Source organism: Polyodon spathula, chromosome 17, assembly GCF_017654505.1.
Source record: "Polyodon spathula isolate WHYD16114869_AA chromosome 17, ASM1765450v1, whole genome shotgun sequence".
Classification (NCBI taxonomy): Eukaryota; Metazoa; Chordata; class Actinopteri; order Acipenseriformes; family Polyodontidae; genus Polyodon; species Polyodon spathula.
Window position 1 is genome coordinate 30,803,264 of NC_054550.1, and position 108,179 is coordinate 30,911,442.

Here is a 108,179-nt window from a genome sequence, read left to right on the forward strand (position 1 = left end):
TCAGCTAGGAAGTGAAAGCAGTAACACCTTATTTACACCATAAGTAATATTCTGACAACTACTGTGGCACAGATGATATATGAGAAATTAAAAACAAAGCCAGTGTTTTCCTTCTGATCTTACAAAAGACATGTCATCTCTGTCTGAGGGTCAGGCTATTGTTTGACTTGAGTTTGTGTGTAAGAGTAATTTGGGAGTTTGATAGTTCTAATCAGACTCTACAGTTCAACAAGTGCAGCTTAAAATTAGATAAAGACAATCTACAATGTTTAAACATTCAAATCTACAAAATCAACAATGATCACCTTATTCCATCAAATTGCATTCAAAGAATGAAAGAATTAAAGAAATAGCCTTAAATGTTTACCGCATTGAAATAACAAGGTCATGCTGCAGTAGTTCCATGCTTCACCATGCACTTCCCAAGCCTGGCTATGCTTTACCATGCATTCACATCACTTTATAACCTGTGTTTGTTTGGATTTTTACAATGGTATACTGTAGTAACCTTTTAACATAAGTAATAAAAACCTCCTGGGAGTTATTTTCAGTTTGACACCAAATTACATTTAAAGTGTGTAGAACACAAATTTTCATTTATGAGTTTTAAAGGCTTCGCGAATACAGTTTAAGTTTAGTGGAACACACAAGGAAACTGTCTGGTTGCCCATGGTTGTGAAGAAGATATATTATAATTTATGGTTTAAAATAAAGATACTAATCAGGAGTTACAGCGCATTAAAAAGTGAACTAGAATCCTAGAAAAATCATGGATTTAAAGAGGCTTTTATTTAATGGAATCGAAAATCCTTCCAAGTAGGATTCACTACACAAAATGTGTCATGGTATTACTATCTGTTTTCAGTTATGTAAGTGACTCAAGCCCTGTTACGTTAAAAGTAAGAAAAAAACTACTGTAAATACCAGGAACATTTTGGCAAATCTAGAGATTGCCACTATATATATATATATATATATATATATATATATATATATATATATATATATATATATATATATATATATATATATAGATATAGATAGATGTGAGATCTACAAAAAGAGTATATAACATTAAACAAGGCATAATTGGGTCTACCTTGGCCCTCACCATGTTCAGGTTCATGAATGAAACAGTGGACAAGTTAGCTTGAATTATGAATTATGTCTTGTTTAACTTGGCTGTTTGTAGTTTTCACAAAACTTGGCTGTGTTTGTGCCTATAATGTTTTGGTCAGATAGCATCTACTGAGTGCAACAATGGGTGCTGTGTTGGTCTGCTGCAGTCATAGCAAATTGTACAGAAAAGTTTAAGATGTTGCATTATATAAAAAATGCCATGTTGAATGATCATACAGCATATTTTATCTTAGCAAGGTCTATCTTTTATTTCTTGTGTTTTCTCATATTTTTTAAAAAAAAATATATGAGAAAACACAAGAAATATAAGATATACATTGCCAAGGTACAAAGTTTGTTATGTCGTTTTAGAAATGTCACTTAGATCAAACCTTTTCAAAGATGAAACAATAGGACCTTATTCTCAGAAATATTGCACTATCGTAATAGTTTATTCAGGCCTCTTCATCTCTTTCCTACAGGCTTTTTTAAAATGCCCCGTTGAATGTGAAAAGAATGTGCTATATTTCAAACTCAAACATTGCAAGTGTTTTATTATGATAGCTGTAGCCTTGAAATTCTGCAAAACTAGAGAGCTCTGAATATTCAAAGTTATATTGAGACGTGAACGAATGACTTTTCATAAAAGAAGTGGCAACTGTTAGAAAACATTATGCTTTGCCAAAAGCGAAAAACATTATAAACTGGACAAGAGCATTCCAAGACTGTCATCGAGATGAAAGACGCTAGTTATTTTTGTTATTTTGGAATGCTCTGTAACAAGTAATGACAAAAAATACTGTTTAAAAATAAATAAGAGGGCTCTAATTGTAAAATGGACCTCCTTATGATTCTGACAGATAGCGACAATCTGTTTGAAGTTACAATGTTTATCCTCCAAATTTCCATGTGCTTCTTTACTTCAAAGGAATTTATCCCTGCATTAAAACTGGTGGGAATTCCAAATATAATTATCCAGGTATAAACAACTTCTGTTCTGTAATTCAAATGAAAGGAATTTACAAACTTTGAAATTAAAAAGTGTTGCCTTTGCTTTTCAATTTTATTACAGTGCTCATGATAGCCAAACAATTTAAGAAATAATAAAAAAGAAAGGTTAATAAAACCTTAGTATAGAAAGTAATGGGCATCAGGGGTATTTGTTTTCAACATCTCTTATAATTGTTTTCTGAACTGATATTCCACATTACATTATAACTGGGGACACTTTCCATCTCTAGGTGTTGTGTCAGCAGAGATGTGAAGCCCGGTTGTATCCTCTTTTGGTCTTTTAATAGAATCTGCTCCTACTGCTTATTAATATAAACAAACTGTTTTTAGGAAGACAGATGTTTGGAGGAGGCCCTAGGAAAACTGTACAAAGGAAGGACCCAAGCTGTGAGTAAACAGTCTCATGGAGAGGTTGACTGGCGACCATGAAACGCAGGGGAATTGGAGCAAAATGTTGGCCTGTGTTCTTAAACAGTGACTTATTCATGTCTTTCAAATGAATGCCATTCTCTCTGTTTTAAGACATGAAGGTCTGTATGAACAAAACCATTACAGTAGTGCCATGTACATGCTCAGGGAATTGTTGACTTTGTGTAAATGCTGCATTTTAAGCCGTTTCTTGTCTTATTTGTGCTTACCAGTGAATCTAATTCCAAAGCAAAGCACACATTTTGTTTTTTCTTCTTGAGCCATGCAAATACTTCTACTCACGTGCCTCCTTTGAAGGGAGATAGAGTAGTGGGGCGACATGCTCTTTTTCTCCTGAATTGGAGACAGCGTAACTCATCACGCTAAACCCTGCATAATTGCCAGGTGTGAGTTACTCTCAGTCATTTGGCTTATAATATACACAGAGAAAAGATCTGCTATGCCACTGGACCATTTCATTGCACACTAAATATGCATCAGTGTTTAATTTAAACACTCATGAAAAGCACTGAATTAACAAACAGTAAGATTAAACTTTTCAGTGAGATATAAGAAGGTCAGTCAATGCTTCCATTAGAATTCCAAAGCAAACAAATTAATGAAGAATCTGGTTTTATCCCTGCAGCAGGAGAGATACAAATACACGGTATACAAAATGGGAGGCTCTAATCACAAAGTTATTTAAATAATGTTTTGAAGGAATAAATTAGGATTTAAATTCATGAAACTGTTCTAAACTTGTGCTGTTTTCTTTAACATCATGAATATAATTTGTTTTATTTTGTTATTCCTTTCAATACTATAAAACACACACACAAAAAACATATTAATAGATAATATATAGTATTGAATATTAAATAAGTAACTTCAGAACGGGTAACCTGTATAGCGGAAAGTTTAGTCTCTTGCTTACACTGGCCCATTGTTTTCTTGTGGAAAAAAACGTTACACTGATTTTCAGTTTCTCAATTTGGCTAATTATTATTTTGTTTTGTTTTGTTTTGTTTGTCTCGTAAAAAAATCAAAAGTATTATTTTGGGGTATTTATAATTAACAAGAGTAAAATCTAATTAGCAGAGTAAAAGATGGAAGTATTCTTGCCATATGAAAGAAAGGAAAAAAAAAAGAAAACAGTACCATTATACTTGCAGTGGAGCCAAAACAGTCAATAATGGCACAAGCAGCCAACAGCCCAACACGGACACATAGAAAATGAGGGCATCCAACTAGGATCTAATTTAAGTGAATTAACAGACAAACTGGTTTTGTTTTGATGGATTTGGAGTAGGATTTTGGCACTTACCAGAAGGACTGCCATTTGGAAACGTCTACTGTTATAAAAAGTTGCCAGTTGCCAATCAGTGATAACTGATTTTGAATGTCGCAAAGTCTGATGTAAGGTTTAGAAAACGACTACTTAATAGTCCCTTAATCCAGTAATACACTGCTAAAATTATCAGCATTTCTATCTGACATTCATAGCCTGTGCTATGCTTACAGTGTTGACAACCATGTTGTTTTATGACTGCTGGCTACAAGGTAGAAAGAGCTAAGAAGAAAAACAAAGACTTTTGAAACTGCAAAAGGAATATTTGAGGTCATTCAGACATTAATTAATTTTCAGTGTAGCGTGCTGAATGCTTGACATGTGTAACAATGTGCTGTACTTTCAGTTTAGCATGCTAAATATTAGAAATGCATTATAGACTTTGGAGTCACTTCATCAGGCTGAAGTTATAAATGCTTCATAAAATGTATTTTCAGTTTACCATGCTTCTCGGATATTAAACTATTAGTCATTTTATAGGCTGTAATTAACCTTATGTAATCAAAAAATCACACTTTATTTAAAACTATATTTTTATTTGACGCATTGTTCTTAAAAGGTACATAAGGATCTTTTTATTTAATTGTATTACGTGTTCCCATAACTACATTTCCCATCATCCTCCTGCTCACTGGTAAATCTATATCAGTTACATCTGTGAGCAGGAGGATAATAAGGAAATGTAGTTCAGAGAGATCCATGCGGGTACTTTGGAAGCCATCTTGAGGCAGGGAATGCAATTTAACAGTTTTAGAAAGTGGTCAAAATGTAAAAAATAAAACATTAAAACAATACACACACCTTACGTAAACAGTTGTAGCAACACATGGGAACATGGAACACAATAAAATTAAAAGATCCTTATGTACCTTTTAATGTAGAGTGACAAGTATGGGTATTAAAGTATGGGAATTAGTTTATACATCCCATTGAGCAGCAGGATGAAGTGCCACAGGGTGTGAATGCCTGGTTAATAAGACGAAGCAAACACAACATCACAGGACACACAGGAAATTCAAACGTTTTCAATTCAACGATCTATCTAGTGATGGCTACACAAAACTTAATTAGTCCTGGTAATGAACAAAAATAACTAAAAGTTAGTGCTTACATATACAAACCTCTCCACATACTGTACTGTAGGTGAGACAGCAGCTTGCTATTTCCACCAGCAAATGCTGCTGGAACATACATGCTTCCAGGAGCATCTACACATAAATGTAATTCTAACTTTAAATGACAATTTTACCAAACCTTTAGTATACTAACCTTCAAGTTACTATCAGATTGAAAAAAAAATGCTGTTCAGTCTCCCACAGCAAGAAACCTCAATAATGTACTAATGGATGTAACCTGTTAAGAGACATTGAATTAGAGCTTTAAATACAGTGTTAGTAATGGATTAACAGGACTGGACACAATTCAAAGAACAAAAGTAATTGTCCATTCCATGATTAAGAGTGATTTTGAAAATTGTTTATAAACTAAACTTTCCTTTCACATTTTGATTACAACTTTTCTCCCATTCCGTTATTATGTATTGTATAGGTCTGAGTCTGAAAACCAATAAGTGATACACTGGACACATTTTAACATGGTTATTAATACCAAATACCTTTCCAGGAAATGTAACTCTGGAGTCATTTCAACACCTAGACCTAGATGTAACCCTTTTGAATTGTGAATGGCTGTTATTTACTAATATATAACACATTATTCCACATAATTGCACATAGTCCAAAACTGAAGTTGATTCTACGGACTTCTGAAAAAATGTCATGGAACATTTCCACATTAAACCATGTGCATTGGTTTCCATCAGAAACACATGGGCTGCCCTTGGGAGAACCACAGGCTCAGTATCCTTTAACTTGAATGTGAGCTCCACATGGAACAGATTTGTAATTTGAGTTCAGCCATTCACAACAAAAAGTGGATTAACAAAACTTGAGAAGGATAAGTGGCAGTGAGTTAATGATCTGTGGAGAGAACAGATCATTTCAAGGGTGCACAAATGCATCTTTAACATAAATACTGACAATGGTATCTATATATTATATATTATCTATCTATCTATCTATCTATCTATCTATCTATATATATATATATATATATATATATATATATATATATATATATATATATATATATATATATATATATATATATATATATATATATATATATATATTAGATACATTTGTTTGGGGGAAATAAGTCCTAGCCATAAGCAGACCACAGTATACTATTACCTGCAATAGTGAGACAATTGTTTATAACACTTGCATTGTGGTCTTGATATTATGTTACTGCAATGGATAACCTGTTCATGCAATTCTTGTACTATTGGTATGTCAAAATTTGAAAATTATACCACTGTGGTATCATTTTATCACTGTATTCTTACCTCCTCTTGTAGTACACTTAGTACAGAAGCTTTGCCAAGGAGTTGGCATTACTGAAATAAGATAGTAAGGTAGGCTGTGCTCCAGCTTTGCTAGCTCCGGCTCTTGCATGTCTCAGCTCTGCTCAACCTCCAGGCTTGCTCCAGAGCGGATGGAGGGTGCCGAGGGCAGTGTACTCTTTTTGATAAAAAAAACTATGACATTTTTATGTAGCTTGAAGTATTCTCATGCCTTCCGATACTGTACTATAGCAGAGATGTAATTTTTGTCACAGCTCATGATATTTTACTTTTGGTTGAGTAAAAAGATCCTCTGATGTTTGTTTCCTTTCCAGCTCTACCAGGCTTTATGTTTAAAACTTTTCCTTCTGATGCTATGTGGTTGGCAATATCAATGTACATCATGGGCCATTTGAATGACAAATGGTACAGAAACAGCACCACACAATTTAAATACATTTCATTGTTCAATGGTGGAATTTAAAAAAAAAATTATACATAAGGATTTTTAAAAATGTGAAAGGCAGGAAATAGTGTAGTTGCTCCAGAACCTCCACTCCAACTCTGGAGCTCAACTCAGAAAACAGTCACACTCCGCTCTGGCTGCAGGCCCCGGAGCTGGCACCAGGGCTCTGGGGCCAGAGCATGGACAATCTTACAAGATAGTAATGGCAACATCAGTAACATCTATTTGTTACTTTTATTTTGGAATTGCATAAAATTGAGAGTCTGTTTAATTTCTTCTGTTAAATTCCATTTAAAAAATGCTGAAAGTAGTTAAGCTTGTCGGTTTTCATATGATTGCTGTCAGCTTATTGAGAAATGCATTGGTGCTGCAGAAAACAAGGGATTAATTAGACAGTAAGATTCTTCTTCTTCTTCTTCTTCTTCTTCTTCTTCTTCTTCTTCTTATTATTATTATTACTGTATAATTAAAAACAATGTTCTCTAGGAGAACACAGTCTTCTAATATTAACACACAGTTCAGTTTGAGACAATGTCAAAACGTGCTAACGTACTGTGGCTTAGATTCAAACCTTAAAATAAAAAATAACATGAATATCAGTCTCCTCATTCCAGCAGCAGTCCCTAGTTTGACTTTAACATTGCATTGAATATGTTGCAAAAATCTACAAATTTGAAAGTATTTTATTTTTGTTTTCTAAAATATATACAGTATATATATTGAAATATTTCTTAGTACTAAATATCAAACATATAACAGGTACAAACATGTTTTTGAACGATCTACTTTATAAACAGCTCTTGGTTTTGGCATCTATATTTAACTGATCAGATAATGATATTTCCTTGTTAAGAATCTTTCTTTTGGAAAGTTTTCCCTCAAGGTTGATGGCTCTGACTCCACAGTTCCGGCATGCCATTTGAAAATTGGATAGCATCTTCTTTTGTGCACAACTTGCCAGTGCCAAAATTGCATATCATAAATCATCATTAAGATACCATTATCTCTCTGGACTAATTTCACTAAAACATGTTCATTAAAATGTCTTTTTTTTCAGCCTATGGACTGCATGCACTGTATTACTTCACTGCAGCAACACTGCCCCCAAGTGGTTACATTTGCTTATCGTTTGCATGCCTTTGTTGTACATGAAATAGACAATTTTTCACAAAAATGACACTATTGAGAATTATAAAATTAATTATAGGCTCTGTCCTTGCAGTATTTCCCATTTCATACACTGTGACTAAGTCAAATAGCTAAAGCTACAACTTGGACTATGGAATCTTTCATAAATTTAGGTCTGCTGCATTCTGAGATGAAATGCACTGCAGTGCACAGAACAGAAGATCCATGGAAAGATACAGTAAACAGTGAATTGTACTGAAGTATAAAAATGAACCTGACTGTGGGACACAGGTATATACCATATTTAGAAAAGGGCTAATCTGAACACCACTCATTCATAACAAAGACATTTGGGGCCTCATTTACAAATGATAAGTCCTATACATTTAACAGCATGAGCATGCTTTATGAATGAAGCCCTTGACAACTCTTACTGCTATTTATTTCTAGAACATGGCAGCCTGACTCAATTATTGTACTTTACGTGCATGTAGTCACATATCATGCCAGGTGGCAAACATCCAGTAATACATTTGTGTTTAGACTCCAGTTTGTCTGCTAGATGTACATAATGGTTTCAAATTTGAAGAACTGAACTTTCAGAGCTGGCATTTGTTATGATAAGCATGGTGTGATTTGGTATCATAAACCTGCTGAGTACTTGATGGTGGGCCTCTATTATTTTTAGGTTTATCCCAGAATTTGCTTCCATAAATAACCTTGCCATGAAGTGTTTTACCATGTTCATAGGATGTTGCAAGTCTGTTGCAAGTCCACTGTCAATTGTAGTTCACTGACAGTCTTATGTCACAATCCTTGTTTTATTGATGCTGTGGCCAATTATTCTGTAAATGCCTGGTTTTATGATCATCTGGTAAATACCTAGTAAATACCAGAAACAGCTAACAACAAAATATCATATAGCTATTACATTATATTTGTACTACATTCACAGTTAAAACCAGCCTGCAACTCTTGGATATGTTTTTTAACACCATTAACTTTTATGGCTTCTTTCACAAACCAACACAGGGGACACAGCGGACCTGCATTGACGATGTTACATTGTCAAGCAATAATTCAAAACAAGCAATTGTATAAGCAAAAAACAAAACACAAAAAAGAAACCCCACTAGAAATAGAAACCATAATTATCTACGATCTTTACAAAATGAACAACATATGTTTGAGTTCAGACTTCTCAGATAATACCATGACAAATATCAGTGGAAATATTGGAGGATACTGTAACATGAATAGAATTCTTTATTTCACAAGTCCAGATTACTGGCAAGGCAAATACAACAAAAGGTTGGTGACCTTGCTTCACAAGTAATTTTCTCATTGTGTATTTACTGTAAATTTATATTTATACATTCTCATTATTTCTTAGGGCTGTAAAATTATTTGTCTTCTGAGAACAGTTTTCGAGCTTATAGCTAATGTGTATCAATTTTTTGTCGGTCTGATTTCAAAATGTTCTTTTTAAATACATAGGACAGGAAACGACAGCTAATCAACTGTCCTTCACGATAATGGAACTGACCAGGCAACCAGAGATAATAAAAAAGTCAATGCCCTTTCATGCCTGGTTCCAGACATTTTAAAAGAAGAGAGTCTGCACACACCAATTTTATAGCACCATGTTACTGATAGCTACATGTTCCTGAGACAACATTAATAAGCATGCAGAATATGCATTTAACATTTCTGAACTTGTTAAAGGAAAACAATATTTACTGAACTTGCAGGCTCAGGGTTAAAGCTGATGACATAATTGGTTCAAAGTGGGAGATTGATTACTAAGAGTTAACATATTTATCCTAGGTAAATAACATACATGTAATAATTAGTTACTACCTGTGTATTGAGTTCAGCACTATGCAGTTTTACAGGATTTAGTTCAATCATCAACAAATTTGCTCTCAAGAACTATCCCTTTTATAAACTTTCTTAAAGTAAACCTATTTTTTACATGTATCTGAAACTTGTCAGATTAACATTTGCATATTTGGTTTTATCTAATATTTTCAAATCAATTTTCAATTTCAAATAATTGGCCTATGTTAGTCAAAAAATAGTAACAGAGCAGCTATTATTTCAGAGCAAAACATCTAAATCTGCATACCGCTAGCCTGCAATTTTGACAAATGCTAGAAATAATACCATGTACCAAGTGCTTTTGATCTGCCAGGTTTAGGAGCTAAAACTGTTCAAATAAAATGTCCTTACAATGTGGGTGCTCTTAATGTTTTTTTTTTTTTAATTTATATTTTGCACTAATGCACAGTTCAACACTTACATCATGGGAAGGATGGAGAAGTTTTTTAAAGAGCCTCTCAAATTTGATCCAGAAAGATTTCACCCAGATGAACCAAAGTGAGTTTCTATTGTCTCTTTGTTAAAAAATTACCTTATTTTAGATCCAGTCATTTAAACATTGTGGACAGGAGTGGCAAAATCAAAAACTGAGCTGAAGTCGTCCAGTTAATGGCATTCGCAAGTACTGCATGATTATAACAACAATAGCACAAGTTGGACACTATGGGCAAATGAAAAACAAACAACTTGCTTGGGAGACCTTGTATTAGTTGTTTAGTTCTCAATTAACAGTTTTTTTTTTTTTAAAGACAGTAGTAAACCCTTTGAAAATATACTCCTATGTGGTTTCATCAGTGTTGAGAAAGTTTTATGAAATTCTTTTATTAAACATAAAAGTTAACAATGATAATGTATTGTTTGATCTTATTTTTAGGCCATATTACTGTTATTTTCCATTTGCATTGGGTTATTGCTCGTGCCTTGGACAAACATTTTCTCAGGTAAGATTTTTCAACGAAGATCTTAGAAATAGAAATGTAGAAGGAAAACATGTTGTACAGTAGACAAAATTCTTTTTACTGTTTTCCTCAATAGATGGAGGCAAAAGTTGTGATGGCAAAACTACTGCAAAGGTTTAGGTTTCTGCTGGTTCTGGGGCAAACGTTTAAAATTATGGACACAGGAACTCTGAGACACAGAGATGGAGTGGTGTGCACAGTCAAGTCTCGCGTGGCTGATTGCAAGGGAAATACTTAACCTAAAATTTGTAATGATGCGATTGATCAAACATACAGAATGTGGTTAGCCAATTTACCACAAATCATTAGTGACTTGTATGCTAAATATATACTATGCAAAGAGAAGACACCTGTGTGTTTTAACAAAATCAGTATGTTAATAAATCACAGTCCTAGTTTAAAAAACGTTTTATTAAATAATATAGTATTTTTTTTTTTTTTTTGGCATCTAGAAATTGAGACTGGGAAGTTTTCTTTTTTTTAAATTATTATATTAGGGTTGTAATCTGAAATTACATTTTGGCATGAATAAAGCGGGATGCTGATGATATTATCAAAGTAACTAGCGGTACTCTTTTCTCTGTCCTGTCTAAGACGCTGTTTAAGCTAGTGATCAACTGAACTCAGAAGTACAGAAATTATCCATCAGATATTTCTCATGAACTACCACAAGGTGGCAGAATTCTTGTTCATGTTGCACACTTGCCTATTGACTCTTCAATTTCAAGTAGGCCCCTTCAGAACTCATACCTTACTATAGTACATGTTGAGACACTAAGTGATGCTGAGATGCCTCAGTACAAGTCTGTAAATACTGCAGTGCACTAGTTTAGCATAGTTTCACATAGCCATGCATTCTTGTTCATTGCATAAACACGTAGCCAAAGGTATACTCCTTTCTCAAAAGAGACTGAATTCCCACACTGAAAAATGGGTACAGGCATGATTTCTGGATTACTGTAAGAAAAGAATAAAGGCATTAGTGCTGCTTATCCTTACCTGAAAAGTGGTCACAAAAACCAAGGATTTCTTCAGCATGTGAATTGACAAATACAGTAATTGGAATCAATAATATTGATTTACAGTCTGCACTTTACATTTGAATACCTGTTCAGGATCAATTAAATTCAGAGGTTAATACTGGTATATGAATTAAGTATTAATTCAGTTCATGCTATTTAATTTGTTATCACGTATGAATTACTGACACACTAAAGTGTCAAGGATCAACACTGAAGAACAGAAGTACATACCAACGTCCAGAGACATGTAAATTGAAGTTGTACATGTTTAAACTATACCTGGCCTCCCTAATATTCTCCATATTCATTATTCCCACATATAACCCCTGCATCTTCACTGTGATCACAGTTGTGTATCCCTATTTCCGTGTGCTTGCAATCCAAAAGGCTATCCTCATACCCTTCACGCTGCACGTCATCTAATAAAATTCTCAAGTGTTTTCCCTCTCCAAACTGTGCCTTCTTGGAAGCCCGAACAACATAAAGGAACCCTAGCTGGCAACAGACCACGGCCGCTGCCTTTATGTTCGAAAGGTCATCACAGACCGTCCCCCATTCGTTTTGAATGTAGATCTCCACCCTGCCTTGGTTGTGTCTGCCCTCCTTATTCGCCAATCGCAGCGTTCCGTGGCTGACTCTAACTGGCGGTGGCCTTTTCTTCTACGCCCCTGCCTTCCCTTCTCTCGGCTTCCTTTCCTTGTCTTTGCAGGTTTTGTGGTTGTTGGAATTGCTGTTGTCGTTTCTTGTTGGTTCCTCAAAATCTGCATGAATTCCTCCAGCCAGTCTGGGGTTGCAGGCTGAGGTGCCTCTGTTTCCCTTGGAGGGTGCCTCACAGGTGCTTTGGTGGCTTTAGCATTTGGACGCTTGGCAGGCAGAGACTCCACTACTAGTTCTGCAAGAGAAAACACATCATTTGCATCATTTTTTTGCATCAAGGCTTTTTGCTGCTCTGTAGTTTTTTTGTTCATGTAATTTTTACAATTGTATATGGATGTTGCACATGTTCAGTTTTTCTTGCTGTTCCTTGCCCATAGTTTGGTATGCACAGTATCAGATTTTCATGGCACAGTACCTTATTTTAACATTTCTTAAGACAATGCTGATAGGGTTACTTACACAACACTATTGAACAGAAGATAGGGTACCAGTAAGAATGATCTGAGCTTTTTAAACCAAATAGTCTACCAAATCAACCACTTTTCACAAAATATGCTTTATATTTCTACTCCACCTCTTCTCACCAAATTGAACTACTACAGACAATAATTTAGACTCATGGATCATTTTATTCAAATTTCAAGCAACCCCTGAAACAAACATTTAAAACAGATCGAACCTGCTGGGAGTGAGTCTAACATCCGTTATGTTTTTCCTGCAGATGCTCATCAAAATCTCATACACTATTAAAAGCGGGCGGAGTTCATTTCATTTCATGTAGTTTAAAAATAATAAACAGTATAGGTGAGAAACAGTATGTATGAACATGCCTTCCTGTATTAAGAGAACTACTAAGGAGCATTTTAAGCATTTTTAAGTAATAAATCCAGGTCACCAGTTTGCATCTCCCGGTACATAAAGTTTTCCTGCCAGGCCTCCAAAAAAACACTTACTTACATAATATCTCATATATATTCTGAAATTAGTTATATGATTATAATCACAAAGTCGTGCTCAATTAGGATATGTAAACCAATTTTATTTATTTTAATTTGGGAAATTCAACATTTTATATGGCAAATGCTCAGTTGGATTAGTGTTCTTTTGCTTTTAGCATTGTATAAATAAAAGCCATACTTACTTTCCTTTGGCACCAAGTTTATGAGTCTGCTTTTAACTTTAACTGGTAGAGGGTCATAGTGACATTTTCTTGGCGGTGCGCAACTACAAAAAAAGACTGGTTTTAGAGATGCTACAAAAGGGTTAATATGAAAAGCCATCTGTAAATTAAACAATAGTGCAGCACTTTGAGTATGTTTAACTCTTTTCATGGTCCTTTAACATTTAAGCAAAAATGAGTTGTTGTCAGTAAAAAAATATGTAACTAAATACAGGATATGATGATATGCTCTATTTAAACTGCACCACAACATCAATTATACAACATGCAACTTTAAGTCACAAGATGCAGCAAAGTTGTTAAAGTTGAATTAAGAAAATAATGTCAATTTAATTTCTAAAGAGGTAAAGCCACAACGGTCTGTGAGAATAAGTGAAGGTAGTTTAATTCCACATACGCTGTGAAGCCCTAGACTAGTAGCTTGGTAGTCTACCACTTTTCGTTTCAGTGTACAAAAAATGTATTTCAGATGGTTAAATATTTTAAATCCCAATGCGTGCCGCTATATATAGAATATTATGTTATGCTGGTTTCTGTCTCGCACAGTTTAGTAAGCCGACTTTCCTTGTCACATGTTGTCTGAAAAGCTAAAAACTGTAATGACATTGCCAGGATAAACAGACCTCTTCACGTCACACAGTAGGTTGTGAAAGACAAACCCTTTTTAAATGCATGGTCATCTTTTTATTTATAATAAATATTTCATAAAAATGAATTTGCAGGATTAACACAATGTTCACTCGTATGATCAAAAACAGCCCAGACTGGAGTTATGTGATAGTCCTTAAGATATTGGGAAATAACATTAACATTCGCAACATGAATAGTTCCTTACCGTGATGGGTCTACCAGTTTGTACACTTCACCAGAATGTGATGTTGCACTGGGAATTCCAGTGGACATGAAATACAATTATCCTGCACAGAAGATAGCAAACAGAAATCAGAAGCATCTGTATTAAAATAAATTAATCAATAACTGGTATTAATTAAATAAAAATGAACCGATACCGTGTTCTTCCTCAAACCATGATTCAGCGTCTCCACCGTCCACAGAACACCTCCACATGTTGCGTACACCATACGCATAGACTTCAGGCCTGGCCTGGGGTTCGTGGATGAAGGGGTTATCAGGAGGTATTGTGTAAAGCGGTCCCAATACATTGTTATCAACATCAATTCAGAGCACTTTGCCCAGCAAGGCTGACCTGAAAGTAGGGAGGTTCAAAACAAATGTGAATACAGTATTTGTGTCTCTTACTTTTATCAATTTATTGTCAAAAAAATAAGTGACCACAATTACATTACAAAAAATACATACTGCATTTCATTATCTGTATCATTGTATTTTATACACTGTTGATGTTTACATGAGCCAACAGCTTTCAACACTATTTAAAGTGCCATGGACACATACAATATTACTCAAGAACAAATAATACTAATGTATTACTTAAATGCATTAAATGTAGCATGCAGTAGTTTTACAACTCAAGTTTTAATTTTGCATTACAAAATGGCATAAACAGAGCATGTGAACAAAAGAAAGCATTCTTACTTGTTCTGAGAATTTCCAAACTTTCCAAAAGGATCTCCAGCCATCCCACCATCGCCAGTGAAGATATATAAATATCCATCATCAGCAAAGAGCAGCTGTCCCCTGTTACGATTTGATGATGGTTCATCCACCTCCAAAATAATCCTGTGTCAAAATCATGAGCAAAATGTAAATTATTTATTTCTTAGCAGAATAAATAATAATGACAGGCAAGAAATGTTCTATTTAACAAACACGGAGCAAATATAATCTAATGAAAAAATATCTGATTTAAATGCTGGTTTAATGTAATGAAAACATGCTCACCTTTCCGAACTGTGGTCCACAGCATTCATGTCACTTGCTGATATTCTGAATTCACTGATTCTTATCTTCTCTTCAAAATCCACCTCCACTGAATAATAAACATACAACTTGCCATTAAACTTAAAGTAGGGGTGCAGGACCAGCCCCAGGAAGCCCCTTTCGTCCCCCTCCCAGGGTGAAGTGAGCACGACCACAGAGATGTTCAGGAAGGGCTTCTCTAAACTGGAGCGGTCAGGAAGGTAGGTCCACACCAGGCCCACCTGCTCTGCAATGAAGAATCTGTGAGTGCCATCATTGGCATGAACCATCGCCAACGGGTTCCGAAGCCCATTCGCCATCTCCTCCAGGCACAGCTGGAGGCAGCCTTCAGAATTAGCCGTGACTCGCCCCAGGTTCCTTGTCAGCTGCTCATTGACCAGCAGGTGAGGATAGCAGTAGTCTGGATCCCCCAGCTCCAGATACTGACAGAATCTGTCATGATCCTGCTCAAGTTCCTCCAGCTGCAGGTCTCCAGTGAGGAGCGTGATTGTCGACCTGCATTTCAGCCAGAATTCTGAGCGGTAATCTCCAAAAAGTCCTGGCGGACTCTTTACAGGAGTGCTGGAGTCTTCAGCATCATATAAGTGGGCAGCAAATGGAGAACATTCCTGCAAATAGGCATTTAAAAGCAGCTGAGAATTCAGTTTTGACAGCTTCGAATATTGTAAACTATGTAATTCAGATACAATACTTCAAAATGAAAGTTTGGAGAATGTAATGGAATACTTTTTTCAATGACTTTTAGTTTTACATTAAAATATAATTCCTTCCTCTCCATTTAAAATATATTAATTATTAGCATTCTATTCACTCTACATACTGTAAATATATTATATTCAGAATTAAATGCATACCGCTTTTTTTTCCAAACAGATGGAGCAGAAAGAATTGAATATATCTGAATAGATGAAAATCATACGTTTCAAAATACCTGTACAAACACCCCCATGTTTTGGATCTTTCATTATCATTTGTCAAAAGAGTTGCCCCTAACTATACAAACGTTAATCCAATTCAATGCAATGTATTTAGACCAAAACTTGCAGTGCTTGCCACTGCCCTGCAGAGGGCCAAGTGAGGAATTACATTGCGCAATGTCAAAACATTCTGTAAGGTTTTGTTTGTTTGTTTGTTTGTTTTTTCATCATTTTTTATTATGACTTATTAAGTTGCTGTCTCGTTTACATCGTTAAACTATATTACATTTCACGTTGCTTCATTACCTGTGCTGAAATCACAAACTATTGCCAACCGCCTCTGCTTCAAATTATTCTTACCTGACAAATAATATCTTGGATGTATCCAGTACATTTCGCATACGCACAGTAGAATTTGTCCATCAACTCCCGATTTTTAGCCGAATCACAGCAACCAAAGTTCTTATAAATTACACAAAAAGTGAGTTCTTCCGGAGGCTGAAACGGAGGCTTGAAATTCAAACATTGTGAGTGAAGAACCACAGGTGTAATCCTTCAAATCACAGCAAAAATGACCAAGACAGCCACAATGTCGCTTGAAATATCCGCTGAGCATAACTGTTATTAGGACACAAACCCGCACTAATACACCGAACGTGCGCTGCTTACAGCATGTAACTGACAGAGACAGGAAAAACTAGACATGTGGTTGACCTCGCGTTGTTGGGTTTCTCGGCTGTGTAACGCTTTGCCCAAGTTTTAACAGGACAATTTTAAGTGGTAAACATGAAGGGAACAATCAAACACCCTTACTAAAACAGGCCTCCAGTGTTTCCTTTTTGTTATGTTGACTCCAGATCTGATGATCTATTTTATTCTACACTGGTGCATTTTCTATATAAGCTTTTTTTTTTTTTTAAATGTATTTATTTTTTTATTTAACCATATAGCGATTTCCCCACGCATATTATCATCTTTCTTATATACCAACATTTCCATTTTACATTTTAATGACAGAAAACAAGATGAAAAAACGGTATTCCTAATAATCAAAGCATTCTGCTCTCCTCAGCAGGAAATTAGAGGGCGGGATCAAGACGGAACAAATGGGTTTTATTTAATTCTGTAACTTGTTTACATAAACACGTGGTGAATTTACATTACTAAAAGTGTGAAATTTTAGCTTACGCAAAACAAACACAAGTCGCAACTTGCTGACTTTAAACCCACGCCTAGCCTATGTTGCACTAGTATTAAATATCTGGAAAGATTATTTCCACGTTGAGTACATTTAACTGAAACGACTATAACTAAACCCTCATGACATTCCACCAAAGCAGAATGCACCATACATGATAACATCAAAAACATGATAATAGTCTGTCAGGGTTATTGAATTAGTTGCGGAATGCATGATATTTTATCACGATATTCCATTGAACAGATGCGCAACACATTCTCGATTCTCCTATAACAACGTTTACCATTTAAACTGAAGATGAACTGCCCATCTTTGTCAATGACAGCGGGCACTACTGTATATAATGCTACTGCGTTCTCAATGTTGAGGCAGTACTTTAAATTATGCCCATTGACTGTATTCTGTATTTGAATGGATACCAGAATGATATTCTATTGATATTTACGATCCGTACAGTATGCTGCTGGCAGTCTGCTCAATAGTATATTCTCGTCTATTTACGCTGTTTCACGATTTAAATGTCAATTGAAGAGACTCACACATACCATTATATGTGTTGTTTTTCATGACATTGATAAACAAAAACCACTATTTTAATTAACTAAATGTCAGTGGTCTTTAGACACCATGGTATAATGCAAACCCAGCTAATAGTATAAGAGAATTGATTGACACTAACTAGTCCAAGGTAAGGTAAGATAAATACGTTTCTTTTTCACAAGATGGCGCTATATTCCCACATTGGTATTACAGCCCACTTGCATATCATAGGTCTCCACAATTCCAACACATTTCTTTGTTGTATAACTTAGTTGTTGTGCTTTCCAATGAAACCAAATCGGCTGAAGAAGCTATATCTATTGAAATGCATTTGTTTCTTTCAGTATTACCCAAGTCAACGATGTTCCATTTTTACAATTAATTTCATAACACTATTTAAAAGACGACCATGAAACATGAACAGTATCACTAAAACAAAACAGAACAACTGTACTGTATTTACTTACAAGACATGACATATCTATTTCCAAACTTAAGAACTATTGAACACCTCAAAAATAATTTTTTAATTCACACATTAAAACTAAGATACGGGAATACATAAAGGCAGCTACATTTTTGTCACCCGCAAAATTGCATCCAGTAGAGCAAGCCACTGAATAATGAATGGGCTCTCAAGCCAGGTTCTAGAAATAACCTGATTGGTTGCTATTGATATGGTTATAGGTTGTCATGGGTTTCCTGTGTTAACCTTATTATCTGTCGGGTGTAATATTTGCACATTGCATGTATTTAGTAAAAAACATTTCCAACAATTTGTTTTTCTTTGAATTTGAGTTTTTTTCTTAGTGAATATCCTCTTGGTATTTGACGTCAGTATCATAATATAACCAACAACACATAAAGGTTACAAGACCCATACGGTCCTTAATGCACGATGGTGCACATAGGTTTTGACAAGCAGTGCCTCACTGGATTCAGAACTAGAAATGAATAACACTGAAATTATACAGATATAATTATACAGGGTGCAGATACATATTAACACAATTGTTTTGGGATAACCAAATAAAACTGCGAAAAAATATATAGTTCATACAATATAGTTATAGTAATTATTATTATTATTATTATTATTATTATTATTATTATTATTATTATTATTATTATTATTTTCTAGATTCGGCATGTTTCTTTACATCCTTTCCAGTCTAAACGACAAGGTTTGTAAGTCATTTCAACAAATAGTTTGAAAGATGTATTGCCTTCATTTTGGTCGTAAGACACATTTTAAATTAGTTCAACATGCATGAAATGATTGTAGTTGAATATGATATAATCAGATTAGGAAAATGTATTATTAATGCCCATTACTTATCAAGCATGTTTTTGTATTACACATGCTTGTGTAGTCCAGCAACACCAGTGATGTCTGAGCATGCTGTTGAAATAACTGGGTACAAGAAAAAAACATGGTTTACTGGTTACTGATTATATTTCTTATTTATAAATCATACATATTATACTGTTAATGGTAATGGTAGTCTATACTTTCATAAATTAGACATTAAACTCCCCATTGTACAATGTATGTGTTTGTCAACAAATAATATAACAAAATATTTTGTTGGTAATAAAACCCAGGATGTATATATATATATATATATATATATATATATATATATATATATATATATATATATATATATATATATATATATATATATATAAATATAGTCTTCTATTATATGTATTTGCAAAAAAAGTTTTTATTTTGGCAAAATGATAAAAACTACATCATTTTTAAATCGTTGTGGCTAATTTCGCTGTACAGCAATATGCAATTATGTTTACATGCATCATTTTTATATTCCGTTTGTGGCTCCAGATCGCTGCTACCGTCCCTTTAAGAAGGGAGGACTCTGCACCTTTTCTCTACCTGCTTGAAAGACTGCTTGCTGAGCCTTGATTGGCTGCTTAAACCAAATCCTCTTGAGTAACTTGAACCAAGCCTTAGGAAGGGGGAGGAGGACAGAGCAAAATCCAACCTGGGGAAGATCTCTGCAGACTATCATTTAGAAAGTTCCGCTTGTTGGATTTTAACCGAACCGATTTTTATTTATAACGTCGTAATACTGATTCCATTGCCACCCTAAATCCGCTCTCCAGCATCTCTGCAGCGTTTACATCGAATATGTTTTTGTTTGAACTGAAACCCGAGTACATTTGGACCAATTCCATCTAGCCTGCTGATCCTCTTTTGATTGTGTGCTTCTATTGTGGAATGCGCCTGACTTAGCAATTTACATGAAATTTACAAAAGCACTGACATCACTGCATTGCATTGGGAAACGGGGAAAAGGACAGATCGTTGCTTTTTTTTTTTGCCTTTGCCTAATTTCAAGATCGGATCTAGTGATCCAAGGCGCATTTGTCTTTGTTTTGTATTTAATTATGTATGTATTCATTTTCTGGAGTGATCTTTAGTTTATGTGGAGAATGTAATGCGAAAGAAAAACAAAGGAGTGTCTTCAAACTAGAAACCGTTTATGTAGACGTTTTTTTTTTTTTTTTTTTTTTGCGGGGTAAGTTTAAACAGTGACAGTATGAATTTATGTGCCTTTTAAATCATAATCTGTGTGATATTAACTAGGCTGTTTTATTATACGTATACACTAAATCTGTGAACGGGCACATTTTGTTAAATTTATTTCTGCTATCATGAATCCAGAGTTAGCTGCAGCTTTACTGTTAACATATTAGATAACTGCTTACTTTTAAACTGTGTACGTCATTACCTTAGGAAATAAGATGGCTAAAAACTCATTGGGTGGATCTAAGGAAGACTTGAGTAAGGTAGCTGACGAGGAGCTGCTGAAATGGAGCAAAGACGATTTGATCAAAAGACTAAGAAAAGCAGATAATGAAAAAATGAACTTGATGGTGGAGCATGGGAACATGATGAAAGATGTGAACAAGAGACTGCAGGTTCACCTTCACGAGATAAGGGGTCTGAAAGAGATCAATCAAAAGCTCCAAGATGACAACCACGAATTTAGGGAGCTTTGCTGCTTCTTGGACGATGACAGGCAAAAAGGCAAGAAGTTGTCCAGGGAATGGCAGAGGTTTGGCAGGTACACTGCCAGTGTCATGTGGAAGGAGGTTGGCGGGTACCAACAAAAACTGAAAGAACTGGAAGCCAAACAGCAAGCAGTTATGAGGGATAACATGGAGCTGAAAGAGATTATCTTGATGCTGGATGAAGACAGGAATGGAGCTGGGTCCAGAAGCTCCATAGACAGCCAGTCAAGCCTGACCAATTTGAATGGGGGCTCCAGCACCCTGAGAGATGTTGGGGATGGGAGCAGCACCTCCAGTACTGGGAGTGCTGGGAGCCCCGATCACCAGCACAACCATCTGCCCCACAAGCCAGGAGAGACTAAGATTGGAACCATCAGAAGGTCAATGGATGACCTCACAGCACCCCATCACCACAGGAGCATCCCCGATGGGCTGAATGGTAAGTTGGTTGTCTACCATAATTCCTGTGATGTTTGAAACCATATAAGTGTTGTTTTTTCCCACTCTTTTGTATTTTAAACCAGTAGTTCTTCGTACTTTTTGCTGGTCCTTTAGTGTCATACCTTAGCTGACAGCCCAGCTTCATATATCATGTCAGACAAAAGAGGGGTGGATAATATCTGTGATTTTATAAGAAATGGAGCGACCTCAGGGTATGAAACTTTCCTGTGACACGTGTGATTTTAAAAGTTGGATTTTCAAGCCCCACTGTTGCTTTCGTCTTGAACACAATTAAAATTTAGAGGCATATGGTTGGAATTCTCAAATTGTTATAGTGCTGATATACAGGTTGGGAATGAAAATGTATTAAAAACAACAAACAAACAAAAACTCAAAGATTGATCATTTTTAACATGTTACACACACAGAGCAGGTACTGTACTGTAGCAGGTATTTATGTAAATGTGAACACAGGAAAGTGAATTTAAATATGTAAATGCATTCCTTTATCTAGCACGCATGCTATTTGATTAACAGGCAAGCAAACCCTGAGGGAAGTTTCGTGTGCTGGTATTTGTGTAGTGCAGGCTTTCTTGTCTGAGAGACAGGGGCAGGGCTAGGAATGCAGTAGGAAGTGTCTTTAGGAATTTACAATACTTAAGTGTTTTGTTAAGAACGTGGCATTATTTGCATTAAGGTAATAGTGGGTGACGTTTAAGGCTGATTCAGAGGACCTAATGGAAATAATTAACTATGTGAATGTCCAGTTTGTAGGAAGCTTTGTTGTAGGTCTTGAAAGACCAATTTGTATTTGTACGAAGAGTTTGAGAGTGTTTCTTTTTAAAATTATTTTTAAATGCAATGCCTCAAGTGCGATACTTATTATTTTACACATTATAAAGATTGACTATAACAATTATAATTGCAAATGTTAATTTTCATGGCTGGGAAAGAGTACATTTAAATCTTTTTATTGATCAGTAAGAGTTATTAGTGTTATGTCTTCTTACTAAAACAGATTAAGCAGCTTGCAGTGTCTAAGTAGTGCAATCACTATGCTTATCAGGGTGTATATATAGATTTGTAAAGGAACAGGAGATGGGATTTTTAGTTGGCGTGCACACCATGATCATCCAGCTATATTATATTTTACTATGCATACTGATATACACAAAGAGCTGTAGATATTTGATTACAGAGAAAGTGGCTTTTATTTTTCTACTTGTGGTTGGAAAATGGCACATCATCATTTAAGAAAATGTATGGTGCATTAACTGAGAAAACTTTATCAGTTAATTAAGCAGAAGCAGAAAATAACTCCTGTATTAATTCTGGATTAAGTATGTAACATATCTATATATATACAAATGTAATTACATGAGCAGTAACTGATCTGTTCTGTTCTGCAGAAGTCATTTGGGGAAACATGAAAGAAACGAGCAGTGGCCATGTGTTGAATCATTGCTTAAATAGTTTACCGTTTATCCCGACTCCTTTTAGGGACAATACAATTCATTTTTCCCTATTTGATCAGTTGTTATTGATTTTGAAATTGTGCAGCTGGTTGAAAAGGCATGTGGTTAAAAAAAGGCACATTTTGGGGGGCTGGGTTTATCATTTCACCTAAGGGCACAACTAGTACACATTTCAGCATGTGGAATTTGTTGTGGAGGGTTATTGATCTCCTATATAGTACGTAGACTACCACTGGTCAACCTGTCGCTAAATCTGCACTGGCGTTTGTTTCCCATTGTACAATCAATATGAAACTTTCAGATAATTCTGAAGCAGCCTTCGGGGCTATTGTTTATATTGTGTATGCTGTCTACAAATACTTTTGCTGTATTCTTTTTTTTCTTGTAGTATCTACTGTAACAACCTTTACTAGCATAATAATATAGGACTTCTGAACCCCAGTTGCTATATGGCCAACTGGTCAATTTTCTTTCAGATCATGGTAGTGAGGGCATGCAAGCAGTTATAATTGTCTTTTAAAAATGCAGGATCATATCTATACGAGTTGGGTGTCTAAGTTCTTTGTCTTTAAACAATAATTAAAATGCTTAACAGTACTAGAAATCAGTGTTTAAAATAACAAATAGAAGAAAAAAGAAGGGTTTGTGTAAGGGAATTGAACTGCACACAAAACCCCTCCCTGTCCTTTGCATCACAGGTGTAGTAAAACATTCCACATGTTCACTTCACATTCATTCACATTATTATTGACACATTGACTATGTCTCTCTCACAGTATTATGAATGGGGTGTTAATAGAAGTACAGGAGGAGGGGAGCTGTAGTCAAATTTGACATTGCAGAATGAACATTATAAAGGAATCTTAAGTTTTATGTTTACTGCCAACACACTATCCTAAAGTACATTGTAGCAGGCACAGTAGCCTGAGGTTTATAAGGGTAAGAGTATTAAGATGGGGCCAGACACCAAAATCAATGACTTGTGCATGAGGTTTGGCATTGCGGGAACTACTGAGTTGCAAGATTAGCCTTTCTACCCTGCTGTGCAGTGTTTATCATGGATCTAAAGGATCAGGGCCTCTGTGAACTCTCATTAGGGTGCTGGTGTCCCAGGGAACTCTGTCTTTCAACAAACTCGTACACCAGCCAGTGTTGCTTGGGAACAAAAGAGCTTTTCAAGTGTAAATATTAGCAAAAAAAAAGCTGTCTTGGAAGATGACAGCTCCGGTTTATTAATACCGTAAATCTATCATTAAAAATTGAACTTGTTGTCAATCTGTGAAAAATGTTTTAGCTTTTTTTTTTTTTGAGGGTAAAAAGTTGATCTGCAACATCCCAGCTCTGTAAATTGTATACTTTATTCAGGTATGCCAACATGCAAAAAACACTTGGTTTACACAGTGTGTACCAGCTGCGTTCCAGCTTTCAATCTGCAGAGGGAGAGTATAGACTGCAGCTCTTTATGCTAATTGTGTTTACTGTCTTGTTTAAAGTGTGTCTAATAAGGCAATGATTACGTGAGCACTTGTGCTGTCGGTGAAGTGACAAGGAGTTCAGGAATCCTGACATTGTGTACAGAGAGAACTCAGAACACCAGACCAGTTAGCTTCTCCTTCTACCCAGCAGCTTGTATATAGGGTGCTCTCATTGCATGAAACCTGCACAGTATATCCAGATTCTTTCCACATTCTAACAGCGATCATACAAGTGGTTATTACAGGAGCAAATTGTTTGCTACATTTTCCATTACATGTTTGTTGAAAGGCTGTGGATGCTGTATTAGTAAACACCATTCTTCAAATTCCATTTCCTTTTAAGTTTCTTTCACTCTTCAGGGCTGGTAATTATTCTGGAGCATTCAGTTACCCAAACTTTATTCTGATCTCTCTGTGAGACTCACAATGGACTTTTCAAAATTCAATTTAGGCATCAATTCTCCTTTTAATATTGTTTTATTTATTTATTTTTTTTAAACTTTAAGGTCATTTGGAGTGAATAAAAGTGCAGTACTTTGGGAATTTCATAATTGTACGAAATTTTTTTAAAAAGCTACATGCCATGGGGTTGTGTGTGGTTGGCAAATGAAACGCAAACTCACATCACACGTCCATCAGCACGCTGATTACATTTGATCAGTGCCTGGTTGTTTAAACTGTAGCCCTCTTTGTTTAGGGCCGTGCCTCTGTACTCTGATTCACCACGGCCTCCTTTTCATCAATGGCCCTTCTTTATTCTCAGAGCATGGGCGCGAAAGAGAATGGCAGCCAAAGGGGCTAGAAGGAGCGTGACGGTTGTTTAGAGTTCTCAGAAGCGAAGGGGGTTAGCCGGAGTTAGGAAGGGGGTGCAAAGGGGGTTGGAAGCGAAGCCTGCTGTCTGTGTAATTGGATTTCTGCTCATTGCTCCTTCTCAAGAGCCAATAGTAGGAAGGCAAGACTGGTGCCAGGCACCCTGAGGTGGAGACTGGAGACAAGACCATTGATTGAAATAATATGGGATTTGAACCAGGGACTTTCTAATTACAAGGCTGTTTCTTTAACCGCTGGTCCACACAGCCTCCTTTAGATTTTAGTTTGCATCTGTGGATGCCAGGATGTAAAGAAATGACAGACATGTAATTATAAAGCTGTACTTTTGTACCCGTTCCAGCTTGTTCATTAAGGTCTGCTGTCATGTACAGTAGGCTTGTTTTTTCATGCCCCTTGTTTGGACCATCATTAAGGAAACAGGCTTATCTTTGCCAGTAGCTTAGGGCTTTCTGAAGTCTATTTAACTCTGCAGCTTCAATCAATCAATCAATCTTTATTTTATATAGTGCCTTTCATAGTGGACCACCATCACAAAGCGCTTTACAAGATGCAGTAACAACAATTGAAAATCCATAATACTTCAAAAATACAGAGAAATGCATACTACATGATATACACTTCAAAAATGTTTTACCCGCCAATGTAACGAAACCTGTCAATCTGCTTAAGTTAAAGTGTAGAGGTTATGAATTAACAGCAAAAACTGTAACAATGAAATCCAAAATAACATTATCCTGTTTGACCTTGTTTTCAGAGGGCCTATTGTCTTTTTTTTAAACCATAAAACTATTTGATTAAATCAGTATGCTTCACTACCTCAGTAGAAATTGCCCCCTGGCTGGTTCATCTTGGTTATGGATTGTGTCAGTGGTCTCTTTCTCATCATGTCAGCAGGCCTCCGATAAACCAACTGTGTAAACAACTTGCTGTGTGCATTCTTACAGGCTGAGTCTGACTGTCTTCAAACCTGAGGTGCAGCACAGGTCTGGTCCTTTAGGGATTTTAAGGTTTGCATCGCGTATCATGTTTCTTTCTCAGATTAACCTTTTAGCTTGTGCACACAATTAATAATAAACTGCCTTTAGTTCTGCGTGAAGATGGTCTGGACCAGCAACAAAAAAATAATAAAGACTATCTCTGTCCATAATGACTGGGCTTTAATCTTTATGGCAGTTTTGAAGATGACAGTCTAGTGTAATTTTAGACAAGCACATTGAAAACAATAGAATTCTTCTGTGGAATTTAAATAACAAACCAGCCCAGCTCTCTTCATCTTAGATCTGCATTATTTTAAGAAAAATACATGTCTAAATTGGGCATATATAAGTGGGTAACTTGCTAAGAGTAGTTGCTTTTAAATGTAGTGTTTGTATGTACAAATATATGTCCCTGGTAAACCCCCTTTTTTGTAACTGTTTTGTTGTTACTGTAACTTCAGTTTCATTATTTATATGGGTTAAGGTATTTCATCTTAATCTACGCTTGCATGGCAAGAAGTGCTTCACCTGTCAATGTTCTCTTGTAGAAGTGAGGCTAGAGGAAAGGGAATTATTTCCAGTGCTCATCACAGGCACGTGAGATCATATAAATAAATGCTCTTTTTGTCTCAGAAAAGACCTCACAGTGGAGGTACCAGGGGGATCCCAGTGAATGCAGTGCATGGGGATCTTGTTACGGTAGACAGATGGCATTTCTGTTCCTCTAATTCCCACGGTTAGGTGAGGCAGCTCAGGTTCCGTTAACTCAGGACAATCCCACAGGGTGCAGGCCTGCCAGGGTGAGTTATCTCTGAATGCTTCTTTTGAAGCAAGACAGTAAACTAAATTTATGATGGTCACGTTTATAATTGTTACTGCTGATATCTTTAGCCATAGAAGATTGATATTTTTCAAGCCTCTCCTGTTTAACAGGACAGGGTTGAATTTCAATGAAAATCTAGCACTGTCTCTTGGTTGGATCCAACAACTGGTCAAATAAAGTTAAACCCCTGATACTGCCTGGAGCTCATAAAGTACTAAAAGGACCCCATAGCTATAGTAGCATGAGACCATGGAATCAGAGTTGGGCTACTCTGAACAAAGATATCTAATAGTTCATATTCTTTAAGCTCTTTCATGGCAGTAAGTGTGCTACAGGTGAGTCAGGAAGTCACTGTACATTGAATAGAGAATGGCTTCTAATCATTCTAATCTTCGTCAAAACAGTTGTAGGTTGTGTGACTAGGAAATGGGATGTCAGATAATGATTTACATGAGTAGACTCCTATCATTGAGCTTGTTAACCATTTAGAGAGATTGCTTAGTTTGTACCTTTGGTAACTTGAAACACATTAAACTTGCAACTGACATTTGGAATCACAAGGAGCAAAGCAACTGTTATCAAAATACATGTTTATTATAAACCTCAGAATGAGGGTACATTCATAGAAATGCAGTGCACTCTTCAGCCCTGCTGTAGGTTGCAGTGTAATTATACATTCTCACCTCAACCCAGCATTCCACTGTGAGCACACCAGTTGTAGTGTCTGTCAAGTGGCAAAATCTGAAATTAGAATACGAACTGCCAGCTTCCTGCCTTTAGCTTTGCTCTTTACAGATGCCCAGCAGTTCCTTAGAAATCCCATTGCCAGCACTTTCTAAATGAGCTTGTACTGTAATTTATGTGTTCCAATTAAATTGTATGTTAACTACAAACATTTACTGCACTTTGAGGATTTCAAAACAATAAACGCTACCAAGGGTCCTAAGCCATTTCTAAAAGGGAGTAACATCCGTTGCGATTTTGATTGGTTAGCTGGAAGAGTATGAGAAATTATAATTAGCAAAAGAGCGAGGTGCAAGCAGCTGTTTGCTGAAGGGTTCATTTAAATTATTTCCAATAGATGGCCAGACTGCAAAATTGTAAAGTGAATATGTCAAAAGAAATAAGTAGTATACATAGTGCTTGAATAATATCTCCGTAGAAAGTTTTGTACTGAAGTTACAACTTGTTAATAAAAAAAAAAAAACAAGGATGGATTGCTTAACACTTTCCAGATTGCTTTTATCTGTCACTGCACATTGCCCCGAAACTCTTTCTATTAAACAAAGGGTATTTTATTTATACAGTGCCTTTGAGTTTGCATTAAGTATCACTGGGTGTGGTGGCGAATACACATGAACAAGCAATTTGCAGTAGAAAGGCCTGTCTATGCCAGAAATGTGACCCCAGCTGGACAGTAAATAGATTTCCCCAAGGGAAATGGTATATAACCACTAGTGACCTCCATGATGGCGTGTTTGTTCAGCTGGTTAGTCAGCAATGTTTGTTTAATTTATTAAGGAAGTCCTTGTATAAGGTAACAAAGTCACATTTTGTGTGCAAACGCTGTCCTAGTTTTTAACTAACAGCTTCTTATCAAACCTGTGATATTGTATGAGGTTATAATGAAGCTGGTAAAAGTTTTATAATCAATAGTGACGTGTTATCTATTTCTAGTTTTGAAAAACAAGTAAAACAACCATTAAACATCAGTGCTTTCTGTTGTAGTCGCCCTCCCCCTTCCATCCCTCTGTTATGAAGTCAGAGAGTAGAGTGTTGAATATTAAAGAGAATAAAATCTGCTTGCATATTTGTGTGGCCAAACATCGTAATCCGAATATTAGCCTTTTTTTAGTTGGCAGCTGAATAGCTCCTTGGTTTCTTTTTCTTACATGATATCCCTTTTGTTTTGTTTCATATATGTTAAGTTTCCTATTTTATGAACAGCCAGATCTCTAACAGTAATAGTTACTTTTCTGGACTGAATAGTTAGTGTGACTGCATTCAATTTGTAGATAATACCCTGCAATAAACACAGAGCAATACTAAACACCACTCTTTGTCGCATATGTTACTACAGATGGCTTTTCTTTAACCTCCCACTTAATGAATATTTGTGGATTGCACCGATTGACAAATTGCTGGGTCTTTAGAAGAAACAAAAATAAACACTTCGTCTTCATATTGTGATCTCGCGTCATTAAAAGATGGTCAGTTTTCAGTTGCCAATAGCCTTAAACAATGGAAAAAAAAGGATATCAAGAGAAGAGCTGGTTGTATCGCTGCAACTTTTGAAACAGCGACTGCGTCCTTCAAATCCGTATTGGAGCCTCCGACTTTCTGCATCCAGGGGTTCAGTCGGCCTAAATGGTTTTATGGTACAAAAAGAAAACGTCTCCTTTTGTTATGGAAATGAAGAGCCAGATTCTGGAACTATAATGGTTCTAGTAAAAAGGCCTTTGTGGGTGAAAATGAATAGAAGGCAGGGTAAGGAAAAGTTCTCTCAGGAATGGACTTTCCCTTTTAGAATAATAGGACCATCCTGTTTTTCTGATTGCGATGGATAGCTATTGGTAAATAGTGCAGCGGTTACCAGGGCTATTCGTCCTTAATTACGGTCTCAAGAAATTCTATTAACCACTTTAATCCTCTCAAGCATTAGAACATAAGAACATAAGAAAGTTTACAAATGAGAGGAGGCCATTCGCCCATCTTGCTCGTTTGGTTGTTAGTAGCTTATTGATCCCAAAATCTCATCAAGCAGCTTCTTGAAGGATCCCAGGTTGTCAGCTTCAACAGCATTACTGGGGAGTTAATTCCAGACCCTCACAATTCTCTGTGTAAAAAAGTGCCTCCTATTTTCTGTTCTGAATGCCCCTTTGTCTAATCTCCATTTGTGACCCCTGGTCCTTGTTTCTTTTTTCAGGCTGAAAAAGTCCCTTGAGTCGACACTGTCAATACCTTTTAGAATTTTGAATGCTTGAATTAGGTCGCCACGTAGTCTTCTTTGTTCAAGACTGAACAGATTCAATTCTTTTAGCCTGTCTGCATATGACATGCCTTTTAAGCCCGAAATAATTCTGGTCAGGAGAAGGATTAAAGATGTTTATAAAGTATTAAAAATACAGACTAAGTATTGATTCTATCACAACATTACATATTAAAGATCCTTTATATTATTTTATTGATATTTTATAATAGTAAAAAGTACCTTTGTGCTCAAGTGATGTCATTCGAAAGCTGTTTAGTATGAATGTCAGTGCGGGGCATCAGCTTTGAATAAGAGATGACAGGTTGTGTTTTGAACAATCAGTTTTTTTTTTTTTTTTTTTCAATTCAGTACAATTTAAAAGGCGGTCAGCCCAGTTAAGAAAACCCATCATATAAGTGTGTAAAAAATTGGGATTCTAGTGATGCTTCCATCTTCAAATGTATTATCTATGCAGGCAAACCAGTCTGTTTGTGTTTTAGGATTACAAATGCAGACAGCCTGTTAGGGGAAAGCCTTTACTTAGAAGGACTGGTAAAGCTGGCCTCTCCGCATTCCTTACCCCAAACAATAGAGGAAGTTGCAACATGAATTTTCCATTTGCACAATTGAGGGGAAATCAGGTTTAGGGTGAGAGAGAGATTGCCTGCAACTCATGACATTTTCACCTGCAATGATTTAGCTTTTACAGAAGCAGGGTATACATTTGTATACTAAAAAAAAAAAAAGAAAAAAGAAAAAAAAAGTATTTCACAATTTTTTTTTTTTTAAACATACAGTCATTTTACTTTAATATACTTCCCAAATTATTCACATTTAAAATCATATTCTGAAGTGTCTCTACCTGGATATTTCCTCTTCTAAAAACAACAAAAAATAACCAAAAAAAAAAAAAGACCTTCTGAATATGAATGTGCTGCTCTCTGACTGTGTAACGTACTGCCTTCATCTTGAGGTGATGTTGGGTTCCATAGCAACAATAATTAGAGGCCGGTTGATTGAACCCAAAGGGCTGGCATTGGGCCCAAACTCTGGAGCTGTATTTGATTCAAGTAAAAGCACTAGTAGGAGGACTATAAGATAATATTAGCCCTCACAAAAGGTAAATTTGGGGTCATGCTTTGTTTGTGGCATTTCCAGCCGAATGCAATATTGTCCAAGGCTGAGGACTGGGTATGCAATAGAGTAGTATTTACAGTGGTCACTGAACATCCCCACTCCTCTCCAACAAGTCCCTTTATTAGTTGGAAACTTGTGTATTTTATTATTTTAGCTTTACCTATACTCTGAGCTACCTATACGTTGCAAGACTGTGCAAATAGTGTGCTATAGTACAACGTTGCATATCTGACCCTCTGTGGACTGGGGTATAGGCAGATATGTGAAAAAATCAGATAGAAAATGACATTTACACATGGATAAGTAGGGTCAACAAAAACAACACTCAAACTGCTTTAAACACAGGGACATTCTTTGCTTTAAAAGGAAGCAAATGTAAACAAGGTTAATTAGGCTACAATACACAGTGTTGCTATGCGGTTTACTGTAAGCCATCTCTACACAAAGCTTTAAAAAACAAAACAAAACAAAACGGTAAATGTACAGTAACCTGCAACTGATGGCTTCTTTCTTAACTCTAGAAGTCCCTGCCTCCCTGGTTCTGCTTTCTTAATATCTCTGTCACGGTACTTTGTGCTCTTTCTTGATATTGCTAACAGCCGATAAGAAGCTTGGTTTAAATATTGCTTCAGCTATTTTAAACAATTTTAAATCATTATTTCTTCAGCCTTGTTTTTAATTCAGTATTAAACATAGATATTGTGAACAGTGGACTGTACTGTTTCCTTATAATGGTGCATGTTGCTTTTAATCTGTCAAAGCTTTACTTCAAGTCCAGCCTGAAACTCCCATTTCTTAGCCAAGCAGTAACCTGTTGAACTGTTTTGTTTTACCACCTTATGAATTGTGTAGCAAAGTTACAGGGTTTACCTAATCTGCTTTTTAAACTTGAAATTCAAGCTTTTAATTACTCAATACCCTTAGATGCCTTTAACTCTTCCCTCTAAATCAGGATAAATATTCTCACAACCAGCTGGCAGAAAGCACTTGGAAGGTTCCACAGTGTGCATCAGTACGCCATGCCATCTGTCTAAAGCCATTGTTTAGAAAACAAAAGGTCCTTTTAAAAAAAAAACCTTCAATGAATACAACTAGAGCACCATCTCCTGCTTTGGGCTCAATACATGGGATGTGCACATACTGGAACTTCTGAGTGTGAATGCTTATTCTATTTTTTTTTTTTTTTTTTTTTTTTTTTTTTACTGATGTGTTTGTTAAATTAAGCTCTGCAATCGTACATTTTACCGTGCTCACATATTATTACATTTTACTTGCACGTGAAGTGCTGTGCAGTCCTCGTGCCTAAATACAAATATACATTTTAAACACTTGTGTTCATAACCCATATCCCGTGTACCAACTACAATACACCAACACTAAAACTCACTACACGCAACATACAACACAGAAATACACACAGGGGCGGGGCAACAATGCCACATACACGTAGTTGCATTGTAAAATAAACATGACATATTTGAATTTGAATTTGCACTATTGATTCCTCACAAAACAAGCAGTCAATGTGCAGTACCTGTGTCCCTTGATGATCTTACAGTCATGTGGTAAAACATCTAATAGATTTTTGTTTTTAGCTGAAATGCCCCAGAGAAGGTATATGCCAGATGTAATGAATGTTGATAGTAATTAGGGTCTGATCCAAACCTTGATTGGGGTAGGCACTAACATAGGTTTACCAGAGTCTGGAAGTTTGCTGTGAGCTTTGTGAATAGGTTTCATTGTCCATTATCCAGCAGGCCTGCTTAAAAGGGTCAAGGAAGGCAACTTCGGAAATATGATACATTTTGTTACAATGTTGCAGCAAATGCCTTGATTATATCGAAAGCAGATTATTTTGATTTTGCTTTCTGAGATTTCCGGACTGAATTTCCTTTTGCCATGATGAGAACTAGGTTCTGAATACAACCGTTATCCATGGTTTGGTTTACTGTTGTGGTTTTTTCTTGTGTCAGTCATGTAAAAGAAATCGTTTAATTCTCCAATTTTTCAAGACCTAATATACAAATATATTCAACATTTAACATATACATGTACCAACCAGTCCTTCCTTTTAGATAAAAAAAAAAGCAAATCTAGGTTAGGGTATGTGCTGTGGTAGTCCAGATGGCTATATGGCTTGACTAGTTATTTTTTCATGCCTTTGATAATGACATTAAAGACAAACGCATGGATAAACCATTGGTTTACATCTATCATATTTGTGGTTTGTGATTCTTAGTTCAAAGTTCTGACCATTGCTCGCTGTGGGTTCTTGATAATTCCTGCTTTTTTTAAACTGATAAATACTTGATTGAAGTTTCTGCTGGGCTGTGATTGAGTGGTTTGATGCCTTGACATATGAATCTCCTGTTTGATGCCGACCATTTGATCCAGTGATTTGCAACGCTTTGACAACTTTTGGCAACATGTACTTGCGCTGATGGCTTTAACTGGGAAAGTACAGTGGTAGATACTTAAGACTGCAAAACATGCTTAACTGACAGCTTACTTTTATAACAGCATATTATTAACATTTTGAAGGACTGTGATGGTATTACAAAGTCTGTAGTCATGCACTTTATAAATCAAAACGTACAGTTACATAATTGCCAGTACTGATTTTAACTTGTAAAAACACAGCTCCAAGTTATCTGGAGAGAAGAAGTGATGTAAAGAGTTAGCCCATGCTAGCCATAGATTTCTCTCTCTCTCTCTCTCTCTCTCTCTCTGAAGTATTAAAATTTTCAATCAACAGGGAACAAGTTGAGTAATTTCATAGGGTTTTTACAGAGACCTAATATCTCTAATTGCTTACTAAAACTCTAAACATATATACTATATATGGTTCAGAGTAAGGGGTAGTTTTTTGTTATCATGTTTATTGCTGCTCAAGAAGATTTAGCTGAAGGGAACACCTTGTTAGTTTGTATTTGCTGGCTGATAGTGAAATCTATTTTTACCCTCAGAGAACTGCAGACCTCTGGGTATGTGTCCTCAGTTTGGAATGAAACAAATTATTGGCCTTTGCTAGGAATACAGATCACTATTCGAGAAACAATATAAAGGGAAAGCATTTCTGATATATTGCTATGACTAAATAGGAATAAAACATTAAACATAGGACTAACCATTAAACATCCATTTGCCTTATTAAATGGAATGGGTATGGAAGCTACCCTGAAACTAAAAATCAGTTTCTCTCATTATGCACCATGCTGTACACATTAGTGTGGTCCTACAAAGCCCTTCTGTACAATAGAATTGGCCTTGCTTTTGCTGTACATGTTCTGGCTGGAATCCTATCCAAAGAGCCCAGTCAATAGATTTAGCATGACTCAGAGATCAGCTATTTTAAACAAAAGGAAATGTGCAAAGCCTACAGTTTCTACTGAACATGAGGAGTTACTGGAGAGTTGGTCACATTGGGAGTTTGATAAGGTTATAGCATATATCTACTGCAATGCGTTCTTTTTTTTACTTTCAATCCAGCTTCTGTACTTGATATGCCTGTCATAAATGCTGTTATATAAAAAAAAACATTTTCTATTGAACTTTGCTATTAGGATATGTAACAGGGCGATGTTACCTGAGTCAGGTACAGTGCAGTAGATGTTGACACCTAATCCAATCTGAAATAAAATACATATATATTCCACCTACATATTGTTAATAGCAGTTTACATTTTTAGTAAAACGTTTAATTTGCCATGCTAGTACACATGAAGGAAATTAATGATTTTGAAATTCCCCTCAGAAATTCCACTGGAACAATTCTCCCAAGTCCTGAAATACAGTTGTTGGCGCCTATTTCAGGTCCAAAAACAAACCCAGACAGAAGAAGAGCATATGCCTCATTATGTTAATACACACATTATGTTAATATACAGATGATTAGAGAATTTGTGGATAGTATTAAAAAAATAAAATAAAATAAAAAACACAAAGGGGGCGGGAGGGTGGGGGTGGGTGATGTATCGCATAGCCAATCCAAAGCCAGATAGCACAAACAGCAGTCCAGTATTGGCCGCTGTCATTTTTCATGTCATGGTAACATTCGTTAGTCAGGCGGAATATGTGGCATTTGCAGTATGCAGCGAGACCAACCAGGCTGCTACATCGCAAGCTTTAAAAGCTGACTGATGTAAAAGGTACCCAAGCAGGGGCAGTGTGTTACTGACATGCAATCTGATCTGGATCTGCCACCTTCTAGTTCTTTTTCTAGTTCTGTCTTTGTTACTGGAGTAAATATATATACGTTTAATACATTAAGCTGTAGTGATCCAGTATTTGTCATTGAAAACATATATTTTCCCCTGCAGAAGGAAAGGATCTCTGGCTTAAGATATTGCATAAGATACCTGATCCACTGAACATCTGAAGGTGGGGCAGCCAGCTTCCAAGAAATAGAATCGGGCGTCTTGCCAGCAAGGTTGAAAAAGCCAGGGCATTGGATTGTATCCTAGAGGCGGGGGTGTAACTAGATGCAAAACCAAATAGCACAATTAATGGGACAGGATCAAGGGGCAGTGGAAGATCTGGGAAAGGGTTTCAAAAATAGGTGCCTGAAATGAAGCCAACCTGGAACAGGACCAAAACATATGAATGAGTGAGCCATTAGCCTGCCTACATCTGTGACAGGTTGAATCAAAGTCTCGATACATATTGGCAAAGATTATTTTAGGTATATGAAGACACTGCAAAACTTTTATCAGTTTTTTTTTAATTGTATCAGTCCATGTTGGGCACAGGCAGATGAGGAGTGCACTTGAGAGAGAATAGACCCATTCTTCCACAGAGAGATCCAAAGCCAGATCCTGCTGTCATTGAACCTTCACTGTGGGACAGTGTGGCACAGCGCAAAGAGAAAATGGCAGTGTGGATTTTGGATAGCATGCCCTTTAAACTAGGACTGGATTCATAAATAAAATCTACATGGGACATGGGTAGCAGCAAGGGAAATTGTGAAGTTTTGTTACGCACAAAATTCAGAATCTGTAGATATCGAAAAAAGTTAGCACACATTCTTGAGGTTATCCAAAGCTAGTAATGTTTTCTGTTTGATCGAGCTAGTGAAGGCATTGTCTTTATATTATGCAAATACTATATTAAATGTAGCTTGTGGTGGTGTTGACCTACTTTTTCATAGTGATATCATAATTCAAGGTGCTGGGTGGCAGTAACCATGGTATACAAATAAATAATGCTTGGAGAGCATTAAGGAAGCTCAAAGAATGAGGTAATGGGAGTATAATGTGTGTGTGTGGGGGGAGACCGGCTCAAAGAGGCGTTTTAAAACGGACACGTTTCCAGTGTGTGTGTGTGTGTGTGTGTGTGTGTGTTTCTATATATATATATATATATATATATATATATATATATATATATATATATATATATTATATATATAGTGGAAAAATAAGCTGACAAATGGTTTTTGATTTAAAAATACTTCATATAGAAGAAAGGTATACCTCTAATACAACCATATAAGCAAGAGTTACAAACTGACTTTGGACCAGGCCTCAGTACAGCTTGATGTGTATGTTTGTATCGGAAAACACAGATATCTGCGGAGTCAGTTCAAAAGAGATGAAAAGACTGACAAAACTTTACAATCAACCAATCTTTATTTTATATAGCGCTTTTCATATTGGACCACCATCACAAAGCACTTTACAAGATGCAGTAAATACAAGAAAATCCATAATACTTCAAATACAAAGAAATGCGTAGTATGCGATATACAGTAAAAAAACAATGCATAATACTTAAAATACAGTGGAAAGTACATAATACATGCTAGTAGCATAATACATGAAGTAGTACACTAAATACAGTGGAAAGTGCATAATACATGAAATAGTACATGAAATACAGTGGAAAGTGCATAATACATGATAGTAACATAATATGTGAAATAGTAACAGAAGCTAATAGCAGATATCAGGCTTAAAGAGCATGGAAAGCAAGAGAGAACAGGTGGGTCTTGAGAGTTGATTTAAAGCGAGCGACGGTGGGAGCATCATGCACCAAAGCTGGGAGAGAGTTCCAAAGAGTCGGAGCCGTGAAACTAAAAGAGCATTGTCCAAGTGTGGTGCACTTTTGGTTGGGGATAACAAGCAGGCCAGAGTCAGAGGAGCTCAGCTTGTGGGCAGGGACATAACGAGTCAGCAGGTTGAGCAGGTAATTGGGACCTGTGTGATGAAGGGCATTGTAGGTGAGCAGGAGAGTTTTGAAGATAATCCTGAACTTTACATGTTTGATATTTATACCTTCATGTAATGCGGCATGTTGCATCCGTTTTGTCTTTTAATGCACCTTCCCTCCCGTCTCAGGGTCAGCCATGTTTAAATCGAAAATTCTAAACTTGGACAATGCTGCATTAAAACGACTATAAAAGCACAGCCACACACAATTTAAACATAATGATTAAAAACAACTTAACTATAAAAGACACACACATACACATAATGTAAAACTTATAGTTAATATCATAATTAATACCTCATGCAGAAAGCCATTACTACACTTTATTAAAAGAATAGGCCACATTGCTGCATTAATTTGTTGTGAAAGCTAATTGCTCATTATAGCAGAGCATAGAGAGAATCTACAGTGAAGCACCTTGTTGCCTCTCTTGCCTCTGTTGTCTTCTTAAACATTCCAGCCCCCAATTGCAGCTCACCCCACAGTGCTACCCTTAAAGGTAGTGTTAAACTGTTTTAAATCCAGAGACAGACAATCAGTTTAAATAACTACTGTCCCTACAGGAGAGGCAGAAGAAAACAAGAGTAAAAGTACGACTATCTGCACCATCATACCTATTGATTAAAAAACCTTTCTGTGAGTCTATGATATTTTAAAGGGCAAGACACTTTTGTTAAGTGTTTTAAAACCCAATTCCTTATCCTCTAAATGTCTTCAGCATATTTTTCACTGCCTCCATTATCATTGTTTAGTGAACTGTTAATTGGTAATACATTTTCTTAAAAGGGCAGAGCAATAGAAACATTTACAGCAACTCTGCCATTCTGCCAGGGTTATTCTAGTGCCGACATTCCAAAGTGGAGAAAGCGTGTTATAAAAAGGAAACAGCAATGTGATAGGACAGAGGGTGAAAATGGCAGTGAAACTTATAAAGCGGAATTGATTTTAAAACCTTAAGGACTACACATTTACGTGTCTTACCTGCACAATAGCTACCTTTTTGTGGTTATCTGAACAACTTGGCATACCTTTTTGTAGGCATAGTTCTGCATGGTCATTTTCCATTGTGTGTATCTCAATGTAGTGTGTGAGGAATTGAAATCAACAGCTAGGTGGATTCTGTGAATCTCACTCTTCACTTTCATGACCTCCAGAGATGTGTGCAAACTGTGCAATTAAAGTAAAAAGGTAGCCTCTTCTAGAAGTGCTCTTGGATTCCCTGTCTTTCATTAGTGATTATTCAGCACACAGTTAGTCAGTCTTGACGACACTAACAGGGCTTAACATTGTTCCCAGCCCATATGGCTTCTTCCAAGCTGAGCCTTAGTAGTGTAAAACAAGAAACAGCAGACACGTCTTTTAAGTGGGTCAAAGAAATGGTGCAATCTGGTCCGACATACAGAGGCTATAAGGACAGGTCCCTGTACTCGGCTGAACCTCCAGCCTGCAGTTTACCGTTCTAACCTTATGAGATTTACATTTCTGTAAAGAAAAAACAAAACAAAAACAATGTGAGCTGTTCAGACTTAGCACAGTTATATTTTTGCAACCTATGCATACCTATTAAATTATGTGCTTGTCACAGTGTTTAATCTATGCAGATTTATAATGTAGGCTGTGGTTTACTTAGTCTCAAGAAAAATATGTATCTTGTGTCATAGCATACATACTGTATTATCATTCAGTGAGATTTTGTTTTTAAAAGCAACCATCATATCATTTTAAATAAGGCCTTTGTACTATATAGTAACTAAGTATTTAGGAAACATTTTACTCATTTTGCTTTACATAATTTCTAAATATAATTTTATTTTTAATTTAAAGGTATTTTTAAAACAGTCAAGACATGAGATGTCAGATGTTTGCTGTGCTGTTTTTCAGAAGTTGAAATATGTACTGCCAGCGGGACCTTTTTAATTCAAGGGGGAATGTTGCTGGGGGACTGTATTTAAACTAACCCTTTGAAAATCCATTTAATATGTACATATTCTGTACAAATTAAAATAAAATAAAACAAAAACAGCACATGGCCTCGATTCAACTAGTTATGTTCTACTTATATGAAATAAATCTGTGTGTTTCTGTTGGAGGAGGGGAGGCTGGGGGGTTATTGCTTCATAATCCTCTCAGTTTCCCAGTTTTAACCAATGCAGAACAAAGGAAAAGCACATGATGATCGTTAAGCTTAGACTGATTTATATTTAATTCATAATAGACATACACTTTTATTAAACCCAATAAAATAAACATAAACAAAGGAATTCCCCCTTGTAATCTCATGAAATAATTAGCAGTTTATGCTGAACTGTCTTTGTGAGGCGAGTCCCCTGTTGGTTGAAGACACTTTAGTAACACTGCCTGTATGGTTGTAGCCTGTGTTAAAAAGGGTCTAAAAATTTGGGTCCCTGCACATTTTCAGACTCTTATGTTGTCGTCCCCCCCTGGCCTGGACATCGGAACTGCCTGATAATCAGTTTGAGTGCTTGATGGAGGTCAGGTGACCAGATGTAGTGAGATTAAAAGGTCACAGGGGAGGTAAAGAGGATTAATGATAGGTGGGCAGCCTGGCTCTGTTTACTGTAATTCTGAGTTATACCTTTTTTCTTGTTTGTTTGTTTTTGTGAGGAGTATATGAACCTACACCAAAAAAACAAAAAACAAAAACGAGACGAGGAGTGAAGAGCACCTGTAGCTTTTATGTGCTATTGGCTATTTACTCTACATAATTAAAGAGAGGGGGCAAAAACTAAAACCAAATAAATACTTAAATAAATGTAGAAAAAAGAGATACCAGAACCATTTCGTCTCTTCACCTAGACAACATGCACTGGAATGCAAAGGGCAAGTGTGCCTCTGTGTAAAGGTCAGTCAGCTCATTTACTGAAAATACTACTCCACATCAGTTTCACACAGGAAAACATGCTGTAACACTTTTCTTTCTGTTATACAATTTCAGTAGCGCTTATACTATTTTTTTTCCTGTTGAACAATTATGAACAGGACCACCTGCACTGGTTACAATGTCAAAGCTCTGCTGTTAGACGATCCCTAGAGTGATCCATGAATGTTTCTGCTCCTTCCTACAACTATTTATATGTCCAATCTGTTTGAGGAACAGAGGAATTCATTCAGAAATCCTCTATATATCCTGAACGTAAAGAAGTTTCGAGTTAGAATCATATATGGGGTTTCAAAGCCCTGGTTTTTGCACAAAATAAGGCCCTTTTAGGTAAACCACAATTTAGAAATGCATTCCAGTACTACCCTTCCCTAAAACTTAACTATTTAACATTAAATGCATGGAACAGAACAGGTCTAATTTCAGAAGAGAGTTAATGGTGCTGTTCAGTGAGATCTGTTATACATCCACCGTAGGATAAAATAACAATGCTGTCAGGAAATTGCAGGTCTGTGAAGATTAGGTCAGTTAAGCTGAGATAATGTGGCCATGGATTGTGTTCAAGTCAAGGCCCTTAGTTATTCTTTAAAAGGCCAAAAATATCTTGGGACCACTGATGCATACAACTCTCTAACTGAGGTGCTATCAAACTGTGATGCACTGATCTGAGGAATGACTGCATCTTAACTAGTTTGCGACTGGAAAAGGCACTCAATCCAATTGGTTATATAACAGTTCCAAATCTGTGCATGTTATGGCATTCATGTTGACAGGTAGCATGGATTTGTGGACCTTTGTGAACAATCTGAGACAATGCAGATCACATATGGTACAGAGGTTTCATGTGATGACACATTCCATTTCTGATGTATTTATTTTACACCTTCAGGGAATATGTGAAGAAAAAGAGCAAGTATACACATTACTTGCAGAGAGACTTTAATATTACTGTAAAAACAGTACTGTATAGCTCATAGACTTCTGAAATGAACACAGGGAAGTTATTGCAGAACCAATAGCAGAACATCTGACAAAGCAGGAACTAAACAGATTTACAACAGGGCCCAGTGGAGCAGTTAATGATAATTTATTTATATTACTAAACTGCCAAATTTACATTAATAATGCCTACAGAGAACATAAAAATCAACCATGGGAGAAAACAAAATGACATCTTGTTCAAGAAGGTGATGTATCGCTTCAGGAAATTACTTTGTTATAATCTCTTGAACCTTTTAACGAACAGTTCCTTGTGTTTTCTGTCTAATACCTTTCCAGGGAATTTACAATGATTGCCGGCCCATTAATAATGAAATGTATCAAGTAAGGATATCTAGTAGATGCAGGTTTTTATTATTATTTTTTTTTTTTTTCTGAAATATTAAAAAGTGCTGACTGGTTGTTAAATATTAAATTGTTTTAATCTGTCATTTACTTATTTTATGTACATTCTAAATTGATTATGTATGATAATATAAACTGTATTACAGCAAACAACAATTTACTTGATGTGAAGAAACCGAAAATGCAATGCAGTTTTACTGAAGCCCATAAAAGTCCTGAAAAGCTGAAATTAATGAACTGCATCTGGTGCATATTAAAACTTGGTGCTGAAAGAAAGGAGAATTTCCTTTTATGTCTTTTGGGCTGTGCTTCTAAAGGTGCCTCATTCCCATTCTTTAGTTGTTTCAGTTGAAAGGAATGCTGATGGTGGAGAATGGGCTGCTTTTGAGAAGCTTTCTAGTGCCCTGATAAATCAGAGGGCGTAGCAAGGAATGCTGGGAATTAACTTGGTATCACTGTGTGACAGGAGGTGTTTTCTTGACATTGACCTTGTTTGTACCATAATAATGTAGTTTTAATTATTTAATGGCATACTGAAGCCGCACAAAAAAGCTACTGTGCAGCTGTTGTCAAAGCATGGAAATCACATTAATATTATATGTTTGCTGTTAATATTTAACAACCCTTTTCTCAGGGAGAAAAATACATACTTTTTCAGGTTTACCTGAGTCTTTGTTATTTCAAATGAAGCCAGATTATTTTTGTATTTACTTCAAAACTTTACCTTAGCATATTTCGTAAGCCAGCTGTTAGATGTAAGAGTCTGACAAATATTTGTTATTATAATGTATATTCTATTTCACAGCCTGTCTGCTAAACTATATTCATTACATAGTTTAAATACCTATGAATATAATCATGTTTATTTTGGATGTAATAATAGTACCAATAAAGATTAGCATCATTGAGTGGATAAAGTATTTGATAAATACTTAAAGCTGTGCCATTGCATAGGGAAGTTGAGGGAAACCAACATTTCAGATTTTCTGGTGCAATGTGAAACTAATTACAACTTCATGACTTAAGACATATTTAGAGTAAAACATCACCCACATTACCCTGCATTTTAACTTTATGTTCCAGATATTTTCGCAACCCATCGCCTAAGCACTAATTTAGAAAATGTATGTGAAAAACTAGCTCCGATATTTAGCTGGTTGTCAGTTGGTTTTCCAGTATTCACATGAGAAAATATATAATTGTATGTTTGTTTGCTTTTTTTTATTTTAATGACTTTTCCTACTTTTTCACTAGATCCATCTTCAAACTACATCCGGCAGTTGGAGACAAAAGTCAGAATTCTAGAAGATGACAACAAGCTTCTATTACAGGTACCACTGAGAATCCTAATTCTATTACACACCTTATCTAATGTAACATACTGCTTGATTTCATGTCGAGAAATGACACAATAATGGACAGGACTGCCATTATAGAAATGGTAGAGAAATGTTGAATAATCTCTTTATAATGGTAATTCTAGTTTCACCATTCCATTTTTTTGCATCTGTAATATGTCTGTGAGTCCTGCTGCTGTGTGATCAGTCATCAATAGTAGGGTGGTAGCTATTTATGGTCCCTGACCCTTAGCAACCTCATACCTGATGAGGAGATTGCTCTCCATACCAACAAACTCTCCTGCTGTGCATGGTCAAGATCTGGAAACAATGAACTACTTGAGATCAAGTAACACTACCATATTTAACAGTGGTACAGTATAATATTAATAAGTTTACTGGACTCTAAGGATGGAGTCGTGACAGGTAAGATTACTCCACAATTTCTTAGATCAAAATTTGTTCTGTCAATTTGTTCTGGGCTAAATTTGAACCCCTTGACCTTTTGAGGGTATGAGGTAGTACATTAAGATGTAATATTAAAAGTCCCAGCTTCATAGCAATGCCATGTTGAATCTCTCAGCCTGTAATGATAGCAGTTGGAAGGGGGTTATTTTCAGTGCTTAAGTTTACTCAGACAGAATACACAGTCTATGACCTTTTTTTTTCATTATTTAGAAGATATAAAAGCAGTTGCTAGGTAACCAGTGCTGGGAAGGAATGTCCTTGCCATGTTTTTGCCATGGGCTATGTGAAACCTGACTCATTGACTTCGCTTCTTGTTGAGTGTATGTCCGGGTATCAGGTTATCAATTTCCCTTCTGCCAGCTGAAAATGACATTGAATTGATTTTCACATCCAAAGAGTAAATGTTCATCAAGTACAGTTCAGTGTATACAAGGCCCTGTCAGCGATTGAGCTTTTAGTGTGTTTATTTCCTGGCAGGTGGATGTTTAGGTTATGGTTTCAAACAGTTATTGAGGGTTTACAGTAACCACACAGCACTCATTGAAAATGGAAAATGTGAAAGTAAAGCTCATGTAGCTGCAATAGGGACACCATCGCCCTGTGAAGATAAGGGTGGTTGATGCTGGAACATTCCTCAAGTAGCAGTAGCTGAAGCTTGAAACACATACAGGTAGCATTTAAGCCAGCATTATGTTCTTGTGTTTTATTTTCTTGTGTTGTTTGGACAAGCCTTGTTGGTGTAGTTTTGTTAACTGATGTATACAGAATCAAATTTCTTCCTACTGACTGGAAGAAAAAAAAAAAAATTTCCCCATTCCAAAAAAAAAAAAAAAAAAGAATAAAAAAAATTCTGCTCCAAGCAAGTTGTTCTAAGTATTTTTTGGTTCATAAGTAGAATACCCTTTCATGCTATGTTAAACATCTTTAATATTTATTATAGCTGAGATCAATATTTTAGAATACAGCATTGCGTCTTTTAGTTCTGCACTCTTACATGAGCAGCCTCTTCCATTAGCTTAACCTTCGTGTATTTATATCTTGAAAAACATTTTCACTGAATAGAATCACTAAGCATTAATACGAGTCTAACACCTCCTAACTGATTCAGAAGCTGGATGATTTACTGGTAGATCTTCCCATTGTTAATACCAAATTGCAGCTACATGGAACTGTCACCAAAGGCACCTTATCTTTTGTACCCATTATTGAACCTGTGGGTGTTAAATCTATTGTGCCTTTTGGCAACTAGAATTATTTTAAACTGCAGTTGTTTTTCAGATAATTACATGACATCCACTCTTTGTTTTATATCATACCATTGAAGAAACTGAGAAAGACTTCTAGTTGAAAAGTTTCTCATTGAATTTTTAAGTTTCTTTTTGTATTTTTTAAATTTAGCACTACTGGGTGTTTTAATAGTTATGGGTGACTTTATATAACACATTCCAGAACATTGAAAGTGTCGCAGTTATAGTGAGTCATCTCCTTTGGGATGTATATATTTTAAAACGTATTTTATTAATTCTGCATGAAACAAGTTTTTATTATTCTTGAGGCAGGTGGTTGATTCAAATAGAAACCCAAGGAGACATCATTGTGTCATCTTTTAATTTTAAGTGATTGTGTCAAATCCTCTCCTGTAAAGCATTGCAGCCTATGCAGTTCAGATGTGTCATCTAGAAGGAATTGTTTTTGTTCCTTCTGTAGGAAACTTTGATTTATTTTGTTTGTGGAGCAAATGAGCAGTTGCTGTACCATAGACATTTGAGGAGATATTGAGGTTTAAAAAGGACAGGCAATCACCCATTGGCAAAGGGTCACTGCTACTGTGATCTCGTTACTTTGGTCACACAAGAAATGCATCATTGCATATTGAAATGTGCTGCTGCTGGAAAGGTTTTATTTTGTGTTTTTAAATTCCATGTAAAGAAGACTATTCCAGAATAGACCTGCAGTGCAAATCAACTGTTTTATAGATAATTGTTTGACACAAATAGGAGCTGTGCAATAGTTGCCACGTAAATAATGTTGATACAACCACTGTTGCCTGGTTCTGTCTTTGTATCGTATAGGGCCTGCTATTTACAGCACATTTTACTACAGGATGAATAACTAAATTTGTCTTTTTTGTTCTCTCCTTCTCAGCCCCGTAACCGCAATAGTTTACCAAGAGCGCTTACAAAGGTAAACATTTCAATAATGCTGGGTGGCATGCTTGGAGCACGGTGATGGTTATTTAGGGGTTTTTTTCTACTAACCTAAATGGCTTATACTGCAGCCTTGCAATTTTTTAAATACTGTACTTATATATAGTATATATATATATATATATATATATATATATATATATATATATATATATATATATATATATATATATATATTACTTGTATTATAAAATGTTCTTGTCATTTTATATGTGATAGTAAGTCCCTAATATAAAAAAAGTGCTTCCTATCAGTTGAATGCTATACTTTAATATCAAGCTCTGAAAAAATAAAATAAAATAAAAGTGCTTGCAGCTACCTTCTTATAATCAAGCTGCCTAAATTATTTACAACCGAGGTGAAAGTGCTATTAACAACAACAGAATTCTGTTTCCTGTATATTCAAAACATTTGAAATGATGTTAAACCACTGTGAATTTAAACTGTATCCGTGTAAGAAAGACTTCTCTCAGAATGTGCTCATAATGACCAGCAGGGATGTATATTTAGGTAATGGGATTGCTCTAAGCCTGAAACAGACATAAGCACACTGGAGATCATAAATGGATGTAAGGAAGCAATGGTATTCTAGTGTGGCCAAGAATTATGACTTCTCTTATTTTGCTTTCAGTCTGAATAGCTAAATAACATTTTTAATACTTTAATCCTAAATTATTATAGGAAAATAAATATTATCAGTTTGCCTTTTGAACTTGATTTTGTTTCTAGTGCTCAAAAGTAGACATCACTACAACTTTCAGCTTCTTGTTGTTGCATAGCCATGGAGGAATTTAACAGTTTTAAAAAGTGTAGTCACAAAGATGTGTTTCTGCATGAACTGCCTGTCTAAAGTCTTCTCATCACATCTGTAAAAATGTTTCAGTCTCCAGAGAGGCTAAAGATAGCAGCTAAAGAAAGTGCTGCGTTAACACTGGATAGGCTGACTCGTAGTCAGAGATCTTGGATTTATAGTCCAAATATAACAAAGCCCAACCAGCCATGGTAAGTTTATTAGCTACCACCAAACCCTCGCAATGAGTTTCACTGTTGATGAGTCATTTATTTGAGGTCCAAGGAGGAGCAAACAACAATGAAAAGGAAAGCTGTCTTAAACTCTTCACAATCATCCTGCTTGAGAGGGACCAGCTGCTCTATAAATCAAATTATCCCTTTCTTTGAGCGAGGAATTGCATCTTAAAGTATTTCTACTGGATTTATATGTTGGATTTTTTTTTGTCTTTATTTTGTCAGAAGAAGGAAAAAAAAAAAAAATAGTCTTTTTGTAATTGTGGAGAACAGTCTTGGTTGGAAACATTTTTGCCAGCCCTTAATTCCCTAAAGGAATTTGAGATGATGGTCATTAAGGAGTGATGCATCCCTGGAATTATTTTTACACCTTGAATACTTGTATTTTTCAATGACAGTGCAAGTAACTGTGAGAGGTCAAATAGTCTTGAGTAATCTTTATACTTTATAGTTTGATTACTCTATACTTGACACTAAAATGTATTGCTGATGACATGTCATCCTTCATCATGTTAAATTGTCACCTACCAAGACGTCCCTTGACAGAAATTGCATTTGTTTACTCTGAAGCATTATGAGCATCAACAGTTTACTCAAAGCCTCCACTAGTGTTTTCTACTATTAGAACAACGTTGACTTGCATAAAGAAGGAAAAACATTGAGTGAAATAGCTCGCATCACTTGATTTTCAAAGTGTGGTATCCGAAGCATAATCAACAAGTACAGAGAAACATCATATGTAATTGACAATCCCAGGACCGGAAGACCCAAAAAGCTGTCTAACAAGGATGAGCAGCACTTGAAGATAATATCCTTAAAGAACAGAAAGCAGACAAACATTGAATTGATAACAGAACTGGCAGAAGGCACAGGTCTCGTTGTCCATCAAATCAACAGTATGAAGGCCACTCTCAGGGCTTAAAGGATGTGTTGCAGTAAGAATACCTCTGTTAAGAAAGGGGAACAAGACTAAAAGGCTAAAGTTTGCACAAGAACACAGAAATTGGACTATGGAACAATGGTCAAAGGTGCTTTGGACTGTTGATGGATGGACAATGACAGAATGGCGTTCACTAACAATTGAATTTGCGCTAAGTATAGACAGCACTATTAAGTACACATAAAGAGACAACTGACAGTAACGACCATATTTGAGAAACCCAAAAAGCCTCAAAGCTTGTGCTATTTCTATCTTCGAGCTTGTGGACACTTTTGCAAACATCTTGTGAGTCATTGATTTTCTGTTTTCTAGTAAATGCGTCCAAGTAAAGGGAAATTCATATTACCTTAATCAATAAAGAAAAAAAGGAAATAGCTGTATTTTAAAATAGATTTTACTGCACTTCTAAACAGTTTTAATTGATATCATAATAAATCCCACGTTTCCCACGACTACAGTACTTCCCCTAGTAATCTGTGCTGACTGGTAACTGATAACAATAAATGTAACAATAAATGAGAAGCTTATGCTGTAAACAGTAGAGCCAGTAAAACACTGATGTTTTGACATGTTTTCTCTAAATGGTGTTTTACATAGGGCAGTAGCAGTATAACCATTGCTACAACATATTGTTCTAACTTCCAGTATTCTCCTTGCACTCTCCTCAACCTGAACCCACTGAGACACTCCAATCAATATACTGGAAACATCAAATTTGAAATCAGGGAAGCTCAGATATGGTTGTAACTTCTAAGATGGGTTGCTGTTAACACTAAAGTCCTTTTTTGAATTTTACTTCTGGAAAAGATTATTCAAGTGTTTGTTTGAGGACTAAGCAAGAACTTGAGAAGTTCAATTAATAATAACTAAGAACTAATTATGATAACTCCACAGACAGACGCATGTTGTCCAGTTTTTAAATTCAAATGTATTTATTTAACCAGGATAGAACCCTTGGCAGGAGAAGGCTTCAAGAAATAACATTATGAAACCAATGGCAAAAATAGGCAAATCATTAAAACAGGACAAAAACAGTTAAGATTCATAAAAACAGTAAACATATTAAAAGTAAGCAAGCCACATCCCTTTACAAATAACAATAGTACATTTTTATTGTGAGCAGTACCCTTCATGGGCCCTACTTCTTCATGAATAAAATATTAATTTGTCTTCACTAACAAGTAGTAACATTACCTTGATGTTTATCATCCTCATTCACGTCTGGCATAATCTTATACAATTTTAAATAAGTTGCATCTGTTACAGCACAGTGTGTTCTTTGCAGGTTTCTTACTCTTTCAGCATGCACACTTAACAAGAAAATATCTGCACATCCGCAATTTATTCAAGTGCGTTTTTTTTAACTTTGAGGTAATTGTTTTCAGATCGGAGGGAGTAGTATAATGATGCAGTGGGTTATAGTACTGTAGATATGCCTTGTAGGCGTTGAATGAAAAGCAGGTGTACGGTACAACTGCACACTAAACATGTTTGAGAGTATAAAGAAAATGAAATAGTTTGAAGGAAGGTACCTTGGGATACACTTCAAGTCCTAGAATGCCTTAAATTCCCTCTAGCAAGAGATAGAGGTCGAGAACGTGTTGATCTTCTCTGACATACAGATTCCGCATGTCATAATGCTTGATGGCTGAGGAGATTTATGGTCTCACTGGGGCCACTTGGCTTAAGTGTTGCGTCTCTGAGCTGTGAACCAGCATCACTGCTGCTGCGGCCCTTCTTCCTGATGAACGAGCCAGATCGCGTGGCCGTGGCTTTGATGTTTCCAGCTGTCGCAACCATCCAGCCAGAAATATTAGGCCCCCACCCTGTGCCTCCAGTTTCCAGTGAAACTGGCCCCCTTTGGGAGCACTTCTGTTTTGGTTTTTATGAGCTGTAATGTTCACTTTAACTGCTCAATTCCTTCTCAAGTAATGTTCTGCCAATTGAATCCCCTGTCCTTGTGGGTAGCGTACTGAAAGGTTTTCAGTAGAATCAATGGGATTTTGCATGTGGAGATTTTCAGTCATGGCTATACCTACACATTTTGTTCCCTATAGGACATTAATGTTATAGTTCACATTTTAAGGTGGGATTATAAGGTTATACAACAAACATGGGTATACTTTTAAAATTCCTCGTGATATAGACCTATTGCCATGCCAGTAATATTCATATGCATCCTGTGGACTACACTGTATGTAAGACCATTATGTCTAGACTATAGATTCTGTTCTTTCTGTTTTTAACCATATTTGCAGGGGACATTTTTGGTGATAGAACATGGTCTTTTGTTACACTTTCATTAAGAATGAAATGTGAGAATAATAAAAATGCCCATACATTGTATTTAGTAAGCTGTTCACAGCAATGAAGAACCTAAGCGTGGCCTGTCAACGGGGTAAAAAAAAAACAGCTCAGACTGGCCCTTTATTTTTATTTATTTATGTATCAGTTTATTTGACAGGGACAACATACAATTTTTAACATGTATGGCATGTCACAAGATGCATTGCACCCAGATTTAGCTATGAGCTCGTTTTCATTGGCAGAAAATACATGCAAATAAAGTAATATTTACAGAAGGGAATATGATTGAGCATCTGATAACCCAAGACCGCAGCAACCTCGCATCCCCAAAAACAACATCACTCCAAAAGACAATCTCACGACACCCCCAATCCAAGATCAGAAACATCTGCACCTGGACAATTCTATACAAATAATATATATTTAGCTAAAATAAAATCAGTCTCCGAGTTTTGTGATGTGCTAACCACTGCCCCTTGTTGTTTTTTGGGTTATTTTGTATAGTGTGGGTTATGTAGCATAGGTGATTTAAAATGTGTGTTGGTATGTGGGCATGGAGAAGTCACAGTTACTTCATGTGCAGACTGTGCAGGGGCCAGATTGAATGATTAGCAAGTCCTGGCACAGCTGCTTAACAGCAGCACGCATTTCTCACTCGAGGTAGGGTGTTGGTGAGAGAGTGAGAGAGTAAGAACAGAAACTAAAAGACATAATAACAATTGCTATTCGTGCTGGCTTTACACCAGTGCGATACTTGTTTTATTCTTTGTTCAGTGTTTGTTTTGACTGTCTGTTTTGGCCACCATGCCATTTATTTTGAAACAGTGTTTTGTTTTATGTTCAAACCTTTTGTTCAGCAATAAGCTTGTGCATTTGCGCTAGATATCCAGTACTGTGTGTCTCTCTTCATGGTCTGACATCACCCACAAGCCATCCTGTCCATACAGTTATATATATAAACATATTAACTTAAATGCAACTAACATTCACATGCACACATTGCTACTATGATTGATTGTATAACAAGAAACAGGCATATAAAACCAAATGAAGAATTATAAACATTTAAAATACAAAACTAGCTAAGCAATAAACGATGCAGCTCACACCGGCCATATATAAGGAAACCTGGACGCAATTACTGAAGTCAGCTGGAAGGCGCCCTAAAGGGGATTTAGAAGAATTATAAAAGAAAACTGAAAAAGGTGTTCAGGTCTTTTAACCAGTGTCTGTGTTTGTTTCTGCAGCAGAGTAGCTGTGGAGATTTGAAGACCCTTCGGAAAGGCTTCTCTCTCTACCACTCGGAGAGCCAGTTGACGTCATTGCCACAGTATCAGGAGTCTCTGCAAAACGTATGTACCTTCACTTTGTGTTCCAGTTCCTACAGGTAATGATGGGGGGTGGGGACTGCTCAGGAAACATTACCACTGAGACCTGCGTTCTGAAAATCCGTCACAGATGCATCTGTTGGAATCAGATGTCTAAACATGGTTTATCTTGAGAGCTAATTCCAGCCAGCTTTTCATTTTAAAAATAGCAACTGGTCCTGGAGGCTTTTGGAATTAAGTTTAATATGAAGTCTGATTTCCAGTTACTTCAGGGATGGATTATAAAATTATTTTCCCAAGGCTCCAAGAGGCAAAAAGTAAAAGAAGAAAGATTTGCAAACACAATGTTATCGGCCTCTCTAACTTTGCATAACTTGGCTTCCTTTTAAAAGTGTCCATAAACAAAGATTCATCTCTGTTCAAAACCCATTTGCTCATAAATGGACCCTGTAATTCTTTGAATCCTGAATCTGTTGTAAATGTAAAAACTAAACCAATTAAAATAAGCCGCTGTCATTGACATTTGTAATGTTTCTGCCCTCCAAACATCAGATTTATACAAGGCATATCCTATAGCCATTTGTTTGTTTTGTTTTTTTTTCTGAAAGATACAGCTTAACTCTCCCCATTGAATTTTACATTGAGTAATTACATTGGTAGAACTTGTATTATTTTTAACACTGATTAATTGCAATTAGGGAATTCTCTGCAAACATTCCGGATGGATATCATACAGTTGTTTGTTTTCAATTTAATGGAAAATTGTAAATTATGTTCCAGTGAAATGTGAATTCTAAATAGTTATTAGAGCTTTTATAACCGAGAGAGAGAGAGAGAGAGAGAGAGAGAGAGAGAGAGAGAGAGAGAGAGAGAGAGAGAGAGAGAGAGAGAGAGAGAGAGAGAGAGAGAGAGAGAGAGAGAGAGAGAGAGAGACATTTGTGTACAATCATTACCTTCTGGGCAATTTTCTTTTACATGGGAAGAAAATTAATTAGTATCAGCTATAGTCTTCATGAGCAAGAAACTGCAGTGGTGCAGATCTTTGAAAGGGAGGCAGGTCCTTGAGTAAAAACAAGTGTCTCAAAGTTTCACATTTAATTTCAATAGCTTTGAACCCTAACAGCAGATGGGAATTACAAAAAATTCAGCTACCTTCATTTTAAACAATAAGAATGCTTGTGAATAGCTTAGTAAATGGGGGTGCCTAAAACAGAGATTGACATTTTTGGGCCAAATTTTTCCCACCCACACCAAAAAACAAAACAAAACAAAGCACATGAATCTCAGATTCAGCCAGTGCTATGCATTATTATAACAATGCAAATGAACTATTTTGAAAAGCTACATCTTTCCCCTGCCCTCTAGTATAAGTGATGCAGAAAGTTTATAGATTTTCCTACATTTCTTATTTTAGCATCTGATATAGCTCTTCCCAAAATCCCTGCCGATTTCTGAGCAGAATGATCTCTCCCATACACAGAATGTACCAGTCTCTTGTGTGTCTCTAGTTCAGTTAGACTCACAGTGATGTAGGTAAACAGTGCTGAGGAGAATGTCGAAGTGGTTTATAGAAGACATTCAGAACCCTTGCATTCGTGGTTGTTGTGTGGAATGTGGAGTGTAATTATGGTTGGGCAAAGTTCCCAGTAGTCCACAGTTGCCACAGATACTCACAGCTGTGTTGCCTTACTAACTTCTTGTATTACTGCACTATTTAAGTACTTGGGTGACACAATTAACCATAACACAAATCTGAACCTTATTCAGTTGTTGAGAAATTCTGGTAATAACCAAACGTACCTAAAATTTTATTTTCTAATCGGTATGCAGCTTTCCTCATTTGAATTTGTGGATTTTAGAAAAGTTTAAAATTAAGGACTTGGGTGTAACTTTTCAAATAAAAAACAGTTTTCACACAAAACCAGCACCTAAACTGTATCTTGTCATACATCCACCAGCAAAGCAGAACAGCCCCAGTGGAACAGGCTCACATCAGTGATCTCATTAAGTTATATTAAAAAGAAGTGATTTATATATCCTCCCTCCTGGTTTTCTCTGAAGCTAAATCCCTTCACATTCTCACTGTGAACACAAAGAGAACGCAGGGGAGAGCCTGGAATACAGTCAACGCACAAAGTACTAATGACTTAGAATTACTGAATCTCAATAAACACAGTGTTAATAAGACAGATGTTAATATTGGTAGCACTCGGGACAGTGTTCCGCAGAATCATATGAGCACTGGGGCTCACTTGAGTGCTTCCTTGTGTTTTATGTTTCCAGTCAAGCAGGGATTATAGCTGTTGGGAGCCAGTTAGGAAGGTATATTGGCCTATCTTTTGGGTAATACGTATAAGACACAGTATGTGTGGTTATTCCATACATTAAGAACTTATTTAGTATATGGTACATTTAAAAATAGCACAAGAGAAAGGAGGCACTTCCTAGAAAAACTCTGTAGGGAGAGCATTGCAGTCTAATAAAATGGCCTTGAGTTCTGTTTGTACTCGGTGTTAGGGGGTTTTTATATAACCTATTGGCTGTTCCTACATTTGTAACATGCATATCTCTAGAAAGTCTGTTCTGCGTCCACTCATAGCAGCATGGAAAACAATTCCAGCTAACTGTTTTTAACTTAACACAAGAAAAACACCCACAAAGACGGTTTCAAGACGTGGCTCAAAGGGCTGGATAGAGTGAATTGATTCTTTGTTCTGCTCTGCCTTGTTCTGACCTTGGAAAGAGGGAGGTCAGATTTTGATTAATTAAGAACGGAACACACTGTGTTTTCTTGCAGGATTAATTTATAAACCGGCAGCTTTGCAAGCACTGTTGCATAAGCCGCTGTTACTTTTTCTAATTATTACTCTGGGGTGTCATGTACTGTGTGTTGCTCTGTGTCTCAGACTCTGCCTTTTCTTTTGTTTGTTTTTTTTGCAAGCTGAGTGACTTGCAATGTCATCTGAAGAGATTGTACAATGTATACGTGCTGTATATAGTATTTAATGGTAATTGTAGGGAGTCTGGAATTCTCAGAGCATGAACCCTATAACAGGTGTTTCATTACACGTTATCTCCAATTCCCACTTTCCCCCCCACTAGTGTACAGATCAGGGAACCACTTGTTTTGTAAGTGCTGGATCCATTGTGTGAGAACATAAAGTGGATCCTATTGCCATGCATGAAGAAGCCTTTTTTTAAAAATGAGCTGCAGCTGGAAGTCAAAATATGGGTCCATTTTTTCAAAGCCTCTTTAAAGCAATGAAAAATTTGGGAAAGTGTGTGGCTGTTAGTGGGGGGATGATGCTGAATAGTGTGAGGTGTATTAAAAAGGGATGTGCTATAAATCTGCTGTTCAGAAAATTCTGACAAACTGACAAACCCAGCACAAGAAACTCAAAATGTAAACAATACAGTATGTTACTGGTAGGGACATAGAAAACATGTAATCAGCTGACACTGTCAGTGGATGTGGCATGGTGCTTTGGGCGTGTTCTTCTGTGGTCCGGTCCATGAGCAGACTATGGAAGTGCCCTTTGTCACAGTAGTTTTTATTTCATGTGTGGTTTTGTTTCAATAGGGCTCCGTGCGACTGACCCCTGGGGATTCCTCATCACCTTCAGTGGGGTATATTCCTTCAGCACAAAAACCAGAGGCAGTGGTACATGCCATGAAGGTACAGACTCTCTTATTCCCAATAATGATCCCATTGCTTCAGTCCCAGCCCACGACAGGGATTATATACGCTTACACTATTTAAAACCAGCGTCATTAAACAGGGGGTCATTTTTAAAATACCTTGTCCACAGGCTGCTAAGTCATCTGCACATATTACTGTAGATTATTATTCAGTTATGTTTTTTTTTTTAATGCATTTTAGGTTTTTGTTCTCTTTCTTTTGGAGAAAAGTAGTTTCTTGTTGTTTTTTTTTTCCCTTCTCCTTGGTGTGTAGGGATATTACTTTGTTTGTGACAAGATCCTTCAGGTTACCTGGCATTGCCAAGTAGCCATTGACATATAAATTAACTAAATTAATGACGCTTACAAACAGTTCAATCTGATCAGAAGCTTATTCTGTACAATAAATTAAAATAATTCTGAGACAACCTAACGACAATAATGTACTAACCTGACAAGTAGGATGCTATAAAAAGTAAAGGAATAACCAGGTTCTTTTAAAATTGTACATTAGCTATTTGCCATAATACGTTGACATTTGTTTTTTCCCTTCTTAAGGTCCTGGAAGTCCATGAAAACCTGGACAAGCAAGTACCAGAACACTGCGAAGAGGACCTTAGTGAGAAGGAGAAAGCGATTGTTCGTGAAATGTGTAACGTAAGTACTTCTGAATTCAGATAGTTGTCTATTTCCCCCCCCCCGGGATTGCTGGGAAATCATTTTCCTTGGCTGTTTTTTAAAATTGTATTCAGAGTGAAATAATGTTTCCATTACAGAATTCTAGATTCTTAGTGGTGGTTTGAGCAATGAAGGAATAAAGTTAGCAATATACAGAGGATATTGTAGTGATCTGATATTGTAGTGATGTGTTGTATCGTGTTTTGTCTATTTCCTGAGTGCCTGTGCATGTGAACAAGTCCATCTGTGGGGTGGGGGGGAACTTGATCGAGTCGTGACCCCAGTGTGCTTGTGAGTGCTGTCTAATCATGTTGTGTTTGCCCCTTGTTCGACTTGTGGGGTCCAATAACGTGTCTTTATTATGTTGAAACGTTATGAGTTTCAGGGTATAACGGGGCAGCTTGCACGGTGCTGTGGGCTGTTGTGGTGTGCTGACCTTGATGAATAAAATCTGTGAATGAGATCTTGCTGCCTTCGTCTGGCTCCCTTTTGTTCACCCGGGAACGCTACTATATTAATATGTGCATACTCTTTTTTTTCCCTATTTTTGTTCAGTATGCAATTGTTCTTCTATATATACAGTATATGTCAATAATAAGGATGCGTAGATTGTTTCGTTTTGTCATCTTTTGTTTCTTAATGTTTAGGTTGTTTGGCGTAAGCTGGGAGATGCTGCTGGCTCCAAGCCATCCATTAGGCAGCAGCTGTCTGGAAACCAGTTTAAGGGACCTTTGTAGTTGCGGAAGGCTTCAAAAAAATCTGATGAATGGACCTTTGAACAGTGAGGCTCTTTGCATGGGACATTTTGTTTAACTAAAACTCTTTTCATATGACTGTATGTACATACTATCTTCTAATGGAGATTGTTTATGAACCAAATTTCATGGACTGGCACCATTTTACCAACCACGACACTTAGTATTACCTTTAGACTAAAAACTTGTTTTAAATTATTAGCCAAGCAAATACTAACAGGTATCTCACCAAGAAGTATTCAAGACTGGCAGCTAGTTTTACATTTTTGTCACTCCAGCATACTGCCTACTGTTGTTAATTGGTTTCTGGTCTGTGCTATATGTACAAAACATGTACATTGAATAGCTTTTCAATGTTTTAATTCAACTTTTCCTAATACAAGGCTCACTTCTTGTGAAGCTGCATTTGGTTTGTGCATCATTTCTGTATAAAATAGCCAATAAGGAGACCCACTTTTCTGAACTGTGTTTGTTATTACCAGAAAAAAAGTAATAAACCACTGGCACTTTTATGGAAGATAACTGTCCTTTACCCTGTTTTCTTTGAGAGAATTTAAGATAAGCTATCGTTAAAGTAATGTTTACTTAATTAAACAATATATATATATTTTTTTTAGTTAGTTTTTTTTAGTGGATTAGGGACAGATTTAAAATATATATCCTACCATAGCAATAGCACATTGTCACAATTTGTAACTGCACCATGGTCATGTTTGTGCATAACACCTATAATACCTGTATTGTTTTTAAAACCACATTAAGGCAGAATTGGCCATATAAAGTTTGATACTGGAAAACATAGAACACTTTCTGCATTTGTACACAAAGTATCTTTTCCTTTTTATAATTTATACATACATGTATAATCTTCATATTGTACAAGTAATATATATATATATATAATATATATATATATATATATATATATATATATATATATTGATATTATCTTATAAATATATATATATATATTTATTTATAAAAAAAAATCTAAATGCAGAAAGTCTAAACTGTAGTGTTTTAGTATTAAGTATAACTTTAACAGATAAAAGTACTTTGTTTTCTGTGACTTAAATATTTAGTTTCACCAAACAATGGAAATGATTTCAGCTTAAAATGTCAATCTTGTTTAATAAAGTATGGATGCCGCAAGTGACTTCATCAATAGCAGTGTACGTTTATGCAAATGTTTAGTCACAAAATAAGGACGTGTCAACAAAAAAACAAACAAAAACACTGCCTATTATGTTGGTATTTGTCTATTAAGTAAACAATATTAACTTATTTGCTGTATTTGTTTCAGTTCAAAATACAGTATTTAATCCTAGATTACATTAGATACATATAGGGTTTCATTTTAAAATGAAAACGCAGTAACTACTTTCGTAATACTGAGCTTTTGTAAATAACAGAATCTAAATTAGTACACAAATCATACACTAAATCTGTAACAGGGCCAACTGCAATTGTACACTCATTTGGGTCTAAAAAAAAAAAGTGTTTATGATAATGGAAAAAGTGACCTTTTAAAAAAATAAATGCATAGAAAGACTGCATACTACTGACTTTTTATATAAACTAATTTGAATACAAAGCAATTTAAATTTTGAATATTTTCATAATGTGACTTTTTTTAAATGTGCTGCTTCTTTTGTGGATGAGATTTTGATTTGGAATCTGTGATTTTATTAAAGTTCTGTTGTTTTTTCCTGTATTTTGTCTGTTAATAGGGTACACTATACTGGAAAACCTGAAATCTACATCATTGTGTAAATATAAATTCATGTAGTGTGAATAGCATGCATTTGTAACCTCTCAAGGAACTGTAATTTTTTTTTCCTCATAAGTATTTAGCAAAAGTGGACTGATCTTTTTAGCAAATTAAACTTGATCTCAAATAGACCACTTGCAGCCGATTTTTGAAAAAATAAAGTAAATTCTTTGCGTTCTTGTGGTTGTGTTTATGAAAAATAATATGCTGTGGGTTTTTCTTTTCTAAGAAAAGTCAGTTTTGGTTGTTAAAGTTCTTTCAGCACCAAATACGCAATAGTGATACAAAACACATCTTGTAACGTTGAAAACAATCTTACTTTTTGCCCCAGGGCCCCTTTCTGTACAATGTAAAACAGACTAAAAACTGTTTGTAGTCAACAGACTACTTGTGCCCCCTCCTGGTAAGTTTTAAAATGACACATTCACTTATTCAGAATCTTTGTTACAGTGGTAGTATTGAACAGTGCGTGCTGAAATGGTATTAGACACATCAAATGTTTCAGCATGTACTAATGATTCTGACCCACATAACTGTCCAATTCATACTGTATGTGGAAGATAATGTTATGAATGAATAGCTGCCACAAATTAACTGCATACTCCTACTGACCCTAAGAAAGTCATAACACATAGACATGTATGTCTAAAACATATATTACATTTACAAATCACTTACTGCAGTAATGACTTGGTATTAATTTATTATCATGCAAAAGCCATATTGAAGTCACATTTGGAATTAAGAACTTTAATACAACTGAAAACAAATTGGACCTTAAATTAGTAATACTCTAAGTTTCATATTGATACTAGGAATACTCTCACTGGTCCCACTTCAATTTTATATATATATATATATATATATATATATATATATATATATATATATATATATACACACACACACACACACACACACTTGAATATGAAATATACAGTAAGACAAAGCTACAGAATAAATAGTTGGTGCTCTTTCCTAGTATGACACCAGCCCACCTCAATGGTGAGCACAGAAGACAGCTGATTAGAAACAGTACCAGGAAGGCAGTTTGCTATTTTTGTATGAATTGCATATCCTGAATTGAGTAAAAAAACAAAAATACCTTCACAACAAGAACAATGTACCCATTTATAGTAGTAAATTGTTGTTTTTTGTTTCGTATTCCCTTACCAACTCGCGATTCCATGTATGAATGTTTCTCATGCTTTATTGGTTGTTATTTTTTCTTCAAATATATGTTCTACCCAGTAAAATTGATCTACAGTACAAGCTCATATTTGCAATACAAGTGTCCATTCAAATTCTGGAGTTTCACATTGGAATGCTTCAAATACATCAAAAGCAAAATCAGAGTGCACATTTTTTAAATATCATTTCTCGCTGTATAGAATGTAGATCATTTTTAGAATAGAATTCCCAGTACTTGGAGTAATATATGGACTTAAAATGTGAAGATCAAACTCCCATTTGTAGGAACCCAAATACATGTTCATCCTCAAACTTATCTACTCATCTTTGTACTACACACCCACCTCAAATAGAAACAAACTAGTTAATACAGATGTATAATATTGTTGCTTTTCAATTTATTTATTTTTAAGGTCAAAACTACATTTTATTTTTAACTTGAGCACTACAAGAAAAAAAAAAATGTTGGTTTCAGAAGCGCATAAATAACACATCTACAGTGTTTGCCTTGTATCTGCACTGATTGCACCCTATATGTGTCTAAAAATAAGTCTCCCAAAACTGTTGTTAATCAATATAGACCATGTATCATCCAAAATCATTCTTACAACTATAACCATGGCTAAACTATTTACAGACAATACAAACTCAAATTAGCATGGAATATTATGCTTTTTAAGTGCATTTCATTTGGTTTCTATTTTTATCTCATCCAACCTCCACGACTCATACCTCCTACTGGGGGCATGCCAGGTGGGGGCAAAGGAGGGACCTGTGGCTGCCCACCTGGAGGGCCAGGATGCGGTGGGTAGTTGGCAGGAGGGATGCCCAACCCTGGAGGTGGCACACCATGGCCTGGGGGCAACCGAGGAGGGGGAGGGTAGTTGTGGTTGTATCCAGGTGGTGGGTAGGCAGGGGATGGAGGTGGGAGGTTCGGAGGGGGGTAGTTTGCTGAAGGAGGGGGCACTGGGGGTGGTGGATTAGGAGGGTAAACATGTGGGTGGTACGGCATTGGTGGTCCGTACGAGGGAGGCATGGCTCCATAAGAGGGTCCTTCTGTCTTCATCATGGACTGTAGACTTTGATAGCCCTCCCCAGACATGTAAGAGCTTGACGTAGACATGCCCATGATATAGCTGGACGGGGGAGGAGGGGGCGGGCGGTGAGGTAGTGGGGGTGGCTGATGAACCGGAGCTTGGTGAGGCGGAGGGGGAACTGGTCCTTTTGGTACTTCAATGGAATCGCCAGTCGCAGCCAAATCGGCCTCTCCCACTGGTGCTGACACTACTGGAGGAGGCTTTCGATCTGTTAGTAGAGAAGTGTCCACATTGTTTCAATGTCTCGTTCATAAAGAGACAGATGCATCTGCATTTATTTCATGTATATGCTTTTGACAAGAGACAAAAACAACACATTGCTAAATGCCTAGATATTTTGTTAAAATGATAGTTAATGCTATTTACATACACATACCACAGTCTATCTTCTATTGCAAAGTGTTTCTTTTTTTTGGCAAAGTCAATATTTGTTTTGGAAACTTTATATTACACCCATATATTACAAAGTCAATCCAGAAACCAAATAGATTTAGTAATCTATTCATCCAAACATGTACAGGATGGACTGCAATGGCATGCCAGGTTTAATCTTTTCTTTGATGACATAAGTCAATCTACTGTAGGGTTTACACTAACGAACCTTGTAATCCATCACTGTTTAACTACATTAACCTTGAACTAGTTGCATAACTGCAACCATGTGTTTATATCTAAAGTCCTTTGCAGCCTCAGAGTGTAAAACCTGCTTACAATGCTAATATTTCCAGTTCACCAAGCTTTTTCTGATTTACAAGAGATGCATTTGCCGATATGCTGAATAGAGAACATATGTAATATTTAGATATTACTAAATTGCAAAAAATCAATAACCAGATATTTTGTATCACTATTGAATAGAAAGCTTAAAGAATTTAAAGCAAGCTTTTCAAACTGCCAGCTACTCACCTGGTGGGGGTTGCACGCTTGGTAGTGGTGGAAGTGGTGTCTCCAGCCTGGGAATTTTAGAAACCACTTGCTCTGTGCATAAAACAAAGATGATTAGAAACCTTGTTCATATCTAAGAAATTAAAAAGGAATAAAACATATGCAATATACCAATATGTCATTGTTTCAGCAGAATTCAATGTTGTGAACTAAAGCATTTGTATTAATTGGACATCTTGAAGTCTTTTGCGAGTTACTTGAGTAATGCATTCCTGCACACCTAACAGTGGGTGCAGGCGTTTCGAAACTTTTCAGAATGCACGTCTTGTGATACGTCTCTTACCTGATACCTTGCTTTCATCCTTAGGGGATCCAACCGGCTGTGAATATGAAAGAAAACAAAATAAGAGTCAAAGTCACCTGTACTTATAATCAAACACTATGCCAGTAAGATTTTATTAAATCATGTTACAAATAAAGTAATCGCCACATATCTGACTGCAGTGGGACCAGAGTAAGGGTAGATATGTAAAAAGTCAAATGAATGAATCCTGTTTTAAATACCATTGTACACAGCTATAACAATTTCTATATTGCGTGCATTCGCTGCCGAGTGACAGGCAGGAGATCGAGACGGGGTGCAAAGTTGGTAAGCCCTGCAGGCGACGAACAGGATTTATTTACATATCAACACACTGCACAGCTCAGGTGACACATACAACACAGTGTACAGAAACTTTGGTCGGATCTACAATATCTGAACTAACTGTTCAATAATAAACTAACGTTGCTGAAGAGGTTGATCATGGTGGATAAACGATTAGGGCGGATATGTGACGGGCAGATACGCAAGAGATTACTGTACTTAAATGCCCAGACTGAATTCTGTAAAGAATGGTAAGACTCAGGTGGCAAACCATAATCCTCATTCACGTGGTCTATTTCTGCAATCTATTAAGATTCATTACTCTACAGTGCATACATTCCCTTTGAAACATCATTTGAACAACACTAATCTTCCAAATTACCAACATTAGAATCGTATGAATGAAAACCTACATGCAAATTGAGCTGGCATTAAACAACAAATGGACTGATCTCTCGGTTGTGTGAGAGGCCAGTATCTCTAAAAGAAATGTTCTGCAGATCAGAGATAACATTCTTAAAACAACATACCCATACAGAATATGTGCTATCTTATGGAGAAACGTGGCCTCCCACTTAAAGGTATTTAGCTCAAATCATTTATCCTTAAATCAATGTCAAACTGATACTCTAAAAGAAAGAACATGTTTATTAGATACCCTATTTAAAAAACAAGCATGCTTTCATATATTTGTGTTAAGTCTGAAACTAACATGTGTTCTTTTCAACTGTTTTGGAGGACTGGATTGTGGGGAGGCTTTCTTGGTCTGTTGTCCCAACTGACTTTGCCCAGAGTTCTGGCCTTGTGCCTGTGCTAGTGCCTGTAGCTGCTGGAGAGTTGGCATGATTTTCTCTTTCTCCTGGATCTGCTGGGGAATCGGCTGTTTCCCCTGGGAGTAAAGATCAAGGATCTGATGGCAAATGTCTATAATTGGTAGAAAATAACATAAAAAAAGAGTTAATCTTAATGCAACACATTTTTAAAAATCTAACAAATGATCAGTGTTTTCATTTTACTTGCCTTCCAACAGTTCAACTGGAACATCTTGTACAAACTGCTCCCACCATTTACGGTACATCTGTTTCGATGCCCACTCCTGGATCTCAAACTTACACAACCGGCCAGCAAGATACATTACAGCTACAGCAATTATCTCTGGCTCCCACTGCAGGGACAGCATGGTGCACAAGCTGAAACACATCACAGAAACATTAGAAACATGTGGCACATCAAACTGAAAGCAACAAAATATAACAACAATATATACAAAAGACTAAAGCAATAAGAACACTATTTATCATGTTTAGGATCCAAGGCTTTTGATTTGAAAAGGGCCTTTCAAATGATATGTTCAGTTTATCAGCATACAGAGACATTTCAAGAAGACACCATGTGAACGAACAGTGATGTGATCACAGAAGACAGCAACATGTGCCCTATAAAATATTTTCACCTGTTTCAGAGTATTAATTACCATTTCTGTTTTATTTGTAGCACTATAATTATTAAAATGTCCAAGTTGAGAAATGATCCTTATAAAACCTATAATAATTTCTAAATATTTTTTACCTGTCATTTACAAATGTCCAGGCCATTTGCACCAGCTTCTGTAGTTTGTTTTTGTCCCCTAAATAGATTGAACAGAATTAATGTTTACTTACATTTAAGTGGGTTTATATATATATACATACATACATACATATATACATATATATATATATATATATATATATATATATATATATATATATATATAAACACACATATATATATATATATATATATATATATATATATATATATATATATATATATATATATATATATATATATATATATATATATATATTAAAACAAAACATTAAACATTAAAAATCTTTATAACTACCAGTTATTTTGTCATTTTACAAGATTTATACAGCCACCTTACAGTAGCAAACCTGTAGAATGGTCAGTTGCTGCCATGAACATTCATACCTTTAAGTTGTTTTGCATATCGTAGGAGGAACTGGTAAGGATGTTCCACCTGCAAGTCAAACTTGATTGTCTGCAGCAGTATTCTCTCCAGCACCATTACTTCCTCCTAAATAAATGAAGACATTTTTTGTGTTTTAGTTTAACCAAAGAGAAGAGCTGTCTCCCCCTGGAAAGGGGAAATGTTTAACTACAGAAGTTTAAAGGAAATTAGGGATCAGAAATCTGTCAATTACTATTCCTGCTGAAATACATAAATGAATGTTTGCTCAACTCACAGTTTTTGCATTAAATATTGTTTAGAATTTAAACAAAGTGAACATAATGCAAAAATACAAATTTTATTCTAACATCCATATCATTTAAATGCTGGCTAACATTGAAAAATTTCCCAAACGCTAAGACCACAAATGTCACTTATTAGACAACAGAACAGAAAAGAGAAGATCCCTGGTAAGAATAAAAGTACTAAAGATTAATTTCAGGTTTTGTTACAATTGAGAAAAACTTACCTTTGGGTCATCTCCAAACTGTGCAAACTGAACATCATTCAGTAAACTGCGAGCAGTTTTTATGATATCTTTACATTTCTTTGGAGTTTCTTCTACCTTTCCAGCTAGAAACAGACAGCAAGCCCCAGTGACCTACAGAAACAAAGAAGCAATGTGTCAAACAGAACAGTAAACCCTAGCAGTGCACAGAGTAACACCATTTAAATGTATTATTCTGACAGGTAAATGCTTTGCAGCAAGAGAAAGACTTCAATTAGAGGAGCTCAGAATCTGAATACTCACATATCTTGGAAACTGTTTGAAGGAATGAAACATATAAAAACGATGAAAGTAGATAATCCCAGTGGCCAGTGTATCATAGTGTCTGATATTTTAGTTCAGGCGTTTAATTAAAAATTAAGCTATTATTTTTCACAAATAAAAAAAAAATGCTAACCTGTTTGGCGGGCAAGGGATATACAAGGGGGTGGGGTAAACAAAAAAAACTTTAATTGTTCTTACATAGATATTGTTATTTACTTGTTATAAAAAAAAAGGTCCTTGAAAAAAGATGCAAAGGCTTCTACAGTAACAAAGGTCGAAAAACTAGTGTTTTTGCTGTGCTAAATAATAGTACAAATGATAAATACAAATCACAGGTGTTCCAAGCAGAATTTGAGATAAATTTATAATGCAATTTATTAGTATAAGTACCAAATCAAAATACACAAAATGTTTTGGTTACTTAGTAACACTATAGATATATACAAACTCACTGCATAAACTGTCATAGTTTTTAATCACAAAAACAAAACGGAAGATACAGCATAGGTCAATTCACAAAAGTATTTGTTTTACCATAAATCAATAATAAAAGGATACAGCCCCAAGCGGGTTCCCACATCAAATATGAATCTTGCTCCCTCCCGGCGGTATCTAGCCTCTGTTGCTGGATCAAGACCTTCAGACTGGGAGGGGGTATGAGCAAGATCCTTCTTGTCCCAGTACCAGCATGGTTTTATGTGGTCCAGGCTTGTGACAGGAGTGGAGTTCTCCTTATTTTCCTTCATTTATTCAAAATAACCTAAAGCTGGAGACCTCTGAATAGCCTTTAACAACCGTGTGTTTCCTAATTGTGCAAAACATTCAAAAACACATTACAAAACAGCGACATAGCTACATTTGTATATCAGAATAACATGAAATCTGAGGGCTAAATGCTATAGCATACAGTTTGCAGTACGTTGCAGAACCTCAACATTATTGGCAGACGCATGCAACAAATTGCTATTCTGCACCATTATCTCTCCAAATAAAGCGTGTTATCCTGGGTTTTAAAACAAACTACTTCGTAAGGAATAATCAAAAAAAGTGAGCACAATTAATAACGAGTTCAAATGTTTACTTATTGTCACTGCTTTCACAAACCAAAGTGCTAGAACTTAAGTTGTGTTGTTATTACAGCTAGTTTACACTATACAGGAAACGATATATTACAGTGAGTATAATAAAAAAGCCAACGCAATTTAAAAAAAATAATTATTATTGTTATTCATTTTAGACCACTGGTACTTTGTGTACTACGGAACACGTACCACATCGTTCATGCAACGACACAAACAAACTGCGTGTACGCCAAAGGCTGAAGTTTGTTTCATTTTTTCTGATCTCAAAAGTAAACGCTAAAAATAAATAATACCAACCTGAATACAAAGGAAACTATGCAATTGTCAATTTAGCTATGAATCGCGTGTTTTTTACTTTAATTGTAAAACACTGCCTATCCTACCACCTTGGACGCCTCCATCTTTGCGAAATCAGGCTACGTCATCACGCATCAACAACGTGTTTTTTTTTTTTTTTTTTTTTACTACCTCAATACGCAACGGCGGTATTGGCCAATCACAGCTTTGCATTCTTAACCTTTTTTGGTAATAAAGGGTCTGCGCTCCAACAACCAATCTTGGGGAAAAAAAGAGAGCCAATGACAGGAGACAGGGGGAGTTAGCGCAGCTTTTTTGGACAGAAGCGCATTAAAGCCAATGACAGAGCAGAATATGCAGACCATCCAGTCATCAAATTCACCAATTAAACATTCGAAACCGATTTACACACCTAGGGAGTGTTTTTTTTATCCAATCATCTGAAAGTATTACTGGTGACAAGGCGTGGTTTAACCTTGCAGAGGGGCTTGCAAAGCTTGTCAGCGAGGATAGAACTCAAGTCTGACAGGAGGGATTGCTGCAGTCAACGGAACGGTAATAATGCGCAACTATATACAGAAACGCATAGTTTATTAAACAGCACAAACATGTGTCTGGTAAAGCACGTGTTAATTCAATCCGTCATACGATTGAAGGATTGATTTTGCATTAAGACAGTCAGGGATGGGAACGGTGTTGCAATTCGTGTTTACATTGTAAGCTTTCTGGATGCGACTAGATACATGTCATATTTAATTAATTTTAGTATGGGATTCTTAAATCAATCAACATAATCGTAAAATGAAGGTACAATGCATGTTATGTACATATGGGGTAAAACGTTTTGAAATGGTTTTATTGTACGTGTCAGACTTTTGTCATAATGGCGAGTTCAAGGTGGAGATAAATGCTGACTTTATTGTCTGGTTAAAATTAGGCTGAAAAAAAAAAAAAAAACCCAAAACCCCGGACCAACTTCGTTACTTTGATGTACTCGTTCCCCTGTGCAGATAAGGCAGAACGGGTACAACTACTCGTTTATTTTGATTTATGAATTTGTTGATGTGCTAAGTTTTTAGTTATTCCCTAATCGTTGCCATCACTACCATCGCTTAAGATAGACCATTACCAATAGCTTTTTTTTTCAGTATTGGGACTTCTCACACTGCATTTTGTCTCTCGCAGATCTAAGTGCAAGCCCCGGTTGATCAAGGGGGTAGTTCTGCCCTATGATGACCCATTATGGTTCTCTCCAGCCAGTTCCCATGATGCTTCAGACCAGGGCCTGTTTTTACACAAGCAGGCTACTGTGTTTGACTACTCACTCTGTGGCTTGGTGCACAACTTATTTAACTGTGAAGCTAAAGATTTATTTAAACTTTAAAATAACTAACTGTTCTCTTTGTACTGGTCTGCCTTTCAGCCTATTTAATTTTAGTAGTTTTTACTACATGCTGCTGTGCACAGTATTTTTTTTTTTTAGGAAAGGAAACATGCTCTGAATATGATATCTTGATTAGACTGACCTGTATCTCAATGATGAAAGCCTGCTTCGAGACAAGTGCTGAAATGATAACAGTATGAAGGATTTAATGCAATGATACTTCCAGGCGTTAAATACACCACCTTTGTGATGGTAGTTCTAAGCATACAGTATGGCACATTTTGTGATGCCAGCAAGAAAAGAAATTATGAAAATAGGATGCTCATGTGAATGGTAATATAATATTTTTCATACAATGTCGTAACACCAAAGATAATGTAACTGCTGACAAAATGGATGTGGCTCAGAAAATTATCTTCTAGTCACAGATTCTCTGAAATGTACAACACTATGTTCCACGAGACATTTTCTAAAAGTACATGGATTTCTACAGGTTTTATACAGTTCATTTTAGAAGCATTTACTGTAGTTCATTTTCTAATTTAGATATTTCTGCCTTTAGAAAGTACCTCTTTTGAACTCTTGACCTTGATGTTTTTAAAAGTAATCCATTCTCTTTTGGATTCAAAGCTTTTGGTTTGGTAATGTTTTTGCTGGCACGAAGTAAAGCACCGCATGTGTGCTCTGTATAAACAGCTTTAAATAATTTATTAACAGCACATCAAGCCCAGGGATCCTCCTGGGATTACCTTCCTCAAAAGGAGTAAGCCGTTGGTCCTCCTCCTTCAAGTGTATATAACTAATAATCAAAGTTATACATTATATTGTATGTGGTACAACTGTTAGGGCATTCTTTATCACACATTCTTTAAAGTGTGAGAATCAAGGGGTGTACAGATGAGCCCTTCCTGTCTATAGATATGTATTAGTATATCACACTTAGTTTTGTGATTGTGACGAAACTTTCTTGGAACATTCTTTACATCTCATGTGATATAGAGGGTTATTTACTAGAAGCTGTATGCTGTTCATATTGGCTACAGTACAGCTGGCCACTTTCAGGAGCTGACATCTGTCTAATGTTTGGCCATTACACAGTTTGGCTTTGTTTCAATTGTGAGTAGCAGAATATATTGCTACTACTATCTTGACAAGTTTAATGCTATATTGTATTTGTTATTACTTTTAGTTTTGATATGAGGGGATAGCATAAAAGTGGTTGATATTACATTACTGTGGTGGATCTTAATAGTGCTGGCGTATAATTTACAAACCTGCACATGCCAGCATTTCCATTCTATTTTTATTGTCATTATGCCAATCTTGAGAGAATACATCAGCAGGATTCCCAGTATTTAGATCCATTGCATTTTAGATCATTACAATACGACCCTTCATCATTAATTGGATTGCTCCTAGAATAAACATTTTTTTTGGTATAATTTGGTTTCTTTCTATTACATGTAACAACATTTGCATATTTCTTTACATGTGCATTTTTCACATGCACATGTTAGCAAAAGACTGATATCCTTTGTCATCAAGTAAAACCAGTTTTGCATTGTGACTCTCTTTTACATTTGGGCTGAGGAGGTATGGGAGGGGCAGTCAAAGTGTGTTCTGGAATATTGCCTCACATTAATAGAAAGACTGGCGCAGTTGCCGTGGCAACGACATTTATACTTCCGCATAATAAATTAAATGCTTGCTTGAATATAGCATAAGCTGTGTAAGGGGAAGGAAATGCATGTGTACACAATTTGAATGGTGTGCTGCATTATGAAGAGAACAATGCTTTTAAAAAAAAATTGATGTTGGCAAAGTTTTTCTGTACATTATTTTTTTTTCTTTTAACTGACTTAAACCTTAATTTTCTGCTTACCAGCCAAAAGATGGGAAAAAAGAGCAGAGTTAAAACCCAGAAATCGGGCGGTGGGGCCACGTCAGCAGTCTCCCCCAAAGATATGATGAATATAATCTCTGAACTGCTGCAAAGTGAGTAAAATAATACTGTATACAATAGAATGAAAACAGGCCTTAATCTGGTAGTAGAATTTGTAACATTCAGAAGTAGTTAATATAAAATATAGAGTAAAAAATGTAATATGAGAAGCAAAAATAGATGTCTATGTAATCTTGCATCTATAAGGTTTAAAATAAAAACACAATTCCCCCTTTTCAAAATGCCTACGAACACTGTGTAGCCAATGCGACATATTTTACTAACTGCGCCAAAGCAACATGCCGGTAACCAGACATTTTAAAGTATATACATGTTTGAGTGATGCACAATGTGTTTTTGGTTCTTAGAGTGCAGCAGTCCAGCCCCAGCTCCAGGGAAGGAATGGGAAGAGTATGTCCAGATTCGATCCCTGGTAGAAAAAATTCGCAAAAAACAAAAAGGTATCGTTTATCATAATCCCACTTATTGCACACGTATACACTTTGGGTTATTATGTCATGGATGGACGTTCTAGAAACACTTCTGCTTTTCAGTGGATGTTTAGCTCTGTGAACTTCACTAAGCGTGATGGGTTTACTGCAGCCTTGCTTTAGAGATCGGTTGTAAGCAAACAATATATATTTTTAACAATGCATTATACAACCCTACCTAGGTTTGTCTGTGATTTTTGATGGAACAAGAGAAGATTTTTTCCCTGAGTTAATGGCATGGGCTGCAGAAAACGGGGCATCAACTGAAGGCTTTGAAATTGCAAAGTTTCCTGAGGAAGGCTTTGGTTTAAAAGCCACCAGAGATATTAAGGTTTGTGTGCCAGTTACTGGGTGTTCTTATGTAGAATATTCCAAAGCTGCTTGGAAATACAACATCATAACATTATTATGCAACTTGATTTGTTTATAAACTATGTTGAAAGCAAAATAAGAATGATTAAGTACAGGAACAAGATTGTTTAGTCAAACCAGAGCCCTAAGTATTCATAAATGCCTTTTAAAAAAAAAAAAAAAAAAAAAAAAAAAATCAGGAATCCTTGCTTAGAATGCATATACTTTATTGCTTAAACATAACTGTGTATTTCAATCTCTGGAGTTTAGTTATCCTTCATTCTGGGTGGGTTTTGATGCAGTTTCCCACCATGTTGTGTATTTTTTTTTATTTTTTATTTTTTTCCTTTGTCACGCTTCTTTTCTAAAGCCTGTCCCTGAGTTTCCTCTCTCTGATATATAGTCAAAGTTGAAATACAAAGATGCAGTAGGATTTTGATAAGGTGTTATCTGTGGACCTGAAACAAATGCAATTGTATACATTTAAGACAAATGTGCCAGGGGCCAGAAGTGTTATGACACATAGCTTTTTATAAAAGGAGATTCCCTTTTTTTTGCTGTTTGCTCTTGCAAAGTAAACCAGCAATATGGCCCTTGAACTGTATGAATAACAGCTAATAGCAAACCTAAAGATCTGTTTATAATGTGATATAATATTCACTGTCTGTGCAACTTTATTATTTTTGCTTGGGGGTAATAGAAGCTTTTTCTTGCTAGATTTATAATATTAATTTATCTTTCAGATACATGTGGTCAGATCTGACTTTGTAGTTTACTTCCTTGGCTGCAGGCATTAGTTTCTGCAAATAAAACTCGGTGTGACCCAATTATCTGTCATACAGGAGTGAAACTTGAACAGTTAGCTAAGTGTCTACCATTAAGTGTAGAATGTTGTGCCAGGAAACATGGGTTTCATCAGAGTTAAAGTGAAAACTAGATCTGTTGAAAAATAAACCACTTGTGAGAATGTAATTGTAAGGAGTTAGTGAGACATAAGAACATGTTGTTGCCCCCTATTACCCTCTAAGTTCATATTTATAATCCTGATAGTCTTATATTTTTGCAGGCTGAAGAGCTGTTTCTTTGGATTCCCAGGAATATGCTGATGACTGTTGAATCAGCAAAAAATTCTGTCTTGGGTGAGCAATGATATATATATATATATATATATATATATATATATATATATATATATATATATATATATATATATATATATATATAATGTATGTATATATATATATATATATATATACATATATATATATATATTTTTTTTCCTGTAAAAAAAAAAAATAAATAATTCGGTTAGTTATGAGCTCAAATGCTGAGGAAATGGTTTTTGAATAACGTGACAAACCATGTCAGGTCCCAGTTTTCATTAATCAAAATTAACTTTAAAACCTTAACACCTTGTTCCAAATTTTTTTTATCAAGAAAAAAAAGCACTATGCTTGTAGAGCCCTCGATTTTCCTTGATGTTCCCTGTGTGTGTTTTATATATATAAAAAAAGACCTTGTCCATGTCCTTTTTCATGACTATGAGCTGCCATTTTCACAGACTTGTATGCAAATCACTTTAGAAATGGGTTCTTCCTCAATGCAAGGAAAATTCTGAGTTGTTCCTTGTTTTAAATAAACCAATTTCCTGTATCTGTGTCATCCCTGACTAATTTTTTATTTTTATCTGATTGAGGGTAGAAGTTGTAAAATAGCAGAAAAACAAGGATCAATCTTTGTTGCCGGTTACATTAAAGCCTCAATTTAACATGTGGTGAGTTGATCATTTCACAGATTGCAATAAAATACGTCTCCGCTTTTCTGTTTTTCAAGGTCTGCTTTACAGCCAGGATCGTATCCTGCAGGCAATGGGGAACATAGCCCTGGCTTTCCACTTGCTGTGTGAACGAGCTGACCCCAACTCTTTCTGGTTGCCCTATATTAAGACGCTGCCCAGCGAGTATGACACACCACTGTATTTCGAAGAGGAAGAAGTACATTACCTGCAATCTGCCCAAGCCATTAATGATGTGTACAGCCAGTACAAGAATACGGCACGCCAGTATGCTTATTTTTACAAAGTTATACAGGTAAGTTTATTTAATAGAGTTGACGTTTTCATTTTTCATTAAACAAATCCGAGAGAAAAGAAAAAAGTAATTTGCTTTTCTGAACCATCATGACTTCGCTACATGTATATAGTTTGGAATAGCTAAAGGCTAAAAACAAAATGTTGGTGTGACTTTGCTTACAAAGTGACATTAAGCTGACCTAGGAGTACAGAGCTGGTTATGTTGACCTTTTGACCTGGCTTCGTTCAAGTATTGGAAGCAGTCTGTAATAAATTAATGTGGGAGTAGTTGCCATTTGGTTAGTCCTTGTAATTATAAAACTGTCTGGGCTTCACATGTGAACATATTGGGGTTTATTACATTGATCTCAACAAAGGCAGATCTAAATCTAATGGGGCACTTGGAAATACAATAGTTTAGTCTTGCATGCATTGCTGGAGATATTTTTTTCATAACTGTGCTACAGAAAAAAAGCCTATAGTGTATATGTATATATATATATATATATATATATATATATATATATATATATATACAGTCAGCACCGTGGCACACTTTAGATCCAATGCTTTTTACCCAAAACCACACAAGTTGGTGTTAATCCAAAATGATTGTCTCCACTGTTGAATAACCATTCGTTGCTAAGCATTTAGAGTCTCTGATCAGCAACAATAAAACCATGGTATCATATATATATATATATATATATTTATATATATATATATATATATATATATATATATAGATATCAATATAAAATATATAAAATAAAAACATATAACATCAACAACAAGTAGTTGTTCTGAGTTTACGTTTCTTTTTAAACAGCTGAAAAATTTGGGCTTTTGCCCGAAAAGTCCTGAAAATAGATGTTTTAATCTTTTAAACTTTTTGTGTACATTTTTTACAATTGTGTACATTTTTTAAAAAACTTTTCTTTCATTAACGGAATTCTTAACATGTGCCATTTTAAATATATATATATAAATTATATATATTATATATTATTATATATCTATATATATATATATATACTATATATATATATATATTATATATATTTAACATCTATCTATTTTTACTTACAAATCATGAGGTAAGGGGTTCCTTCTCCCCAACACACATCGTCACCACATTCCCAACAGACCAAGGGAAAAAACTGGTTGTAGTAACTATCCTTGCCACATTTTTTGAACATTGTAAAAAACAACCTTTTATATGTTCATGCAAAATGTTTGTGCAGTTAAGTACATTTTCCAGAAAGAAAACCCTTAAATATATACAGTACCTGACCTGCTTTAGCTTGCTTTTTCGCAATGTTTCATTTATTCATCTATATTAATTTTTATCTTAAATTCTGCCTCACATTTCCAGTAGTATGTGGGAAATACAGTAAACGCTAGTTATGTCCTAGAAGTGTTTCTAAGTATTACAGTTCCAAATACTACATTTGTGCTTCCTGCACTGCTTTAAGGTATTTTAAAATAAAGTTAATTGGAAATGTGAGAGCTATATCAATCTAGCAAATTGGAGAATCATGATGCAGTGAGTGTGTGTGAATTGCTGGTGGAGCTGGGGTAAAAAAATAAGAGAACTGTAATTTCTACTGCCAGTCAGGCTTTACCAATGTCATGCTGTCCCAAATCACCAGTGACATACTGTGTTTATATCAACTGGACAAGGCTGTATAAATACTATAAAGTCTATTTAAGCACTTTGATATCAAATGGCTTGTATCTGATGGAAAACTGTTGGTTGGTATTAAGCCTAAGCTGAAGCAGGTATATAGTTTATAATTTTATAATTATAGTTTTCATAGTTCTACATTTGACAACCTATACAAAACTTATCATTGCCACCAGCAACTACACTGAAAAGTCATACCTCTTTCGTGAGACCCGAAGGTGCAATTAAAATGATAAAGAAGACAGATACTCTTGAGTTCTTTAGCATTCATATTTAAGAAAGGTATATGGCTGCTACTGAACTGAAAATCTGCCCGTAACTGTTATAGCTGATTTAAGAAATAACATTTAAACTGGTAGCGTATTTAAGATAGGTAAGTGCTGGTTTATAGTGCCCTTTTGCACTCAATTTCCTGGCTTCTGATAAGCCTGGAGTGACACTGCTGCATTCTCTATGATTGTGATATTATTATTTGCCACATGAGGGAGTCATTCAACCTCAAATGCTGTATGGCTTTTTTCTCCTACCTGGAACTACAACCTCTACTGTTTTTTATACAGGTATTTTTTTTCTTTCTTTTTCTTCTTCTCTCAGTGTATATGTATTGAGTGGGATATATGTGTACACAGAATGGGCAAAAATGTAAATTATGTATATGTGTTAATGTATAATAAGTGAACAGCCCATATTAGTATATAAAATGTTTTTTTTTTTTTTTTTGTAGTATGTAAATTAAGTAAATGTCTTCTAGGGATTCTGTTTGTCATTCAACCTGTATCTGCACCCACACCACAGATGTACTCCACAACTGTGTCTGTCATTTCGCCTTTCATACTATCTGTCAACAAACTCTTATTTGCTGTCATCACCATTTTCAAAATGATCTGCAAAAGTCCTTCCTCAGATCCAGATCTTTGTCATCAGTGTTATCATCTGTAATAGATCCTTGCTTTCATTTTATCTTTGCATCTCTCTTATTTTGATCAGTGTATTATCCAGGATGGAACCATGTGACATGTTGGTTGCCCAGTGGACCTGATTGTTGTAACAAACGAGCTGGTTTTGCAGAATTCAGGATTTCATAGTGTTAAAGAGCATCAGCAACATATTCGTCTTCCAGAACTCTACTTGTACTCTACATGATCTAACTTGGTGAGAATTAAACTGGAAATCTAGTGATCTGCAGCATCTAATTTCCAAGGATATCCTACCCCTGTCTATAGTTAGCTTTTATTGACCTTTACTTTAACCTTGCCCCCCCTGCCCCTGATCATCTTCTGCTTTGATTTATAATCCGTAGTGTAATCAAGACCTCTGTTTAATTCTCCTCCACTTTCTGCAAAACCTGCTTTTTCTTTCATGGTGATTCGCCATCCAAGTACAAATGATTAGCTTCTAAGATTCGATCAGATCAGGCCTAAGGCAACTTAGTAGGAATATGCAGTTTCCCAGGAAGTCTGCTGTTACTATTATTAAGGGAAAATGAAAGCTAACCTACTTGTCATTTTGCACAGACATGTTCTTTTTACATTTCTAAAGCCTGTGCTGTGGATCCCAGGGAAGATTAGCAATCTAGATTTTAATTTCAACTGGGTCAGAATGTTGGATTTGCGTTGTTGTTGTTGTTATTATTAAATCTGATGTACTCAAATCCTTACCGTGTCAAAGTTGTAAGTATTTTGTTTTTTTGGCTAGAAGCGTTCCATCATAGTTTTCTTGCCCAAACTACACAACTTACAATAAGAGCCATCTTGCATATAATTTATATATTTTTATTCAGGATAATGAAATACTTTCTTGCTGAATTACAGATTTATTATTATTACAGAAAAGCACATCTTTCTCATCTCTGGTGTTGTTTTTAATTCCCTGTAAGCCTTTTTCGAGCATTCAGACACATCTAAAGCTGCTTTCGTTTGGCTGTTTGGATGTTATCTGTATCATGTTTTCAAACTGATTTATGACCTAGGGAGCTTAATCCTAGTGCTGTTTCTTGACCATGCAGAGTGTGATTTGATCAGTGGTTATAAAGAGAAGAGTTTTTCTGGGTCACCACTTTAGGTCAGGTCTGGAGGCTACTGCAAGCAGAGACGGACTTTCACTAAGAATTGTCTACATATGTTAATGGAAACTGAGTTGAGTTTAGGACTTCAAATAATGCTGCTAATGATTTCAGTGAGCTCACTCTGTTCCATAAAAAAAAAAAAAAACTGTTTAATTATCTGTCTTGCTTACTGTCCACATTCTTTTTTGTAATTTGCTGTTACCTCAAAGGGTTGAGGCTACTGCTACTGTACCTAACCGTGTTACCATCTGTATCATCAGATAAGAGAAAATATATTCCACCATTTCAGCTGCTTCTTTGTTATGACTTCTGCATCTGCTGTAATGATAAAGAGCGCCCTACTCTGTAGTTTTCTGCCAACAGACCTGAGAACATGGAACGCGAGCTAGTATTCCAATATATCATTCTGTTTTATTGCCATTTCAAGTGGGTGCTGTTCCACTTGTATAACTGAAGTGTATTGTAGAAAAGATTGCGTTTTCTGGGTCTCTGCTGGTGCTTGTCATATTATAGCCTCCTTTAAGCCAGAAAATCACTTAAGGTCTTTACAGAAAAAAGTAAAGGTGTGCATAAAAAGCAGAATTGTAAATAATTCCTACCCCCTGTGCTCTCGAGGGTCTTTGGAGTGTCATATATTAAGTGGTTCATATATTTTACACATTTGAAAATTGTGATTTTATTTTAAGGCATTTTTCTTGTTTTATTTTTATAGATGGAAGTGTAGAGGTTCAAGATAGAGAGGCTGATCTGAGAATATATAGTATATCAGCATTGTACCTAGCAGTCCAAATTTTGTACATACATTGCAAATGATAAGATTATTTTTCAGGTGGCAGCTCAATTTAATAATTCTTCCATTGCTGCATTGAATTGAATAGCTGCTCCTTTGAGTTTAGCTTCATTGGCTGGCAAGTGGTGAAAAAAAAAAAAAAAAATCTTCATTTTTATAAATTATCTTTAAAATCTTTGCAGGCAATGTTTTGTTCTTTCATTAAATAACTGTCAATTAGAAATATGGGCATTTCACATTACTGTCAAGATAAGGCATCAAATATTTATAGAAATTGTAGAATTATTCCAAGATTTTTAATAGTTAATGTATTTGTCATTTGCTCTGTAGATCTATTGACATATTTTTTTTTATTATTAAATGTTTGTTAGTTAGTGTGCTATATTGATTTTTTTTTTATCAAAGGATGTCATTTTTAATTCAAAGCAGCTGTCATTGATAAATAGTTTTATGTGTCTTTTTTTAATTCTTTTGTTTATATTTTAATTTCCGTAAGTCAGGTCTTGAAAACCAGATGCAGAAACCTTTCCAGTATCATATGTCATATTTGTTTGATTTCTTTTGTTACATTTGAGTGTTTCTTGTACCTTTTTAAATTATCTAAAGTAAGTAAACACTCATTTATCACATACAATGTCCCATATGGCTATAATTCTCTTTATTTTTTCTTGTTCATTTTGCCTTTTTTTTTTTTTTTCCTTATGGCCAGTTTATGGTTACTTGGGATACCGTAAATTAAAATACACCAATTCCTCTCTTAAAAAGTGTTTATCAAAAGATAATCAATGCAAGCTAATAAAAGCAATTCATGAATGATCTGTCAAAAGTACCAGTAGGTGGCAGACGTACATTGGAAAAATCTAGGTGATGCAGAATACAATGAATACATTCTCTTTATTTTTTCTTGTTCATTTTGCCTTTTTTTTTTTTTTCCTTATGGCCAGTTTATGGTTACTTGGGATACCGTAAATTAAAATACACCAATTCCTCTCTTAAAAAGTGTTTATCAAAAGATAATCAATGCAAGCTAATAAAAGCAATTCATGAATGATCTGTCAAAAGTACCAGTAGGTGGCAGACGTACATTGGAAAAATCTAGGTGATGCAGAATACAATGAATACACTGTATACATTTTCAACATGATTCGCAAAGTGAATGCACCAAGATTCTGTGACTGTAGCTTGCATTTCTTACAATCTTGAAAGTGAATTTAGCAGTATGGTTTAGAAGTGATAGAAATGCAGGGAATATATGACCTCTGATATACTGCAGGTGTTCCATTACACATTTCTAAAGAGGTTGTTTAAATGATGTTGTGATTTTCTGCGTTTCTGATAACCCGTCTAGAAAATTAGCTTGCCGAGTTGGCTTTGAAATTGAATTGACTGGTGTGTACTTAGAGTAGTTTTCCTTCATATCCCATTGATCTCAAGTAATTAAATAGACTGTAAGTGAGTGCACATTATCGATAATTAGTCATGCTGCATTTGCCTGCTGTAAGTTGTCTATGAGGCAGGTCCAATTAATATATGCCCTAAAAATTGAGAAGCCATTTTGACTGGATTCCGTTTTAAATATAGCTTGTAAAGTGACTGATGGCAGTGATGCTAAATGACCGGGGTTATGTTTTTCCTGTAACACATGAGACCAGCTTAGAATAAATACAGTTAATTGTGAAGTTGTTTAAAATGTGAAAATTCAGAATACAAACAGACATACAGTCTGAGCATACAAATTTAAATAGAAAAATGGGGCGGGGTGGGGGGGGTTGGGGGTTAGTAAAACATAAACGTACTGGTAGAGATTGTGAAAATAAATTAAATGAGGTAAAAATTAAGAAATAGAACCATGAGCTCTACCAGCCAATTAGCTAATCTTTTGTGCTAAATAATTTGCCTGGAATTCCACTCTGCGTGTGAGCTTTTGTTTTGAATTGATTAACGGTTCCAATCCCTCTGTACCTCGTCCCTTACTGTCCCACACACAGTGCCAACACACATTCTACTGTGAAAAATGATAAATTACCTTCCACTTGTGATGGTAATGCATCAAGAGATGAAACTGCACGCTACACGGAGCCCTAGTAACAGCAGTGCAGAAGTTGAACAAGGAGGGTGGGTTTTGTGGGAGGTTGAGCTATTGTAGTCTGATCTTTTGATGGGACAAAATAGAATGCTCTAAAGGCTATATTTTTTACAAAATGAATCTGCATATTGGGGCTGTTTTACAAGAGTTTCATTCCATAAACATACAGCCTTAGTAATAATCCTATACAAATTGAGGAATTTCATTGTCCACATAAAGTTTCCTTTACTGTTCTGGGAAAACTATTAGTTTGATGTTGAAGGATGATGTTTCCAGTGGTGGTGTTAAATGTCGATAGTATATAAATGGTTGGTTCTTTCAGATCAACTTTATCTCAATCTAGTATGTAATAGATTCAGACCTCTTTCCAAACACTGTAGTGTACCAATAAAAATAAGCTGTACAAGTATACTGATATGTACTGCACATGTTTGCTTGTCTTTTAATGGTTGTCAAAGTATGTGTGATCCCCTGAATTTGAAGACTGCTTTGGCAGTTTGTCCATCCAGTAAAGGTTTGCAGCCTTGAAGGATTTTGGTTAGATATAAACTTAATTTATGTACAGTATACAAAAAATAAATAAACATATATGTGCTTCAAAACTGAAAAGCAGATCCCGGTTCAGTTTCTCAAGAAGAATCTCTGAGAAAAGGCATGTCATCAATGTTTCTTGAAAAAATGAAATTGTAATATACATTGTGCAAATAAATCCAAACTAGAAAATCTTGTCAGGTTTAAGTTTGATAATAAGTCTGGCCAATAATCTTTTGGTTTGTGCCTAGTTGTATTAATAAAAATATTTGCATAATACTATCATATAAAGAGTAGAGTATGTGTACTCTAGTAATAAATAGTCGTAGGCATACGTATCTGAGTTTGATAGATTTACAGTACAAAGGTTAGTGTAAAGGTCAAAATCTGCATCTACAGTGAGATGTAGAAGGCATTCAATGCAAGCCTTGTTGGTATCATTGTATTCATTAGAATTGGTTTTATACTTTTATGACATCTCGCTTAAATTAGCCCACAGAGAAGGGCTGCTGTGTCTTTAAATGTAGATTTCTGTGGCACTGGTGGGTTTCTGTCTCACAAATTGATGAAGCAGATTTATGACGGCTGCTGGGCACAACAAATTAAGTTGACAGTGATGTATGGGAGCATAATGCCATGATGATCCCTCTAGCGCCGCTGGACGCTTCCTGCTTCACTAGGCTCTTGTTAGGATCTGTTAGGCAGCTAGATAATGAAATTCTAGTGACTGATTTGTGTTTTTCTCCCCCCCCCCCTTTTTTTTTCTTTTCTTTTCACCTTCAATCCCCAGACCCATCCAAATGCCAGCAAACTTCCCTTGAAGGATGGCTTTACCTTTGACGATTACAGGTCCGTGTACTAAGATTTTCTTATAAGAAATAATGATCAATTAAAACCGAGTTACAATTAACATTCTTCAATACTATTTCTATAATCATTCTCCTATTAAGAACTGTTTTGCATATATGTAGATAACCCCCACCCCAGTAGGTTGCATCTAGTAAAGATTTTGTACTTCCATCTATGAGGAACACATTTTGTGAACTGGACAGGATACCTGTGTAATATCTTTTAGAGGTGCTTTTTAAAAAAAAATATATATATATATATATATATATGTATATATATAAAGTAGCTTGTGACCTTCAAATTATCAAAAAGTCAGTAATGATAACATGTTTTGACATGCTGTAGGTAACTAATACTGTATAATGCTTTCATATTTTGACTAGTTGATCTTCACTGAATGTTTTCAGAAACACATTTTCTTCCAGTAACACACAGGGAGGATTTTAACCTTCTGATGTAAGAAGACATTGTCTGTAGTCAGTGTTGTTTGGATGGAGGGAACCATTGCAATAAAATGACTAAATATGTAGAAATAAATTATTGTAATTGAAGATGCAGTAATCTGTTTGTGAACCCATCAATATTACTAGCGTAGCCCTGAGACTTTACTAAGGTCATTTACCTTGATTTGAGTGTGTGCTGAATCCTGCAGTAATTGATACATAGCATACATTAGAGGTGTGGTACAGAAGTTTGAATCTTTAAACAGTTTTCTTTACTTCCCTTGATAGATGGGCTGTCTCTTCAGTAATGACTCGTCAGAACCAGATCCCCACAGAGGATGGGAACCGTGTTACTCTGGCCTTGATCCCGCTCTGGGATATGTGCAATCACACGAATGGACTGGTAAAAAAAAACTATCGCCTCCCTAAAATACCTCCTCCCTTTTTAAACCCTTAGAAATGTGGTCAATTGTCAGTATTATAGCCTTATGAAAAAATGCTGCTCGCTCTTTTTATCCTTCATCTCTACTGGATGACATGAGCATGTGTCTGTAACGATAAGGCACTGAGACCACATAATGTGTGTGATTTTTATGCTGTAATTTGTCTTGACGTCTTTGTACTTATGAACATTACACTTATCGCAGAGTCTTTACTTTCCTTAAACTCCTGCTATAAATAAATAAATAAATAAATAAATAAATAAATAAATAATATATATATATATATATATATATATATATATATATATATATATATATATATATATATACAAGTATAAATAGATATAGTTTCCCTTTTGAAGGAATTCTTATTCTTCAATGAAAAAAAAATGTCCTCATGTTTTGTAGTTGTTGTAAGCTTTCCATAATATATTGCATGAAACTGAATACACTTGCATAATACTGGCAAAACCTTCAAGTGTTGTGAGATGAATTCACATATCAGGGACCAGTTCCTCATTCTTTATCATACATTGTACTGTCAGTTGAATGAGATGTAAATTAACTTATTACATTTTTCTGAGATTAAGAGAGTGTCACAGACTCTAAGAATCATGTTTGGTTTTTACTGCAGTTGCTGGCTTTTAAACAAGAAATAATCTACTGTCACTACAATTGCAGTACTACAAAGCTAACGCATTTGAAACCTTTATTCCATTTTCATTTGGAAAAGAAAAGTGGTTTCTTAGACTTAGTTACACTCTTTTTATAATTATATTATGGTCTTCAAACATAATCAGAATTTGAAATACAGATTTAAATGTTTTATTGGAATATAATAGTGTTGGGTTTCTAATAAGCAACAGAGCAATACATGTTTTCAAACTGTCTCCTTAAAATGCATGCAAAATGTTTTAAATTGTAAAGTATTCCCTAGGTTTTTAGAAAGCTGGGTGTTTAATAAAGCTGGTTGTATCATCTTAAGAACCCCCCCCCCCCCCCCCCCCCGCGCCCCCCCGCGTCTATTTTAGTTGACTTGCGCGCAGGAGGGGTGTCTGTTTAGGATTTATTCTAAAACCGAAAAAATTGGCTTTTTTTTTCAGACTTTTGTCTGTATTTTACAGGTTATATATAAAAAATTTTTTTTTTTTTATATATATTTTGAAAATTTTTTATTACCTATTATTAGTACCGATAAGTCATTTTTATCAAATAAGTACATTTTACTGCTATTCTCGTACAGTCAGGAGACGTAAATTATTTACGATAATGTGCAAACCAAAAACTGGAAAAAAAAAAAAAAAAAAAAAATTGAACACCAAAACTTGTGCAACTCTGTAAGAAAGCCTGTCATTTTCTATTGTCACTTCATTTATTTTTTTGTTCAATGATTTTATTTGTTATTTTGCTGTCCTAGATTACCACTGGTTACAACTTGGAAGATGATAGATGTGAATGTGTTGCCTTGCAAGACTACAAGGCTGATGAGCAGGTTTGAAAATTGACATTTTAAATACAACATCTAACTATTGGTGACTGCACACACTGGTGTTTAATTTGAATATTAAAACTGAGTGTACATACATAAACGCTAGAAACATAATTACCCTGGTATATGGATCAAGTCCTTGCAATTTCTGAAAGCTCCTTGTATATTGAGATGATTATGCTGATATCTTAATGCTGAACAGACCCAGAGATGATGATTAGCATTGCTTTTCTTGTAGAAATGTGTTTTTAAGTATTCGTCAGATTTAGGGTAATGGTAGTGTGGATATGCTATACCCACAGATGCAGGTCAGGTAGTGATTCATTTGACAAAACATACATTATTTGATAAGACTAGCTCAGACAGCTTTGGAATATAGAGCTATGAGATTGATGCAGCTTTTAGTACTGCACTGTGAGTCACCATGCTGTTTGATCTCGGATTTTACAAAATATTTCCAGTGTAACTGGAAGTGGAGAACTTGCTCAATACAAAATAATAATCTTATTTCCTGCAAGTTGTGTTTGTACATGTGTCACACTGTCCACGTACTGTTGTGACTGGCTGGTACGTCATGAGCATAATCCCAGGTTCACACAAATATACCAAAAAAAAACAAAAAAACAAACAAAAAAAAACCTTCCTCTACAGACGATGTCAGACGATGGGACAGTGAGCTAAGAACGTCACGAACTTTTTAACTACATGAAACCCAGAACAAAGTGCTAGATTGTAAAAGATACCGTGAGCCCAGGCCCGATTTCGACTTAGAACACTAGGTATTACCCCCCCCCAAAAAGAAAAAACTATTACTTAAGAAGCCTAGTACTATGCCCACTTTTATTTGATCCTACTCATTTTCACTCTTCCGACCACGAACTTGGTACTTCTAGGCCCAGGACCGTATCCGATAAGATAGGACGACCGTAGTGGTAGCATTCATATAAACGGTATAATGATAAGATAGAACAGGTTGATATTATACCTAGCGTTAATTACAATGTGTATGTTAGAGGGAGCCAGATGGAAACTTTTTTTTTTTTTTTAAAAGCCTGGTTTTGAATTGTGAAAATTAATGCATTTTAATTGTTTTTATTGGTATTTAGTACCAATTTGACATTGTTTATTTGCTGTATACATATTGTTTAATATACTGCTTTGTAAGTACACATCTCTTGTGTTCCTGTCAGGTCTAGTATCTTTGCACTGCATTGCAGTGAGCCTCCAATTTCAGACCAGCTTTTGGCCTTCCTTCGGGTTTTCTGCATGAGTGAAGGTAAAGCTTTTCTCGTGTCCTGTTTTTACATGCCGTTTCTTCATTTTGGAATTGACATGGCTGCTGGTGTGTTTTCATGCTTGTACCACCACTTTAGTAAGCCTGCAGATCAGAACAAGGTTGAGTGGCTCCTGTTCAGCCTGGCTTGGAGTAGGAAAGTGTTAATTGATTGACCCCTGCAAAGAAACCGTTGGATGTTGGAGAGTAAACACTTCAACGCTTAACAACTGAAATATTTTTACCTATGTATTTGTCATACATTTTATGAAGCAACAACATGTTCTCTGGCAAAAAAAAAAAAAAAGTCAGTAATTTTAGGTTGCAATGCATTATTCAATTGTAGAGGTTTTTAAGAGAATGCAGCTTTTTACCAGACCTTCAGTTGCACTGATTACATGTTTATTAATTTAAATTAAGTTGGACATTGGTATTTTAAAAGGAAACAATTCAGTTAATGCCATGCTTCTAACTAGCATGCATAGTGTAGTCAGTAGTAAACTGAAATAATGTGAGCAGTTTGCACAGCATGTGCTGTTACATTTCGTGTTTTCTTGTAGTATCATCTTACATTTTTGTGTTATTTTAAAGCTATTCAGTAACTTAGATTTGATAAGAACTGCCATGTATAGAACTAAAGGACATCGGTTGGTCATTGCAGTATAGAGAGAAGATTGTCATGTGGCAGAATAGAGAGAAGATTGTCATGTGGCATGTCATATCATTACAGATGAGCTCAAGGAGTACCTGGTTGGTGAACATGCTATTGATAAAATCTTCACACTTGGTAATGCCGAATTTCCAGTAAGCTGGGACAATGAAATAAAACTCTGGACTTTTCTGGAAACCAGGGCTGCCCTGCTTTTGAAAACCTATAAAACAACCTCGGAGGTAAGACACTGTTTACATGTTCTTGGTTAGGATTAAAGGCTAAAACTTGACTGCTCTGAAAATCCTGGGTACATCCTCTTTCTACTGTCTTTAAAATTGTATTATCTCCCTTGAATTAACCTTGGTGGTTTTATTTAACTTGTAAAGGGACTGGTAATGGTGCAGGGATGCACTGATGTGCTGCACTCAATTCACTTGCAGTAATTTTCTCCTGTCAGTTCAACACTAGCATTGTACCACTTGCTTGCATGTGGACGGGGAATTAAAGTAAGTAATATTCCCCAATCAGCAAAAAAAAGTTTTTGGTTGAACTAGCTGCTGAATCACGTTGCCGTGTCTACCACATTTGGAGGACAGATGACTTTACCAGTCAAAGTTGTAAACAATGAGAGATGTGTAGTAAAAGTAAGACTAATCGTGAATTTAGCCGTTCTCTTGAAAAGGAAAAAAAAAAGTTTAGATAAAATACATTCAGTGGGATTGATGGAGGCATTCTGAAATTATTTTTATTCATAGTCATTCTTACTATAGGGCCTTGCTTTATTTACACTGGATACACCTCTCCCATACGGAAGCAAACTGATTGAACTGACAGGAGAGAATGACGGTTATTAACTTAATGAAATGGTGTAAACAGGTGAACCACTTTTACAATTGTAGTGTACTTCAGGTGTTAATCAATTTTATAAATATTCATGTAAATTAAAGGAAAAAAATAAATAATATAACGGTTTGGCAGTCCAGCGGTTAAAGCTAAAAGGTTTTGTTGCATTTTTAGAAATGTGAGACCTTTACAGAATGCAGATGTCCAGTAATGCTCCAATGGTCTCTGATCCCAACACTACATGATTAGTTATTTTGCTAGTTTAGTGTGAGCTCTTTTAAAAAACTTGAAGGCTTATAGGAAGAAAACATGCTGCTTCAAACTGAAAATAACATCATTAACTAATTTTAGTCATGTGGTTGTATGAAACTATAAGTAAACAAAGTACATATTTAAATACATTTATTAGCTTTCTCTTACTTTTCACACATAGATTTTTGTATTTAGCACCTCTATCATGGTGATAATCCTTTTCAAATAAAACATGTGTTAATTTAATTTATTTGATTGCTGTTTACAGGCTGATAGGTCATTGTTGGAAAAACCAGACCTCTCATTTCATTTCAAGATAGCAATTAAGTTACGTTTGGCTGAAAAGGAGATATTAGAAAAAGCTGTGGCAAGTGGTCAGGCCAAGAGGGAGTATTTTCAAAAGAAGCTGGAGGAAGGGGCCCCTCTTCCTAAATATGAAGAGAGCAACATCTCCATGTTGGAAAACTCTGTTTCAGACTCCAAACTCCCAATCATCCTAGGGAAACTGGAAGAGGCAGACGAAGCAGGGGAGCAGGAATTAAAGATGCCTGACGCTCTTTCCAAAGTAAATGCTGGAGGTGATGTTCTCATGAACGGGGACAGCAAGCAGCTCAATGGCACAAACACAGAAAATGAAGAAACCCTACACAGAGAAGAAAATGCCATGAAGACTGACGATGCCAAAGAAAATGTAGAGGAAACCACTGAGTGCAACAAGGCAGCAGAAGGACAATCTTAAACAAAAAAAAAAATAGTATTTCATTTTTCTAGTGACTACAAAATGTAAAATGGCAGAACTTTGTGAACAGTATAAATGTCACATGTGGCTCTTAGTTTTGTCTGTCTGCATCAGAGAATGTACAAGAAATAGTGCTGCTTGTAAATCTTTATGAAAAAAGTTTAGTTTGTAATTTTTAAACTTGGTGTTGTTTTAAAAATAATGTGTTGCACTGTTCTATGATGTTCTTATTAACATCCTTAGTTTAGCCTATTATGGCCCTGAGATTCCAGCTGAATTATAATGCAGTACATACAAGCTTCCTACTAGTTTTACAGCATGCAAAGACTTTCGCAATAAATTATGCAAACAAAGCCCTCCATTCTATGAAATGTAAACCCACCCAAAAAAGGGCATAAGTCCAATAGCGTAGTAAAATAAGGTAGTTCTTTTTCTTGCAGTGTGAAAGAATTCTGCTTGTGCCCCTTATTTAAAAATGTAGTTTCAACAGTTTTCAGTCTCCCTACATTAACTGAGTGAAGTTTCGTTACATATTAAGATTTTTGTACCTTTAACCACATCTTTCATTTCATCATGTTACAATTTGAAGTGGTACTTCTCATTTATTGAGCGATAACATTATTTTACTTTTTTTTTTTTTCTGGCTGATGGATGATGTCTTAATTCCTTTGTCCTTTAGTTCATCCATTAAGAATCTCACAGAGAAGCATATACAATTTCAGTTTTAATTACACTGTTTATAAAAAAAAAAAAAATCTTTGAATTAATAAAAAGCTGTTTGACAATGTGTTCATCCATTTGAATAAAAAAAAGTCTGCCAGCTGAACTTTAACAGTCTTGAGTATATTCAGTGTATATTTTGAAAGAATGTAAGAGTATTTAAATGCAAAAGGATTGTATATAAAGAGAAGAAAAAACCTAAACCTTCATGAACGTTTGTCTTTATAAAGAAAAGGTATTTTGTTCCCTTCTTTGGCGTGGAAGAAGAACTTGTTACATGGAAGATATATTGGTTGAGAATAACTTTGTTCATTTTAAGAAGTCTGTTTGGATTGACCCTTCAGGTTTTGGTGATTGAATAAACATTTTTTTCACTACGATAACGTGTAAAGTTGTATGGACAGTTCATTTTGGACATTGCCTATCCCCTTTTGTGTATACTGGGGCATACTTATTCGTTCATAGTTCCTACAGGCTTCCTTCAATGTATGATAGCATTCCTCTCTTCCTTTCTTTTATTGGGTTTACTTCTGCATTGTAGTTTCCTTCTAACATGGTGTACCCCATGTATGTGGTTTATAAGTGTTGCATTTAGTCCATAATATTTGAAAGCTTTAACAAGTGGACACTATCACCACTGTGCTGTTTTCTGAGTGTTTTAGTTCAACTACAGTATTTCTTAATATGCATTTGTCTTGAACAAGAAGATAAGCAGCTTTCTCTTGTGTCTTTCTTGCCTGTTTAAGGGTGTTACAGATGTGCAACCAGTCTTGCTGCAATTGTTGCTTGGATAGATAGATTGATTTTTCGTTGTTGAAAGTCTTGAGTTTTATCAACCTAAAATGCAACATAATTCTTAATACCATAAATTATTGACAAGCTTCCATATCACATAGACATATTTAATGTTCACATACACATATTTAATGCTTTATATTTAGTGGTTTAAAAGTAAAATCTGACTAAGTATACATTTCTTTTTGTTTAATAATCAACAACTTTGTCAATACTGTGCAATTAACTCTGCACAAATGCTTGAAGCGCATGTAGTGTTTTTATGAGTTTTCATGTTTAGGTGTTGTTTATGTAAAAGCTTATGATTCTTATCTTCCTAACAACTTAATGATTTATCTTGTGAATGATTTGTTGGATTAATTTGAAAATGCTTTCACACTGCTGGGGTAACAAAACATACACAATTGCAGATTGTTATAACAAAGTGTTCCCTGATAAAGCAAATGCACACCCTACTGAGCAAAATCTCTTGATCTCTTGCGAATGCTCCTACAGATTAAATCCAAGAGTCACATTTTTGTTTTAAAGTCTTATTATAGATTGTACGCTTTTACCATTTAAAAAAAAAAAAAAAAAAAGACTCTGTTTCAGTGACAGAATTGTTGCCTGCGGTACATTCTAAGCAAAGGTATAATCACAATTCATACTCAGACCTGAAATAATATATTATCAAGAATAATTTTACAAAGCTTGTGTCGTTAACAATACCTATTGTTATTGTGCAAGATGCTGATTATCACCTACAAAGTAAAAAATGTTTCTGTGCTCAATAATCTGGGGGGAAACAAAACCCACTATAATTTTAATATTGCCAACCTTCTTAGGACTTTGTTACACTACTCCGCATGACCATTATAGCAGGTACACATTGGTAGCACCTGTCATATACAGATGTCATATAAATAATTAAGATTTTGAAAGCCCTTTGGGAAATTCTTACTCTTGGTTATTGCCTTAATTTACGCCTGGGGATTCAACCTCTTCAGACTTGTTTTTGTTTATGTGCATTGTTTTAAAGTACTACTGTACAGTAGCTTTTTATTCAACAAAATTATAGTTTCTTCAGTTTAAATAATCTTCCCAGTCCTTCCATTTGGAGACCAAATTTCTTTCTTTCCATTCACAAGCTTTATCATTTTTTCTACATATTTTTTCCTCAACCTTGGCGCCATTACCAATTTATAAAAGAAACATTATCTTTAATCATTTAATTCAGTGCAATTAAACTTTGAAACTGTATACATTATTCATTGGTTCTGAGATAAAACTCTTTGAATTCCTGAATTTATTATTATGATGGCCAATATTGTGGGCATTTGTATACCCTTGCACTGCTGTACGTGTCCGGAATTGTTAGTCTTATGCTTGTCAGGCTTGAATGCAAGTGGATGTGCTTAATGCTGGTCTGGGATTCTTGCACAAAAGTAATCTCATCCATGAATTATGCACAGAACCTCTATTAATACACAATAGCATTGGATAAAGTTAAGTGCAACTTCAGTTATGTACATATTTACCAATACTATCTCATGTTTCTTAATTATGAAAAGAAACATTTAGTCAGAGATATTTTAAGATTTGTGTATACTATGTACTTAATATTTTCCTGTATATATTCCACATTTTACAAGTGAGCCTTTTAAAACATACAGTACGTTGTATTTTTTCGATAAAGGTGAAACGTGACATAGTTCAATATGTCCTGGGTTGTACAGCCTTGTATATTTTCTGCCACAAAACTAAAAGCAAATTGTTTAAGTAGGTCTTCAGTAACACAGTTGTGGTGAACAGCAGAGGTACTTGTTTGAAATTATGCATTGGAAGGGCCATTAAATGGTTTCCCTTCTGGAATATGGGTACACTAATATATTGGAAAATCACTTTCCCTTTAAGGCCTGTATGATTTCAGGATAAAATTTTACACTGTATGTTACCAATTTGGGCTGCACTTTGTGTTTCCAAAAAGTAGTATATGTACATCTTTGATCTGTGACTCCCATTGGTATATTTTGATATTCTCTTTTCTGTGTTCTTCTGCATTATTGCAAAATATGTTGACATTTATCAAGAAATGAATTCATGCTGGGTGACAGTTGTCAGATCATGGATGGTTCTGAAACGACCCTACCAAAGACAACCCAAAGCCCTACAGTGAATTTTGGCAAGTCTGTAGCACCGCATTACAACTTCCAGTAGAGTTTTCTGAAGTACCGTATTCCTTTGAATTTAAGACACAGCCCAAATTTCCCACCCTCAATTTGAGGAAAAAATTAAAGCTGAAATAAATATGCATTTACAGTGATGACAAATGTTCGAATTATGAACTGCATCTCCCCATGCTTGCACAAGTAGCGTGCATGTGGGGGCTGATCCAGTGTTAAAGGAGCAGGAGCACATTAAAGCTATCATATACTTCTCTGGATAAAATGCTTTTACCCATTCTGTAAGTTAGAGTGAATGTTTCTAATAGAACCTGGGATACTTTAGGTAACCTTTTGTTATAATCTTTGGGTAATATTGCAATTGGAAAAAAAGAGAAGAGGAATGTAATGATAATTAAATCTCTATTTTAGTTGTGGAAATACCCATTTTAAAACATTAAAATCTAAAGCATGTTTTGAAAAATTGCCCACAGATAACTTACGAATATTTTCATTATATTCAATGTGGTTTTGTTTATAGTTCGAAGATTCTGAAACTATCTGAGATTATTGTTTACCTGAGTTTGGTCACTCATGTAATAAGGTGTTTGACATATATTATTATTATTATTATTATTATTATTATTATTATTATTATTATTATTATTATTATTATTATTCAATAGTGGTTGGAGTTTGTTTTAAAGTTTGAAGTAAAAGGGTTTCTGTTTTTGCTTTGTTATTCAAATAATGGTTTCTCCTTCCTTGCATGTTCCATGAGACCACATTGTTGTTTTGGTCACAATGGGCAGTGACTGCCTGTCCGAACGCTTCCTTCTGTTGCTATGAAAACCCCTACCACTAATTGAGTGGGCTTCTTACTTGCCTGTCACCTCTGAACACACCTTCCATTTCTGTGCAGGTAATTTAAAAGAACCTGGATGTAGACATTTGGAGAGCCATCTTGTATAGGTAAACCCTGTAAGCAGGCACGGAGCAGGAAAAGGAAAGTGCTTAAGTGTTCTACTGTTCAACTGAGAAATGAACCAACTGCTAGCTACCTCGATTACAAAGCAGATGAGCAAGGTTACCCATTCTGGAAAGGGCCTTCTCAGGACACGTTGTTTTGATTTGAATATTGTGTTATACAAATGCACCGCCTAGCTCTGCATCACTCCTGCTCCCATTTAAAGATGAGACCTCTTTAAACGATATCTGTATTCTTTTAAATGTGCACACTTCTATTCTTTTATTGTATTTTATTTATTTATTTTCTCATTGATAGCTTAGAAGGGCCAGCATTGTACTATCATTGCATTGAGATCATTTTATAGAAAAAAAACTCTACTATATCTAAATAAGTATATATGGGTTGTCTTACTAACTGCTATTTGATTATTGCTGGTCAGTTATCCTTTTTTTAAATAAATAAATAGCCTTTGGTTAAATGAGGCGTTACACTCATACTGACTGACATCTTTAAATATGTGATACTTTCATTTTATAAAACATTTTCATGTATTCAAAGAAAGGATGTTAAAGCAATTCCACAGACACTACCTTAGCATGACTGCATCTTAACCCAAACACACAGTCTGAACCAGTAATGGAAATCACCATGTATTATTAACGAGAAGAAAGCATGGGTGGGAGATATCTTTAGCTTACTTATCCTGGTCATAAATGGCCTTACTTTTAAAATTATTAATGTGGATAAATCTAAAGTGATTTGTGAAAGGATTGTATGAAAGACACATTTAAAATAGTCACTCCACTTTCCAGTAGATACAAGGATGGTAATTGCTGAAATTGACATGCAAATCAATTTATTACACCACCAGTAGACTTTTCTCAAGCAGCTCCTTTTAATTAAGCCCTACAGCAACAAATACATTCCCTTGAACTAAACATAATTAATGTTGTCTGTTCCTACTTAAGTACGTGGCAACTTATCAACACCAACAGCTACAGAGAGCCCTGTTCAGGACTACACATCATAGTCATTGGTGATTTAGTATGGTCCAGAAAAGACACTACATGATCTAAAAGAGCAACTAAGCAAACCAATGTAATAGAGAATCCCGGTCCGCTCAACCATGTATAATATGTTCAAGAATCCTTTATATAGCATCATGAAGTCAAATCTTTTTTTTTTTTTTTTTCAGTGATAGCTGTCCTGTCCTGTACTGGATCAAGCAGATAACATTTCAAGTTAACCATAAATCGATATTGGTCCAAAAATTTAGCAGGTTTATAGGAGGGTATAAACAACAAGGGTAAAAAAAAAACAAATGACAATCTAAATAATGGACGTCTAGCGTGAATATTATTTCAGCAGGCTGAAGTGAGTATCTCCATGTAGCATAGAAGGACACCTTAGACACTTGCTGTACTGGCAACAAATCTGCTGTGCTAACAGCACTGGTTATGTGTCATCTTGGATGCAATATGACATCTTCCTTACTGTGAGTGTTGGCAATAGTTGTGAAAGTCTTTAATAATGCATAAGAGATAAACAAGAACTGTTGTCATTTATTGATACAGTATACAGTACACACGTCAGCAAAAGGAAAGCATCAACACTGATCTGCAGTACTAGGCATCTGAGTAAAAGGTTGAGCTAGTTACTGTTTGTTAAGATCATTGGGGTACTCTGAACTCACCTTTAACTGCCATGGACTTGATATGCTACTTAACCTTTCTTCATGAATCCTGAAAATGTATCTTGAAAAAGCGTGCAAACAAAATGAAAACGAGAATCCATTGGTTACGAGTAACGTACAGGCTTCGTGTGAACTGGCTGGTGTACACCTCATGGAATATTTTAGCTGACTAACTGCAGCTTTCTTTCTCAATCTTTAGTATGGTATACAAGTTACTGCTGCAGCAGCCTGCCCCTTGGTTGAGGGCCGAGCCAGTGGTATTATCTCACACTTTTAATTAACAGAAAAATTCACAAACGTACAGTAGTAAACCACTGTCCTCATGTCTACAGTACTCACAACACATTAATGCACATTTAGCCAGCTAGTTTAACCAGTTAGCAAATGAACTACAAACTGGTAGGGAATTCTGGGACATTTCCTGTTTCCCTGGTGGGAAAGATACCTTTCTTCTCCATGTGGTAATTTACATTAGCATACTGGAGTTAGTTCGTAATATGGCTCCAGCTGTGAAACAGTGCACAGATGTCTGTCTGCTATACTTGGTTTCGTTTGCAGGAAAGGAGACGAAAATAAATGTTGTTATACCTGAGTCTGAGTCAGAGTGATCGTGGTCTGGGTCAAACAAATAACGATACACAACACAACGCAAAGTACGTAAATTAGAGGTTATTTTATTCACAGTAATACGAACCGAAACTAATACTTAGGAGGAAATGTAGCCTAGCTGCCCATTAAGTAATCACGTGGTCTTGCATGTACTGTCGTTTTAATAGGGGTTACACACACATACAATGTGTAAACAGTAACAAAAGTTATTCAATGATAATTTTATTTACAGGAAAACAATGATATGTGGCATATGTTGTTCCATCAGAATAGAACATCTGTTGCTACTGAAATTTTAGACTCTAGCAAGGCCGGATGCATCAGCTTGGGCATTGTAAGAAATATGCAGAATTATTAACAGCCTGAATTTGTTCTAGAAACCAAGAGAAGAAGAAGCTGCTGACTGACCGCTTTGCCATAGTCATCCCCACAGAGTTCTTAATTCTAATTCTTTATTCCTTCAACATTCATGTTTGTTCAGAGAAAGGCACATCATTCTCTATTCTCCCAGGTCAGAGTGGGAACAATTAAGTGTGGAGGGCAAGGAAAACGTGCAGTGGGTGTCGGACAGTTGATGAATGTGCGGGCAGGCTGCAAGTGACAATATGCAGACAAGTGAGATCATTTGCAAATGGATTCAGGGAGACAGAAAGAGAGACAAAGTCAGGGGCAGATGAAGAATTTTTAACCCTATAGTGTCCACAAAGGAGAGGAGGAAAGGAGAAATATGCATAAGACTGTTCTCCCTGCAATACAGGAAAGTCACTCAGTATACAATTCTGAAAGCCCTAGGCAAGTCATTAAACAAGTACACACTTCATTTAGCAATAAAAGAATAGAGACATAGGGTTGTGCACTGAAAGATCAATACTATAATTATTCTGGATTGATGCAATTAATAATTTCTTAGCAAAGCATTTGGCTTCTGCTTTTCTTTTTGTTAAACTGAATTTTGAAGGTACATAAACACAGTTCTGTCTAATAATTAGGGACATAAAAAACAGACTATAGGGTGGGGATGTCATTGTATCCAGTGGTCCATCCTTGGCTAGTATTATATATAGCCTACAAGGTTATTTTTCTGTATTGTTTTGCCACAATGGCCCAAAGTGACTCTTTATAATCATGCATTTTGTGCCCTTTTAGGTTCTTCAATGCACAATCTGTCAATGGCTAAGAATGTAATGCCATTTTCATGATACAGTACAGGCAACCCACAAGGCAACCCATGGCTGCCCATCAGAATTCGCCTGTGGCTATTATACCTCAGACACACCTCAACTCTATATGAACTACAAAACCTTCACCCAGCACAGAGAGACAATACAACTGTCCTGCTCTCTGACATTCTGTACAAAACTATTTTTAAAGGTACGTGACTGCATTCAGAAAATGTCAGGTGAATTACATCTTGAAAACTTTTCCTTCTATAAAAGCGTAGACACAAGAAACCATCGAGCACTGATGTCACGTGATCTGTAAATAATTGACCTCTGGCATTGAAGGCGTTTCTTAAACACTGTGCTCCCAATTAAATTTAGAGATCTGACATGTTGTAAATCATTTTATTTAGCTTAATGTCATTTACAAAGTTATGCATCTGATTTCACAAATGCTTCCACATTTTATGAATGTTGTTTAATTCTAGGTTTTATTACACTTTGGAAAGTTTCCTTAAAAAAAAAAAAAAGTCAAGATCATTTGTCAGATATAAAACACTCCATAGCATATTTAAACATGGAACAGGCATTATTAGCAGTTTATTGCCAGTACAGTATTACGTAAATACATACATATTTTTTATTACTGTATATATCTTTTTTGTTACAGACTGGCTAGCAGCTTCACTACCAAAACAGTACGATTACATTATTTGTTTCTGGTACAGAATTTATATCAATAAAGGCATGTTTATGGATAAGCTAAATGAAAGTGGTTTTCCTTAAAAAATACGTTTAATCTGCAAGGTTTATTACAGGTTTCGGTGTACGGTTATGAACTCTCTACTGTTTTAAAAGAAGGACAGCATGGATTATTAAGGACAATTTAAAGACAGTAATAAGCGTGCATGAACAATTGATGCTTTGCTGTGGTTCTATATCAATTATGAATAAACATCAAAATGAACTCACAGAGCTTGCTGCATTTTAAATTTAGTACTGCAAGACAGTCATGAACAACAACGGAATTAAATAAACAAACCTTCATTTTCTCAATAAGAAATTATTATATATATTATATATTATATATATATATATATATATATATATATATATATAGAGAGAGAGAGAGAGAGAGAGAGAGAGAGAGAGAGAGAGAGAGAGAGAGAGAGATAGATAGATAGATAGTGTATCTGAGTCAGAAATTAATAAAGTTGAAATCAAATTTAAATAACACAAACTAATATGACATTTCATTTATATAAATAATTACTGATCTAAAACTCGCCAGAGATACAGCCTCGAGGAACTCAAGCTTCTAATGCTCTTAAAATTGTCTGCCATCTTTTATTTATGGAATTTTATACTCTTTGTTACCTCAAAATCCCTGGAAACTGCTTCATTGCATTGGCTGTAGACTTAGATAATAGAATTGTAATGTGTGGAATGGATACTGAAGCAAGAACTTCTCCGATGTGGAGTGCTGCCTTGGATTTTATTTAATAATAGAAATGTAATCTCTTCCTTATATAAAACAAATTATTTTTTTTCTGTGTCTCTGGATCAATATTTGAAAAAAAAAAACCCAACAAAATGAAGACATACTATTTTTTCTTTGTCTGTTTTTGTTTAAAGGTTTTCTGCTAACTCATACTTTTTACCTTGAAATGTTTGTTCTACCTACAGCTATGTCCAAAGGTTTAACATCATTACATAATTAATATAAATAAAATAATAATAATAAAAAAACCGATATGAACACAACTTAGATCTTTTATTTAACATCTTGCAATCAAAGAAACTACAAAATGATATTGCAAAGTCCAGAAGCAATAATATTAGTACAATATGTCATGTTAGATTCTGAAATGTCCAATTTTTTAATTTTAATTTTTTTGTTAAGTACTGTATATGGAAAACTACAAAGCGGTATGTAGTTCAATATGTTAACGTAACATTATTCAGAAGCAAAAGTTGTTAATTCTATAAGGTGATACAAAACTATTTGCCATAGCTTTTTCAAAAGGCAGGGTACTGACATGTTTTGTAGTTAGAAGAACACATTCTTAGGTTCATAATTTTACACGCATTTACCAGTAGAGGGAGTTTGCCAAACTATTGCTTCTTTAAAAATCTGTAAACTTGTGTTTAGTAAAAACAGGCTTGTTAGGTTCATTGTTACAATGAATATAAAAAAATGTGTGTGCAGTAAAATATTATTGGAGATATTTTTCATTATCCTAAATTACTGACACAAAGTATATTTTAATGATCCACGCAGTGATCACTTCCCACTTTATTACTTTATTTGTATAGTATTTATTGACTATATTAGGTTTACAGCTCTTCAGAATAAACCATCCCCATCCTCATCATTATCGTGATTTCATGTCATTATCCAGCTAATCATAGTAGACCATTACCTCTCAGATATGTGTTTAGTTGTCACCTGTGAGGAAACATTCATAGAAGGACAAGTCATAGAAACACAAATAAAAGGGGTGTGGTTTCACCACACTAAGAAGGTTAAATAACAATATAAGATAAATGATTTTCCGCCCAAGCCTTGGTCATAGAAATAGACACCTGAAGTAGTTATTCCTTGTAAACAGTGTCTACTTGTACTAGCAAAGCTGTGGACTTTGTTCTTGAGAACCTTATCACTCCACCTGAGCACTGATTACAGACACAGAATTACTTATCGCCCTTTGGTGCTGAGAAACATCACTGCGAAACCAGTCAATGTATACAATCAAAACATCATAGACATTTAGATCCCATAGACTGACGTACATTTATGGTGACACCATCTTCCTTCCATTACTTATCAACAAAAAGTGGATTCCTTCAGATAATGTCTGAAGACTGCTGCATGAGGAGCCAGCCCTTTCTGAAATCTTTACATTTGAGATGATTTTGTTTCCCACTTTGAGTGGAAGTTTCTGATATTATTAACACCTACAGGAACAGTAATTATTTACAACAATTCAGATAACATTTCTCTTTAGAATATAGCAAGGAGGCATTTTAAAGTATTCTATGTGTGTGAATGAATATATTACTGGCACTGAGCTAGTACATGTCATGTTAGTTAGCGAAGTCTTGTAATTTAGTGTTGTAATTACAAGACATAGAATGGCATATAACTGAAGTTTCATGTGTCAAGTTATCAAGAAGTATTTATCTTGTTAGACCAAGAACTGGTTAACTCTCATTACAATCACTGTCTGTCAGAGCCTTCAAACATGTAATATAATGTATGTGCCTTAATTGTTATGTTACTTAATATTGCAATGATAGCAAGCTTCAGGTTATCCTTACAGCAAATTGCATAACCTCTCAGCATAATACAGGGCATATTTAATGAAGTATAGGATTTGAAAAAAAACAAACCAAACAAAAAAAAAACCCAAAAACCCAAAAAACTAATTCACAAAGCTTTATATACCAGAATGGATTTTAGCTATTTTAATTGATCACAATCAGCTAATCAACCACAGTGTTATCAGTTATTTTAACTTTAGATTTTTATATAATTTAAAAATACCTATAATGCCAAATGTGTAGTTGGCTTCCAATAAAGTGGTATGCAATAGCACAAGGACATTTTTTTAATTAACCACTTCAGTTTTCGGGTAAGTGGATTTGCATATTGTAATCATCTGCTTATTAAATATTTTGCATCTCAAACATGCCTATGAAAAGTAACTATACTATAATACCTAATGAAATTTCCCCCTGATTTATCCCCTGGTTTGTCTCTTGGGGTGATTATAATTTATTTTATTGAACCAATAAAGCCAATAAAAGAGTACTGTACAGAAACCTTCAGGTTCCCCCAAGGTACCCTTCTTCAGGTTTTATGGCAACAAGATTTTTCAAAACAGCACCACTGAAGATGTATTGGGTTCCACACTAAGCCCACAATTCAAAAGAGCAAGGGGTCAATGCATCTTGGAGGGGAGTGCGTCTTTTAGTTTTAGTGTCTCGTTGGTACCACACTCACCTGGTACATTACAGTTTGGGTGAGATTCCGTCATAGAGCTCTGTCCTGAACAACCGTGGACATTATTTCCTCTCTTAAACATTCCTTAAATTGTGCTGAATTGTGTCCATCGGGGATTAAGTAAAGACTAACAAACTCATTTCACATTTAACATGGGCAGCATTATCCAGTGACACTTCAGCACCAAGCAGCAGTTTACAGATTATTTGCTGGGGTCATGCATAACTTTTTCTTTTTTCTTTTTCAAAGCTTTACATTTAATTGGCAATATAAAATAGATTACACCCCCGTCTGCAGTGATTTAAACTGTACAATACCTACACTTTAGTAATGTTGAGCTACCAGCTGTTGCAGTACTTGTGATTATCCAATTTAGTACATACCATACACAAATAAAGTTTCGTAATGCTTTTGTAAATGTGAAACTGTTAAGAGATCCGCCAGTTAATATTTTTTGTAATAATAAATAATAACAAAAACATACCAGAAGATGGCAGCAACATGCAGTTAATAAGAACATAAGAACATAAGAAAGTTTACAAACGAGAGGAGGCCATTCGGCCCATCTTGCTCGTTTGGTTGTTAGTAGCTTATTGATCCCAAAATCTCATCAAGCAGCTTCTTGAAGGATCCCAGGGTGTCAGCTTCAACAACATTACTGGGGAGTTGATTCCAGACCCTCACAATTCTCTGTGTAAAAAAGTGTCTCCTATTTTCTGTTCTGAATGCCCCTTTTTCTAAACTCCATTTGTGAACAACACCAACAAATACACAGTAAGAATAATTTGCTTGTTTTAAAATTTTAATTTGATAAAGGTTTAGTTTAAAAGACAAGGTAAGTTATTATTACAATTTATTTAAATATGAATAATTTAAAAATGTTTAACTTGTGATAGTGATAGTTTGGTAGTAATTGGTGTGTTTGAACTAATAAAGGGTTTCATGGTGTTTACATTTGATTTTGAAGTGAAAGGTTTAATGCAATACTTTTCAGCTGAATTAAAAACAAATATAAGTCCTTTATTTCATTTATGATGGAGGTGAACAAAGAAGCGTTGACTGACAACACAATCCTAAGAACCGTTAATTTTTAATTTTTTTTACTCGGTTAACAAAACTGATAAAAAGTCAGCCAGTATAAAGAATGCAACTGAAAAGACACAAATCTAATTGAGATTCTTGAAAAAGTGAATAATTTATTCAACACTGAAGTGATTTTAACATTGGCCATGTTAAAGCAGAAATAAATCATAAAAGTGGCTAATACAAGAGTTCAAAATATATTTGATGGCATGACAAAAAATATGTCTGGTTTATTACTCATATACACGTATCATTGTCATTAATATCACAAATGTGTTATAGTTTTGTAATAGTATTTTGTCAATAACTGTGAGGCTCTGAGCTGCATAGAAATATACTACCAGTATGTTAAAATGAATAGTAAGTATTGATCTCCGTTTAATAGATTTATTTTCTTGCCAAGGCAAGGCAAGTTAAATAATGGCAACAAGAAAAAAAAAGATTCATTAATGAAATACTTTTTCATTATCATGGTAGGATGCTGTTCTAAAGATAACCTCAGTTTCATGAGAATAAATTAATTGCTTACCATTATAGTCCTAAACACCATTTAGCTCTTATCTTACAAAATATAATTTTTAAACAAATAGTAATGGGAGAAAGTGTTTTATTTAAACTGCAACAATTATTTTTCCTATAAAAAAATATTCAGGAGAGCATATAGAAAATAAAAAGGATGAGAATTATAAAGTGAAGTGCTTGGTTTGTATGAAAAATAATTGAATTGTGTGCAATGGGCACTTTCTGTAATGCCCCTTACAAAAAAACGCTTTGCTTACAAACAACTAACAAACCTGTTTATTAGCAGCTTTCAAATAATTACAAAGGCAATTGGTAGCAAGTAGACACTCGGGACATACAGTAATAAAACAAATCCAACTAAAACAGCATATCAGTATATGCTGTTAACCTTTCTGCCAAGGCTACCATAGTCAAAGCTGAATTAACCAGTCATCTAAGGTGTAAAGAAACTGTTGCCATTTCAAAATATACTCCTAAGAGCAGGCTAGGATGTTTGAGGATATTGGAAGAGTGTCATTTGGTCCTATGCTGCCCTGCTAGAGAAAGTTAGGGGCCCTAGAAGTCGGGAACATAGATTCATACCACTTACAGCTAGACCAGAGCTTATACCTAGGTCCTGCTAGATACATACTGTACAACACTGAGAGATTGAGCAGATAAGGAACGATGACAGGATGAAGGATTATGTGAACAAGCTAGACTAAGAATGGGTGATGCAGAATAAGAATGGGAATGCAGTAGCAGGTAGAATAGGTTACTAGCAGCAGAGGGAGCCGATAGGCTCAAAAGAGACTGAATTAGAACAATAAGGATATGACAGACCTAGTCCCAAGAAGCGACGTGGGAAATCTTTAAGGGAGGTTGATCCAAGGAAAACAAATAGATATGATAAGGCAGGACTTAAACTGGTAAACTGCTGATTGTGCTTTGTGGTGAAAATACCAGTTAAACCGACAGCTTCCAAAAGTGAATCCATTATTCATAGTCATATGCAGCAGTATAAGGGCTTTAAATAGATATGGATGAAAGATCCAGGTACACAGACATACAGCTGTATTCGTCTTTAGTTCTTTCTTGCAAGATTAAATAAACATTGGTCAACTTGACTGGTCTTGTTGCAACTGACTAACAATTTATCAATAAATAATTTACTTGACAGTACAGAAATAAAGAAAAAAAACTGTATTTGAAATATTTAAAGTATAGGTTAACCAGATGTAGCATGTCTGCAAATACTGTACATTATTATATAAAAAATACATCTGTATGGGGCAAAAAACGGCTTTGTTATTACCATTACTATTGCATCATTCTCAAATATGCAGACGGTTGCTGATTCACACTTAGGTTCTTCTAAGTTCAGACAGGAATGAAGCTAAATCAAGTATATGGTTGTTATTTTAGTGAAAGGTTACTGTTCCATATTCCATTCAGATAGCAACAGTGTGCAACGAATTTTAAATTGAACTAATGGCAGCATATTTTGAATAAAATAATTCACACTGGCAGAAATATTAAAGGTCACTTCTTATATGCACTATGCAAGCCTCCAGCAATGCTGAATTAAGTTATCATAGATTAAGTGTTAACAAATTTGCACCTAATGAGGACATTCTACTCAAGTACTAATCATTTCTGTCATAAAAACGTATTCAGTTACTTTTGGTTATTACTGTCATTTCACCAGAACTGTACTACTCTGACATTATGCATTTTCATACAGAGCATTAAAAAGCATTGAGAAATAAAATATGGTTCACAAGCATTGCCCTAGTGGTGTTGTGACTCCTTTGTGGCAGCTAAAGAAAGCTGACGGTTTGCAACTTGCTAGATTTGTGAATTTAAACTATAAATAAACAGCATTTTACAATATAAAAGAAATACATGAATCATAAACCTAAAATGAAGACTATAAACTAAACTATAATTAATCAAAACTGACAAATTATTTGGGAAGAAAAACCCATAACTATCGTAGCCTTGAACTATAAAACAAATGTTCCACTGAGTGTGGGTGCGAGAGTGTAAACTTGAATGAAATCAATTGCCCTTTGTAAAGAATTAAATGGGCACAGACTTCTGCCAACTCTCTTTACCAATATCAAACACTGACACTTACCCCATTCTAACATACCTTTAAACATAGCTTACCCACTGGCAAATTATAAATCCATTATGATTATAAAATCATAACTACTGTAAGTATTTGTAAAAGTACATATTTTGGAAGTATATACAAAAAAAAAAAAAAAAAAAAAAACATTTACTTGCAAATAAAACAGAAATACTATTAATTAGCACAACTTCTGTGTGCATTAATTGTGAAAAGAACACAATACAAAAATAAGTAAAAAGTTTAATAGTCAGGAAAGTATGTAGATGGCAGTGTTATATACACCAGGATCTGCTTGAGAGAACTGTATTTTTTTCTACATAAAGATGAGCAGATGTCATTCTCTTTTGCAAATATTGTACAGTAAACATGAAACAACACTGATGCAAAGGGTCAGCATTCCCTTGGGACCTCATAACACTCACACTGAAGTACAAGGGTCTGAAAAGCAGCCAATATGTGGACAATGAATCTAAGATTGCTCATTGTAAAGCCCACCCATCTGCGGCCAAAGATGCCACTAGTAATCACTTACAGATCGCAACAGCACATAGGTACCAATGCCTACCATGCATCTGGTCTTGGGTTAGTAGCAGGTGCACTATATTTCACCCTACATGCTTTGGAATGGCTGAGTTATCTGAAGAATGCCTAAGGGTTATGTCAGCATGAAGGGAATCATAACCTATTGGTCAGATCACCCTGTAATAAGCGTTGTGGAGAACTTCCCACCATCTCTCTGAATCACAAGCCCTCTGACTTATCCGTGAGCTTTGCAGGTGCACCCACTCAGTATTGCCATTATCACATTTTTGGTTGTTACAGTATAAATACAACCGCAAATTTTCAATTCCATAACAGAGCCATTTTGTGTATGTTTGTTATTTTGAAGTCTGATGTCAGAATCTCAAAAAAAACTGTTTCAGGGTAAACAGAACACCAAAAAAAGATCACTATGTCTCCTATTTTAAAGCAAGTGCCGAGGCAACATCTTTTTTTTTTTTAACTAGCCAGAGACATTTAAGAACAATAATGCTACTCCTTCTTTCTGAAACTGATGCTTATTCGTTTAATATTGTTACAACTGTCACAGAAAATGTTATTGTACACTTAATAACATAGTACAGAACATAACATTTTCACCATGCTGTTTATACACCATTTCAACAATACTGAACGCTTTTTGAAAAAAAAAAAGACATGTAAATGAGAATACCTTACAATTTGATTAAGATATCTGCACTTTCGATCTCTATACCATTTTCTTTATACTATTTTCCAATTAAATAGAATCCCTGGAAACACCACTAAACTACATGCCTATCTGCTTGGAAGACTGCCTCTCCTCTATAGAATGAAAGCTGGAAGATACAATATAATTTTGTATATATATATATATATATATATCTATATATATATATATATAATTATATTATATATATAATATATATAGCCTTTGGCAATATTAAACCTTCCTATTTCATGCCAAAACTGTGGCCCTTACTCCCCAGAGTAGTTGGAGCATACCTGCATCGTACTGCCAGAAATAGGTTTAATCGCACATCAGTGCAATTTTTCTTTTAAAAAAAAAAAAATCACATTTCTCACCATATTTGTTACCCAAATCCCACAAACAGAAAGACTAGATTGACCACATGAGAGGTACCCAAGAGTGAATCACAAAATAAATCAGCGATCCTCTCAGCACCCACAACCAAGTTTATTTTTCATTTTGTGGCCAGACCCCAACCCAGTGTGTTAGAGTATATTGCTGCTGGGATTAGAGTTTGTCATACAAGTGAAACAGAGAGTATCTTTATTACTTATTTTACCCTTGTTTAAAAGCTGCGCTGTGTTGGCACGTCTGTTTTTTCATTACAAAGTTATTGTAAAAGAGAAATTACTCCAAATTACTGGAGATAAATGGGAATTACGAGGTTTCAATTCCCCCAAGCTAGCAACACAATGATTTGGAATTATATTTAGTTTTGTTGCTCAACACAATGGCTGCAAAACAAATAAATAAATAAATAAATAAACAGCAACCAAGGGTAAAGTATTTTTGCCTGTACCTTGTCATTTTATTTCAATGAGGAAAAAGAAGGCCACAGGTGGCTGTGAAGTAGTTGTTTATTGGTTTTGTTTTGACGCATTCAAGATACACTAGTTAAATAGAAATGATTTCATTGCAAGAATTGGAAAAACGGAAAAGGTTTGACTTTGGTTCAGTGTTTTCAAACTACCACAAAATATTTACATGGATGACTACTAAAATATATTTCCCATAACAATATAATAATGGCAGCACATTGTCTGTAAGAGATACCTTTCAGTGTGGGTTTAAATATTAATGTCTTACAAACAACTCACCTGTGTGCCTTCTAATTTTATTTGAGGGGGTAAATAATGTCAAGTTTATTGAATATTTTACCAGATCCACTTCTGATAAACAGAGGCATAGAGCAGGCAAGCTGCAAGGCTGTTCATAACATTGCAATTGAAACATTAGACCACCGAGTGACACTGTGTGCTAAGTTCAAATTCCCATCAATACCCTGCAGTTAAGTGCATGTATTTTTTGTGTAAAGTTATGGACCTCCCTTCCTGTGTTTTAATGTATTGTTTCCAGATTCTGTATAGTATGCTACACAAGGCTGACTTTTGAGTTTATAAACCTTTACTTTTGGAATTTAAGCCAGAAAAGCTTGGTGCTTGATTTCAGCACCTGTATTTAAAATAATTACCCTCACATGAGCAGTTACCAAGATATTCCAACAGAGGTCCCTACTGCATTACATGCTGTGATTGTCTTTCAGATTAACACTATATTATTTCATCCTTACTTGTTTTGCCTTTGGTCTGTGTGCAATCATAGGTGGTCCCTGAACTATCCCCAACATATGAATAATAATAATAATAATAATAATAATAATATAATAATAATAATAATAATAATAATAAAATACATAATTGTTATTTTTGTAAATCATACTTATTGGAGGCTGTGTGGTTCAGTGGTTAAAGAAAAGGTCTTGCAACTGGGTGGTCTCTGGTTCAAATCTTGGCTCACTCGCTGAGGGTGTGTGACCCTCAGCAAGTCATTTAACCTCTTTGTGTTCCATCTTTCGGGTGAGACGTTGTTGTAAGTGACACTGCAGCTGATGCATAGCTCACACACCCTGGTCTCTGTAAGTTGCCTTGTATAAAGGTGTCTGCTAAATAAACTAATAATAATAATAATAATAATAACAATCACACTAAAAATACAATAAAATAACAAATAAACGGTCCATACCCCCTACCGGTTTACCAGTGGAGATATGTATATCAGTTGTATTACATTGCTTATTTTAACCGTCATATAATTTCAATCTCCTAATATTTTAAACCGAAATCTTTAAGAACATTATAATTTTAATAGGTAATACACATACAATTATGTAAGCACCTAATGCAAGACAATAACTATTCCCCCCCAAAACTATTACAATTAGTAATTACTGGTGTTTAAGTATGTGATGGCCATTATCACATCCTTATTGTAATAACTGAAGTTACACATACAAAAATGCTAGTAAAAATAATTGAGCGTTAACTGGAGGGAGTTAATGAGCCTTAACTTAATTGCAAATCCAATTAAATTCAATTAAATACTGGTATTTGTTAGCATTTAACGGACAGTTACACAGTGTTGTAAAATAAGGTGTTACATAGGTACCTTGAACTAAAAAATCATGCTCAAGAAAGCACAAATATTTTCTCAGTTGCTTTCTACTTTAAAAAAAGGATCTACTTGTGGACTGGGTTTATTAAAATATGGATGTTTCCTAATTAAATGTGACATAAGTCTTCATATTAAAGAAGACAACGTATTGTAAAATTACACTTTGTTGTATACTACAAGCAAATAGTAGGGCTACCTAACCACTTCAGGAAATTGCCAGGTGCTTACATCATTCAAATGAATAGACAAGTAAAGAAAATCCAGTCATACAACCAGTAATGAAATGCTGACTTTATGGCAGCACATCATATTGTTAAATTATGTTACAGCAGAATAGAAACACAGAAATTAATTCATTGGGAACATTTCAAAATATGTGCGCAAGTATTTGGATAACGGTAGGTGTTATGCCAAATAAAGTCTCCTGGTAGTATTTGGCACCTTAGGTGCGAAATACTGTCCCTGCCAAAAAGTGTCTCCTAGCCAGCACAATTTTAATAATAAAGTAATAATGTACAATATGTTGTATAATCATATTAATTGGATATGTAATGTGTTTTATATTCTTTGCTTTGTAAGATCAGAGAACATTGTACTGATAGTTAGTGCATTTACTACTGTAGCAGAGCAGAATACAATATTGCCTCTATTTACTTTTCAATGGAGACTATAGTTGGCATTTTAGGTGCCAAATGCTGTCTGCAGCACAACTGAGTCCCATTGCAAATTACATGCCATCATTAAATTTCAATGCAAAACCATTGAAATGAGTCCGTGTTTACCAGACAAGATTCAAAGATGGCGCAAAACATAAACTAGCATTCACAAATGAATTCACATTGGGCGCTGACTACAAATGATAGCCTTTTCTTCGGATGACACTATTTGGCATAACAGCAGGTCTTTAATTGTTGAATAGCGCTTTTGAGAGCCTGGTTCCAACCAGGTATTGAATTGTTTCATCCATTCCAGGTGTTCAATGGTATAATGTAAACTAATGGAATAGACTGGATGGGTTTTGGTTTGGAATGGACTGGAAGAGCCAGTACCATTGCTTCAGTTTATACATTTTGCTGAATCCAGGGGTCCGTTTTAGATTGATAACAGAAAATGTTAAAACACAAGATGACACACAGGTTATTGTAATTTAATTGAACTGTATTTTATTAATCTTATTTTTACATTTGTGTGATAGTTTTGCATTGATACGATAATAATAATTCCAAAGATTTTTTATAACTTCAATCTGAATAAATTGTATTATAACTGCTGTTTAATTTCAACTAACTCCTGTTGCATGATATATGTTTCCTGTCTAAATTTTTTTTTTTTTTTTTTTTTTTTTACAGAGTAGCAAAATTTCTAGAAAATATGTCTTCTTATTCTGATTTAATTAAGTGGAACCTCATAAGCAAGAATTGTTTTTATTCAGATTACATAGAGGCTACTGCACCAACCTATTTTCAAATATTAACTGTTCGAATTCATAACACACGGACAATAGCTCTCTGCTACTGATTGTGAACTTTGGTTAGTTATCTCGGCAGTGTACAGTACCTATTTAACTGAATAGCCCAAGAAGCATCTCTCTTTACAGTCTGTATCAAGCCTTGTGACATCCCTTGGCTTTATTTTTCTGTTACCCTACTTATCCTTTTCTTCTCAGTCTCTGCTCCCTTGTAACACATATTTGTAATAGGTCCATCTCACCCACTGTTAACATAAACGGGTCTCCATATTATCCATTGTTAACATAAACGGGGCTACGTTACAGCTACAAGCAAATCATCTCCCTTAATGTGAGTGTTTCTATAAAATAGACGACATACGTATGTTTGGAAGAAAACTATAACCCTGAGACTCTGACTTTTTTTTTTTTTTTTAGATCAACCGAAATTATGAATTATTATCTTTTATTACCATGTATCCCATGCTTTAGGCGAATACACAACATTCAATATACAGTAAATGGTCAATATAAACGAATGCCATAAAAATATGTGAATGTATATTTG

At 35.3% G+C, this 108,179-nt stretch overlaps 3 protein-coding genes and 1 pseudogene across 5 annotated transcripts; 2 read left to right on the top strand and 2 right to left on the bottom strand.

The window, feature by feature from the left end:
• Nucleotides 1-10,266: 10,266 nt before the first annotated feature.
• LOC121329687 lies at nucleotides 10,267-16,434 on the bottom strand (annotated as a pseudogene).
• A 3,656-nt stretch (nucleotides 16,435-20,090) lies between these two features.
• On the top strand, nucleotides 20,091-57,321 carry LOC121330251 (coiled-coil domain-containing protein 85C-A-like). 3 transcript variants are annotated; one of them, XM_041276615.1, is made up of 8 exons: nucleotides 20,091-20,689; nucleotides 20,908-21,624; nucleotides 43,020-43,096; nucleotides 45,716-45,754; nucleotides 51,298-51,402; nucleotides 54,959-55,054; nucleotides 55,615-55,713; nucleotides 56,382-57,321. In XM_041276615.1, the coding sequence occupies exons 1-8, from the start codon at nucleotides 20,563-20,565 to the stop codon at nucleotides 56,469-56,471; spliced, it is 1,350 nt and encodes a 449-aa protein (XP_041132549.1). In that variant the 5' UTR covers nucleotides 20,091-20,562; the 3' UTR covers nucleotides 56,472-57,321. The 3 variants fall into 3 exon arrangements, with proteins under 3 accessions (XP_041132549.1, XP_041132552.1, XP_041132550.1); XM_041276618.1 differs by having other exon boundaries at nucleotides 20,091-21,624; XM_041276616.1 differs by lacking the exon at nucleotides 45,716-45,754 and having other exon boundaries at nucleotides 20,092-20,689.
• A 1,832-nt stretch (nucleotides 57,322-59,153) lies between these two features.
• LOC121330155 (cyclin-K-like) lies at nucleotides 59,154-66,365 on the bottom strand. The gene is made up of 11 exons (XM_041276462.1): nucleotides 66,248-66,365; nucleotides 65,427-65,673; nucleotides 64,848-64,929; nucleotides 64,566-64,697; nucleotides 64,057-64,162; nucleotides 63,649-63,706; nucleotides 63,100-63,269; nucleotides 62,792-63,003; nucleotides 61,777-61,813; nucleotides 61,455-61,526; nucleotides 59,154-60,756 (listed from the first exon to the last, which is right to left on the bottom strand). The coding sequence occupies exons 2-11, from the start codon at nucleotides 65,612-65,614 to the stop codon at nucleotides 60,155-60,157; spliced, it is 1,659 nt and encodes a 552-aa protein (XP_041132396.1). The 5' UTR covers nucleotides 65,615-65,673; nucleotides 66,248-66,365; the 3' UTR covers nucleotides 59,154-60,154.
• Nucleotides 66,366-66,697: 332 nt separating this feature from the next.
• On the top strand, nucleotides 66,698-87,723 carry LOC121329689 (actin-histidine N-methyltransferase-like). The gene is made up of 13 exons (XM_041275391.1): nucleotides 66,698-66,802; nucleotides 69,517-69,626; nucleotides 69,942-70,034; nucleotides 70,247-70,395; nucleotides 71,482-71,554; nucleotides 72,249-72,505; nucleotides 80,436-80,494; nucleotides 81,226-81,340; nucleotides 82,798-82,872; nucleotides 83,763-83,772; nucleotides 84,035-84,145; nucleotides 84,873-85,033; nucleotides 86,158-87,723. Exons 2-13 carry the CDS (start codon nucleotides 69,524-69,526, stop codon nucleotides 86,626-86,628), a joined length of 1,677 nt encoding a protein of 558 aa, XP_041131325.1. The 5' UTR covers nucleotides 66,698-66,802; nucleotides 69,517-69,523; the 3' UTR covers nucleotides 86,629-87,723.
• Nucleotides 87,724-108,179: the final 20,456 nt, after the last annotated feature.

Coding starts and splice junctions, on each gene's coding strand:
- LOC121330251 (XM_041276615.1), top strand. CDS start 20,563: ATGTATTCATTTTCTGGAGTGATCTTTAGTTTATGTGGAGAATGTAAT. Junction 20,690..20,907: donor TTTTTTTTTTTTTTTGCGGG/GTAAGTTTAAAC, acceptor TCATTACCTTAG/GAAATAAGATGGCTAAAAAC. Junction 51,403..54,958: donor ATCAGGAGTCTCTGCAAAAC/GTATGTACCTTC, acceptor TTGTTTCAATAG/GGCTCCGTGCGACTGACCCC.
- LOC121330155 (XM_041276462.1), bottom strand. CDS start 65,614: ATGAAGGAAAATAAGGAGAACTCCACTCCTGTCACAAGCCTGGACCAC. Junction 63,004..63,099: donor TCCAGTTGAACTGTTGGAAG/GCAAGTAAAATG, acceptor TACCAATTATAG/ACATTTGCCATCAGATCCTT. Junction 60,757..61,454: donor AAGCGTGCAACCCCCACCAG/GTGAGTAGCTGG, acceptor CTCTACTAACAG/ATCGAAAGCCTCCTCCAGTA.
- LOC121329689 (XM_041275391.1), top strand. CDS start 69,524: ATGGGAAAAAAGAGCAGAGTTAAAACCCAGAAATCGGGCGGTGGGGCC. Junction 71,555..72,248: donor AGCAAAAAATTCTGTCTTGG/GTGAGCAATGAT, acceptor CTGTTTTTCAAG/GTCTGCTTTACAGCCAGGAT. Junction 80,495..81,225: donor TTTACCTTTGACGATTACAG/GTCCGTGTACTA, acceptor TTCCCTTGATAG/ATGGGCTGTCTCTTCAGTAA.